The 144179-nt window shown below is 42.4% G+C and overlaps 5 protein-coding genes across 16 annotated transcripts; 2 read left to right on the top strand and 3 right to left on the bottom strand.

Moving 5' to 3' along the window:
• Positions 1-17491: 17491 nt before the first annotated feature.
• Positions 17492-33733, bottom strand: hs3st3l (heparan sulfate (glucosamine) 3-O-sulfotransferase 3-like; the record flags this gene model as incomplete). The annotated part of the gene is made up of 3 exons (XM_079182286.1): positions 17492-17880; positions 20637-20866; positions 33258-33733. 3 exons carry the CDS (start codon positions 33731-33733, stop codon positions 17492-17494), a joined length of 1095 nt encoding a protein of 364 aa, XP_079038412.1.
• Positions 33734-58536: 24803 nt separating this feature from the next.
• dhrs7cb (dehydrogenase/reductase (SDR family) member 7Cb) lies at positions 58537-66921 on the bottom strand. Its single transcript, XM_079183117.1, has 7 exons — positions 66783-66921; positions 65329-65485; positions 62438-62550; positions 60673-60883; positions 60501-60593; positions 59725-59886; positions 58537-59549 (listed from the first exon to the last, which is right to left on the bottom strand). The coding sequence occupies exons 2-7, from the start codon at positions 65480-65482 to the stop codon at positions 59350-59352; spliced, it is 933 nt and encodes a 310-aa protein (XP_079039243.1). The 5' UTR covers positions 65483-65485; positions 66783-66921; the 3' UTR covers positions 58537-59349.
• A 4611-nt stretch (positions 66922-71532) lies between these two features.
• On the top strand, positions 71533-112551 carry LOC306713057 (myosin phosphatase Rho interacting protein). Of its 3 annotated transcripts, none has more exons than XM_079182610.1 (24): positions 71533-72449; positions 78568-78645; positions 79341-79406; positions 89200-89351; positions 89441-89525; positions 89631-89799; positions 90263-90701; positions 91008-91134; positions 92227-92331; positions 94251-94307; positions 94836-94904; positions 94995-95084; positions 96795-96904; positions 97285-97852; positions 98590-98715; positions 100512-103094; positions 105645-105792; positions 105956-106073; positions 107409-107568; positions 107655-107768; positions 107922-108008; positions 108110-108272; positions 110118-110203; positions 111483-111621. In XM_079182610.1, the coding sequence occupies exons 1-24, from the start codon at positions 72327-72329 to the stop codon at positions 111552-111554; spliced, it is 5895 nt and encodes a 1964-aa protein (XP_079038736.1). In that variant the 5' UTR covers positions 71533-72326; the 3' UTR covers positions 111555-111621. The 3 variants fall into 3 exon arrangements, with proteins under 3 accessions (XP_079038736.1, XP_079038738.1, XP_079038737.1); XM_079182612.1 differs by lacking the exon at positions 100512-103094 and adding an exon at positions 110578-110646 and having other exon boundaries at positions 111483-111617; XM_079182611.1 differs by lacking the exon at positions 100512-103094 and having other exon boundaries at positions 111483-112551.
• On the top strand, positions 112115-123736 carry LOC306713058 (uncharacterized protein). Of its 4 annotated transcripts, none has more exons than XM_079182614.1 (6): positions 112115-112223; positions 115169-117876; positions 118355-118448; positions 119411-119463; positions 119568-119635; positions 123075-123736. In XM_079182614.1, the coding sequence occupies exons 2-5, from the start codon at positions 115174-115176 to the stop codon at positions 119613-119615; spliced, it is 2898 nt and encodes a 965-aa protein (XP_079038740.1). In that variant the 5' UTR covers positions 112115-112223; positions 115169-115173; the 3' UTR covers positions 119616-119635; positions 123075-123736. The 4 variants fall into 4 exon arrangements, with proteins under 4 accessions (XP_079038740.1, XP_079038741.1, XP_079038739.1 ...); XM_079182615.1 differs by lacking the exon at positions 112115-112223 and adding an exon at positions 114080-114205 and having other exon boundaries at positions 119414-119463; XM_079182613.1 differs by lacking the exon at positions 112115-112223 and adding an exon at positions 114080-114205.
• Positions 123737-125218: 1482 nt separating this feature from the next.
• On the bottom strand, positions 125219-137544 carry bsk146 (brain specific kinase 146). Of its 7 annotated transcripts, none has more exons than XR_013767577.1 (7): positions 137459-137544; positions 129449-129698; positions 129143-129345; positions 128758-128949; positions 125721-128679; positions 125572-125623; positions 125219-125464 (listed from the first exon to the last, which is right to left on the bottom strand). XR_013767577.1 is itself a non-coding variant. In XM_079182641.1 (6 exons), the coding sequence occupies exons 2-5, from the start codon at positions 129618-129620 to the stop codon at positions 127954-127956; spliced, it is 1293 nt and encodes a 430-aa protein (XP_079038767.1). In that variant the 5' UTR covers positions 129621-129698; positions 137459-137544; the 3' UTR covers positions 125219-125623; positions 127918-127953. The 7 variants fall into 7 exon arrangements, 3 of the variants coding, with proteins under 3 accessions (XP_079038767.1, XP_079038768.1, XP_079038766.1); XR_013767578.1 differs by having other exon boundaries at positions 125957-128679; XR_013767579.1 differs by having other exon boundaries at positions 127918-128679.
• Positions 137545-144179: the final 6635 nt, after the last annotated feature.

Here is a 144179-nt window from a genome sequence, read left to right as displayed (position 1 = left end):
ATGTTTCTCTACACACCGATTGCCTCATCTGCAGACATGAACGCCCCATCTTCTCCTACATACGGGACATGTGTCACCCCCCCGGCTCCACGGAGGGCCCCTCGCAGTGCCGCACGGGGTAGACGCCTCTATTGTATCCCCGCACCCTGGAGAGGGGACTCTCCTTCACCACCCAGGAAGAGCAGCCCATCAGCATATCCCCTCTCCCCCCTGGTGAGTGGCCCGCCAGCATCCCCTCTGCACCTGAATGATGATGATGATGATGATATGCCAGTGGCGGTGGCATGTGAGGTGTTCATTTATGAGGTTAGAACGATTGTTCTATATTTGTTGGACAAAGTGATGAACAAATTCAGACTGGAGAAATGTCCTGGTTGCCAGGTTGATCACCCCAGTCAGATACGCCACGAATGTCTGTGGCCCCTCGCTGAGGGGTACATTGAATATCACAGGGTGGAACTGAATGAGCGTCTTTGGACCGATCGGTTTGTCCCATGCATACATCATTATCTGTATGCCCTAAATATCACTGCCAGCATTGACCGTATCCATGGTGTTGCAGAGACGGTGCTACACGAGTTGAAAAAAGTTGAGTGTGTCTACGGAGAAATACAGGGAATGTATGACGCCATGAGCGATGATGATGATCTCAGATTAATCCAGCTACAAAAGATAGCCAAATATTACGAGGAGTGAGTAAAGAAAAACATGGGGTTGTTGTTGTTTTTGATTTTTGTACAATGTATGCAATTGTGTGGTTTTTTTACATAATATTATTGAATAAAATATGTTGTACCAGACATGGTGTTGTCATTTACACATTATGCTTTAACATGGAGAGGACGCTACAAAAGATTTATTATGACCCCGCTCATCCTGGAGGTTTAGGCAGTGTGTCTAAACTTCGTAAGGCCGTCGGAGAATGCACAGGAGTGACTCCCCCCCTGTCGGTGGTTAACCGATTTTTATTAGCGCAAGATGTGTACACACTGCATGCCAAAGCAGCTGTACATTTTCCTAGGAATAGGGTTTTGGTCAGCGGCATTGACAAGCAATTTCAGATCGATCTAGTCGATATGGGTGAATATATAGCCGAAAACGACAATGTGCGTTATCTATTAATGTGCATCGATGTATTTTCAAAATATGCATGGGTTAGATGTCTTGCCAGCAAATCTGGTCCATCTGTTACAAAGGCTTTTAAAGACATTCTGAGCGAGGGCCGGGTCCCTGTGAAACTTCAAACAGATGAGGGCACAGAGTTTTATAACAAACAGTTTCGAAATCTATTGGAACAGTATAAAATTACTCATTTTTCAACATCGAATGAGACTAAGGCCAGCGTAGTGGAGCGCTTTAACAGAACATTCAAGACGCGCATGTGGAGATATTTGACTTCTGTTAATTCACGCCGATATGTGGATGTGGTTCAGGAGCTGGCTACCGCATATAACAATACGTATCATAGACCGATAAAGATGCACCCCGCGGAGGTAAATAAAAACGAAAAAATTGTCTTCACACACTTGTACAAGGATAAACCACAGAAGACGGTGATCTTTAAATTTAACCGGGGTGATACAGTGAGAATATCAAAACTCAGAGGCGTTTTTAGGAAGGGTTATAAGCAATCATTTATGGATGAGCACTTTACCATAGCGAAGGCCATAGCCCGAGAACCGCCTGTTTATAAATTATCAGATTGCACGGGAGAGTCTGTGAAAGGGACATTTTATGAGCGAGAGTTACAAAAAGTAATTATCGGTAAAAAATAAGGTGTTTAAAATAGAAAAGATATTATCTAGAAAAGGGGGTAAGGGTAGAAAAATGGTCCATGTGAAATGGCTGGGATGGCCCGATAAGTTTAACTCGTGGATCCCCGAAAAAGATATTGTGACCGTATGATAAAACACGGATGGTAAAACCGTATGATAAAACAAGCAGTGAATACTCTGCTTGAGTGTTCACTCTTAAATAGGTGTTTGTGGCAGTAGCGACCATGAACGGCTTCTATGTTACATTACCTAGTAACTCCTCCCTGAGTGTGTATCCAAATAATAAGATATGGAACTACCGGACAAAATTAGCGACACCTATCGTCCTGAGTGAGCCCTACGAGGTGGGGTTGATAGAGATACAGTACCCCCGGAAGTGGCAAAGCTTTCCCCCACAGGATGCTGGAATGACCCTACACGATGCTAAAACTAATCAGACATCAGTTATATGGCTGGATGCCGTGTACCATGACTCTATACCCAGTGTAGTGACAGCGTTTAATAAAAAAGCAAACAAGAGACCTAATATGCTTTATAATAGTAGCGAGAATAGTATATGGCTTACGGAGACGCGAGGTACGACATTGACATTTAAGGGGGCAGTTGGCTGAGATACTAGGTTTCAACCCTGGGGAGGCGATTGTGTCCCCAAATGATTTACACGGAATAGCGTGTTATGCTCCTCACCCGGCCGACATTCATGCTGGTCAGTATAATATATATGTTTATAGCGACATAGTGGATTACCAACTAGTGGGTGACAGCCATGCACCGCTCCTGAGGTGTATAAATATTGCTGATGAACTACGAAGCATCCCCACTCTAACATTTGACCGACCACACTACATCTCTCTCTCGAAACGAGTTATTGACGATATTGAGATATCTCTAAAAAACGATCAGAACAAACATATACCCTTTACACACGGGAAAGTAATTGTCAAGCTACACTTTAGACCTGTGAAACAGTTTTTATAAAAACTACTAAGAGGGAAAAGATGGCTCATACACCATACATGCGCGACAATGACCGATACCTGTCATATTACATGAGCCAGGCGGGCAGCGATTTACCAGGTTTTATTGGTGCAAGTACCCAGTATGGCAACGGGTTAGGGGGCATATTTCGTAGTCTATTCAGGATGGCTGTGCCGTTGTTAAAACGGGGGTTCAGTATGGCCAAACCTCATTTAAAGACAGCAGCAACGAATATAATAGGTGATGTAGTGTCAAATATAGCTAGAGGCACATTTTCAAACAAGCAGGAGGGGCATGGAATGTTAGTGCACACATCAAGATCTCTGAAAAGACCGCCTTCAACGAGGGGGCGTATCCGCTGGGAAGAAACTGACAGCTGTCAAAAAGAGATCTGCCTCCGTACGCACCAGAGCTCTCACCAAACGCTCCAGGCTTTTGTTAAAAGACATATTTTAAGGTTAAAAAGCAAGAAGATGTCACTCATTCATAACCAATCTGCAGAATGCGTGAAGACGGAATTGGATCTGTTCACCGTGCCATACACACAGACAACCATCGAGAAATCTACATTTATCGAAATGCCCCCCGTATCCGCAATAACAGACACAGGACCCCTGGAGTTTTATATATCATCGAGCGGAGAAGAATACATTGACCTGAATGACACATATATGTTTATGCGTGTGAGAATTACTAAGGCGGATGGTACAAACATAACTAATGCAACAGATGTAGGGTTTATAAATTATCCGGGGTGCACCCTGTTCTCCCAGGTCGATATAATGCTAGGGGATCGACTCATAACCCAGTCCTCAAACACCTATCCCTACAGGGGGATAATAGAGTGTATAATGAACTATGGAAAAGACACTCTGGATACACAGTTCAGCACTGGCTTGTTTTGTAAAGACACGGGGGAACATATGGACGACACGTCCACTTATGCCAGGGTGCTACCCGTTTTGTTAACTGCGTGCGACCTGCTGGGTGTTGCGGAGATCATTTTGCCTGTGTACAAAGTGTATTATAATCTGATGTCACATGGATAACTTTATGAATAATAAAAATATAGAAGACAACTTTTATCAGCCTTGGAATATCATTTTTATTTCACAATGTTTGCATGGTATACAGAATCAAACAAGAAAATCAATTCTATTTCACATGTGGGGTACAACATCACCAAAAGAAAAAGCATTTTTTTATTCAACAATATTATGTAAAAAACACATACTTTGTACATGCATAGTATAGAGGGGAAAAAGTAGAAAATAAAATACAGTCATTGTGACACAGTTGTAGAGAAATACATAAATCATAAAACAAAAAACAAGAATCAAAAACCCTCCCATGTATCAGCCTGCCTCTTTTTTACTCTTGAGGTCTTAAACAGTGTACTATACAGTGGCGACGCATCTAGAGAACTGCTCATCTTGGATAGACCAGAGGGTCTACCAAGGGGTGTAAAACGCATCTTACTACTACTACTGCGTGTAACCCCCTGATCATCATCATCATCATCATCATCATCATCATCATCATCATCATCAGTCATTTTATATTCTGCAATAGTCCTACGCACTTTTGTGTTGGGGATGGCAGATAGAGGGACATTTAAAACAGCTAATTTTAAAAAAAATAAACGCCAGCCAACAGGTCTAGAACTGTCTAAAACATTATGTGCAGACGTGACACTTTTCACTAAATCATGCAGGTGCGAACCTCGGACTGTGTTATTATCTGTGATAATTTCACCCCGTTCAGTCCATGATAAAGTTTTCTTAGCGTGAGTTAATGCATCCATAATGTATTGAGCATTTCTCTTGCTCTTTTTAGGCATATGTTTTATAACATCCCCTACCATCAGATCCTTTTGTTTCCCCTCATTATCACCATGAGAATCGGGGAGAATTGAGCTCTCCGTACTTTCAACGGTGGGCATTGCGAGGGTCAACACGGTCTTTTCACGTTCCCCCAACCACACCATAGTCAGGTATCGCTGTAAGATACTGGCATATTTTTTAGCCTTTTCATACATATCTGCATCAGGCATGTTCAATACATCATTCATGGCTCTATCCAGTTCATTCTGGACCCCTTGTCTTATCGAGCCTGTGTTTTGGTCCTGCGACTGCGGTTGCTGGGGCTGTTGCTGATACTTTAATGCATCCATCTGCTGCTGGGGGACCAAAAAAATTTTTTGGGCATACTCCATAGTCACTGCCCTCTGGTGATAAGGCTAATTATAAATGGAATAGCAGCCCCCAATAGTGGCAGTAAAAATCCTCCTGTCTGATTGAGGGTCTTCTTCTTCTTTGTATGTTTGACTTTTTTATCGGCAACCAAAAGTCCCTTCCTCTTCCTTAAAAGCTTGTACTGTTTGTCAGTCAAAGGGATATTGCCTCTCAGCACATTGAGAGCTATCTCACACAGAGAGTTAATAAAGTCTACGTTTGCATTACTCACAATGACCCTACGCACACTGGGCGACGATTTATATAACAGCTCCAACAGAGACAAATTCCTCTGCATTCGGGACGACATTGTTCACCTCTTTTGTTTTTTAGGGATATATGCTACCGGTTGCTCTGATAACAATGCTGTTTTGAGTCTCAAATAATGAGGGGTCTTTGCTTTATAATCTATGAGGAGATACCCGTAAGAGGGGGTTGAACTTGTGGCGTCATTAAATGCCTCTAGAAAATATTTAGTATTACCTGGAAACATTTGTCTGGCCAGTAGTGTAATCTGCCCTTTATCCCGGGGTTTTTAAACAAAATGAGATAGTTTGTGTTTAAACTAATAGTACGACTAGCCTTACCTTGAATAAATAAATTTTGTACTAAATATATACAGCTGAGATTTCTGTGATGTACATATTTAGTAAAAACATTTTGAACTTCTATGTTATCACTGGCATCGTTCATCAAATCGTCTATAATGAGTAGATTGTTTTTGTCTGGAGGCAGCAGTACGTCGTCACACAGGGACTCGGGCAAACCCTCTACAAATTTGATGTCTCTTATTTTAAGGAGCTGGTTATATAAAGGTTGCCAGCAGGAATAAATGTAAACTATATTATCAAAACGGTGTGAAATAACCCTCAAAGCATTTTCAATAATATCCTTGACAAAGAAAGTCTTGCCACAATTAGAGGGACCACTCACCACAGCGCTAAATGGATGTTGTAGCCTCACATCAAACCCCTGATCAATATCCATATGGGAGGGCGGTGTAATCAGACAACACCTGCGTTTGTTGTACACCACTTGTACACGCTTAAATACTGTCTCGTTTTTAAGATGGAACTTCTTTTTATCCCTTTTGATAGTGTCAGATGCAGTCATCATGTAGGCCTTGGTCTTCTGATTGGCTACAAAGGCATGGACTAAACCCCCCAATGACTGTGGAGTGACAACTGCTGCATTTTTTGCATTTAATGTTACACCCTTGCATTTGACCATGGTTTTGCCATCTCTCGTGTTATAGGCGTAACATTTTGGCCCACCCGAGACAAACTCGGTGATGTAGTCTTCCTCAGGGAGCCCACACACATCCCCATTGTTTATTTCATCTGTCAGGTCACCAAGATACGAGCCGAGGGGCGGTACCAGGTCACCTTCCCTCGAGGTGAATATGACACTATCTGTGTCACAATACAGCACCCTCTCCTGCAGCGTATCTAACAGATCATAAAGCATCAACCGAGCATGGGCTGTGGTCATGGCCCCTATAAAGACATTTACATCTTTTATGCGTGAACCACGGCCATCAGCGTGTCGCCATTGCACCATGGCCACCTCGTCGGAAATGAAGCAGAACTGTCGCACATCGATATCGTCGCTAAACATTAGCTTCATGAATTTCTCGGGGTCAGTGATCAGTTCACAGGACGGCATATTGTTACGCATGCTGAATCGGCCCCACAGAGAGTTTAGCAGTAGTTTATTACAACTTCTCATTGCTTTGTTGACCTTGATTTTGCTGGGGTCAAGTTTGATGCCCTCCTTTTCGAAATAGTCTGCCACATATTTCTCCTGCTCGGCGGGGGTTTTGACATGTCCCGGGTAGCCTGAGGCCTCCTGTTTACATTTCAGAAATGTCTTGACATAACCCCTGAACAATGTGTCTGTTGTGTTGGGGAAATGCCACACTTCATCAATAGACACCATCTGATATCCCTTTTCAACAGCCTTCTGCAGTTCGAAAGACACCCACACGCCTGATAGCTGTCTGTCTCTGTCACAGTGTGTGCATGCGCTCGTCTGGTTCAAATCGCTAGCGTACTGCCCACACAAAGGGAACATTAGTTTCTTGTGACACCGGTAGGGCAGAACAGGATGGTACAATCCTCTTGGGGGTAGCACAGTGCACTTAATAAACCCAAAATAATTATCAATAGAATCGAAATCCTTAAAGATAATCTCCAGATGACCTACAGGATATTGTTTAGATGCCTGCACAGTAGGATATAGACTTGTGAAGTCATAATATCGGACTTTTTCATCATCATCATCAGTCTGGTGGTAAAGCTTCATGGCGTTTGTCCGCCCTCCAAAGAGAGCCTCTCGAGGATCGAGGCGTACAGGCTTCTTGTACTGGGCCATAAAGGATTGCACAGGCCTGCTGGTTTTCTTTAATGAGGCCCACTCGCACATCACCACCACACGCTGACGATATTTATGTTTCAACGAGTATATTTCGTCCATGAATGCTCGGTACTGTCGGCCATATGTTACCTTGGTGACAGGATTAACAGCAGAGGGGACGTGACATTTGATACACCCGTGGAAAAAACATCCAGCAAATTCGTAGCAGGTGTCGGCCTCTGTATTACAACCATCAACAAAGAACGGTGGAAACTTCTGCTCCCCATGATTGAGGGCGTGTCTGATCGCTATTCTCTCTGTGTGTGCCACATATTCGAGCCACTGTATAGACACATCTGAGTAAGCTTTGTTCTGTAGGTTGTGTGCTCCCTCATACGTCAGTGCTACAGTGTCTGCTGTTAGAAACAGGGTTTTGAACACACCCATACAGCTTGACGCCAGGGTCGTGAAGGCAAATGGATCAAGTTGTGTGCATTCCAGAAAAGACTCACGATAAACAGTACATGCTCGGCGTAACACTTCTACATCATTAATGCAGTATCGCCTAATCTCTGTCTGGAAATCAAATGTTTCTCCGCGCACTGTGTCATACCAACTCATGAAGGCGGTTTTGTCAGTGTCACACATCTCATTGTATCCATAGTATTTGGGAGCGGGATATCGGCCCCTGTAATACTCATTTGCCCTCGTGTTGAATCTGTGGGGGAAATAACCCTTCATCAGATCCTCAAACCCTAAAGCTGCAGGTGTTTTGGCCAGACGCATGGGTAGAAAACTGAATGAATCAATCCACCTCTGTCTGTACAAACTGTCATGCATCAGTATAACTCTGCTGCCTCTCATGGTGACCATCGGGGTGATCTGTTGTTTAACAAAGTACTCCAACAATATGTAATTGTCGAAGCCGGATGCATTATGGGCAATGAAGGTATAGTCACGGTACTTGGGCTTTCTGTAGCGCTTCACAAACTCCGACACACAGTTCAATGTATGGAAACAGAACTTGTTTCCCTCCATGTCCATAGCACATACGAAATTTGCCTCATGCTTGCCATCATGATAACGAGTCTCAAAATCAAACAATATGTATTTCGTATGCACTTCTTTTTTCTCCACAGGCTGTATAAAACACAAATGTGGGTCATCACTCTCCATTAGCGGCTCACCACAGTGGGGACAAACAGAGGGAGCGCACTTGTGTGCCTTTTTAGTCACCTTGTACGTTTTACCACAGGGGTCACAGTATTTCAGAGCATCACAGGGGATGACCTTGTGGACTGCTTCTGGTCAGTTCAAATGCATTAAAAGAGGGAATTGTCCGTCTACGAATAGGATTATCAGAACACTCTGATGGTCCCCCAGAGGGGATGACCCCTCCACACTGAACTGTGACACATGTGCTCGTATCCGATTCACTAAGCAGTTCTGCTGCCTCTACAACACCTGTTATCAGACAGGAGTCGTCTCCCAACCCGTGCGCATCCACATCCTCTACAACACCTGTTATCATACAGGAGTCATCTACCCGCCCGTGCTCTGTGGATCCCCCAGAACGCATAGGGGAGGGGAATGTTAAGGAGGAGGAGGAGGTGGAGGGGTGGGTTAATGAGGAGGAGGGGGGGTCATGATATCCAGACAATCTAGGATCACTCAGTCGGTTGTAAGTCAGTAGGTTCATCACCCCCAAATAATGTACCAATCATGTCTGTGTACCCAGGCTCTACATAAGATAATGGCTGTTCTGTATAATGACACCCCCCTCCCCGCTCAACAGATGCATCTGTAACACTCTCTTCAGCTATACCTCTCTCGTTCATGTCACGCATTCTGCGGAAAAATTCATTATGCGACTGTAAAGAGGTCCCCCCCTCTATGTCGCGAGGGCGTGTATCCCCTGTAAAATGAGTACCTCCATCCCCTGCGTTCAGAAGGCGTATTCGTAGTGCCATACTAGTGAGCTGCTGTTTTACCTTAGCAAATTGCTGTCGCACAGTGTTATGAAAAGCCATGTCCGTACTAGGCGGGTCATCACCCCCACTATCATACGCATCTGCACTGAGTTTTATACGTTTTCGGGGAGGAGACCTATTGACTGTTGTTATTGTGCCCCTCATACTTTATAAACAAACGCCCTAAGACAAACAAAATTAAAACAAAATTAAAACAAAATAAAATAGCCTATAAGATAATAAATGTACCCCCTCCGGTTTTGTGAATTATACTTTCGGCTTTGAGAGGCGTTCAAGGGTGGCCCCCATTTCCATGATCACTCCATACAGAGGAGATGAATATGACATAAGAAACTGCTCAATCATTGTCTCTACAGCATTACGGAGCATGCTAAACTCTGTAGTCAGTTGGTCTAACTTTTTATCAGATGCTGCACGTTCCTCCCCCCACATATGCATACAGTTCACACAGCTTTGAGCAGGCGGGGCTTTGGGGCCCTGATTTACAACGAATGATGGCTCCCCAGAGACAGTCCTCTGAGGGGGGTGTTCATCTAACAGAGCTTCCAAGTCACTCCCTTCAATCAGTTCTGTGTGTGGTGGAAACCCCGAAATCAGGGAGAGTAGTGTATCCCCCAGACTCAAATCCTCATATAAACTGGGGGAAAGTTCTACATCAAGTAAACCGAGTGTACTATCGCTAGCATTAGTGTCAATACAGTTCTCACCCAACACCTGTAACATAGCAGTTTGCAATACACCCTCATCCGCGAAGGGATATGGTGGTGAAACTATGGCGTACTCACTAGGTGTTGTAGCATCGAATGCTAATACATTCTCGGGCAAGACCGCAGCTTGATCCCCATAAAACACTGGTTCCGTAATATTCCCTGTAGCTGTCTCAGTCCTTTGGAGATCGGCGACCGCGCTGGTTGTCTCATCCCACAGGTCAGCTGGGGGGAGGCTAGACTCAGGCAAAACCCTTGATAAACAAGACAAAACAATAGTAAAATATATATATATATATATATATATATATATATATATATATATATATATATATATATATATATATATATATATATATATATATATATATATATATATATATATATATATATATATATCGGTAGCCTACTAATTAAACTATTCTTGTAATGTGTACATACCTGTTGGTTATTTTTTCGCCCCTCCTATATCTTGACGATAGTTGACCCAGCCGGGTTGAAACTATTGCGTCCTCCCTAGTTGTTGTAGCATCGAATGCTAATACATTCTCGGGCAAGACCGCAGCTTGATCCGCATAAAACACTGGTTCCGTAATATTCGCTGTAGATGACTCAGTCCTTTGGAGATCTGTGACCGCGATGTTTGTTTCATTCACCGGGACAGCTCGGGGTCGGGGACACTCAGTCAAAACCCTTGATAAACAAAACAATAGTAAAATATATATATATATATATATATATATATATATATATATAAAAATCGGTACTAATTAAACTATTCTTGTCATGTGTACATACCTGTTGGTTATTTTTTCGCCCCTCCTATATCTTGACGATAGTCGACCCGGGCGGGTTGTCTTGAGATCTATAGGTTTTTACAAATGATAGAAATTAATATTCTCTAGGGGTAAAAACAACAAAAGTGACTCTACACACAGACACACACACACACACAAGAGGTCATTTCTTACCTTTTTTCACTCTCTTGACTTGCAGTACATGTGGCTTTTTAGGAGTTGTTAATGTCCACCTCTTAGGGCCTTCCTGGAAGTCGTCAGAAGAATCTATATACAAGCATAGGCATTGAGATAAATATACTATCGTATAATAGAGTAAAAAGTATTCAGCACATAACAAAAAAGAAAATGCTTACCATATGCAGGGTTCGGTGGCTGGTTTTCCTCATTTTCATGTCTGCTGGTCGCTGATGATGAGAAACTTTAAAAACAATCCTGATTTTAAAACACCCCAGTCCTCACCTTTGATTGTGAGCCATGCCTATGGTTGGTCGTTCCAAAATCGCAGTGTGTTGATCAGTTGGAGCATGTGAGAGGGGTACCTGAAGGGTCAGATACCACCTTTATGCACACACACACACACACACACACACACACACACACACACACACACACACACACACACACACACACACACACACACACACACACACACACACACACACACACACACACACACACACACACACACTGCAAATTCGAAAGAATTAGAAAAAATTTGAAAAATAAATAAATAAATTGTGCACGACACACATGTACGCGTGCATACACGCACGCGCAAAATGATATCTCACACATGCACGCGCAGGCATGGGGGATCTATACTACTCACAATATAATAATCAATAGTATAACAATTTCACATTTCCAAACATCAAAAGGTGTCCACGCATGTAGTATGAAAATCAAACAAACCTCTGAGATCTCAGCAATAAATTAAATTGAAAAAAATGATAAAAGAAAGAGTTCAGTTCTCAAATGTCCTACCGCCCCCCCTGTGCACAATGTCCAGCGAAATGGACTCCAGGTGAACTGTGATGTCCGATTGAGATGGAGATTCCCTCAGGTGAAGGTAGATGGTAAAATGAATGGAGAGAGTGGTGACAGGCAGGACGGTGGATGGACGACACCTCCGGTTCCAGCGAAGAAGCGATACAAAAAAAAACAGCCTATGCACATATGCAGGACAATAGTTCATTACTAAATTTACTCAACTGGGCCTGCAACCCGTATGGCTGTAAACATCACACACAATATAACAACTAATTAGCGAACATACATAACTCAAGGCATTCAATTACAATCATTACATCTTCATGAATGTTTTTTTTTCCTATCCTCTTCAGATTTATCCTGACTGGTTTTTCTTTTCGTAAAATACACAACTTACTCCTAAATATTGTCGAGCATTCATGCTAACAAAGCTAACATGCAACGGTAAAAGCATTGAACTTCAATTCACTCACCAGGATATCAAATGTTCAAAGTTCTAAGAATCTCCAGGCGAAACTGCAGCTCTTCAATGACTCGTCGTCAGTGGCGGCTGGTGGAAAATGTTCTAGGTGGGGCCATCCAATCAATTTCAGCAAACACCCCAGTATGATTTAATGCAAACAAATTAAGGTATCAAACACGCATTACTACTTTGCAGTTAAATATTCAACATTTATTCCAACACAAGAAAAAGCAGTAAATAACACTTTGATAAACACGTCAGGACATCTTATTTTAGTCACCCTCACAGGGAATTCAGTATTATATATATCATATAATAATATTCAGTATACTATAAAACACACGCTTATAGATATAAGCTATGATGAGTTTTCACTGTTAATTTACCATCTCAATTAAATGTTGATGCCTCCATGACCAAGTTGTCATGAAACTATGTAGAAGAAAAGATGTTCACTTTGCTTAATATGTAGCTGGACAGAGTTCTCATGTGTGGCCTGGTGTTCTCATGTTTCCTTACCTCCTCATCCCTCACTCCCTAACTGTCCGTGCTGGATCTGTCCCCGGTGTTTTAAAAAGATAAATAAGTTATTAGCATGACTGCATCCAGCTCGCCAAACCTGTCTGGTACAGCTAGTAGAGAAGCTTCATGTACTGCTTCCCTTTCCCGCTAGTCTGCTGTCTGATTGTGAGGTCAGGCTGATCTGGGATCAGCTCTTTCACTGTACTTTCTCCTCAAACTTCTCCTCTCAGACTGATCTTGGAGGAGTAGTGCTCGCGCTGGCGCTCACGCTCGCCTGTAGAGACTTCTCCTGACGAGAACGCGCAGCTAGTGGGGCCAAAACGATTCAGAGTGAATCTCTGAATCTATTTGAGGACGCTGATTGGCTAAATTGTATGTCACTCATTTATATCTTTAATCAGCGATTGGCTAAACTGCTTCATAGACCCGCCTCGGTGGGGCCAGCCCCACCAGCTGCGCGTTCTCAGAACGTGCACACAAGCGGAGATGATTAGCAGCCAGGCTGCATAAAAAATCCCCTTCAAAATAAAAGCACATGATTTTTTTTTTTTTTCTTCTTCTTTTTTTGGACTGGGGCTCAAGGTGGGGCCAGGCCCCATGGCCCCACCTTGACCAGCCGCCACTGCAATAGACACATTTTATTTGTAATATACAGTGTTATTTCATTACTGCTAACGGGTCATAATGTGTGGAGTTTTGTGAAAACTGTGCCATGGAAAACATAGTGAACGCTGGACTAGCAAATAGTGAATTCATAAAAGAAGACATTATCTGCCCTTGAGAATAGAATAGAATGCTGGATGGAACACGCACTGTTCTCTGACTCGAATAAATTAGAATGTTGACGTGTCATCTTATGTATGAAGCCAGGTGCTTGTGCAAATTAAACTCAGTATCTTCCAAAACTTTACAGAGCACAGCCGGACAGCTCTGAGGCTCTGAGGCTCTGAGGTGGGCCGTGGGAAAACAACTGCTCATAATTTATAGTACAGTTTTATTTTATTTGACTGTGGTCAGGCTTCCTGGGGGGCTCCCTGTTGACGTGAAGGTCTATCATCCGGCTAGTTGGCTGAGGCTTTTCAACCTATTACAGTCGGGTGTTGCCCTCTCATGTAAGCAGATTCATGCTCACTGTGTTGAGCTGTTTGGAGAGTGTCCTGCAGTATATGTTAACAACTACATTCTGGTTAGTAGCCCATGGCTTCTCGGAACCAAAGGTGACGGTGAGCGTTCGAACTGTGGGGAAGACTCGGTAGCGCTCTGCCAACTGCAGTTGTAGAAATGTTGTATAGTATGGAAAAAAAACAACTCCACAGAGGACAGCTGGACAGCTCTGAGGTAGGCCGCAGCATATTTTCAGAACTGCCCCCAGGTAGTAGCTGGCTTCTCGGAGCCAATGCTGATGGTGAGTGTTTGAACTGGGGGGAAGACTCAGTCGCGCTCTTGAGTCCTGCCAGTGATAGGTCACTGTGTGGCTTAGTTCGCTGTGTGGGGCAAGCCGCAGGCTGCCGTCAGCAGAGTGTAAAGATGGTCGGCCAGTTTTCAGTGCTACCTGGGGGCAGGAAGTCTTTGCGCCAGTCTGCCTCAGAGCTCACTTCAAGCTTCCCGTGGGTCTGATGTAGGCTGCTGTGGTAAGATACTTGCACCAAACTCCTGTCGTGTAAACCAGTAGCATATCTGACCTGTAACTTTGGATTCAGAATAGACTTTGACTGCTACCACTTTTTGTAATTTGGCTCAGGATGCCTTGATTTTTGTACAATTACACTTGTTTTAACTTATATTCAGGAGGTTTTCATGTCACATAAACATGAGCAGCCTCCCCTCTCCAACCCAAACACAATAACCAATGTACCTGTAGTGTTACCTCAACAATTATGGATATAATAGAATAAAAATAAATACAATGAAATAAATGAAAGGAAATAAAGGAAAAAAGAGAGTTCTGTCATCGCCTGTATTAATAGAGAGCCGGCCAACCAGATTTTAACTTGAGTTTTGTTCAAAAGGCAAATTATTATTTCACTTTTCACAATAAAATGAACGAAAGTGAAAAGCAAATTCCTTCTTTAAGCTGAAAAGGACAATTTGTCCGAAGAAGAATGTAATAGATTTCTGTTTTTCTGCATTGTAACATAAATGTACATTATTTCTGCTCTTGAGAAACATTTTAAGAACTCCAATATGTTGATACTCTTTGAAAAAAACCTGCTTTTTGTGTGCTGCCAACCTAAAGTCCTCACGTGAAGTCATTCGATCAGAGGAAACGCTTCGTCAGGCTTCACGTGACGAGTGTGTTGTTTGAAATTCTGCCTCAAGTTAATGTGTGTGTGTGTGTGTGTGTGTGTGTGTGTGTGTGTGTGTGTGTGTGTGTGTGTCTATTGTACACGTTTGGTAAAAGTTATCAGATTCAAAACCACAAAGTAGAGCTGATTAATGTCAAAACTTTGTCTCAAACGAAAGGGGTTTGTGATGTTTGTGAAGTTTGGTGAAGTTTTGTGACATGCTCTCACCTCTGGGTACTTCTTGTGCTTGAGGTACTCGTTGATGGACGGGTGGAAGTACAAGAAAGGTTAGTATGTGGTTTCGGCCTCTGCCGTTAGCTGGGGGTGTTCTGTTCTTTCTGCTCACATTTTAACAGAAGCTGCAGTGTCACTGGGATTCATCCATCACGATGGGGTTCTTATTTCCTGATTGGCCTGGCATTCAAGACTCCGATTGTGCCTTGGTACTCTTCTCCATCCTGACATCACCCATTCCAATAATCCCACAGCTGTCTCTTCTGAGCTAGGAGGTTGGAAGAGATGTTTGACACTCACAGTCAGGGCGGCTGTGATTACCCCTGAGCAGCTCACCACTGTGCTTCTTTAAAGTGACTGTAAATAGTTGAGCCTTGTGTATATTTTTAATGATTTACAGACTGTTGACTATAAGAGGTACTAGTGATGTGGTTTTGGGACTGGGCAGGGTCTAGTTTGTTTTCATTGTTTGCAGTTTTTGTATAGCATAGTATAGCATGTATAGCATGTCGAAAAGGTCGTAAAACGTCACAGTATAGTTTGACGGATATAGTCACACTGCCATTGTATATTGTATGTCAAGAATAATGGAATAATATGTCATAGTTTAGTATACCATAAAGAAATCGCCCCAAAAATATCACACTTTCCATTTTAGCTCCAACGCTCCGAGACAAACTCCCCCTCAATGTTAGATCAGCAGAGTCAGTGGCTCAGTTTAAAAAGCTTTTGAAATATTATAACTAAAAGTCCTCAAAAATTACTTGGGTAATAGTACTTGGAATAATTGTTATTTACTCTCCATCACTGTGCGTTCAAATTTGGTGTTGTAGATTTCAATGGCGAGCAAAGTTCACACATAAGAGATCTGAACACTTGTTAAAAAATATGGGCTTGGCTTTTGTGTATGGGAGGAAATGTGATATATCCAGTTTGTTTATGTCTTACACGGCACAGAAGGTAGAATTCAGTCTAACATAATGTAACACTGCCACCAAGTGGTAACTGAAGTGAAATGCAGTGATGGGTCCAAACTATACTCATGATGGCTCAATGAGAACTTATAACAACATCATTTGGTGGCAAACAATGAGGAGAAAGAGAAATGTGGGAGAGATCAACTCAAAAATCAATTGCAAATTCTTTGCTTGAAAATAGTTTTATTTTTTATGTTTTCAAACTAGTGCAAATACATGCAAACTGAAAACAGACAACCATGTAAGCAGGCCGTCTCACAGTAACACAGCAAAACCTGAAAGCTTCATACATCACAATCAGAGACATGGCCCTTGTTACAGTATGTCGACCTTTCATTGGTTTGACCTGGTCTTGTTTTGGTTGTCCTCCAGTTGGCCCTTTACTTCATTCAAGGTACAGTCAAGTGCTTTTGCAACCTTAGCCTAGCACATACATTTGCCAATAGGCTAGGAGGCAAGAGATCCACCCCAGTTTACCTACATTCATTTACGCACATTCATTATTCAAGAATACAAAACCACTGAGTCAAATCTCAGCTCATATAAATTCTCTCTCTCACCCTTCTGCTGCTCGCCACATAAAAGATTCATCCCCATTTTTGAGGTGTGAGGACGATACTCAATATGTATGTAAATTATTAACTAGTGAGAGTGAAGAACAAACAGGTAGAAAAAGAAAGTTGGGGAAATTCGGGAATGTGAAAATACACCTGTTTTGGGTTCATTGTGCCACTACAGCCTACCGACTAGAGCTTTAGGATTACTGTCAACCAGAGACGCTAACAGCTACACTGTGTATTTCACCATCCAACTGTTTAAAGCTGTAACCTATAGCAACTAGTGTCTCATGACCAACTTTGCACATTTATTGGACCATCTGGCATAGGAATAAGTACTACCAAACGAGAAAGATGCGAGGGGACACCCTTATTTAATACCACAAAAGTACATCTTTTACTGAACATCTACGATATGTAAAATTACCCTGCTGTCTTTCAAACACGTGAACAAGATTATTGATTAATTTATTGATAAAGGTGAAGGTATTGACGCTGGGTTTTTGTTTTTACGTTTCTGAGATTTCCCACTGCTGGTCAGAAGCGGTTGATTGACTCTGTTCTCTGAATCTTTTGCACTCCATAATGCCAACAAAAGCTTCTGATTCCACACAAACAGAGCATCACTGCCATTCAAAGTCCTGACCCGCCATCTTATAGAAGCGCTGGTTATGCGGCTTGTAGAAATCCCTCAGTCTCTGCATCACCTCCGGGTCGATCGAGGCATGCGTCCTCCCTTTCGTCTTCCCAAGGCAGTGAGGTTTACTGCTGCCCTCCGGCTTCTTCAGGCAGGGGAAGCCTTTTGTTTTGTTGAAGTAGAAGTGCTTGTCTGTGACAATCCTCTGGAGACCCAGAAAGTCTTGGACTTTGCCCAATTCTCCAGCTGGGTCAGAGATGAGTCTCTCCCCGCTGACCAGATGGATCTGAGTCCTGGGGAACCAGGACAGCCAGCGCTCCAGGTGCTGGGCGTACAGGCCGATCCACAGTGGGCTCCACTGAGAGTCGATCTGGCCTAGAGACAAGAAAGAGGTATACCAAGGTTCTTTATTCAAAACCAGTATTGCTGCAATCAGCATTGCTCATCCAACTTTTACAACTAAGGTATAACCCTTTAGCTACTGACCTAGTCCAGGGATTTTCTAAATATGACACTGAGGGCCCCTCTAGGACAAAATATGAGAACCATGTCAATGGGACATTTTAAACCTTATTACAGTTAAACATGACAAAAGTTAGAGTTCCCCTTCAGACACCTTTTAAGTATGTGAAAATACTCTGCTGTGGTTTTCCATGGGTCTGGAGGCACATCTACTCTTTCTCCCTCTTTCTCTGTATCTTGCCTCGCCCCTCCTGCTGCTGCTGTTCATGCTACGTTGAGTAGTGCAGAGTTTTGGAACCCATCCCTTATCAGACTGATAGATCAGACCCCCAGAGGCTTATCTGAAGACAGATCGACTACAGATAAGCCTCTGGGGGTAAGGGGCTATATTTTGGAGGTTCTGGTGTAATCAGCGGATATCAGGGCCAAGACTTGTGCTGCTCATTGTTTACAGTCCGATTAGCAAATAAAGATGCGAGACTGGAGTTGGAGTTGAGAGATGAAATTTACTGCTGGGTTGTTTCACAAGTAACCAGTTTACAAGCTAATTTTAAACCAATCAAAAGCGGTCTACTGTTTACCTGCATTCAATCAAAGCCTGCTCGAATGCGATTGGTCAATACTACTCAAACTACAAACGGAAACCAGAAAGGCATGACACATTTCCTGAGTCTTGTTTGTGACAAAAGCTTGTTGTCTAATGATAATGATTTGTCTCATGCTACTTGCCTGTAAATCTGCACTTTGTATTTACTGTGTGCAGATCCATATTATGTCTTTTTTCAGTTTGGGCCTTCACTAACTCCTGCAACTGTAGAGAAAAAACAAATACTGAGAGGGAAAGAACAGAGTGCAAAATCAAAAAGCTCCAGGATCAGCCCAATGTTAGCAATCAGCAGCCAGGAAGACCCCAGGTGTCACAGCTCTGTGACCATTATCCTGTGTTTATTCAGTGCACTTGCCAGTCACACCCACCTCGTCAGCTCATTACTCTCATCTGCTCACTCTGCTGCATCCACTATTTAAACCCCAGTCACATGCGCACTCACTGCCAGATCATTGTCATGTCTACCTGCCCATTTGGCTCGTCCTGCTGGATTTTCCCCCTCGTCTCTTGTCTCGTCCGTGGATTCCCTGTTGTGTTCCTGTAAGTTTCCTGTTCTAATTTCATGTTTCATTAAATACCTGCTTCACTCTACTTCTGGTCTGGTCTGCATTTGAGTCCTCCACCACACCCCGTGACAGAATGATCTGGCCCGAAATGGACTCAGCAGACCACCGTTTGGAGTGCTGTCTCCCTGAGTGGTATGAACAGTTTGCGGGAACCCGCCTGGCCTTTGGAGGGCCTCGGAGTGTCCAGAAGGCAAACCGTGACCTGATGGACTGCCCTTTCAACCCTCGAAGGAGGCAGAGGAAAGGTCAGGTTCCCGCTGGGCCGCAGCGGTCTCCTGTTCCAGCTGCTGCCGCCTCCGAGCCGCAGTGGGTTCCAGTTCCTGCCGCTGAACGCCTCCGAGCCGCGTCGACTTCCAGTTCCTGCCGCTGGCCTCCGAGCCGCGTTGAGTTCCTGCCGCTGCCACCTCCGAGCCGCGTCAACTTCCAGTTCCTGCCGTTGCCGCCTCCGAGCCGCGTCAACTTCCAGTTCCTGCCGTTGCCGCCTCCGAGCCGTGTCGACTTCCAGTTCATGCCGCTGCCGCCTCCGAGCCGCGTCGATTTTCTGCCGCTGCCACCTCCGAGCCGCGTTGACTTCCAGTTCCTGCCGCTGCCACCTTTGAGCCGCGTCGACTTCCAGTTCCTGCCGCTGCAGCGTCGACTTCCAGTTCCTGCCGCTGCCACCTTTGAGCCGCGTCGACTTCCAGTTCCTGCCGCTGCCACCTTTGAGCCGCGTCGACTTCCAGTTCCTGCCGCTGCCACCTTTGAGCCGCGTCGACTTCCAGTTCCTGCCGTTGCCGCCTCCGAGCCGCGTCAACTTCCAGTTCATGCCGCTGGCCTCCGAGCCGCGTCAAGTTCCCGCCGCCGCCGCCTCCGAGCCGCGTCGACTTCCAGTTCCTGCCGCTGCCACCTTTGAGCCGCGTCGACTTCCAGTTCCTGCCGTTGCCGCCTCCGAGCCGCGTCAACTTCCAGTTCATGCCGCTGGCCTCCGAGCCACGTCGACTTCCTGCCGCTGCCGCCTCCGAGCCGCGTCGACTTCCAGTTCATGCCGCTGGCCTCCGAGCCACGTCGACTTCCTGCCGCTGCCGCCTCCGAGCCGCAGTGGGTTCCAGTTCCTGCCTCTAATCAGTTTATTCAGTGCGCCTGCCAGTCACACCCACCTCGTCAGCTCATTACTCTCACCTGCTCACTCTGCTGCATCCACTATTTAAACCCCAGTCACACACACACTCACTGCCAGATCATTGTCATGTCTACCCGCCCGTTTATCTCATCCTGTTCCCGGTTTCCCCATCTGCCTGCCCTGCCTCGTCCTGCTGGATTTTCCCTTGTTTCTTGTCTCATCCGTAGATTCCCTGTTGTGTTCCTGTAAGTTTCCTGTTCTGATTTCATGATTAAATACCTGCTTCACTCTACTTCTGGTCTGCATTTGAGTCCTCCACCACACCCCATGACACCAGGTTTGTCTTTATTCATGTAGTCTATCATACTGAGGCCGCTATAAACACCAGGATCTGTACCTGTGGTGCGATTCTTGAAGGCCAGAGTCTCAAAGGGAGGGATGTCGGGGGTCTTGGAGATGATCTGTGTGTAGTCAGATATGGCTCTGGACACAGGGTCACGGACGACCACAATCAGTTTCACATCCTGTGACATGGCATGGACTCGTGCTGGCGTTTCCTGGGTAACAAAGTAGCGAGGCGTCTTCTCCATAACAATCTGACCGTCCAGGGCTTTGGGCATCATACTTCTGAAAGTACAGGAAAAATCTAGTTAAGATACAAATATATATATATAGAGAGAGAGAAATTGAAACAAAATGAAGCACAGTGTATCTAGACATTTTTTTTTATCTTAAAAAATGTATGTTTTCATGGGTGCACTACTCCATCAAATCGAAAACAAATCTAGATACACTGTTTAATTTGTGTATGAAGTGTGGAACATGGTAATAGAGTATGGAAAGATGAACTACTTAAATATCTTTGGGAATAAAGTTCACACTTTCACATTCAATTTCTTAACGAGAATTAGATGAGAAGATTCATACTTTGATGGTGATGGTTAGCTTAGCTTAGTCGTTTCCTGGCTCTCGTCCATATTTAGGCTGACAGACTGACATGTAAGTGGTATTGATTTTCTCATATTACTCTCACCAAGAAAGTGAATAAGTCTATTTCCCAAAATGTGAAACTACTGCTACAAAACTTTACAGCTAAGTATGGGAGAATTTAATGGGAAATAAGTTCAGGGTGCATACATTAGCATATATTTGGCTGAAAGTGAGGTTATTGTTATTATGATACTTCTACAATATGTTGAGCACTCAGAAACACACACACTCCATAATAGACTTCCCCATTAGTCACGTTGACAGACTTCACACTCTTACAGACTAAGCAGAGACAGTGTCAATCCACAGAGATCTCCAGTGATCCAGACAAAAGGCAGGTGACAGCTGTGCTACATGAACACAGACATCTTTCCTTGATGTGTCTCACTCGGCTCACCTCTAACTCCACACCAGAAGCCCAGCAGATGGGACTCGTGTCGAGATAAACGACTCCAGAGGGCCCACAGGACCAGCTGGGGACTCTGGGACTTCTGCCAACATACCTGACAGGCTGACCAAACACACGTCACACGCGTCATTGTCACACACAGCAAGGCCCATACCAGTTTGTTTTGTCTCTTAACTGCAAACTATAGTTTTGCTGACCATTTTCAAATGATTGAATTCTGGAGTATATGTGTCTTATTTGGGTGCAAAAGCAGTAAAGATAAAGCAGCTAATATTGTAGCAAGCGGCGGAGGGCAAGCTGTACCCAGAAAGCTGCTTGGCAGTGTAAGAGTTAATTGTGTAACAGATAATACTATAGTGTGCGATAGAGAGTACATACACATATACATACATACTATACAGACATACACATATACATACAAACATACATACATATAGACAAACACATATACAGACACACCCACACACACATACATAACTTTATTTGGTTTTGTAAATTCATTTTCCCCATAGTGAATACTGAGGTGTTGTTTTTATCCTGTCTCCTATGTTAGGGATGTATCGCAAAACTAAGAGTCAATAAAAAATCTTCCAAAGGAGTTATAAATGAGAAGTTAATAAAAGGACAAACAAAATGAGACCAGAGGGGACACATGGCTGATACAGTGGGGACAGGATGCTCTGACTGTCCTCTGTATTAACTTGGGTTTCAGATGCTACTGCAACACGACCTTCTGTCAATACAATACAATAAAATTACGTAATTACTACCGACGCGTGGTCGCAGCGCTTGGTCATGCACCTTTGAATTTTTATAACTTGGTGCGCGCGATCATGCAAATTTGATATAAAGTTTAGATGTCTAGGGATTATACAAAGAAGGCCAATTCGCTTTTAAAAGCTTTATAAACAGGAAGTCTTAAATCTACATTTGAGTAAATATTTTGCATCCAAATCCAAATTGTTTTCAGGATATTCAACCTTTGTTTCTTTATAATGCATGTATTACTTATTAACTTGTTTCTTTACAGGGCTTGTATGAAGGCAATAAAGTAGTTCATGAATATGAGATATGAGTTTACAGATTATTACAATCCGTCCTCTGCATTGTGGAGGTTGGTTTATGGTGTTTTGCCGGTTACACCTACAGCCTATAGGCATATCTATGAGTATGAGTATATCACTTGATGTCTTTTTGATTCCTGACAGTACATTTTGTTTGTACGCCCTCTGGCGTTTTGGAGAATAATGCAGCGCAGAGAGTATAAACACCTTTGTTCATGCTCGGAGCTGCCGTCGACAGAGGCTCAACAAAGATCTTTTCATTGCTACCACACTAGTGACTCCTACTGGTTGGCCTGGGTGCCTGCATAGTGGGGCGTGCAATGAGGAAGGTTGGGGTATAAAACTCCAAAGCATTAGAGCTCATTACTGGCAGGTGAATAGAACTGTCTGGCGACACCATGTGTTTAAGAGGAAATTCACCTAAAAGGAGTTTAAAAGCCCTGTTTTAGCATAGCATCCTCACACTGCTCATTTACTACTGATGTGAGATCAAACATCCAGTATCATGAACACAGGGATTATCCAGCAGCTTCTAAAAAGCCTCTGTTTGCCTTTGAGGAACCTTGTCGCCCATTTGGCCTCCCCGGTGAATAACCTCGGGCCAGCCAAGGCCACTGGCTATTGATCCTATGAGGGCTTAGGGTAACTACTAAGGCGGGTGTACAACGGGGAACAGTATGAATTGTGTGTATTAAGATGAGAGTGAAATTATGGGATGTATGACGCGAGAAGGTGTTGGTGTAAGTGTAAGGGGATGGACTGAGAATGGTAATGCAGCACCAGGTCTCAGCTTGCACCAAGAGTGCCAGGTGGAGACTGGGGAGAGCCAGCACCCTCTAGAGCCCCATCAGTAGTATGCTGTGTCATGTGTGTGCGTGTGTGTGTGTGTTAACAAATGTGAAGCAATTGTAATGCTCATCACATGTACAGCAGGAAAAATGAGCTGCTAAACAATCAGGGTATTTGAGGGTGTGCTAGATCAAAGATGCATAATCTGGTCTGTTTATCTTTGATGTCTGATCTAAGAAAGAAACAACAACCAATCAGAGCAGAGCATGTAGAGCTCTGCACACCCAACTGTGAATTTGTGTGTCAGATATGAGAATGGAGTGCGTATTTCTGTGTTCTTCTGCATATGCGTGTTACTATGTGTGATATTATTGGACTGCTCATCCATTTCCTCTGTATGGGGACCATTAAGGGGTCGTTCTATTGTGGCTGTGCCCTGTCCACTTCCAGGAGATATCCATCATAGAGGGGCCCCAGACATCCACCCCCACCCCTCCCCCCAAACCCCAGGGGAGGGCCTTAATGAGGGCCAGATCAACCCTACCCGTCTGGGCCTTATGGTGATCACGTCACAAACGGTACAGGGACAGGACAGACCACACCTGAACCCCAGTTACACACAACACAAACAAAACTCAGCCAAAACCAATCTGTTCTCATAGCTTTAATCACTTGACACTTGACAAAAAGTTTTGATTCCCCTCCTGCAGATCAAAAGATCAGAAAATCTGCCATTTGCTATTAATTCCTGCCCACTGAAGCCTGCGGAACATACATTGTTTTGCCAGTCATTCTGGCTCCCCATTCAAATTGCTCCCGTAGCTGTGCCTACGGTGTGATAGAATCTGAATTGTAAGTCGCTTTGGATAAAAGCGTCTGCTAAATGACTGAAATGTAATGTAATGTAATTCTTCTGTGATTTGCATGGCAATTATGTCCATTGTACAAATACAAAAACACAAGTAGCACTATGTGCTCTGCCATGGCAGGACAAAGCCACCAATGTATGGGTATGAATTTAAAAACCTCCCTTAACGAGTTCAATATGAATTGCAAATGAATCAGTTCCATCAGAACAGCTGACACTGAAAAGTAATTTCGTCCCCTCCTTCTTATCATTGTAGGTGCTTAGAGGCGTGGTGTCTCCAAATGAAATTAAACTAACAACCTACAACCTGGAACATAAAAAACTAAAAGTCACAATTTGATCACATCCAAAAACATGGGACTTCCTGCTCAGTATTGCAGCCTGGGAAAATCCTCTCTCTGCAATCAGATCCAAAAGGCCCTTAAATTAAAAAAACGGAAATTGGTTCTAAACAGAAGAGACAGAGTTGGGCCATGGGGACACAGGCATTACAAATTCAACCCCCCCCCCCCAAAAAAAAGGACACAGAAACTGCCATTTTTATCCAAGTACATTTACTTAGGTGCTATACTTATGATGCCGATCGAGCCCCATTTGGGTTTCCAGCGAGAGAGTTTAGCGAAGAGAGTGTCGTAAAATGCACTTTTCAGAAACGACTATAATTAATGTTACACACATGTTATATACCCACTTAACGAAGAGATTCTGGGAAAAAATACCAAAAAAGCCATTTTACTCACTCCAAACACAATTATACACAAACTAATATAATCAACTACAAGTTGTACAACAATATCACGTATTTTCAGCAAGCTGCGGCGAGCTTCGCACTCCGCTACCAGATATCATCACAAAGCTAACGGCTGTCATGGCCAACCGATACATCTGAGAGCAAGAGGATTCGACACACAATCCGGAGATATCTTCAGAATTTCTCTCAGTGAAACCATTATAAACATACAGCCAACAAACCATCGCAAACAATCATATCGCTTTTCACCGTGAGCTGATTTTCGTGAAGAAACCGGAGAAAACCGGACAAAATCCCCGTAGAAATCCGTGCAGCCATGTGCCTGCCGTCTGTCCTATGTGTTTCTAAAGTTTTCCATGAAAACATGGTGGTCAACCTACCCTGCTGGATGAAGGGGTTGTGATTTTTACTTTTCGGCGAATCGATTTTACGCTCGAGGATGGCGATTTTTATTGGCTAAGGATTCTGTCAATCAATTCCAGGTTACTCCCATCGCAATCCTGAGTCACTTCCGCATCCAACGTGGTGTCATAGCCTGATATTGGCCAATCATAGGCTTTTGAAAGCGCCAATACACACTGAGAGAGACGGAAAAATCTCTGGAGGAGACTTAAATCAGTTCTGAGAGGTCAAAATAGCTCAAAATGATGCCAAACTGATGTATTTGGATAGATTGAACACTATTAGTCATAAAACAAGTGACATATATAGTTATATAGTATATAAAATTAGAATGGCACAGCTGGAACAGCTGGTTCCACAATGACAAATTGGGCCGACCTCTCCGTACCAAAACCTCTATAACTTTGGCCTGCTTCACTTTATCAAAGCCAATTTTGGTTTTGAGACTACTGACATGTTGTGCTATGATTTGGGAGAGTTTTAGGCTTACTGCTCCATTATTTCAAAGACAAGAAAACAATAAAAGTGCTTTTTTTTCAGGCGAACCTGAACATTTTCAATTTGAGCTGTGTTCCATCTTCATTTAGTATTAACCAGTAACATATACACTGATTTTACACATCTGAACAAATCTCACAAGTGTTTCTGTAATTATAACATCAAAATTATTCAAATAGATCTTGTAGTTAGAGATCTACACTCTCTTTTGTATGGGTATGCACTTTTCGAGCAGAGGCTTAAAAATAGGCTTAGGGGGGTTCTTTATGAGACATTCTGAACCACTATGTCGCTCTTGAGCACCAGCATCTCAGCCCAAAGTTCTCAGACGTGACTGTCACAAATAGTTCACTGATAAAAGTACTATTAACATGTCTAATGATTTTACAAAGACGCACAATATGAGTTTACAGTTAATCAATTTTACAATGCCTTTTAAGGAGGTTGTTATAGGGCGTTTCGCTGGTTACACTTGTGTTTTTCTTGCGTTTTTACAGCATATTTTGTTTGTATGCTATCTGGTGTTTCTGTGCATGGTACCGTGGCGCCTCCACAGATGGTGCGCGAGCTACGAGCACGGACCAAGGTGTTAGTGCTGAATGCTTTGTTCGTTGCAGTATTCTCAGAAACCTCAATTGTAATTAACTGTAAACCAGGGGTCACCAACCTTTTTGAAACGGAGAGCTACTTCAAGGGTACTGAGCAGGACGAAGGGCTACTTGTTTGATACAAACTTCCTGAATAACAAAGTTACACAGATCACTTTTTAATAATAATAATAATATATGTGAAGAGACTGTCTGATCACATGTCAATGTTAATTATTCCTCACAATAATTACTAACAATGATTGTGTATTTTGTTCAAAATCACACCTGTTATATTCTTATTTGATAAATTATCACTTCTAACATTTTTTTGGAAATCATTTCACCAGTTTGTACTAACCACTACCTTTGTAACATTTTTTAACAATTCATGAACTCTGTCCCATGTTTATACAAATGATCAGTTATATAAGATTGATATCCGAGTGATATCCGCCCACCCGCGGGCACCGTGTTGGCTACCTCTGCTGTAAACTATTATCATATCGAGTATTCAAAGTACCAAGCGTGCATGGTTAAGTTGTGGCTCTTTTTGGAGGTTATGTAACCGCTGTTCCTACAGTGGCAAATTTGACATGAGTTAACTAAAACTGACCACACAATCAAATGAAAGAAGGATTTGAAGAGTAGCTGTTGGGGAAAATCTAAATGACTAATTATAATGTGTGCTTACAAAATCTGGTGTCCTAATTTGATCATCTTTATTGCACCCTGTCCTTGTATTGTGAACTGCCTCTGAAATAAGCACCACAGTTGTTTAGTCTATTCGAAAGAACACTCAGCAGCATGTCCTGGATTGAAATGATAATAAGGACTGTGTGAGCGTTTAAGATGGGAGCAGAGCTATGTTATGAGAACCTAGCCTCCTGACTACGAGAATGTGACCTTTGTGCCAGGACAAATGCTCAAGTGAAGTTGCAGACAGACACTCTCTACACGGCGTGGATGCCATTTTGTGTGTGTTATCCTTCTGTGACGTAATATTGCCGGTGACACTGTTGTTTACTGAGTATAAATCTCCGAGGCTCGCAGACAGATCTCCGAGCAGAATTGATCCATGTATACTGTATCCTTCTTGCAAGAATAAATGGCATATTGTTTAATGATATTCCATCGGTCTGGGGTGAATTTTTCTAACTGAAAAAAACCCGATCTGAAGTGAAAAAAAGATTTGAAACCGAAAAAAAAAAGATTTGAATCTGAAAATATAAAATCTGAAACTGAAAAATATAAGAACTGAAATATCAAAATATATATGAAAGCGAAAAATGAAAAAGAGAAATGTATTCAAAAAAATTCTAGATCTGAATAAAAATTATATTCAACCCAAATAAACTCTTCATTCACTTATTTTTTATTTTGAATACATTGCTGTATTTTCAATGTTCAAGACCACAACTTGGAACTTTCAGGTTCTACTTTCAGGTTCTACTTGTGTTCTTGTAAATGCATTCTGCTGTGTGTGAGTTCGTTGTTCGATAGCCGATGCTGCCTAAACGCGGTTAAGGTCTGTGTTATTGTCGCATTGAATGAACACATGCAATGCAATTCAGTGCACCAAAACAACAGCTTGTTACATTACACAACTTGAAAAGTTAAAATTGAGTAAAGGAAGTCAAGAGTCGGAAACAGAGACAGCTCGCTTTCAAAGTAAAAGTTGCGCATTTTCAAACCTGTTTGCTGCAGCGATCAATTTAAGGCTAACTTAAATAGATAAACAAATATTATAAATAATGAACATGATATATAACTGTCATAAAGTCATATTCCTGATCGTGAATAAACTGCACAAACAATTTATATTTATTGATTCATTGTATTATCAATAATTTATTTAAATAAAAGCTTATATACATATATATATATATATATATATATATATATATATATATATATATATATATATATATATATATATATATTGTAAAGGACCTCTGAGAGTGTAGAGTATTTTAATAGATTAGTCTTTTATTTTGGGATGTTTTGTCACTGCAGTTGGTGCATTTCCTGTTGCGCTTTTATTTCGAGGGTACAAACCGAAAGTAGGTAGTAAGAAGCGGTACGAAACGAAAAGTCGCTAAAGCGATGGGGAAAAAGTGATTAAAAACAAATAAGAAGGTTACGGTTTTGTTAGTTTAGCAGCTGGCCGATATGGGCACTAGGTTAGTACCTGTTCAAGCTCATTCTTTGTAAAATATTATTTTAGGTTGCTACGTTTTTTCTGTTTTGTGTCATTAATGAAAGAGCTCAAGCTAACAAACTGCTGTTTCCCGCTCAAAGGCACCACCGCATGGTTAAATGTAGCATGTTAGAGTGAAGGATAGGGAAGATGCTAAACAGTGTTCAATAACATTTGTCTTTATTTATTTTCCTCATAGTTCTTAATAAAGATTTATAGACCATCAGTTAAAGACTCCAGACCATTATTCAGCCGGGGACACTACATATATTAATAATTAGGCTATAGTGTTGAGACTTGTGATGAGTACGACGGATTTATATTTTGAACTTTGACTATATTTCTGGCTCTGTTGTCATGACAATGAAGATACTAAGCTATCCCATGTAAAACCCTTCGAGTTTATTTCCTGTTTTCTACCTGTGCCTGCTGCCCGTTGGCATCATGGTAACATGGATTTCAGGCCAGCCAATCAGCTCCTACCTAACCTCAAACTTTATTTCAGACTCTATTGTCATCTATTATTAGATAACACTAATCATTATTATTGCAGCTTCCTTGTTAAATTACATTTGATTGATTCAGTGTAGACTACACAGATACATGAAAAGCAAAATGAAGTTGTGCAATAACTTTATGAGAGAAAAATGAGATCTGCTTGTTCTATGACCTAAGTATTCATCCCTAAATGCACGTGTCAAAGCTTGTCAACGCACAACAGGTTTCATGCTGTATAGTCATTTAAAATGGTCAATACACTGTAGTTAATAATCAGGTTCTGGGTTTCATTAAATAACTTTTAATGACAAACTCGCCTTTTTTAGATTCAGTACTAATATCACACTGTGAAAAAACTCTGTTACAAGTAATTCCGTGTTTGCGCCCATTGACAGTTTATTCAAGTTCAATTGTAGAAAAGTGGCAGGAATATGACTTTGACAGTTATGTATTATGTTCATTATTTAGAATATTTTTTGTTTCTTTAATTTTTTGCTTTCCATAAGTTGATCGCTGCAGCAAACACGTTTGAAAACACGCAACTTTTACTTTGAAGGCGAGCTGTCTTTGTTTCTGGCTCTGGACTTCCTTTACTCAATTTTCATTTTTCAAGTTGTGTGCAACAATAACACAGACAAAGTCTTAAGTTTAGGTAACAGTAATCCAGAAACATGATAGGAAAACACTGACAGAGAACATTTTCATGCACAATGAGTTCTTTTACTTTTCATGCTGACTACATTTCTCTGATATTACTTACATGCTGTTACATAAGGAAGGACACTGACTTAGGTGAGTATTTTCACAGTGAGGACAGTCATCAGCTAAAATTGAGACGCTGCTTTTGTTTTATTCTGTGTAAAGATCGTGTCTCCAGACTGTGATAGAACCTGAATAAGTCAACACACAAACACACAAGCCCAGCTCTGATGACGGTCCCCCGGGTTGATGCGTGTGGTAACACTGACTTCACTCTTTAACCTCTAGCTCCACCCATTATTTTATCTACCCTGTTTTTCACCGTGCAACTGTCATGCCCTCTTTCAGTAAGAAACCATCACAAGTGGCATGTGAATTTTCAGCTGAGCAATTTGAATGGATTCCTCCAAAGCAGCAGAGAGAGAAAAAGCTGTGTGTAACATGACCCCTGTGTGCTTATGCGGAGGGATTACGCCAATGTAGAATAAAGCTTCCTGCTAATTGTAACAGAAGCCGAGCTGACCTACGCTAACCGCTCTAATGCTGGAGCCAACCCAAGTTCAGAGCGAAGAGATAGAGCTATCGATCCCAGACAACACAGTGAGGAGGAAACTTCCAGTCCGTCTCATGGCTCATTGCAGCATTGTTCCAGATCCAATCTCCACTCCAAATTACATTAGTGGATCTTTGTCAGGGGCTCTGATATTTTACTGTGAGAGAGACGAGGAGTGATTCTGAGAAAGATGCGCTTTATTTCATGATCGTGACAGGGTTTGAGAGAGCAAAAGCATCTACACATGTCATGTTGACCAGCAATGCTGAGTGATATCAAAGCACTTTGGCCTTGAAGGAAAATTCTGGTTTAGCACAACCCTAACCCTTACTTTCATAGTTTTGGTCATAATTCATGTCAGGTATATTGTCATTGTACTTACAAGTTAACTGCTCAAATCGCGATGAAAAAGTCCAGAGGCAAGAAATATGGGCAGTCAAGCAATCACACAGGTTTTACACAACACCTGAGGTTAGCTAAAAAAAAACAGGCAAATAATCAAATGACTAGCCAAACTGTCCGCTGTCCACAGTTTCTGAGACTCTTGATGGAGCGCTACAACCTTTTCAGTTTCCTTGCTGGAAGTGCTTAACACAGCTGTGCTTGAAGAATGTGTAAAAGTATTTACAGCAAAGGGGAGAATGTGGTTCAAGTTTGTTTGCAGCGCAATGCTTTGTCATTGCAATTCAAATGGCATCAATGTATAAGTTTTCTACTTTAAAAGTTCTGATAATGATACTTCCACCAACTCTGTGCAGAATGCCTGTCTGTAGAATGACATAATGGAGAAGCCACAGCTCATTGCCCGTGTAGTAAAAAATAAAAAATAAACATCCTTTCTAATAAACTGCTACTGAAATATATCCAGTGTACATTTCTTTTGTAAAAACTATTAAAACAACATTGTCAAACCCGTGTTACGGGGGTCTTGGGTTTGGCGATATGGCCCAAATCCTCTATCCCAAGTATGTTCTTCTTTGGTTAAGAACTTTATTGCAGAATGAACAGATGTTCTGAGAAATTTGACTTAGTATGTACTTGTTAATATCAATTTAGAAGATGTAATCGTGTAAAACGATGTCTCGATATTTAAACGTGGATAACGATTTCTCAATATATGATTTCACCACAATTCCATTGAAAGACTATAAATGATCCTCTTGAATTATTGCCCTGCCCTACCGGGGTTTGTTCGAGTGTGCTCTGGTAGAAACTGGACCGTTCGTAAAGTCAAAGAGCTGTTTGAATGTACTGTTGGGTTATTCAGAGCGCCACACTCTCGGAGCAGCAGAGCGCAGGCGACTCTGGCCACTCTGTCTAAGGAGACAGAGCCAAGCACAATGAATGAGTGCTGAACAGCTGAACACCTCACACAAACGCACTCACCACATTCAATGTAATGGGAGAGACTGACTTTTTCACCGCAATGCCTGATTTGGTGTGATGCAGCCTCAGTCAGTGCCCCACTTGGGTTACCCCAGTCAAAAAAGTCTGAACACGTTGGTCAAGAGTCTCCCATCAGACTGACTTTCCGGTTGACCTTTGACCTTTCACTCTGTAGACGTGTGCATACAGTTGTCCTGTACAATGAGGGATCATTATCAACATTTGGCGTGTGCTCACTTTTCGTTTTATAAAGGGGTTTAGTAATCCGGCTAAACTGTTGTCTTTTTATCAAGCTGTCTGACTGCTTGTTTTTTTTATTGTTGTTTCTGTTTGAGCAAGCAACACAAAGACACATTTCCTTTGACAGGCGGTGTGCTCTGGGTGTTTACTGTTTGTCATGAGGTGGTGTGAACACATCATTAACGCGCAGCATAAAGTGACCTGGAGTCAGAGGTCAATTGACAGAGCTTGACAGTGATGTCAAGTGGCTCGACATGCAGTGAGTCCCATCTGGCCGGAGGAAAAATGTGACAATCTGGTGTCACATTCACATCACCTGGTGTCACACACACAGCAAACATGTTGCACGCTACAATGGATTTTCTCTGTTTACATCCCACAGCTTTGACATGGTGGTGTGTTCTATCGGTGTGCATGGTTAGCAATTTTTGTGTCAATAGGGTCATGCACTTACAGTACGCACAATGACAAAAAGCAAAATGAAGCTCAGATATCTGAGATTTCTTACCAAATTATCCTCAAACAGTTCGAGCGACTTTAATCTGGTTCCCTTGTATCTCAATCATGAGTGTGTCACATGTGTTCTGAGTACTTCCAAGTAGAATCGGCTGAGAACAAAGCCACATGACAACAGTAACATCTGGCTCAGGCTCTAGAGCAGAGATGATTACTCTGTTGCTCTGTGAGAACTCATCCTGCACCACCCCCCCACCCCCCCCCCCCCACACACACAACTGTACACACACACTTGTACAACCACACACAGCAAGCACATGCACAGATTGGCATAGCCAGATGGCAGCTTCTCTTTGACTGTCACCTATCTCTGTGGATATGTTTGGGTATGCAGACAACACAAAGATATTCATTCATTCATTCACATGCACACAGAAAGCAGGACTCAAGTGAAAGACCATTTAAATGACAAAGACAGACAGTGACTGAGTTTTTAAGACTTTGCTTTAAATGCAGTATATATAAAGTTTGTGAAATGAAAGAAAACATGAAGAGCAATAAAATGAAGACATCTCTTTGTGATACTTAGCTAAGGATTCTATGGATTCCATGCCTAATGTGTGCGTACCTGTACCAGTCCAGCCCCCGTGCGTAATGCCGGTCGAAGAAGTGCGGCTCCGACCCCAAGGCACGGATGTCCGGGTGGAGCCGTAGAAACTCCAGTAGAGCCCGGGTGCCTCCCTTTTTAACCCCTATGATCAGAGCCTGCGGTAACCTCCGAGTGGCTGTCCATTCCTTCCCTGAGCTGTTCGCCTCCAGCTCGGGATGACCGCTGAACGCGCCTTCACCAGTCGCGGTGGTAACCTCCTTGACAACGCTAGTTCCGTTTCTCTTGAACGGCCATCCTGACCCTGACACGAGAATCTCGCGTGTGGGTGCCTTGATCTCAGAGTTTTCTGTCAGCTCCGACTCACAGCATCCGGTGAGGAGATAAACCAAGGAGAAACAGAGGATGCTCAGAGAGGACGCGATGGTGAGCCGATGGAAGAGCCGCCGCAGGTCCGCGCTCGGATGGTGGTGATGCTGGTGGTGGAAAGCTGCCATCCCTCAGAGATCCATGTGAGATAAGGTGCCATTCTACCACAAGTTCAGCTCACATCCCTTCATACTCTAACGCTGTTAACACAACGCTAACAACGAGAGTCTCTCTCAGTGCGCTCCGCTGCCCTCCTCCTCCTTCATGTTGCGCGTTTGGAGGTCATTGAGCCTCCAAACCAGTTGACCAGTCAGCCCCAGTAAAGCAGAACTGGTTTTTGTGTGACATCCAACTTTATAAAGCTCTAATATCCTCGCTGTCCACTCCACGGGATTACTCTGCGTCTCTCCCACGGCTCACCTCACAGGGATTGGCGTCCTGGGATCTCTCTCTCTCTCTCTCTCTCTCCCTCTCTCTCTCTCTCTCTCTCTCTCTCTCTCTCTCTCTCTCTCTCTCTCTCTCTCTAAAATGCAATATGCTTTATTGGCATGACAATAACAAGGACACTATTGCCAAAGGGTACAATAAGATTATCAATAAAGCCCGGGACAGTTTCTTACTGTTACACCCTTGCATATCTTTGCTCTATTAATATGCACTTGACAATTTAATTATATACTTGTTTTGACATAATGTTATTTGTTTACCATATTTTATATTTTTGAATTATGTCTCATACTATTGCACTATTTTTATTTGTATGCACCATTCACCCAGCCAAATTCATTGTATGTGTACTTAGCAAACAACGGTTGTGATTTCTAAAATCAAGAAAATAGTAGAAAACAAATAACAAGTAATCTTTGTTCTGTGTGTGTGTGTGTGTGTGTGTGTGTGTGTGTGTGTGTGTGTCAGTACCTGGACAGTGGAGCGTAGGTGATTGTGTATTTGGCTCTCACATTAGACCCCCCATCACACAATGAGTATCAGTATCAGTATGAGTTGTTCTAAGAGCAAGAACTTATCTCTTTCTCTCGCTCTCCCTCCACTCACATACTTTGATTGGAGTCATGGCCTCAGAAACACATCATTCCATCATTATTTATTGGGGGAACCAGGGATAGGTCCAAAAGATGGTCATGTCCGATATCTCGTAGGTGTCATTATCACTCTCATCGAATATGATTGATTGATTCAGATCCTGTCACACATTGTGTTGTATCTTTTAAAGCTTTGTGCCATATCATGTACATGTAAATGCCACGATAAATAGTCATAGAGACACTTAAGTTCCCATAGAAATGCTTTGATTCGTGGATACAGGAATGGATTTGGGTCATTGGTGCCATTTTGAACTATGTTTACAACACTCTAAGCTGACACTCTGCACTCTAAGACCAATCTCATAATTAGCTTAGCCGTCAGACAGCATTACACAATATAGTGCAGCTGCCAATGGTCAGCTAATCCTGACCCAAAGGTCAGTCTGTGTGAACCCACATCATGCAGAAATGTCTCACAATCTGAGAATCATATCAACACTGTAAGATACAGTGATTCCACTTGAGTCCCTTTCAGATTTCCACCAAATAACTACTTTAACAACTTTTTTTTTAACAACTGACACGTATTATGAAAGAAACAATCTGTTTTGTGATCAGATTAAGCAGATTAACTGTTTGATCTAAAAAGAGGTTTGTACTTCATAAGAGGATGCTTATCACTTGTATTGGCAGAGGTGTGTGTTGTATTGCAGACTCCTGTTAGGGAGCTCTGCAATGTTGGCTTTTATTATTGCAGAGTGCCGAGCTTAGGTACAGATAATACCTCATAGAAGACTCATTAGTCCTCCCTTTCAACCACACATGCATGAGCACACGCAAATACTTGCACACACACATTCACTCTCACACACACACACACACACACACACACACACAAATAAGCGCCTACCTCATGTTCCATTTGGCTTACCCCTGTCATTATCCCATAGCAGATGTGACCCGTGCCATAAAACTGACATTGTCCTGCGATAGACCAAAGAGATCTGCCATCCATTTCAACAACAAGACAGAACATTGTGTTATTTGACTGTCATACTTGTTATAGAGACAGAAAACTGCCAATCATCAGATATAATAGGATATAGCCTACTGTATAGCTGTAAATAGTGGTGGGCAATATATCGAATATACTCCATGTTTTGCAGCTCTTTCTGCGTGGGATGTTACGAAACGACTATCCAAAACAAATATTACTTGTCATGTCATTTTTGAGTCTCGCTTTGGCCATTTGCTTTCTCTGCACCTCTTCCCCTCATACATCTGCGATCAAGCCAGCCTCGCCTTTGAAAAACAGGTCAAGCCAGCCCCCACATTGTTTTGCGGTACGTGTATATACTGGACATTATGGTAAGAGTGTAGAACTGACTTCAAAATACAGCATTGTTCCGGTGAATGTGATAGATCATTTCATGTTCATTCAGTTAGTCAGTCAGTCTGTTAGTTTGTCAATAATTAATTAATTAATTAATAAATAAATAAATTAGTAAATAAGTAAATAAATAAATGAAACTAATTAAATAAACAGGAAATTAAATAATAAATTAGATGGACTCAAATAATTGTCTGCAAACCGTATTTCAGAGAAAAATTGAATTCTGATTGTATGAATTATTTAATTATTATTTAATTTATTATTTAACTCATTAATAAAGAACACATTTCAAAAGACCAATCTGATTTCAAAATTACAGTACACAACCTCAAAATCAGAATCTTCCAGGTTGCACTTGGTGATCACATATAGAACTTTATTTGCATTGTTCTAACAAAGGGATTGCACATTGTATTTGTTTTTTGTCTGATGGAGCAATCTGGTTTACTTGACAGTGATTGCAATTTTTTTATTCTATTATTTGAAAAAGCACAGATGGAGGAGTCACAAAATGTTGTTATTTCAATAATAGTTCAACATGGACCATGTTGTTACCATGTTGTTGGGGCGGTGGAGCGTGAACAGTGTTCTTCCTCCAAAGTGGGGCGTGACAGAAAAAGTTTGAGAACACTGGTCTACTCTATGCTGACCCTGTAATAAGTCAATCGTTACAAGACACAATTACTCAATAACACTTACCACCAGTCACCCTAAAGATTTTCCTTTATTCCACATGACATGACAAAAATGTATGAAGTGTGGTAGAACCAATTTATAAAAATACATAATAAATCTATCTTTCTTATTATTTCCTGTTTATTTTATTCTCCAACCTCTCTCCATGGATCATGAGGCAAGGTCATCAGGTGAGGTTGTGTGTCTTTAGTCTGCAATCGCACAGCAGATTGTTCTGTGATGAAGTGATCCACTATAAAAGCATGACCCCAGGGTCAGGGCTGGAGCATTGAACTCAACATCACTTCGTAATTGCCTTGCTGTAATTTTCTTATAATGTTTTGGATGCCTGTGATTTACATTGCTTACACTGTGTCTATGTTATACATTTTCCGACACTTCTCTTTTCATGCACTGGGATGTTCTTTAAAATGAACATTTGTCATAAACCCTGTATCTATGAATCTCTTCAGGATGTTTGTGCGTATCCTTTATCCTTCCCCTTAGTGGCAGTCTAATTAGAGTTAAAGTAATGGTGTATATAATTAAGGCTAAATTACAACCATAAGTCACTCAGTGGAGCCAATCACAGATGCAAACTAATGAACCACACTCACTGACCGCTGATCTCACCATCCATTTCTAACTCAAGGGCCTGGTATCAACTTCCCTTAGCACCACAGGCCACACGCTAATGCCATTTTTGTGGTGTTCTTAAAGGGTCAGTTCACCCAAATTACAAAAAAGTTAGTAGTATTACTACAGTAGCCTCTCTGCCATTTGTCACTAGAATATGCCTCTTCTTCGCTAGCTATAGCCAGCAGAGGTCTAGAAAACTGTGACCTATAGAAATAAATGACTTCGGTAATGTGTAATGTGAGGATACAAATTTACCTCGTAGCAGTAGTTTTACTGGTTTCCTACTGGTTCTCCATAAAAAACGATAGAAGATTTTGATATTGGAAGCATTCTTGTTTCCGTTTGTAGTCGGAGTAGTATTGACCAATCGACCAATCACATTTGAGCAGGCTTTGGCTGAATGCAGGTAAATAGTCCTTGTGGGGAGCAAAAGAGGCAGAAAGCATCGTATAAAAATGCATACTCAGAACCCTCCGACTATTTTCTGATGACGAAAATGTACATATCGAAGATTACAGGGTTTCATTTATTGTCATTGTGCAGCACAGGGGCGCAGGGCGAAATGCTGTTTGCAATTTTGCTTGTGGAGGGTGGAGGATGAATATCTGTCTCACAGCCTTAGGAAAGAAGCTACTCTGAAGGTGGTAGGCCAGCTGATGCTTCTATATGGCTGGCCAAAAAGCAGCTATCATGAAAATTAGTTTTCTCATTCATTCAAATGTTATTCATTTGTAAATGGGAAACCCATCTATTTAACATACAATTTCTGTTTCCCTTTTCTGTTTGAATCCCCCTTGAAAGAAGCCTTCAATATTATTTGTATTTTACATGTAACTTTATTTAAGTGTCTGTTCAACTGGAGGTCATTTATTAGTGGCCTAATTACTGTCTAAAGTTAAAGAATCATGATGTTCTGCTTGCGTCCCTGGATTGGAGGCCTGTAGGGTGACTGAGTCTTGCCAGAGCCACACCCAGATCAGAGGCCTGCACCTCCTGCTCCCCCACCACCTTCTCCACCTGTAATTGATCCAAAGAAATCACATAGTGCTCTGATGAAGAGTGAGCGTGTGTGCGTTTGACCCATGGGGTGAACAGGGATGAGATATGCCAGATCAGATCAGAGCACTCCAAGAAGGGATAAGCTCTACTTATGCTGCTTTGGGAGGGCTTTGTGTGTGTGTGTGTGTGTGTGTGTGTGTGTGTGTGTGTGTGTGTGTGTGTGTGTGTGTGTGTGTGTGTGTGTGTGTGTGTGTGTGTGTGTGTGTGTGTGTGTGTGTGAGTGTGTGTGTGTGTCTTGAAATGATGAAGGCACTTGCAAATGACATGGTAGTACAAAATTAAAACCATACTTTGGTGTTTAATTTTTACCTCTTTTACCTCTTTTCAGGCCTTTTCTTATGGTTTTGTTTTTAATGTGCAAGGTGCTTCTTTGACCCCTCCATGTTGTACAGGTCATGGTCCACTGATCCACTGAGCTGTTTCAATAAGTTCGTAAGTTTTGACAGACAAAGCTCCTCTCCCGATTTCTAAAGATGAATTAAGAACACTAAAAAAGGGCGACTGTGGTTGAGTGGTTGTTGGGAATGAAAAGGAGCGTGTTTGAGTTATCAGCATTTAAGAAAACTAAATTATTGACATAAATAGAATTATAAATGTCAGTAAGATTATTAACGATTATTAATAATAACGGGGCACCACCCTGCAAACAGGGAGCAATAACCAAGTGATAAACTAAGTCTCATAATCAGTGTTCACTCACAATGTCAACAGTCTGAGTACTATTACACAGTCAGAGTGAAAGTCAAGGTTTAAGTTCGAGCAACAGACCACATATCCAACTAGTATCACAATACATGCACAAAGTAATCACAGACAGCTGCTCTTTAAAATATAACAGAGTTTATTAAGTTCCAATAACAATGATCTAGTCAACTAATATCTAAACTAACAACTACACATTTATGAGCACGCTATCTAAAATCAACAGACTATGGAAAGGGCCCCCCCCCTTTCCATAGTCTACAGGGTCTGACGCCGCTCTTAGCAGCACTGCCCTCCGGCTTCGGGCTGTTGATGTCAGCATCAACCTTGTTTATATATAGAAAAAACTCTTTTTATCTCTAGCCATTTTACTGTGCATTCTGACAGGGGATGTTAAGGCCCACTCTGGTATTTGATTTATTTACAGTAGTTAACTGATTATTCCTCTAGCTGATCAGATAACCTGGGTTATTTTGGTTGTTTTGGCTTTTCCTATTTTTTCCTTTTTTTTGATTTTCCTTTCTGAGAACTAGAACCTTTTGTAATTGTGTTCCTTGTCCCTGTAGGAGCTGCTAAGCCAAGGTGGTGGGGTTGGTGACTCCGGGTGGTGGTGTCTCCCTTCGTGTGGTTTGGTGTACTCCGGGTTCTGAACCCTCATGTGTGTGTGTGTTGTGTACACGTGTGATCGGGGTGCCTCCTCTTTTGGGATCCTCACCTGTACTGGTCCACCTCGCCACTGGTAAGCCGCAGCCCTACACCCCTTTTTATAAATAAATAAAGGCTCTTTTATTAGTAAGTTGTGTTTAAAATGATCTGTGACTCATTGTTTGTATAATAAATAAAGATTGTTTTGTATTAGAACCACGTCTCATGCTAAATCTGTATAATGAACCTGAGTGTCCTCTGAGTCCTTGATACTGTGGGCAAAACTTAATCTTTAGGTGAAATTCCTAAGGTGGCGTTGTGCTCTGACGATTGGTTAATATCCAAGTAAATGTTAAACTATATCCTCATCTTCCTCTCGCCACATATGAAAGGCTTGGAATCGGTGTCTGTAAAGTCTTTACATTTCACTCAAACCCTTTTGTTTGAAGCATACTGCGAGCTTGACACTGACCTGTTTATGTGGCACTGGGTGTTTGAGAAGACAGGGAAATATTACCCCCCCCCCCCCTCTATTTTTTTTAATTCAGTAAAAGCTAAGGTCTCAGAAACATATACTATTTCTTTGTCACTTACCTGTATCATTCTGTCATTAGGTTGTGTGGTTATTTTATTTCTGCTAAGCCCAATATTGTCAGCATAGGGCGCTCTATGCATTATACTGAGCATCAGTAGCTAACGCCAGTAGAGCAGAAGAAAGCCGTCAGTACGTGATGAGCGAAGTGTAATTGGAATAGAGCGCTTCTGACCTGACTTGTATTTTCATATATTTACAAGTAAACTGACTTTACACAGAAACATGTTGATATAATATCTGTACTCACTTAAGAAGCCTTAGTAACTGTAAAATGCAGAGACACTTGATTGTAGTTGGGAATTAGTTTTTTCCGCTCTTCTCTTGTTAAAATGGCGGAGCTCATTGAAATAATTCTGCTGACTAATCTAAAACACAGCCCAGTTCTATGAGAGCTGAAGTTAGTTATATGTATATGTGAATTGAGGGAATGTTTATAGCAACGTAGTTAAGGAATGAGCGAGTGTCAGGCTGGAGAGCTAATTACATGTACTGCTATTTGAATGCTAATCGCTGCTAGCATGCTAAACTATTAGCTTATGTTATTACTACCACATGCTATCCCTCCAAAGCCACTGGGTCAGATGAAAATGTCCTTTTACAAAATAAGAGTTCAGTCAGTATTCACTGTTGATGTTTCTTTATTGTCATTTCTGTGAGAAATCCTGTGAAAAGAGAATTTAGACTGGTATGGAAAGTAATGTGTGTTTATGGCATTTTGCTATGATGAGTTATATTTGTTATGGAGAAGCCAACACCAGTAGAGCAGAAGAAAGCCGACAGATGAGCGAAGTGGAATCAGAACAGAGAGCGCTTCTGACCTGACTTGTATTTTCATATATTTACAGGAAATTAAATGTATTGCACCAGAGTGAGCTTCGTGTCATTCTTGGTCCTGTAACATTTACCTCACTATATCTTGACTCTCCATGCTTTGCTCAGGAGTTATGGTTAGCAATGCCTCCAGAGCTCAAGAACAGGCAGGGGGGGTTTAATGGGCTGGCTGGGCCGACCCTAATCTGCCCTAATGCCCTGCTGCTGGTGTCAACGCCCATATCAGCTTGGCACCATCTCCACAGTACAGCAGTCAGGTTAATCAGCTGAGCAACACCCTCTAACTCGTTTAAATTACAGGATTAACACAATAGAAGGGATGAAGGCCTTTTGCATGGAAGGACGGATGAAGTTTACAGTTTGTTCAGAAGCTGGAACGAGCCTGAAGGAGCTGTATTCCTCTCTGTATCAGAGTGATTCTCTATGGATCCTAATGGAATAATAATGAATTGTAATTGCAAAGAGCCTCTCTCCAGGTCCTGATACATTTTTGATATTGACCCGTGTGCTGAAGGATGAACAACTCACGTTCCATATTGAGAGCTTTTATAAGGAAAACCAAAAGTATCATTTGTTTTTCTGCACAGTTTTCTGCCATTAAAACACACTAAGGCCAGTGCAATTGTACACACATGCATGAATGCTCACCAACACACACATACTGTACATACAGCTTACAGCACCCACCTCACCAAGTCGCACCACCGGACTCTCACTGCTAGAGAAATCAGGTTCATGTCCTGACACTCAGAGACAGAGTAGAGAAAAATACATTTTGCACTCTCTGTGCATGACAGAGAGTGAGACAGATCACGGAAAAGAAGAGATTAATACTACCTGCTGGAAAGCCTGTCCTCATTTCAGGAGGCTTCTACACACATCTGCTAGCATTGTTTAACATCCCTGTTGTAAACAGATTATTTCTCCCCTTGGCCTCTAAGAGGAGGGAGACTATGTAATGACATGAATGTTATCCCAGATAAATCTGTTATCCAGTGTCTGAACAGGGATACTCTGCAAGGGGATTAAATAGAGAGAGAATATAGCAATATGGGAGTAATCCCATCCAGTTTCCTGTCTCACCTTTTAAACAACCTGCTGTCATGAAAAGGACTACCAGGGTGCGTTTGGGAATTTTGCAAGATCATTTTAAGTTACATAGACACTCGACACCCATTAGATTTATTATTGGTGAAAGTCCTGCTTATTTTTTGCATTCCGCGGCTTACATTAAAGAAAAATGAATCCTTAAAAGCACTCGTATGCATTCGTTGGAATGATTATACGCTCTTGTCCGTTTTCAGGCTTTCATGTTATTACAATAAAAAAAGGACTTGGTTATGGATATAAAGTGATTTAACATTATGGACTGCTCAAACAGGAGGACTGTTCACACAACTGTCACTTTTGTTTTTCCTCTTGCATCTCCCACCACTAGATCAATGCCCCATTTGACCCATAATCCTGATTTGGGCACTAGGAACCCTCCTGTGTTGAGTGAAAAATTTGGAGTGAATCTCTTCACGCTATCTTTGAAATCCACTCATGTGCGGATATTGATGTATTAATTTTCAGGGCAAAGCAGGATTTTTGATTGTCCTCAAATTTTGGCTCAAAACCGGATTATTTTTCTCTCTAGCTCTCATCAGTAGAGCTAGCTCATCAGCTTCCTGAGCTAATTTTTCTGACACGTATTAATAGCTCCAGGCATTCAATACGTAATAATGCCGATCAAATGTTATCCCCATGTCCACATTTCAACCTGTGTCCACACCCACCAAAATAACCATATGCTCCCTTTCCTCTCCCTCTTTTCCACTGACTGAGTCCTGACAGCAGCACGTAGTCAGAGACCGATGACCATATCCATTTAGCTGGCCTCTGGGGCTTTCTTCTCATTGGCTCTTTATGGGGGAGACACAGAACTACAGAAGAGTGAACACACACAGTGATACATTTGAACTGTTTGGAGGTGTCTCATTCAGTGCTTTGTAGGTAATGTTTTTTGGCCTGGATGCATTCCCTCCTTTGAACGTACGAAAACATTTAGTGTGGATCCTGCACACTGTTTTATAAATGAGACATATATTCAGATTTATAAAACCTTTTGTACAGTAAGCCATTTCCTTTAAAAAAATCTAATTTACCTGTAAATGTTCACAGCTGGTTCAACCTCACATCCAGCCCTCTAAACGCCCAAATTCAACCATAAATGGTCAATGCAAAGTACCTTATGAATGTTGACGCATGCTGATCAGTGAGCCTTTACGGTGAATCGACGGTAACTACAGAGAGGAAGAACAATCGTTCCCTCCCAATTAGGCTCGCTCAAGATGAGTCCTGCGCAGAATCGATCACTGGCGATCGCCATACAATGCATGCTGGTTAGATTTGTGTCCAACTTGCTCTGATATCATGAACACGTGGTCAACAATAACCTCACGAGATCGAGGTGGCCGCAGTTTTTAGAGCCACAGTTGCTCTCCAACGACTGCATGACCCAGGGCACAATGGGAAACGCCTGGCTGTTCAAAGAGTCTTGTAACGGATTGTGTATGGACCCAATTGCAGCACACAGGATTCCAGGAACCGTTGGCTTTTATTGTAAACTTAAGAGGTACAGAGTGGTACAAAGTCTCTGGCAGAGCAGCAGAAACAGCAGGCAGAATTAATCCAGGTCAGGAACAGAAGGCTGGTGAGTTTACCGGGAGTCAGGCGAGACGGGTAGATCAGGGGCAGGAAGGGTTGACAACGGGAAATCAGTCCGGGTTAAAGTGCTGGAAAGTCTGGCATTGAGTAGCAAAGAACAATCTGGCAATGGGTGTCTGAGAAGCAGGAGTCTATATAGTGGCTTGATTAGTGATCAAAGACAGGTGAGTGAACAGGTTCAATTCAACTCAATTTTGTATAGCCAGAAATCACAAGTTTGCCTCAGAGGGCTTTACAATCTGTACACATACAACATCCTCTGTCCCGGAACAAGAAAAACTCCCCCAAAAAACCCCTTTAACAGGGTGAAAAGAGGAAGAGACCCAGGTGAAGGGAGTTAGACTGAGGAGGGAGTGGCTGACACTGACAAGTCTATTGGCTCTTACATTTGACAACAAACACCACGTTTAGTAAAGAATCCTAATTTTCTGTTTAATTGTAATACTTATCGCTAGAATGTTGGCTATAAGTCTCAGATTTAATCTAAAAAGATATCTTGGGGTGTCCACTGCATACGGTGGAGGTGGTGGGAGACAGGAGGATGATGGCTAAACTATCGTGTGTGTGTGTGTGTGTGTGTGTGTGTGTGTCCCCGTAGGTCCTTCCTGCTGCGATCCAATGATCAGGTACATGCCAACCTTCTTGAAATGCACACTGAGTTGACTGCCTTCATAGCACTAATCTAATATTTTGGCTGGAAATTGTTTTAGAACCCCATTGTTGTCCTGCCTACCATGAGAGATTGTGTTAAAACCCAATATCAAAGGTGGTGAGTAGAGTTACAACATCAAATTGTTTTATTTTGCTGCATTGTGAGCCCAGTAATCCCTGTTTTCCCTGTCTGTTCACCGGCTGCTGTTTTGCAATTGTTCTTTTGCTCCTTGTTTTATTGTTAAACCAACTGGGTTTGTTTATGATTCTTTTTATATTGGTTCCCTTTTCTTTAGGTGAAGTAGAGTGCCATTGTTGGGAGGCTAGGAACCTGTGGAATCCCTAAACCTTATGCACAAGCACTGGGGTACGAGTGTAGACTGCACCGTTTTTTGTTGAGGATCGCTGTGTTGCACTTGAGGTGAGTAAGCAGTAGCACCCCTGGGCACTTTCCAGTGTAGTCTGCCTCCCCACCTGTGGCCTCAATTTAGATTCCCTAGTTTTGCTTAGGCTAGGGGTGCCCACACTTTTTTTGGCTTGCGGGCTACTTTTAAAATGACGAAGTCAAAATCATCTACCTACATTCATTGACAAAGACTCTCTTTCACTTCTGGTATTTAACAGCAGGACAGGAAATTAAGCAAAGAAAATACATTTTTATGAGCATTGGTTAATTGAAGGTACTTATTCTGCTCTGTTTTATCTGAGCAGCACAGGACAGCACATACAAGTCCCTTGAAATATTTTTGTTGGTAAATGCCCCAATTCCACCCGACACACCACTGTCACGGGGCATGATGGAGGACTCAAACGCAGACCAGGCAGAGTAGCGTGAAGAAGGTAATTTAATGAACAATAATCCAACAGCAGACTTTACAGGACTTGGCAGAGACGAGGGGGGAAATCCAGCAGGAATGAGACAGGGAAGGCAGACTGAAAAACCGGGAACAGGACAAGCCGAACGGGCGGGTAGACATTACAAGGATCTGGCCAGGAGTGACTGAGGGGCAGGAGTTTATGAAGAGGGAAGAACAGGTGAGAAGAGTTGTACTGATGAGGGGGAAGTGCTTGATAATGATCAGAGGCAGGTGAAGGGAATTAGGCTGAGGGAGTGACTGACAGGTAGAGTGGAGTAACACAAAGACACACAGAACACAGAGGCAAAGCCTAATCGTGACAACCACGTCTCCTAATTATACAGTGAAAAACATCCCATCTTGTAAAGAGGTTAAGCTTGAAGGGCTTTATTAATCTTTTCCTTGTGGTGTGTATGTGATTGTGGGTGGGTGTATATGTGGGTGGGTGTGTTCCCCTGTGAATGCCAGCTGTACGGACTGTAATCTCACTGAGACAGAAGCCCATCTGACTGAGCTATGACATGCTGCTTACTTGTACACACTCACAGCCTAATTGTTCCTGGGACTATTGGCACCTTCTATTATCTTTATAAAGAATCATTAACAGTCAAGCTGTTTATTATTACGTTTATCGACCACTGAGCAAACTTGCTCATTTTTACAGCTAAACGGTAGACTAGAATATGTTAGATACAGTCACAGAATCTTGATTCATATTTGATCTGACCGTTTGATCGGCTCTGATTGTTTTTTTTGGGAGTGGTCACAGAGAGGCCGCTGTTCTGGTGAGACGGGTGGAATAAAAAGTCACAAACGTATGCATCAAAACCACAATAAATAACTGAATCAATAACGGTCCTAGTTGTTGGGGCTAGGGTTCTCATGAGGTGGTCCACATGCCCTAGAGTTCTTGGGTGGTATCATCAAAACCCTCAGCTGCTTGACAGAGAATTGTTTTTGGTACTGAATTCTCTATGGACTGTCCTTAGGTCACAGCCCTTCCCCTCTGCAGCGCCTCTGCCAAGGAGAGCATCACTTTTGTAATCGTTTAGATTTTGTGGAAAACGTACTATACGAGAAGACTCAGCTTGTCCCCTGAGAAAATGTTCGTAGAGCAATATGTGTCCTCATCTCTGAGTGAATAAGTAAATCTAATCAAAGTGTTGTCTTTTACATAAGGCATCAAATATATTATGTATATTCTATTTTATAAAATACAGTCTCCATGCTTTTCTCTGTTTAAGGTTGTTTTAGATTAAAAAAAAACTGAATTTGATGTCTGTGTTCCATAGATAAAAAGACATTATGGCATAGAAATGTATAAACCTGTCACAATTAGGGGCGACCATGGGTTAGACAGGGTCGTCCGGTGTCCAAAAGGTTGGCGGTCGATCCTTGGCTAACCTTTGTTCTGTGCCGCAGTGTTACTGAGCAAGTTACTAAACCCCCGGGCGCCTGTCATTGGCAGCCCACTGCTCCCTACATAGACGGGATAAATATAGTAAAATAATCTATATAAATTTGTCTCTGTGTGGCTCCGCCCTGGTCTCCTCCCGACTCTCCTGATTGCACTCATTCAACTCACCTACCCAGTCCACCCGCCTCCAATCGACTCATCACCCAGCAGTATATCTACCCCGGTTCCTCATTCACTCGCTGCCAGATCATTGTCGTTTCAACCTGCTCGGTATCCAGTTTGTTCTCTGCTGCTCAATGTTTTTAAATGCTGAGTTCTGTTACCGTTATTGTCACCTCCCTCTGCCTAGAGTTTGGTTCATCCTCCCGGTTCCCCAGTCTGCCTGCCCTGCCTCGCCCTGATCCCCAGTCTCGGCCCCTGTGTCCCCAGTCCTGTGTCCCCAGTCCTGTGTCCCCAGTCCTGTGTCCCTGTGTCCCCAGTCCGGTGCCCCTGTCCCCAGTCTGGTTCTCCGGCCTGCCCGTCCGTTTTAAAGGCCAAATTCTATCTAAATGGATCTCGTTGAATTTTAATTTAATACCCCCGGTGTACTGGATTGTCCCTGCTCTGGGCTAAAGGAGGTGAGCCTGGGAGAAGAGGCAAGCCCACGTTGTATCGAAGAACCATCCTGGCCTGATGTAATCATGAAAGAAAACATTGGGCAGTGGTGTATGGTGAAATATGTGAACCCTACCCAGGAATCATCCTGGAAGTTGAAGATGATGTGAGAGTCAAATGTATGCACAACAATGGGGCCAACAAGTTCCACTGGCCAAGTCCATGAGATGACATTAATTGGTACACAGATGACCAGATCGTGCACCTGATGAGAGAGCCCCAACCTTTACAAAAGACGTCTGTCCAGCTGGAGATGACAGTGTGGGATTTCTTAGAAACCCCCCTGGGTTGCTGATTTGTTGAATAGTTTGTTGTTGCAGAAACAGAATCAGTGACTGTTAATGCTTTTTGGTTTAATGGAAGTTACATTTATAATTGTAATATTCATGTGGATTTTAAATGAATTGCCTTCATTAATGAAATGTAATGTTGTTCACTGCTATGAATTCTAGTGTGTGTGTGTGTGTGTGTGTGTGTGTAAACCTGGCTGAAATGGCACCGAATATAGTAGGATATCATTTTCTATCTTTGTAGAGAAGCAGTAACTGACATCTCAGCTTTTGCCTCTAAAAGGACTTCATGAAATTGTGTGGGTTAAGCTACAGAATACCCTTTTTGCCCCTCGCATTCTGATTTTCTAAAGCTGCTATCTGCATGTTTTAGGAGATAAAAGGGAACTCACCTGATTTTATACAACCAAGTTTGTTTGAGTACTACTGCAGATGTCAAAAAAAGGTTGTGTGATGTCATTTGAGTCGGTGTCTGTGGGATCTAAGGACGACAAGAAAATTGGGAGTGTGAAGTTGGAAAGAAGTGATCTTACCAGACCTCTGCAGCCTGTTCCTCATCTCAGCTTGAGGTAATGGAGGCGCCAGGTTTGGACAAGTAAGCAGAATTAATGGACTAAAAAAGACGATATATCTGGGGTATTGCTGGGGGTGCAATGCTAAATTGGTGATGTACTCTAATATATGTTGGATCAATCGTAATGATGTTTATTGGTAATATAATCAGCCTAAAGAAGCATTAAATACAGACATTACAATCTTTGTATCTGTTACACTGTTTTCCAGCAAACCTGAAAAGTTGAAACCATTTTCTCTCAATTGTAATCCTAAAAACCTGCAAAATCGTACTGGAACAGTAGTTGGTTGGTATATTTTTTTATCAAAAAGACAATATGTCAATATATGACCAACTAATCAATCTTTCGAATGGAAAACCTGTTGAAACAGTAACTGGTCACAAAGATTACCCAACAGCAAACATGGCCTCCATTCACCAATCCAAAATAATCCCTCTTGTCTGTAGCGGCAGCACAGCTCCAGCCAGCCAATCAAAGAGAACAGTTCCACCAACCGAGACACCGGTTACCAGCCGCTCTTTTCATAGCCAGTGATCCGAGACCTGTAAGCGGCCATGTAAAAGACACGCACACATACAGGACCTTTGAGTGGGCACATAAAGAAACATGCTGTCAGCCCTGTGCAAGAGAACCAAAGTCTTCTTAACCCTTGTGTTGTTTTGGGGTCAATTTGACCCCATTCAATGTTCAACGTCTCTAAATAAATGAGACATCATTTTTTGCTTCATATTTAATTACTTTTCCTAATTTAATGGGGACAACTGGGTAAACATAAACTCAACATGTTGATATGTAAAGGGATATGTAAAGCCATTAAAACACCAAAGAAAACTCTTTCCAATTGTAGGTCAATCAGTGAGAATTGATGGTGATCTGCATATTTCTCCATAGTAACAGGGATTCTGGATGTATACGGGTTTGGGTGTCGAGGGGGTTGTTTTATTTAAAGGGCTATTTAGGCAGTCAACAAAAAACAAAGTACCTGACACATAAACTTGGGTAGCAATTTTAAGTATAATACTTTTCTGGAGGTTCAAATTGCTGGGGTCAAAGTGACCGCAGGGTAACAGGTGTTAGTACATGTGAAGGTAACAGGAGAGTTAAATGTTACAGAAATGAATGTTGACATGTTTCATATGTCAGGTAATGAGTTGGAATAAAGTTGACTAAAAAGTGTAAACACAGAGGTGGTGATCATTTATACTGTATGCTTTAAAAACAGTCAAACCAGACGGGGTCATTGACCCCAGAGGACAGCAGTGTGAGTATCTGCTGCCATTAGAACAATTCAAATGATTCAAAAACAGCATCCTCACTAAACTTTGACATATACCTCTCTGTGATAAGTCAAATAGTCAAAATAATATAAAGTCAAAATAATTCATTGTTTCATTGTATTTTCACTCAAAAACAGGGTTTACTTCTATGTAAACTAGGACTATGCCCTAAATTCCAAAATTAAGGTAAACATGTGTGGTAATGTGTTGGACTGAAGTAAGACTAAAGGTATAAAACAGAATTGATTGATAATTTATACTATATGTTTTAAATAACAGTCAAACCAGACGGGGTCATTTTTGACCCCAGAGGACAAAAGGTGTATGACAATCGGGAGGACATTACAACAGACAATTATAACTCCTGCCTCTGTCCTGGTCTGCATCCATCCACGCCTTCCCTTTTTCTCCCATATTCTCCCTATTCCTACAGTGATATCCCTGTTTTATCCATGTACCCCTCTGCACCCCCTGAACTGAACCTTTACACAAACGGTAAGCTCTGACTTGGACCAAAGCAAAAGTCACAAAGAGACAGAACACCAAAAGAGAGAAATGTAAAGTGATGTGACTTTGATAGGCTTTGCTAAGCCTAAAATTGACTAACATCAGGTTAAGCAGTGTGTACATTCTGAATGGCAGGCAATCTGTATGTGGCCTGTGTCACCATCTGTTCTGATGATGTGCATTGATGAAGACCTGGTGCACTGGTTTTATGTTTCTCTATATTGGTATTGAGAGGCGCCAGCAATTTTTCTTTGTGATTTTGGACACACTGAAATTTAAATTGTCATCATCCACATCCTTTTGTGAAAGTAAATATAAACTATAATGGTACCACGGATGCATCATTTCAATATTTTTGAAGGAAGGACATATTGTTTGTACAGCCACATTGCGAGAGGATGTGCAGTTAACCTGGTGACCTTTTTTCTCCAACTTTTACAAAGAAACACAAAAATAAAAAAGCCGGTAAAGAAAAGGAGGTAAAGAAACCAGGCACAAGATGTAAGCATATACTGTAAAAAACAAATGCAAACATTTGTATTTTATTATATTGAAAATATTTAATGTAAATATACATGAGACAACTAAAAGAATATTTATTTTTTTCCTGATAATCTTGTTTGTATATTCAAAACTTAACTTAAGAATTAACAAAATCAACCAGATATAAATTAAGAGGGACATTGTTTCGACCACTTACATATGTGATATTATTAAATGATTAAACCTATGACATGTAATATTTACCCAGTAAAATAATCATGTTACCAAGATCCAGCAATTTAGTTTCTAGATTTAAAACTGTCAATATCTGTAAGGAAAATTTTAGATAATGAATGTGATAAGATAAGTTTCTTTAAGCACTCTTTTTCAACAAGCCCACACAGCGATGTAAGCCATCTGTGCATTTACACATTAAACATTTGGAATGTGGACGCTAATTAGCCTGGATTGCTAATATAACAGTGATTCCCACTAGATGTGACTTTGTGCAGGTGTATTCTGTGTCTTCAGAGTGGTGTTAGCAAGCTCTCAGACACTCAGAGTTGTCTTTTGGGTTGTCCTGCAACCTCAGCACGCCGTACGTTCCTCTGCAGATTGAATAAATTAGTCATGGAGTAATGTACGATCTGCGGAGGCCACTGATGGTTCTAGGCAACAGGTAACAACACCAGCAACCCCGCTGGCTCAAACCTTTACAGTAGAGAGCTGAAAAGTGCCTGTACACCTGCAAGAACTGAAGTGATATAAGAAACTATATTCCACCCACACAGATATTGCACTGATCAAATACAATTTTATTTTACATTTGTTTCAAAATGTGGGTGTGTTGGTGCCGACAAGTGTTCATGGGAGAGGACAATAAAAAGATCAAAACTGGTTTTCAACCAAGAGAGCATTTTCCATCCTTTTCAATGTTGATATGGAAATATTTTTCAAAAACAGGGTGTCGAGGGGATTAAATCAGATCTATATTGTGTGACTGAACACAACCTTTGAATTCAGTGAGCATGTGTGTGCTCAAGTGTATTATTTTTGAGCACAGCTTATGTAAGGTTACTCTAGAGCAGGGGTCACTAATAGGCGGGCCGCGGTCCGGATCCGGACCCAGACGCCGTTGTATCCGGACCCAGGACCTAAAACCGATTTTGACGGAGCACTTCTATTTTAACTATTAAAAGCAGTAATATGAAGTGACACTACGAGACAAAGCACAACTCTTTTGAACTAACGTACCATCTCACATCTGAAATGAAGTCACAGATAATAAACCTGAGAGCCCAGTATGATCAGAATCCTAACACATGAATTCACTTCACAACAATGATGTTAACAGAGAGAATAGAGCGGAAACAAGTGGTTTAATAACCACAGATAAAGTCCATGCTCACTAATTTCTCTTGTTAGAAGATGAGAAAAATATAATATCATGGCTTTTTTGACTGACATCACTTCACACCTGAATGAACTGAATTTAAAGCTGCAGGACTAATCAGTGAAATACATTTTTCTAAAATGAAGTACTTTATTTTAAGATGCACATTTTTCAAAAGCTTTCCGTTATATCAGTTATTTTTTAATCCAGCCCAATGTGTAATTGTTATGAGAAGAACATTTATTTATGTATTTCTATGTAGTATTTATAATCCATCCAGTTAAATTTGAAAACTGAGAGGCACAGTCCCCGCGTTTATTTCTTCCTTTTACAGAAAAATCCAGTTAAGTCCTTTGAAAAGCCTCTACCTCTCCTAACGCCTTGCTAGGTCTGAATAAGGTGGCCTAAGGAGGCCAAGAAGGTGAGGAGCTGAGCTGAGGTCAAGGCAACCAGCGATGACCAGCTTTGAAATTCCTGCTCGCCTGGTGCCCCTTCTGTTTCATTAGCCACCCCGCCTCCCTTTATCACCCCCCTCTAATTTAGATGAGGAGTGGGGAGAGGGTGTGAGTGAGTGTTTGAGGGTGGGGGTGGGGAAGGTTGGGAATGTTGGTGTGTGTGTTGTCACAGCCATGCAGGATTCCAGTTATGCAACTCCTTCTTTTCTTCCTCTAAAATAGGAGCAGACCTAATGACCCCACTCCGATTGCACAGTGTCAATATTGTTGCATTTGGATTCCCATAGCGCTCATATAATATGCACAAAGAGGGATGGCTCATCAGAACTTAGCAATTTGGCCAGAGTGCATAAACACTGCTATCATATTACAAACACCATCTGTATTATTCTCCAATTTGGTTGAAATCTACATGTTTGTCAAATTAAATGTATTTCCTGGGACATATATATATATATATATATATATATATATAACACAGGAAGCTATTGGTTATTTACAAGGGCGGCAATAAAGCCAAAACATAAGTTAAGGCCTGACATTGAACATTGAGTTACCACCCAATACATTGACTGATAATAGGCAGACAATCAATAGAGAGAATCAAAGTTTATTAACACCTCATTTTAGACCCAGTCAGATCAATAAGGAGTCTGACACACAGTTGGCAACACTGGCACCGACTAAATGTGTCCCCAGCGCAACATTGGACGTAACAATGGTTCCTATCACATATAAAACCAAACAAAAATCCATCTTCATTAAAACAAGTTGTACAAATAATAATGTATAAACAAGCATATTAAAGCTACTGCAGATGTAAAAACAAACACATTTAACTTACCGAAGCTGCTGTTCACTATTTAAAGACAAAGTCCATCCTCCTTTCTTTGTTAATGAAGGGTTTAATCCCACGGTTGTTCAGTACATCCGTGCAAGTCCTTCTCGGTTCATGGACGCCAGTGAAGACAGTCGAGCCTCCCCAGTTGTATTTCTTGAATTCGTTTTAATGCGTTTGAGGCTGAAAATGTCCGCTCCACAGAGGCAGCCGATATTGGGATTGTCACCGCCCAACATGTCACGCTAGCCCACTGACCAATCACGTACTTGTAGGCCAGCTAGCAGCTCTGACACGTCAAAGAATACGCCCAACATGTGAAACTAAAGATCTGATTGGTTGAAGACTATGACAATCAACAATATCGTCCCCATTCACTTAAACTGCACATGGATTCACTGGTGAGTCTGCAGGCCTCAGGCCTCTCTTCTTACCTAGAGACACAGAGGTGAAATCTGATTGGATAAAAGCTCTACTTAAAACAAGCTGCACTGGAAGCAGAGCAACTGAGGAAGACAGTAGCTGTGCAATGAGAAAATAAGATAATGGGGAAAAAAAAGAAGAAAGTGATGGGATATGAGAAGCAGTGTCTGCTGGGATTCAAGAGATTAAGGCAAACTTTCCCTTTATTATTTATGTGTAAGCTTAAATCCAAATAAAACTGAAGGATTAGCAATACTCCGATGGCTAAAAAAAGAAACCTTCTCAAGATGACATGTGATGCTAAGATTATACTTTGAAAGAATAGTTTAATCATGTATAGTGTGCTCTGGCTGACAGATTGTGTCTGTCCACATTCTTCTACTCTAGTGTGTAGTGCAGGCAATGGAAAAAGGCTTTGTCACAATCCAATATTTCAAAATAAGATAGCAGCCAATGTGTCTCTTTCATCCTAAAAAAGTGTATTCAACATTTGAATCAGCATATATTGTCAAATTACTCCTTAAAGTGATCAATGGTAGAACTGAACCATCATGAAAAAGGTTATTGTATAGGGGGAAAAGTATCTTTAGTATCTTTGTACGTTTAGTATCTAACTGAAATCATATTTGCTTACAGTCTCTCTGAAAAGTCCCATCCCATGATATAATATTCACAATATGGTTGGCAAAGGTCCAAATTAAGGGGGCGCTGTAAAGTCTTGACACGCAGTGTTCTTCAAAGGTTTAATCAAATGTGTCTATTCCATCACACTTTTCCAGCAATACTTATTCAATGTTTCTGCATTCTTTAATTGCCTCTCCTGTTGTAGTTTTCACTGGTGGAATCCACCTTTTCTACACGGGATTCAAATTGCCTGCCCATGCACAAGAGATTCACAGAAAACCATGCATGCACATACTGACGTGAGTCAAAAGCCAACAGTTAAAAGTTGGATGACATTGCAGACTGTCCTCTTTAGTCATCTTTATTAAAGCAGGATCACCAGATTTTGAGGGCAGCAGACCCATAAATACAACAGTGGCATATTGCTACGTATAAAGGTGTCACGGCCGTGAATGTCTTCGACCATCGGACAACGCGTCTCGGAGTTTAACATATTTGTCCCACTGGACTCTGTGATGCTGGAAATTATATAGTGCAAATATTCCACCAGTTCCTGTATCCAATATGTGGTGCTAGATAACACGCAAAAATATGCATTATGTTGCTCTTGATCAAGTGCAGACCACATCATGTAAATGTCATGTAAATCGGAGGCCGTTTGTCACATAATGCTGTTTTCCTGTTGCCAGTAGGTGGCGCTATGACTTTGAGGGAAAATTGCCTTGTAGACATCCTCAGGCCATGACTGTTATCAAGTACGGCAAGTTTGGGACAGATTTGAGCAAGTCCAGTGGAGTTACATCAGCTTGTTGTTTAATGGTGAATCACGTAAAATGGCCGCCACGCCACGGCTACGTCATTCCATCAAACGTAAAGCTTTGAGTAACTTTTAATTGCAAAGGTCCCTAGGAGGAGTTCGTTAAAGTATAGCGACTAGAAATCAAGGGAAATTCACACAAAAATCAAAATTGCCGACTTCCTGTTGATTTTAGAGCATGGTCCCAACATATTTGTTTGACGTCTCTATGTGATACATTTTATACATGTAGATCAAATGTAGCGCTGGGGCTGCGTTTTTGAATATTTGTAGGGGGCGCTATCGAGGCAATTTGAAACGGTCAAGCCAAAAAGCCATATGAAATATCTATTTTCATCACCAATGACACCTGTGCAAAGTCCCAAAGCTTGTTGAGCATCCTAAGCCACAGAAAAATGTGCTTCCTTTTTCATGGCGAATGACACGTTGCCACGGCAATGGGCACCACATAAAACAAAGGTCGTTCAATGGCAGTAGACCATTTTAGTAACTTTTCATCATTAATGTCTATAGACCAAATAGATCATCCTGACAAATTTGAAGTCGATCGCATGAATTCTGTGGGAGGAGTCTGTTAAAGTACAACGCCTGAAAATGATGAAAATTGACAAAAAAGCCAAAGATTGACAACTACTGTATCGCTCTCTAGTGGTTGAATGGAATGAAAATATTAGGGTACGTAACAGGATGCGATGTGCACAAATGCGACTAATTTAGCAATTATAGGTTAAATGGTTTTAGTGATGAGTATTTAAAAACAAAGCCACGCCCTATCAAGTTCATTGGTCCATATCTTCTAAACGAAATGAGATCAAAAATCTTTTGATAACATTGTATGATATATAACCAATACTGAACTACAGCAAATTTAGAAGCAATCAGACCCAGCGTGTAGGAGTTTGCAAAAATGTGTTTTTCACTAAATTCAAAATGCCGGAAAATGTTAGTCAGACCTACGGGATGAGGGGGCTAAATTCTAGGGGGCGCTAGCGAGCAATTTTCTCATACTCGAGCATGGGACCCATAAAATGTCATATTTTCCCGCAGTCCTGATATGCATACCAACTTTGGTGAGTTTTCGGATATGATAAAGCCCCCAAAAAGGCGATTCATTGGAGAGAAAAATAATAATAATTCCTACAGTTTCAATAGGGTCCTCCCGGTCCCTAATTATAATAATAAACATTAAAATAATAATCGGTCCTCCGCTCCGACTACGTCGGTGCTCGGGCCCTTATAAACATTTGAAGAACAATAGGCCATAGTTAAAGCTGCAAGCAGCATTGATCGGGCCCTCGCATCTTCACGTACGTCGAGGGTACTGGCAGGACTGTGGTTGATGCGGCCATGCATTCCTGTGACCATCATACACTGAGTGCACGAGTTAAACGCTATTTCCTGTGTCGACCAATGGCATAGCCAGGTCATTTTGCCAGGTCTTAAGCCTCGAATGTTTTGAGTGAACCTCCGAATGCAATCATAACTGTAAGCCTGTAAAAATCAATAAAAAACTGAATGTGTGTGAACGCGCTTCAGTGTTAGTAACATAACAGACTGTCAAAGTAAATGCAGGTCGTTTGTTTGTGCAGGTAGCTCTGACAATCACTGCTGAGTGACTCGAAGCTGGAAGAGTCGAGGAGAAATCGGAGAATGTATAGTTCCATGTGGGAAAAAAACATATTTTTGTAAAGAATTACGCCAAAAGGTGAGCCAATGTAAAATAATCTATCATATAAATGATGCTGGCTGCAGTTTGATTTTATGAAACAAACTTCATGTTGCATGAAATTACTTTACATTATGGCCTGTTCTAAAACAATCAAAAACTTTTCAATTTACTATTAATAAAAACTCCAAAATACATAGATATACAAAAAAAATTCTTTTTCTTATTCTTCTTCATGCTTGACTGAGTAACCTTGGTGTTGACGAGGCTAAACAGGCCGAACCAGCCATTTCTATTCACTTATGCCTCAGGCCAGCTATCTTTACAATAACTATTTATTTGCAATATAATTGAGACTAATTACAAAAATAGAAACAGAGTTTGATGTCATTGTTTGAGTGATGTTATTTTATAGTTGTGGTGATTAAGGAGCCTCCATTATTGCTAATTTTGGGGACGCTTATATGTCTCTCTTTACAGTTTCACCACAGGGCAGAATACAAACATCCCCAGCTACAACAGATGGACAAAGAGAACCCCACTGTGCAGACATTACCTTAACACTCACTGGAGCAATAACGTCAAATGATATTTTAAAATAAGAGCTAGCCCCTCTGGTGTTGTATGTGAAAGCCATAGGGAATCATTACGATGGCCTCTGCATAACCTCCATAAATCAGGTTAGTGTCAATAAACCGAGCTTTAAAAATTGATAAGGGTGATCACCTCACTCATGGAAAGGCCATTTCTGAGATGTCCCTGTGAGGTGATTCTCATATATAAGTCATACCTTGCATTCAGGATGAATATCGCTTAAGGACAGTCATCTTCGCTGTGTTTGGGCTTTATCAACATATTGCTCACCACAGAGCCCAGATAGATGATTGAGAAAAAGCTATTAGGCTTAGATCGTTCTCAGATATTACTGCACACCTCAATGCATTTCTGTTTGATTTACCTTTAGGCATAGATGAATCTGACAGTTTCATGTCTGATATGATACAACATGCTTGTGATCTCTCCAGACACTCCTGTTAAAACAGTTATTCATATGCACGGCTGACCTCCATGCATGCGATGAAACATACATGATCAGGCAATGCTGTGTGACACATGTAAATGTGTCAAATCAAAATGCCAATTTGCAGAGTCCAGCTGACACGAGATAAAGCTGACATTTATTAATGTGAACATTGCAGAGACATTCCTGTCCGCCAGTCCCGGAGACAAAGGATGTTGAATTCCCCAGAGGACAGTGACCTGGAGGACAGATTCACGCATACCAGCTGGACTTCACGACAATGCCCCCCACCACCACCACCACACACACACACACACACACACACACACACACACACACACACACACACACACACACACACACACACAATGTACAAAGGGATCGGCCCCTTTGTATTTACTCCCCATTTACACGGCAGAAATGTGATGTCCTTTTGTCCAAGAGTTCTGACATAATGTGACATGAATCAACCAAACGTTCTGTTATTCATGAAGTAATCACCAAATACTCAGAGCACATGGACCAACATTGATCCCACCAATGTAATGTAATCCTTCCAGGATAATACCAGGCAGCAGCTCCTGTCCTGCAGCCCTGAAGTCATGAGTGCAATACATCTATGAGTGATATGTAAATGGTGTATTGCATCTATGTGGATGTCATAGCTACCTGAAGATCTGTCATATACAGCATTTGTTGTAGAGAAATAATTCATTTCAACGCTTTAATTTTTTCCTTCCATTGCAATGCACAAGCAATTAAACGAGCAGGAGTTCATCATTTCATATCTTTTCATCAGTCGTTCATTGTTGACAAATTAGGAGAGTTAATTGATATTTCAAAACAGAAGATGTGGTGACACTTTAACGCACATTAACAATTGATTGTGAGAGGAGGTCTCTTCAGCATCACTAGTCAGACAGTATCAATGACTATATGTTGCTGCCACCTAGAGGACATACAGAGAAAGACATTCACAACTGAAATCAGCTACAGCTTTACCTGAGTGTGTGTTAAACATAGAATACTGGATCGGTACATTCAAATGGATATTGATTTCACGCCTAAGTTTAGATTGTCTCTTTGAAAAATAATTCAGATTCAGATTGGTGAAGAAAGTACATTTTACAATTAGTTATTTAGTTACTTATAGGATTGAAATCCATATGGCCTGTTTAGCTTACATACATGAAACATAGAAATGTCAGACTCCACCATTCACAATAAAAAACTATATAGAAAGGTCATTCCAGTATGTAAACGTGTAAGATCACAAATATTATGAAAACAGGGTTTGATTTTATGAAAGTCTGAAGGATTATTACTAAACTAAACGACCACAAAGTGATTTCCATATGATGAACCTGAAGCAAGGGGCCCCTAGGGGCAGTTGCATGCTTTGTCAAGTGGTGCTGCAGCTGTGTGCCAAGCACATACTATTACATATCTACCATTTCCAAACAATCTTTACTTCACATCTCTTTTCAGATTTTCTCCGACCGCATCTACTCATCCAGGTCCGAATCCTTCACTCCAGCAGCCAGCACAGCAAAGAGGAAGGAGGGGAGGAGGAAGCGGAGGTAGAGGGCCACCCTGGGGATGGGGTGGGCCAGCATAACCTCCTTCCTCTTCCTGTTCACCGTTTGCATAATCTCATTGGCCAGGACTGACGGGCTTACACCATGGGTCAACTGCCTGGTGATAACTGTGTAAAAACACATATATTTACATTAATCTACATACTGTATAAAAAGGTTATTCCAAAGATGTGAAAATAGACCTCACACCTCCAATCTATTTGCTACAAACTGAAAGACTGATGAATGATTCATCATTACCATCAACCTGTCAATCACTTCCATACTGGCTCTTTTACTTACATGCAGCCAGGGTGTTTGGTTTAGGGGCGGGCCCCTCCACTAGCGGTGAGTCGGAGGCGTTGATAAAAGTATGACTGATGGTGCTGACGACGATCCCATACTCCTCCACTTCAGCCCGGAGGCAGTCGAAGAAGGCCTGCGCCGCATGCTTTGATGCAGCATCTAACAGGTGTTGTCACACACACACACACACACACACACCCACACACACACACACACACACACACACACACACACACACACACACACACACACACACACACACACACACACACACACACACACACACACACACACAAGAGGTGTGTAAAGAAGTCTCATTCCAGACATTACAGGGGACATTCTTTAGTTGTTTTCTGTCCTGTCACAGCTCACAGGAAGACTGCTGTTGCATCACACTGTGAGAACACATCTACATGTTTGAAACCTGTTATAATGTTGAGTTCAGAGAGTTGTTTCTCTTGTTTAGTCCACCCTCATTGATATGCATTGAGTGGACAACATAATGTCAGTAAAACACAATACAGTTCAACAGCATCATAAACTACATCCTCCAATATGACCATCCAGTCAACACCTCTATGAATCACTTTTAACAAAAACAGAACATATTTAGACTATAATGTAGCAGTAGTTCTACTTGGGTAAAGTTTTGGTTACTCTACCCTCAACTATGGCTAGCAACCATCAGAGGAGAGAGCGTACATGTGTGATGTGATTACAGTGAACAAACCCTTTCATTGAGAAAAGCTAACAGACTTTTGTTGGCAACTCACATGAACTTCTGAATGGGACAGCCAGTCTTCCCTGGATGCTGTTAATCAGCACAATGTGCCCCGATCTTCTTGAGATCATTGTTGGAAGAACACCTGCCACATTATTTGGACATATTAGCATTTAGATAAAAAAAAACAACATCAGATGAATAGTAGTGGTAGTCCAGCCCACCTTTGGCCAGAGTGCTGGGGCCGAAGTAGTTAATATCCATGACGTTCCTGTCCTGTTCTAGGGAGACACTTTGCACCGGACTCTTCAGCTTCATGCTGCTGTTACAGATCAACACATCCACACAGCCGTAACACTCCACCACCTCAGCCACCACGTCCTCCATGCTGTCCATATCGCTGAAGTCCAGTATCACCAGCTTTGGGGCAAACGTCTAGTGAGACCCAAGACTGTGTTAGTTTGCTGTACTAATATGTTGTGTTCTTCAAGCATCAATCTGAGTGGTGTGTTGCTGCCATCATGACAACAAAGACATGCTTAGTTTCTCGTTAGAATGAGAGTATTATGAATAATGAATAATCTCATATTATTGATCATTTCATTGTTTGAATTGCTTTGACTTTGTGCAGAATCTCTTGGTTTGTTGTTCAGCTTTACAATATTATTTCCAGATCAGCCTCATCCATCACAAACAGGGACAAAGTGAAACGGTTTTCATAAATATGTTTGTATCCACATTAAAAACCATTTTGTCTGTCAGCATATTTGATGTTGTTAACATTTTGACACAGCCTTCAAATTATGACTTTAGTGATAATGTCACCATGTCTTATCGAAGCATAATATAAAGCTTTATCATGTAAACCAGTCATTGTAAATTGGTCTTGCAAGGACACTTCTGTCTGTTTCTCATTACAAAAATATACGGTGGTTTCTTTTTATACATCATAACTTCTCGTGCTCTAATAAGGCAGGTTTTTTAATTCTGGGTGCCCTGGTGGCCTAGGGCAGTAATTCTCGACCTATGGGTCGCAGACGATTTTATTTGGGTTGCCAAATAAATTTGAAGAATTTATTCCAGTCTTTTATCTAACATTTCTATCTACAGTACACCTTTGAGCCACATGAGGGAGTCTGAACGTTCGCACTGTTCTGATAATTGTAGCCCACTTAAAACATTGAATCTAATATATATGATATGAAAGGTTGGTAAAGATTCTGTTTGTTTAACTGATGAGAGGAAATGAAAAGAATGAGTCTGTTATAAAGTATTTAACATGTGTAACATGCATAAAACGAAGATGTGATTTATCAAATATATCTCTTTGAAATGGCTGGTTTAACTGTTTCATTAATAGAAAATAAAAAATGTGCCATTATAATATCGAAATAGCTTATAAAAAAAGACCTCACAGACATATTTTGTCATGCTGCAAAGGGAACAGCACAGGCAAGTGAGCTGTGACCTACAGTCAATGATCATCCACAGGAAACAATCGCAACAGTAACCAGAAATGGATTGAATTTGCATCCTCGACAGCTCAAACATCAATGGCCATGAGTTCATATGTTTGCTAATTAGATGATATTGTTATCTATGTATATGTTTTTCCATATAGACACATCTGCTCCGTCCTGTGTACAGAAGACAGTGTGCTGTCAGACAGGATATCCTCCTATTGTGTTGACAAAAGGAGGAAGTCGTGAGGTTGGAGGTGGCGACAGAGCAGAGGATTATGACAAAAACAAGGTCCTGTGTCCTGAGTCCTGTGTTAAGTCTTAAAGTGTGTATTCATATCAACAGGAGATACAGTAGTAGTGTTTACTGGAGCAGCAATAGTGAAAGATTTGTTTCTCAGCTGTTTGCCAAAAAGATGACACAGCACAAAACAGAGTGATTACTGTAGAAGGGTTTACTCATGTTAACCATGTTTCCAACTGAAATAAAAGCCAGCGTGCTCCATTGTTACTTGTTTCCTTTCCTCACCTCTCTGGGGTCAGCATCATCAGTCAGATAGTTATACAGAGACTCCAGCTTATCCCAGCTAGTCCCACACAGGATAAGCCTGGCTCCGCCCTCATGGAAGAGATGGGCACACTCTGAAGAGAAAGACAAAAGTACTCAATGCAGTTAAAGGAATCGTTTCTTTACTTTGAGAGCTAGATAAGAAGATTGATACCACTGTCATATCTGTACGCTAAATATGAAGCTTAGCTAAACATAGAGACTAAAAACATATAGTTATATGTCAGACTAGTTCTTGGGAGGCAGCAGTGACTTCCTGCAGTCTTGTTGTCACAGTGACTGCTTCTGAGCAGGAAGTTTATGGCACATAGCTGTTAGGCATTGCTAGGCAACGTAAACGTTACACTGCTGTCTCTGGTTTAGCTCTTTTTTTTCTTAGATCATAGTTAAGACATTGGATTACACTTATATTATTCAAACAGATGGCTGAGGCTTCCCATCCCTCTTTTTATTGTTTACATCTTTTACACAATAGAACAGACGCTGACATACAACCTCCAAAAAAAACAATCGAAAGAAATAAGTTAAGTCGCATGATCAAAATAATAACAGTACTACTAGTTTGGCTATTAGTGAGTACCTGTCTATTAATCATTTATTTTATTTTATTATTTCATCCATTGTACTGTTATATTTATTGTACTGTTTTATTTGCTTTTGCTTTGCTTTGTCTGTCAAAGCACTTTGTAAACTCAGTTTTTAAAGGTGCTGTATAAATACAGTTATTGTTATTATGAAGAACTCAAACTTGGAGAGAGCTAAATCAAAAGGTGGACTGATCTACCAAATTTTTTTTATTTTAATATTGGGCAGCTAATATTGCCAAACATATTGGATCACTGCATTGGCAGGTATAGAAAAGGGCAAACATGCAGTTTAAGGTCACGTCCACACATGTTTTGCTACGTTTACACAGAGCGTCCACACTACGCCGGCAATTTCGAGCACCAAAAACGGAGGAGTTTGAAAACGCTCCAGAGGACGGATACGTCTGAAAACGCCGGGGTTGCGTTTTCGTGTGGACGATCGAAAACGAATACGTTTGGAAACGATGACTGATTACAGGTGTTTCTGACCTTGTTGTCTTTACTAGCAGCTGTTGTTCTGTTAAAGTCCGCATTATTACGGAGGAAGCAGCTGTTAATGGAGAGATTAGTGAGGGGCGTGTCCAGCGGCGTTATCAGACCTACGGAGCAGACGTCTGAAGTCACGGTTAGCGGCTTTAGGGAGGGTGATGGACACAAACGGAGGACTTTCCTGTTCTTATTAATGGTTATTTTGTTCTGCACAACTATTGTAAAGTCCGCAGATAAACTATAAAGGAACAAAAGCAGTAAATGCTCTCCAGTAGGACAGAGACTTCAGCCACCAGCAGAGCTACGAGTGAGAACAACAAGGAAACCGAGAGGAAACGAGTGAGAGATGTGTGTTAACCACATTTATGGACCATAATCTAGTAAACCTTTATGTGTAAGTGTTCATTTTAAAGTAAATTTGGTATGAGAGAGAGATATAGAGCAAGACCTGCAGCGTTGTAACTAAGTCTGAAAAATAAAATTTCTAAAACTTTCCACGAACTGTGTCTGTTTGAGTTCATAGAGGAAGATTTTAGAGAAGATCTTAAGTATCAAACACGACCTTTCATTATTAAAGACTACTTTATTACTCTGTCGTATTTTTTTTAACTAAGCAACCAATCTACTTCCTGTTTACACCGGCACCCACCCGCATGCCCAGTGTACGTGAAGAGTCATGTGATATTCATTTTCAGGCGTTTTATTCTGGACGGAGATCATTTCTAAAGCGATGTTGAAACGCCGTGTGGACGGAGGAGTATGGACAAGTCCACTCTTTCAATTTCTCCATTTCATTTTTGACAGCCCTTCCTCGAAACAGCAAAACCCATATTTTAAACTCATATGTAGTTTACAAAAGTCAGTTCTAATATAGGTAGAGTTTAGAAAACCTTTTGGTCTTAATAACATAAACAGATTTTTTTCAAAAATGTTTAGCCATTGATTTACACCATCTCAACTATAATTGGTTTTGGTGCAGATGTTTGGGTTTTTTTTAAGACCTTTTTAATGATGGAATCTGTGTATCATACACATCTCCACAGTTTGCAAAGTCTCTTTACTTTAGATATATCTTCAGGTCCGCAGCTTTGCCTCTGAATATTTTTCATGCTACCCCAAAAGACCAAATATAGTTCTCCATGTTATCCCTTATAAGGATGCAATCTTATATAACTGACAAAACCACAGCTTCCTGGGAAATGGATATCAAATAAACTATTCCGCAAGAAGTTTGGGAAGATTTCGTTTCACATATACACTCCTCTTCTCTCTGTATTCAACATAGTCTAATAAATGTTAGTCTCTATCCAATTTTTCGACTTCTGTTTTTGATTCTCTATATTTTTTATATCTTTGTAATTTCACTTCATTTGTATTGTAACTGTCAACCCTAATGATGGTCACCTTGAAAGAGGGTGGGGGGTTTAACCTGCGTCATGTCTATGAAAGCATTCAGATTTCTGTGTTGTTGGGATGGAAAACATAAATAAAGTTGTAACATATGAGGCTATTGCCACAAACATGCAGTTCAAAGCAACATATACTGAATTAAGTCAGTATCCATTATTTTTAGTCATGGCTACAATACAATAATCATCAAATGACACAATCCAAGATCTGAATCACCACAAGTCCATTGTTCCTTAGCCCCAGAAGGATGACAAGTCTAGTGAAATTTCATGGACTTTGCCTCTGAGACATCATGCTGACGAAAACAAAATCTCCATGGCAAAAAGATTACGTTAAATATTACAAAACACAAGTGGGATCATTTACCTGTTCCCACCCCGGACACAGCATCAGTGATCACCACTACTTTGTTCCGCACTAAGGACTTGGACATGAAATGCATGACTTCATTGTAGATGTAGTATAACCCCGCTGCCACGACAATCAGCAGGGGCAACACCATCACAGAGGGCAGGGCCATGTTCTGTAGAGGAGAGGGCACAGGATCAGTGCAGGCAACAGCTACACACCTACTAACCTGCATTAGAAGAGCCAGCAGTCTGTGCTGACAGGACAACTGGGATCAGGTTTAGGGGCTCCTAAGGTGAGCTCATTTGTGGTGTAAACTAATACAGTGTCAATAACAAAAAAAGTATATGCAGAACACATCTCAATGATCTAAGGAGCTCAAAATCCATCCTATAAATGTGTTTCTAAATCTATAACTCCTCTTTTACATTTGGTATTGATTCAATTATGAAAACCAATAATGGATGATGGGCTTTATGTATCAGGACTCACCTTACCAGTGTACTATAGGGGAACACTAACTGTTCCTAATGATTTGTCTGAAGCAATCATGAGTAGGACAGTAACATTCCTAAATCTGTTTTAACAATATCAAAGAAGTAAACTTCAGGCTAAAAAATGTGATACAATATCTGTATTGTGTGTGTCTTCCTGTCTACACTGGGAGGAGGGAAATCTTAGTAGAACACAGGTAAACTTTCAACCTATAACTACTGAAATGGTATTTAAAGCAGCTGACATTTTGGGAAAGTCTTATTTGCTGTCCTGGCTAGAGTTAGATAAGCAATTAAGAATGGTATTGATCTTCTCTTCTACAGTTACTCTTGGCAAGAAAGTGGATAAGCATTTGACAAACTATTACTCTAAATTGGACAACATGCTACAGTCAGATAAATGTAAATTACTACATAGCCCAGAGTCATTAGTACTGTACAATGTAAAGATTCTTGCACACCAATGTATCTGATCTATACACTATGTGTACCTGTATTTACGTTGACTGTGACAAAATATTGCTTCCTGCTCTGGATGTGTTCAGCTCCTTGAGGGAAGAATTGGCATTTGGTGGCACTTACCATGTAAAATTAGTTTGTGGAGAACAGCTAAATATATTCTGGTCAAGCTGCCACCACAGACTGCCGTGCACTATGTCACCTCCAGGATATTGTCACAGGATACCCCAGGGGGGGCAATTGAAGAGGCTCACATTTACAAGCAATGGATGACCTTACTTGCCCTGCTTGACTTGGGAAAATAAATTCAAATAAACCCTAATCCACATTAAAACTTCAATATATGATGACTCCTGAGACCCAGTTCCCAGCTCAGCCCCTCAGCTGACACAAGATTGGATCCTAGTGTGTTAGTCAGCTTGTACAGGGAGTGCACGTATATATCAACCACACAACAGACACACACACACACACACACACACACACACACGTAATCTGTGTTATTTTAGGTTCACTTACAGCACGGACAGGGAGCTAATCCGACTGGCTTGTTTTTTCCGGATTTAGTTAGGTAACAGAAGCCCTTCTCCCTCTACGTCCCTTGTCCATTCACACAGCTCAGTTCCTCTGTCTGTCTGTCCCGTTGCTGTCCACTGGAACCTGCTGCTTATAATAGCCGCTGCTTTAGTTAGCCCTTAATACACACTTATGTGGTATCTGAGGCATGTCCCCTTGTTGCCAGCATGAAGGGATGGACGAAAAGTGAGAGTCTCAGTTGTGTTAAGGGGCAAGTCTTGTGCTGCTGTTTTAGTTCGTAATGTTTTCCATTCTCTTTTCAATAAATATTGAATGCAGAAATCACTTGACTTAAGTACTTTCCTAGGTGAGATTACACCTTTAATGCTGCAATACTTAGACTTTATTTGTCTGACTCAGTACTTATTCTAATTGGTTGGGTTATTCTAGAATAACTAATACTATACATAGGGGGCAATGCAATGCCCCTCCCCCACCTCCAACCCCTACTTGCCGTGCCCTTGCTCAACTCGGCGTTCATCTTGATCTCATCTACACACCTGTAAAGTTTTGCAACTATCTGACAGATATAAACACCTGGCAAAATACTAGTACCTCTTCTATGGTAGTTCCTGCTAGTACTTGTCATATATGGTAGACTAATGCGCTTGCGCATATACTGGAGTTTATACGGGAGTTCGAGGTATGCATGAAAAGGAGACACACGGTGATCCATTAAAAACCAGCTGAGCAAATTAAGAAGCCTCTATTGCATTGATTTACATGGTGTCAGAAGTGAAAACGGAGTCATGGCAAAGTTCAACCCCCCGACAAACTTTTCCTTCGATAAGCCGGGAGAATGGCCGGAGTGGAAGCGGAGTTTTGTGAGATTCAGAACCACCACCAAGCTGGACAAAGAAGATGGCACGTGCAGGTGAGCAGCCGGATATACGCTATGGGAAGCGATTCGGAGAACATCTTCCGTTCGTTTGCATTTACCGAAGATGGACATAGAGATGATTTTGTTAGGGTGCTTGGAAAGTTCGATGAGTACATTGTGCCGAGAAGGAATGTAATACACAAACGTGCTTGTTTCCATCTGCGCGTGCAAAGACCGGGAGAGAAAGCTGAGACTTTTATCAGGGCTTTGTACGAACTGGCAGAGCATTGCAAATTTGGCGCAAGCAGAGATGAGAATATCCACGACCGAATCGTCGTTGGAATACTTGACAAAGAAGTCTCACGGAAGTTGCAGCTGATGAACGACCTGACGCTAGCGCTGACCATAGAGACAGTCAGGCAGTCGGAAGAGGTTGCTTCGCAAGTCAGCATGCAAGGAGAGACAACGGGGGTGATACAAGAAGTCACTCACGAGCGCAGCAAATACGCCAACCACTACAGTAAGCCAAAAGGGGGAAATAAAGGACAGTGTGGGAAAGCGTGGCACAGCGAGCTGCAGTGCATAGGACACATCCAGAGCACTGTGACCTACAAAAGAAAGACTCACACCATATGTCATCCGCGGACGTACTGTAAACAACCTAGTCAGCAGGCCGTTGTCTGTGGAAATGAATCTGGTGAGGAGAGTGGATGAAACGGTGTGCGACAGAAGACATCCACAGGCATATGGCGAGCATGGGACATTAAAGACTGAACCGGTGAGAATACTGCTGAAAGACAACGCTCAGCCATATGCTGTATACACAGCGCAACGCCCTATGCTGTATACACAGCGCAACGCCCTATGCTGCAAAAGGTAAAGGAGGAGCTCCAGAGGATGGAGGAAAATGGCATCATCGAGAGGGTGACACAGCCCACGGACTGGTATGCACCCATGGTGCCAGTCTTGAAGAAGAGCACAGGTAAAGCCCACATCTGTGTTGATCTCAAGAGGCTGAACGAGGCTGTTAAAAAAGAACAGTATATCCTGCCTACTACTGATGAGATTACAGCAAAGCTGAGTGGGGCCAATGTCTTCTCTTCGCTCGATGCCGCCAGTGGGTTCTTCCAGATACCGTTGCACCCAGACAGCTGTAAGCTCACTACCTTCATTACGCCATTTGGCAGATTCAACTTCAAGCGGCTACCGTTCGGAATAACGAGCACACCGGAAATCTTCCAGAGGAAGATGATGGAGACCCTGCAGGGGCTGGAGGGTTTCGAGGTCTTCATGGACAACATTCTGGTCTATGGGGCCACAGAGGAGGAGCATGACGGTCGCCTGGAGAAGGTAATGAAGCACATAGAGACAGCTGGTCTGAAGCTAAATCGTGAGAAGTGCTCCATCAAGCAGAGTCAGCTGCGGTTCCTCGGGCATCTTATTGACCGGTCCGGGATCCGCCCTGACCCCGACAAAGTAGAAGCTATTCGGCAGCTGTCACCACCGGCAGACGTGCAAGTGTTGAGAAGAATACTGGGAATGATGAATTATCTCGGAAGACACATCCCCGAACTCTCAACGGTAGGACAGCCGCTGTACGAGCTCTTGAAGGACAAGAATACATGGACATGGAACCACGCACAACAAATGGCTTTTGAACACTTCAAGGAGCTGTTGACAACTGCACTAGTACTCGCTTTCTATGACTTGAGCAAGTCCACGGCTGTGTCAGAGGACGCAAGTAGTTATGGATTGGGGGGTGTACTCCTTCATCTCCACGAGGAGGAGTGGAAACCTGTGGCATATTGCTCCAGACGCCTCACTGAAGCAGAAACATGCTACGCCCAAATAAAAAGGGAAGGTCTGGCTGGTGTGTGGGCATGCAAGAAGTTCGACAGATACCTCAATGAACTGGAGCAGTTCAAGCTAATCAATGACCACAAGCCGCTAGTGCCTCTCATTAACAGCTGCAGCCTGGACAATGTACCTATACGATGTCAGCGTCTCCTCATGAGGCTCATGAGATTCAATCCAGTGGCAGAGTATACTCTGGGAAAACTCTGATCGTCACAGACACCCTGTCACGCAGTCCACTGGCCAGCACGTGCGCAGAGACAGACACACACAGTGAGGTGGCATGCTACGTGGCTAGTGTAGTAGAGGGGGATCCCTGCGTCTACAAGCTTCCAGAGCGACCCTGGAAGAGAATTGCAATGGACCTTTGTGAGCACAACCACCACAACTACCTGGTAATCTCAGATTATTACTCCAGGTTTCTAGAGATACTGCAGCTGCCGTCCACAACGAGTGCACAAGTTATCCAAGGACTGAAAACAGTCTTCGCCAGGTTTGGCATTCCAGATGAGGTGGTGAGCGATAATGGACCCCAATTTTCAAGTGCGGAGTTCAAGGAGTGAGCGAGGCAGCTCGACTTCAAGCACTGCACATCCAGCCCTCACCACCCACAGGGCAATGGGCACGCAGAGAGAGCCGTACAGACGGCAAAGAAGATTCTCAAGCTAGAAGATCCTGTGATGGCTCTGATGAACTAGGTCCACTCCCTGCTCCACCACGGGATTCAGTCCAGCCGAGCTGTTGATGGGGAGGAAAATCAGAACCACACTCCCCACTCTGGAGAAAAATCTCCTACGCAAATGGCCCAGCAGGACAGCTGTGAAAGAGAGGGATGGGAGGGAAAAGGCTAAACAGGCTCACTACTTCAACCACCGTCATGGAGCCAGGCCCTTACCTGCCCTGCGACCAGGAGATGTTGTATTCTCCATGTTGGACCATGAAAAGTCATGAGTGTGGCTACACCCACAACCCCTCTACCCAGTCAGACTGTGACCAGATCTGGACGGGTGTGCAAGCAAGTCGACAGGCTTGACCTGTAGATAAGTGCAGATCATATGGCATTTGGGGAGGGGGGGGGGGGGGGGGGGGGAGAAAAGAAAAGTTGTACTGACATTGATGTGATAATGTTGGTTGATTGGAAACCAGTGTTTGTTGAAATGTCTCCATTTGAGTTAATCTTGGTTTACGGTTTACGCTATGTGCTGTCTGAATAGCCATTTTCAGTTAAAGTGTTCCTTTGATGTTATTGACATAACACTAAAAAGAGGGGGAGATGTCATATACGGTAGTCTAATGCGCTTGCGCATATACTGGGGTTTATACGGGAGTTCGAGGTATGCATGAAAAGGAGACACACGGTGATCCATTAAAAACCAGCTGAGCAAACTAAGAAGCCTCTATTGCATTGATTTACAGTACTTGTCTCCAGGAATAAATGTACTCACACATAGATAAGGTGAAAATGATACCAGCGGCTGATCAGCACTGTACTTTTTACTCCACTACATTTATCTGTTATAGTAAGGCAGATTAAGATTTTACATACAAAATATATGATTATGTTGGCATTGTCATACTTTTTTTTAACAAATATATAAAATTGTTAGCATTAATTCCTCCTAAACCAGCTGTAGGACACACTACTCATGTCACAACCTACAGTATATAATTATGTAGTCATGAAAACCATGCATTTATGCATAATGAATAGGCTACTTTTACTTGTAAAATACTTCAAGCACATTTAGCTGTTAACACTTCTACAATTACAATTTTGAATACACCACTTCTTCTGGCGGACTGTTACTTGTTATTAGTTTTTCAGCTCGTATTGTTTATTTTACTTTACATTTAACAGGCTATCTAATCAAAGTCCACAATGGTAATGTATTTAAAAACTCAGTAACTGTGCTCTCGCTGTGGGCGGTGCCAGTGAGCAGTCATCGCGAGACTCCGTAGAATTCCAGGAGCTTGTGTGGGCTCTCTCTGTTCCCCCTTCGTTCCGTTGGGAATGAAGAAAATACACCTATTGCTGCAAACCAGGCTAGTTATGGAACCAAGCCCTAAATACCAATTGTGCCCTCTGTGACTGGCTAAGAGGTGCTTTCCATGCACGCAGCGTCACTACCTTGGAGAAAAGCACTGGAACCGTTTGAATTTGTGGACCGTCTATTTTTTTAAAAGTAATTTTAAAGACGCAAGCCTGTAGAAGATTTCATTAGCTAGCCTATCTGCTAGTTAGCTAACAGGGCTAACCATAGCAGTGGACGAACTTCGCATGGGCTGACTGCTGCGAGTGGGAGAGTAGCCTGCTGTCTGGCTGCAAGCTTTCTTTTGGGTTGGGTCCTTCACATGGGGGTCTGTAGTTACTCAATGGAGCTTAAAGGCGATAACTGTGTGCAAATGTTGTTTTTGTGGCGTACGCCATCACGTTATTGATTTGAAAAACCCACTGGCTAGCTAACAGGATATTAGCCACCTCCTCGACACTCCGCTTTGTGGTTGCAGGCCATGGACTGAAACGCATTCATCACTGACTGAGTGATGAGAAGGCTGGCTTGATGGCAGCTCATTATTTATTGGGAAGCAGCAGTTGGATACAGCTAAACAGATAAAAGAAGCGTTTGATTTGAACCTGGCTCCCTAACAATTCAATTCCTGTTTGGTCTTTCTACTTGAAAATGCATCGAAGTGCTGGAGCTTTTTCCAGGCTGGACTAGAGCGCACAGGAACACAGCGGGATTAACGCTCCTCCACCGTTGATGCAAATCTTCCAAACATATTACCCGTAGATTAGAAGGTGGGGAAGTAGAATGTCTGCCGCGAAAGAAAACCCCTGTAGGAAATTCCAGGCGAACTTCTTCAACAAAAGTAAATGTCAGAACTGCTTCAAACCACGAGAGTTGCATCTATTGACGGACCAGGACTTGACCCAGGTAAGCAGTGTTTCATGTTACAAACAACACTATTCACATTAATAACGTTTATATTCTCCGGTGTCTTCAATCATTTTAAGTCCCTTAAATGCCTGCATACTAAGATACAAAACGGTTGTTGCTGCCAAACGTTGGAAAGTAAAGAGATGATTGGCTGGTAACCATGTCGGCTGACCGCTACCGCCTTGTAGCTTTCTTAAATGTATGCTATGTTTAATTTAAATGGATAACAGCCCTGCTTTTGAGTTCTATATCCTAGTTGTGTTGTGATGGGTGTGCGTTACATGTTTGTGGTAGTGTCAATCTGTGAGCACTTGATGGGCCATTGTAGCTATAACGTAGAGGAAGCTAGGTGCTCATTCACATCTATGGTGTCTTCACTTGCTCATGGCTTTCACTGACTGACCAAGAGTGGTGAAAGTGAATTTCTGTGGATTCCTTCTAACTTCAATGGCTTCATTTGCCTGCAGGTTTAGTCTCTGTGATTGATTGTGTAAGCCTCAGCTGTTGTTTTTAGGGTGCACCCCTGGCAGACTAGTGCTCACTATGTGGAAGAACAAAAGTGTGTGGAGTACAGATGAAGTAGCTCCATTTAGCTGTGGAGATCCTATTATCAGCATGTTTTCCGAGTCCCTGTTTCTCTCCCTCAAATCATTACTTTAGTCTCTGTTGTATCCTGTAATTGATCCCAGAAATGAGGCCCAGATGGGCCCTTGAACGCTGCACAAGAGTCAAACGGCAACACCAGCATCCTCTTTTCCTCTGTGGGTGTGTGGGTGCACACTTGCTTTCTTTTTCAAAAGTGTGTGTTGTGTGCTGCACTGAGTTTATTTCAGGGTTAACCCTTCATATGTGACACTCCTGTGTCAGGACAGACAGTTTACGGTTACATCACTTCTTCTAATCTCCCTGCGACCTGGCCCACACGCTGTTCCACAGCCCGTATGATGACAACCGGAACCAGAGAGACCGACTGGCTTTTGAGATTGATATGCCATCAGGTTTGTGGCGGTCGCCCGTATGCTTTTGAAACTGTCTCCAGTTTGTCAGCCATCCAAACAGTAAGCGGGCAGCTCAGTTGCACAAGCAGGTTTTGCAAGTATTCTGTCTGGACCGTCCTGTGACCAGCTAGGGCTATGCACCAGGCCATTACTGGCCTAAAGCTGTGTTATGTAACGCCACATAAACAGTGTTAAACTTCTGAGCCTTGTTCAACAGGCTCAAGGTAAGGGTTAGGCTTTGCAACATGTTCCCAGAGTACAGCAACTGATGGGGGCTAACTTAAAGGAGATAAACTCAATAACCCAGTGAAGAGAAAGCTCCTGGCAAACTTTTTAAATAAACCACCATGAATAGGTGATTTGGCTAGGTGAATTCGAGCCCTAGATTAAATGCAAGTTATTCAGAACTAAATGGGAGCTGAAGCTTGAGAATGCATTTTTGAAACAGATGGCCCATGCAAAGAGCTAAATGTCTGAAGGACAGTATCTTCTATAAACAGTTTTTGTTCAACACTGTCAGAAAAAGGGAGGACGAGGGTGGGGGGCATTATTCTATTTCAGTAAATGTGCTCCAAAAGTAGTTGAAAAGTGCTGGCGCTATCTGGGAGAGGTGGTGGGAGGCAAGGCAGCGATGACAGATACAGGCAGGCTTACATTTACTTGTACGTGGGAGAGACTGAGAAATCCAAGCAGGGATGTGATTGAACTGTGAATGGGAGACACAAGGAGAGAAAGGAAGTGTGTGTTGTGAAATCAGAGTAGAGTTTCCCAGCGGCTGCTGCTTCACATCCCACCATGTGATGTTATAAGGATACACAGTGGAGTCAACCTTAACAATGCCTATAGTTTTAACATGTACATTCCAACGCAGTAGTACATTCTCAGTTGTTTTCTTCACTCAAAGACAGACCACATCACTTAATGCCAACCTATATCTCATATCCATGACTCTGCCGATGCCTAATGCAGTGTTTCTGTACGGGCCTTTTGTATCGAGGATTACTGTTGTGATAATGGAATGACATTCACATGGGTCCTCTCTCTGAGGCCTGTTTCCAAACCTAGATAGCGGATTAAGCCTGGATTTTGTAGTTATCCTGACTTAATTGAGCCATGATTTGGTTTCATGAAAGTAGTGGAACATAAGTTATCATGGAGATTAATTATGTGCAGCTAGAGCAGGCTAGCAGCCAGGTGTGTTTATTTCTGGTCTCTTCTCACTTCACTTCAATTTAGTCCTGTTCTGTTGTATTGTATCATATAGCCCGAAATCACAAATTTAGCTTTATAATCTGTACAGTATATAACGTCCTCTGTCCCAGGACCCTCTCGTCACAAAAGGAGAAACTCCCCCAAAAAACTCTGTAATGGGGAAACAAAAGGAAGAAACCTCAGGGAGAGCAACAGAGGAGCGCTCCCTCTCCCTGGACAGACAGAAGTGTGATAGATGTTTACGGGTCATTGACAAATAAGGCTTCTAAAAAGGTCATTTTTTTAAATTATCTTCAAAATGGATGTAATGCATATTTTTTTGTTTCCGGAACAATGTGGTGAAAAGTCTAAGTTGTGAACAAACTTTTCATAGTGTTTTAAATAGTTTTTTAAAGTATTTTTTAACTTCACAGGCAAAATAATGTCAGGTGGCGCAACCACATATTTATAAAAAAAATATGTATTTTCCTAATATTTATTCAAACTGACATTTTTGACAAGTATCCCTTAGAGTGTCTACTGTGTCTAACACATTGTATTTTGTGGTTGAGTTTTATATATATATACAATAATTTATCATAATTGCGTTCTCTTGGCAGGTATTTAGTATATTTAACATTTGATTTAACATTTAAACATAATACAAATATACAAATGAATACATTCAATACAATAGTTCGTCACAGCATATTAAGCAAAAGAAATTTCACTTTAACCTATTATTTATTGCTTTATATTAATATTTTAACTGGTCGCACCACCATGACATTTATCAGTTGTAGCTGTTTTCATCAATATTCAAAAGAGATATAAAAACATTTTCACTCTGCTCTAAAGGTCAGTTGAGGTCCTCTTGATGATGTAATATCCTGTTTACTGTTTTGCACTTTAATTTTTACAGTTGTGCCACCCTGACATTTGAGAACATTCAAATTGCTGGACAAACGTTTTTTAAATTATCGCAACAGCTTAAAACTATTGGTGTTTGTAAAAATGTGGTTTATTTGAATCGTTTCAACAATAAAAGCATGCCATAGTATTTTATTTAAATCATCATTTAAATACCTTTTTCAATAGTTGTCTTAGTCTGTTCATCTGCTAGGACAGGTGCACCGCCTGACATTTTCAGGGTTTGATTTGCCAATTTGTCAAATAATATATATTGTTTGATTTTATAGAATATAGAATGAAATGATATGTCATGAATTTATACAATTATTTTAAAAGGAAATAGTGGACTCGGACACCAAAATATGCACGTCATGTCATTGACCCATACGTATTTGTTGAATGGTATAATAATGACAGTAAGTTTCAGTAAAGCAGTGGTTAGTTCAGTCTGTCCACTATTGTCTGCCATGTTTTTTCTTGCTGTCTTATGGCATTGTCTTTTTATTTTACACTTAGCTTCCTGGTAAACTAACTAGTAGCTGCATGAGTGATTGATCTCGTTGACTGTTGTACATACCGGCAAACATATCGATTTTCGGTGAAATTTGCCGTTTTGAATCAAAATGTCATCCACTTGAATCATGTAGATCATTAGAGGTTTTATTTGGGGGGGGGGGGGTCAACTTGCCAGCTAGCGTTTCTCAGATTGTAGTGAGACGAGGAGAAAAGGTGATGTCGTGATCTTCGCAATAAAACATCTTTGATGTGACGTGTCGAGTCTTGGCCAATCAGCGTTAAGATGTCTACACCGTCTTCATTTTCAAATTTTAGGCTGCATCATGTTCCGTTACCGTTCAGACTTGCTGGGTTAAGTTAACGTCCACTGCATGCGGAACTTTATTGACTGTTAACATTCGTCATTATCACGATTTAGGAGGGGAAAAAACATAACGTGATGAAACATGCAACAGCACCTGCACCAGGTGTGTGTCTGTGTGACTCTCACAGAGGGGGCGTGTCTGCAGCACCGGACTATGAATCTCCGTGATGAAGTGAGTGGTCAGTCTTTTCCTCTTCATAGAGGAACGATCTTCCCACTGAAGTGGGTGCGTGAGAGGATTTGGTAGCGTTGCTCAATCACTTTAACCAGATTTTGAAATCCTTTGTTTTCCACAACGAAGTGTCCCCGTCGCTGACAGACCACCAGGATGGTGTCTCTTCATATGTGTGGACATAACCGATGTTTTGCCGTTGTCGTATGTCTGTCTAAACAACGCCTACATACTGTAACGATTTTGTCCCGTCATTGTACGTCACAGGGAAGACAAAATGCTCCCAAACGTGCGACTTAAATGGCTTCTGAAGTTCCTCCGCTCGCCATGACTGTCACCATTAAATGCTTCTAACATACTCCGTTCACGTGAACACACTACTGCTTTATATCTGCTCACTGACACTCTGCATTGATATTCGGGGACTTAGTACTTGAAAGGGAACAGCAGTAGTAAAACTTTATTACACACTCTGATGATTAAACTATATAAAAAAAATGAAAGGTGATCCGAACCGGGAGGGGTGATCAGAACCGTGATCCGTTACACCACTAATTGTGTGTGGTTGCTAAATGCACTTTGAGGATGGATGCAATATCTGGACCCCAGAGGTCTGTCTTGACTTTCAGATATCAGTCGTGAGCGTAGTCCTGCCAGGGTAACTGCAAGAAAATACAGACTTAGTGGATACGTTTTAGGTACCTGAGAAACTCGTATATCCTCCCGACATTGTTTTTATGCCAATGACATTATTATGTTTCGTTCAGAGGAATCTGTGAATTGAGACTTGTACTAAATGTTGACAAAACCAAAAGGATGTGCTTCTCTAGGTCAAAGAAGCCAGCTAATGTGTATCAGATTGTTATTGTGAATAATACGGGGATTAAACGAGTTTGAACGCATTCCTAGAAGACCATCTTTCTGTGAAACGTCATATATGTGTCTTCCCAAAAACACTTGAAATAATATTTCTGCTTTGGAAATGAATGCTGTTTTTCTTTTGTGGCAAAGAAAGGCTACATCCTCACTGACACTGAGGCTACATCCTCACTGACACTGAGGCTACATCCTCACTGACACTGAGGCTACATCCTCACTGACACTGAGGCTACATCCTCACTGCTACTTTCTGTTTTAAAACGCATATCTTTTGCTACGGTTACACCTAGAGTCTACACTACTCCGCTGTTTAAAAAATCCCCAAAATATACTAGCAGCTGTTATTGGAGCGATTAGCGAGCGGCGTGTCCAGCATATCAGCCCTATGGAGCAGACGTTTGAAGTCAGTTTGCAGGCTTTAAAGAGGGAAATGGACACAAAATGGAGGACTTCCTTTTCTTATTAGTGTTTTTTTGTTCTGCCGAACTATTAACATAGAAGTTTAAAAATCAAAAGTACTTTTTTGTGTGTGGGAAATATAGAGGAAATATCAAGCACAACCTTACAATAATAATAATAGTACAATATAATACTTCCTCTCTACACCCGCATGCCCCGTGTATGTGAATGGTCATATGATATTTGTTTTCAGGCGTGTTTGACAAAGATCATTTCTAAAACTGATGAAGCACCCGTGTAGACGAAGATCGTTTTCCCATGAGGGTGGATGTAGCCTGAATGATAATTCTGTGATTAATGCAAATTGCTTTTTTTTTAAATTATTTTTTTCATTATCTGGCGTGTCTTTTGTGTGATTTAAAAAAAATAAAAAATAAAGAACTTTTTTTTGTTTTTTAAGTCTGTTATCTGTGTTAATGTGATGCTTCTGTGAAACCTTTCCACTGCCATCTTGGCCAGGACCACTTTGTAAATGGGATTCTAAATCTCAATGGGATTTTCCTGGTTAAATAAAGGTTAAATGAAAATAAAAGCTCTCTCTTGCTCTCTGCCCCCTGCTTTCCTCCCGCCCACCTTTCAGCTCTCACACTCCAGTTTTAATGATTACCCGTCTCTCTTTTACAGGCTAAACCTATATATGGTGGATGGCTGTGCTTGGCCCCTGAGGGAACTGACTTTGACAATCCTATGCAAAGATCCCGGGTAAGAGCATGCATCATAGGCCTGTGTGTTTGTTCACTAATGGGTGTACAAATGATGTACACACATGCTGATACTAGGGATGCACCGATACTAATATCACTGTCGGGCCGATACTGACTCAAATAGCTGAATCTGCTATCGGTGACAATGGGGCAGATCTATTCAATTCAGTTATATATATATATATATTATATACTGGTATTTTAATTCCTGTTATTGATTCAATTCAGCAAACACTTATCAATGTATTTATTTCTTACATGTTTCAAGTCAGGAAAGCCATATTTTAAGTCAAGCCTGATGTTGCATTGCACATAAATGAATTATCCCAATTCATTCCTCACAGTGAGGCATACAGCGTATTAATAAACACTGATATATGATCTGTACATGGTATCAGCCAATACCCAGAACCTCGGTATTGCTATCGGGACTGAAAAAGTTGGCTTGGTGCATCCCTAGCTGATACCTCAACTTAATTAACAGAAATGTACTAAATTGGGATTGCTTGTACAAGGCTGAAGCTCTATTCACTGTCCCTACAGCTCCTTCTGAAATAATGAAAATGAGACTTAACACTTATGCTTAATTGTTTGTTGAAAAAAGAGCAATGTGTCTTGTGCTTTTGTGACTTATAAAACCACCTACTGTGGTACATATCAGGCTATCCCCATAGCATGTATTTCTCCTGACAGAAATGGCAGAGGAGATTCTTTGTGCTGTACGAACATGGCTGTCTGCGCTTTGCCCTAGACGAATCGGTAAGTGATGCGTCTTATCTACTGATCAGACTTCCTCCTCTCCTTCCATGGTAGCCACATTGGGAAACTGAACCCAAGGCATGGGGAAATGCTTCATGATGTATAAAACAGCTAGAGCCACTAATTAATGTTCAACGTAACTAGAGGGTCTGGTTTTGGGCTGTCAGAGTGGATGGGTGTTTTGATGCTGTGATATATGGTGAGTTCAGTTACAATGCCCCTTAGAGGACTGAGAACAGCATTCTATAGTAATAAACGCAATTAAAGCTGCCAGAAATGATGAACTGCACACGTCAGAGCGCCGGGTGATGCAACTCTGCATTTCCGTGAGCATCATACACTACACAAACAACTTGGACATTATTTCCAGCATGCGTTGCGCTGCAACTAACACATTTCTAGTTTATGTCCTGTAGTCCAACATGTGGCGCTAGAGAACACACTAATGATATGCCATTGTGCTGTATATATCTTGTATATCATGTAGAGGCCACACATGTACATTTCATGTAAATTGGATGACCACTGTCAGATAAGGCTGACTTCCTGTGGTCTGTAGGTGGCGCTGTGACCATGACTCGATATGGGCTTGTAGATGCCTTCAGGCCTGAACTCTTACCCAGCATGGGAACTTTGTGGCAGATGAAACGCAGTATGTTTACATTCCTCCAAATGAGATACAGGTTTTATTACTATGTCTTTAAAGCATAAGAGAGGTGTGTCCCTGTAAGTGAGTAGGACAGTGAGGGCTTCGTGTATAAGCCAGCCCAGGGCATATTTGGTGGGCGACTGTGGCTAAGTGGAGAGCAGGGCCGTCCTTCAATAAAAGGATCGGCGGTTCGATCCCCGGCTCCGCTAGTCGCATGTCGATGTGTCCTTGAGCAAGACACTTAACCCCAAAATTGCTCCTGCAGCTGTGCAGTATGTGTATGACTTTGATAGAATCTAAATTGTAAGTCGCTTTGGATAAAGGCGTCTGCTAAATCAGTGATTTTCAAGTGTGCCGTGAGAGATCATCAGGTGTGCCGTGGGAAAATGTCCAATTTCACTTAATGAGTCCAAGTTGTTGCAAATACTTTGCCATCGTTGAGCGTCTGAGCTGCAATATAGTAGCTGGCTAAGTGCCAGTGGGGGGCAGTAGGTAACGCAGTAATGACCTTGTTAATTTAAAACAGTAGAATTAAATAACGCGCGGGAGAGGTTGTGGTGACAAGACGAACAGCGATGGAGAAATGTCTGAACTGGGTCCTGGACAAAATAACCCAGATGAAAAGCCTCGCAAGGATCAACACATTTAGACACTTGTCATTAAATTGTCTTTATCATAACTGGCCGCCACACCACAGAGCTCCGGGACGAAACGCGTCGATGTGAGCTGGCTTTATGTGCAACATGACGAAGCGTCTCACTGCGCTAAACCTCCAGCTTCAGGGACGTGTGATCACAGACATGTGATGCAGTAAAAGTCTCCACCGCTGTGTTCACGACTGCGCATTTTGCTGATAACTGGCACAGCCAACACTTGGCACAGAGTTCACTCGGCAATTTGCCGACTTTGCAGCTCAGGAATTTAAATTTCAGCTGTTCACCAATCCCTTTGCAGTTGAAGTGGAAAGAGCACCTGTGCACATCCACATGGAGCTGATAGACCTCCAGTATAATGACACTCAATGACACATACCTGTGTGAGCAGCTTTTCTCTGTGATGAAGATGAACAAAAACCCACAGGAGTCGTCTCACTGATGCCCACCTTCACTCCACATTGAGGGTTTCCACAGAACCTAACCCCAGATATTAATGAACAGCAGCCAAGAGAAGATGCCAAACATCTGGCTCTGGTACGTTTGCATAAAATAATGTAGCTACCTAAACATGTATTCTTTTTGCACTTTGTCCAATATCCCTTCTATCCTGTTTATTAAATGGTGACTCTATTTGGCCCTCAACGAAGTCCTATTGTTAGTTTAGTCCCTCTCTGGGATTGAGTTTGACACCATGGCATAGATGCTGTATTATGATAAAAGGTGTCATTTTGTAACGTGTTTGGTTGTTGGTGTGCCGCGGCTCAGAGAAGGTTGAGAAACACTGTGCTAAATGACTGTAACGTGAATCTCTTTGTGATGACAATGGGAGGAAACCTTGCGTTGCATTTGAGCGTGTTTCCACTGTAATGTGTTTTCAGTGACACCCAGGCTAGTGTGAAGTTGTTTTCCTCCCATTGTAACAGTGATTCCAAAACCGTCCGCCCCATTGTTTTTTGGTCTTTTCATGTGCTCCACAAAGCAGAAAAGGTGGGGCAGGGAAATGGCTGCTTTGTGCTCTGGGCCGTGAGGATAGGAACTCTCCAAAACCTCTGAGCTGATAGAACACTCTGAACACTTAAATGCTCTTGATCTCGTCAAGCTCATAATTGTTTACCCAATGGCTCAAGCCAGGACAGATGGGATTTGTTTGAGGCCAGGTTTAAGGTTTCTAGTCATTAACCCATTCCTCTCACGTGGCTTTTTTGCAGTGGAGGGATACAGGAACCACACCCACTTCATTTGATCACATTATCTCCACTTGATTGCTGTTCAACAACAGACCTCCCATAACAAGGAGGTTCATGCCATACAACACCAGCAGAAAAACCTGGTGTTATTTTTGTCCCCACATCAAGACACTTCAGCAGGGTTCAGGTTTACAGCCAGGAGAGCTTAAGGTCAATTTCAATTACATTTATTTTGTATAGCCTAAAATCACAAATCACAAATTTGTCTCAAAGGGCTTTACAATCCGTACACATACGACATCCTCTGTCCCAGGACCCTCAAGTCAAGTTTCCTTCATGTTCATGTTTTGTGCCAACAAAAACTAAAACAATTCTTTTGAATTTGATTGTGGTCCACAGCGGTCTACCATGTTCGAGATGTTACAAGAAATATGCCAGAATTTTTCCCTTCAAGGCTAACTCTTGTAATAACTAAATCTCACCTTTTATTTATTGACGTCATTACATCACTTCCATCACAAAGATCATATGTCCTCATCCTCAGGTTAGACTCACAGTAAACATGAGCTTGACGAATGGCAGATTCCTCTCATTTTACTCGATCTCCATAAATTCCTCAAGTGGAAATATATAAGAATAAGGGACAAGTGAAACATGGAATCAATACATATATCTTCACCCCAGTTTACAACACCAATGGCGACTTCCTGTTAACTGGTATTTGACACACAGGAACAGAAAAATATCAGCAAACGACAACAATCTAGATTTTTTGTTCTTTAAGATCAGCATTTTAAAATGTCAATATGTTTGATCCAAGATTGTTGATGACCTCATCTTGAATCATGGTTACATTACTTATTTGGATCATCCAGTAATAACATTTTTCTGCAATTCTTATTTTGGCAGGATGATACTGATGCGTGTCTTTTAGCTGTTTTGGTGTGTTTAGTCAGCATAGGATCAGGGTGTGTATGCTTGGTTGCATCAAACAGTTTTATCCCAAACTGATGCTTCAGACATCTAAATCCTCTTTGAAGAACAAGAACCAGGGACCGATGACGTTGTCTGCTATTTTTCACAGACTGCAGGGTGCTCTCTGAAGCAGTGGCCTCTTAGAGCCGAACTATTTTCACCACGAGCGGAGGGAAAGATGCTCCCCATCTAAAGCAGCATTCCTCCTCCAATGCCCTTATTTGGTGAACTGCAGTGAGCTCGCAGCCCCAGGATGACAGAGAGCAGGAGAAAAGGAGCTGCAGACCCTAAAAACCACAGAGGAAATGTCAGATATGCCCCAGACACAGACATTCCACACTCTGCCTGCTGCTGCAAGCACACAGCTCTGCTGATACTGCTGATGCAGATAATCAGATAGTTGAACAGTTACGTGGTGCAACGGATCATAAAACTCACGATTTGGATCGGATCGGAGTCACAGATCGGATCAGCACAAAATAGAAAAGGGAGCAAATATAACTGCTAGAGATCCCTGATCATGTTTTTTTTGCCACCGATACTAATTGATCGTTGATGATCCATATTGGCAGATACAGATCCCTTTGTTGTTTGACTAGCAGTTGGTCGACAAGGATCCAGACTTATTTTTTTTGCCACCATCTCAAAAATCTTTTCAATGACTCTGAAACCAAGTAAACCATCAAATATTCAAAATGTTATCCTTATACTTTGTTAGTCATTTATATTGTTTTTTTCATAAAGGAAATCAAAGATTTTTTTTCATTAATTAAAACAAATCTACATTATATTTTAGATAATAAGTATTTCTTTCACTAACATATTAGTCACAGTAACTAACTGCATTCTTTGTTTTGATTCCGCTGTTGATTTAGTTGAGTATTTCGATTAGGGCAGTGTTAGAAGAAGCTGGACTGGCAGTTCCTGTCTGTCAAGAGTTAGGATGGAGGGTGCTGAGTCCATCTCCAGAACCTGCTGTGGGGGACTTGCCTTTGGCTTGGCCTGTAAAAACCTTGAGGATTTGTAATTTATGGGATGGGTGAATTCCACTTCATTCTAAAGCTGGCTCTGTCGTTTTTTTACTAGAAAGTTTACTATTGGGCATGGGCTGCAATTTAAAAAAACAAAGAGTTTAGCATGTGGGAATTACGTTATAGACATCCCTTTTTAGTATAAAACATTTGACTTTTCTGTCTCCAGTGGGCTGTATTATGTTGTGTTTAGTTCATGTCTTAGTTTGTTTTATGGCCTCTTGTGCCATGTCAGCCAGAGTGCCTGAAATCTCAAGAGGAGTTTGTAAGAAAGTCATTGATTTTAATAATATCCCATTGAAAACTTAAAAGTAGTGTGCCCCATGGAAGGCAGACACAATCAGAGGATATGGAATTGGCCCAGTGATGTAGAAATCAAACCATGACAATTCATTTTCGCCTGGATGGTAGCCTTGGCTCTACTCTAACCCATTTCCTTTTGTTTTGGTGCCTGTAGCAGTGGGCAGTTTCCAAGCAACAAGTTGCTTTTATACTGTTAGGACCAGGATCAGCTGGACTTTGGGGCCGTTCTTATGTTTTGCACCCTCAAATCCATTGTTGTCAGTGTAGATGTGTGGAATGCACACTCAAAAGAGAGAGTGACACCGTCATGGTTCCCAAGCGTCTATTTATTAGGGTACGACGAGATAAAAAAAGAGTTCAACTTTTGGAATGCTGCAGTGCATGTCATGTGACAAGAAACAACCAATAAGAGCGAGCAAATTTCTTTTCTTTCTTCCGTGAATATCAGTCTTGGGTAAATATATGGAGGAGAAGTTTATCATGTGAGTGCAGGGCGACCCAGAGCTTTACGATCTGTTCAACAGACTGTTTGACTGGCTTCACCCTTCCTGTCCAGCAACGTCATTACACCCAGTTGAAAGGTCAGCCAAACTGACGAGCAGTAAAGCCATTGTGTGGAATTCACCGGGCTGGAAATCTGTTTATCTTTGTTTTGTTTAGTCAGTGAGGCTCACTGCTAAATTACAGCAACTTCATCATCATTGTCATCTCAGCACGCAGGTTTGGTTGCTTAGTAACGGCAGGAGCGCAACCCCCCCAAGCACCTTGGATCAAAGGATGAAAGTGACATGGCTGGTGTTAAGATGCAACATCTGAACGGCCCCTTAAGAAATCAAGGCTCCGTCTAATAGCAACATATAATGCAGAAAAGTCCCCATGATGCACTGTGAGCGTCACTTTATCTCCGCTTGGTGTCATATACTGACTGTGGGTGTGAACAGTGGGAAGTGTTCAGTGCTAAGTAGTTGTTGGGTCAAACTAGACGATTAGATCCCCTAGCTGCAGAAAATAAAGTATTATGTTGTTGAGTTGGTAAATGAAACCTTTTAACCTCTTACCACGCCTGTAAAATTAGCCTAAAGGCCTATCCAAGGCATACCCAAAGTAAACTGAAAGCTGTTCTTGAACCATGTGGACTACATGCATGGTTTTGGTCTCTTTTGAAAGGTAACACTCTGAAGTTTTTACCCCAACAGTCAGCATCACTATAAGTGCTACTGGCATTGAGTAATAGAAGTTTGAACACACTGAAGGTGAAGGGTTGGTTTATTTCCACCTGAATATTTCTTTGCAAACAGATGACTATAGCTGGACTTATTAGCTGGGACCACAATGGGACCGCAGCATGAAGCCTTACCTAGTTCAAGTTCAAATTTGATAACAATACCACATAAATTGAATATTTACACATGTTTTACTAAGGGTATGTCTGGGCGCTTTCCAAAAAAAGACATTTGGGGACCCATAGTAACATACCTAGGCTGTGTAGAAATGTGTTTTCATATTTCAAACTAAAGCTTATTTATATCTAAATACAGTTATCTATAAGTTATTTCACCATTATTTACTTTCCTAAATTCTCCAAAAATCTCAAACACCACACTTTGGATTTAACGCACGGACACAGTGACCTGACTGTCGCAAGTGACTTCCACATTCTGCCTCTAAATCCACCCCCTAAATCTGCATATCATTGTTTTTGTAATTTCATTGGCTATACGAAGCGTCAGTCATCAGAACGATCGGTTGCAATTGGCTCGAGCTTTACACGAAAGAATCGGGGCAGGCATTGTCCTTCAACGCGGACTGTCGTTGGCTATCTAGGCTGTAGACAGGACATGGAAGCTCCTAATAGGTCAAATGAGGTGCCAATCGAAAGGTCAGACTGCAGCCGCCATTTAGAGAGCCAGAGAGCGCCGTGGTTACATGTGAACGGGAGTTATGTCGAAAAATACATAGTTAGGCATATCTGCCGGCTAATTTGAAATGATGCAACATCAGTCCGTGGGTATTTATGGACGTCATAATGTGTTTTGGACTAAATATTTTACTGGATTGGATCGTCTGGACCTATTTTAATGTAACAAGACCGTTTCTGTTGGAATATAATCGATGGGTGGACTTCTATAAAGACTCAAAGGTGAGGTTCCTCGATTTTGCAACTAGTTTGTGGATTGGTGGTTTGACAGGCATTGATTGAACCTGCTGTTGTGATTGCATCTTGAAATGGTTTGCATAAATCGTATCTCAAGAATCTTAGCTTTCCAAAAGGATGTCGTTCAGTGCCTACCTATAAATAGCTGTTGTGTACATGACACAGATGTACAGTAAACACTGGGAGTGGGAACATTGATGGATTGAAGAGCTAGAAGTCTGTTTCAGTTAGGGCTGCAACTAATGATTATTGTCCATCTGTGGATCATTGTCTCAACTGAGCAATAAGGGACGTTAATTATTAACTGTTGACCGTCAGTAAGAATTTTGACCGATTAATGCTAAAAAAAAAAAAGTGAGCAAAACTCAGAGGAGCAGCTTGTCACTAAGGCCCACACTACTACGTTTTAAAACAAAAACGTAGTAGTGTGGATGTAGCCTATGATGAAAATAGCTGGTCCACATAAAGGTAAATCCATTTTAAGTGAGTTTGGGCCATTGCTGTTTTGACATCTCTTCCTCAGGTTTCTTCTTCTCTTTCCCTGTTAAAGGTTTCTTTTTGGGCTATACAAATAAATTGAATTGGATTGTTTTCTCTAACTTCAGCGATACCCCCTTCACTGTAATCAGCAGCAGGCAACAAGACACGGGAACGTGGCTTGTGTTGTAGCATTTATTCATCCACAAATAAACTGTACACACACTGCACTGCTACGATCACAGCTATAACGTTACTGCTAACAAGTTCAAGTTCAGTCTCAAGTCTTTGAGCTAGAGTCCAAGTCAAGTCTCAGGTCTCCAATGTTTGTAACGGGTGTCAGTATCACCTGGTTATCAGAGAGAAGTGAGAGTCAGAAAGCACAGCTGGTACCAGTTAATCAATAGTCACTGTGAGTGCGACTCAAGTCCGAATCTCTGCTGCCAACTCTATGGACCGGTGAACTGGGACTCAGTTTTCTACTTTGCATTTGACCCGTTTGTGCATCAGGTCATCGTTGCAGCTGGATGGCTTGTTCTGCAAGCCACTAATCTTGCATTCAGGGGTGATGTGGTCTAAATTAGTATCCCGTTGGCGATTAACAGTTTGGTCTATTAAATCACAATTTCCAAAGCCCAAGGAGACGACATCATCAACTGTCTTGTTTTGTCCCACCAGCAATCTAAAACCCAAATATATTGAGTTTGTTATCACATAAAACAAACAAAAGCAGCAAATTGTCACAATTTCAGAGCTGGAACTGTTGCTTTGGAAATTTTGCAGAGAGAAATGACAACAACTAATTATCAAATTGCTGATCCATTTCGGTCAGTGGACTAATTGACAAATTCTTAATAGTCGTGATGAAATGTGACAGAAATGTGCAAAGTTCCTGTAGTTTAGTTCCTATAACTCCATACTTTCTGGAACTGTTCAAAAAGGGCTGTTAGTGGTAATTGGTTTGTCCATAATGTGTATAGTCCCAGCTTTTCTCCACACTAAAAGTACTGCATGTATGTTGTAATAGTCATCTAAGTAAATTCCACTTACCACACTGCAGGGTTCCACACAGCTACTTATTCTAAAACAAGAGGTTGTTTCTTTAGCCACGGCGTCTTAGTTCTTAAGTGGGACGCAATGTTATTGCCATATATGGCAACCCCTGGGGGTTTACAGGCATATCTTAATAAAGCTGGAACTTGGTTCTGTTCAGTGGCCTTAAAAGGAGCTGGAAAGGGACTCGGCACCTGTTTTACATTTGTAGCAGCAAAGTCTGATAAGAGAGCCGCAGGATTCAGAGCACACACAGACGTTTGGAGAGGAAGTTTAGGGGATTTCACTGCTTTGATCTCAATGAGACAATAGGTTATCAGGTTCAAATGACAATGCGTTTATTATCCTGTCATACAAAAGTTACATCAGTGTATTGTTGAGTATATCAATGTTTTTACTACCAAGATCATTTTTATGGATAAGAGATATATTTTCCTACTTTGTTTCTATCGCAATGTCGAACAATCAGCTGCCAAACTGTGTGACAGCAACATTTATGTGGGAGAGAAAAACAAGAATAGCTCTGAAGAACGTTCGATAGGACCAGAAAACCATCTTCCGCTAAATTTGCCACGTGCCGGTTCCCACTACAGGCGTATTTGTCGTGCACACCCCCAGATAAGACAGATAATGATTAAATGTGTAGTGGCACATTTTTTTATTGGTATAAATGCTTGACGCTATCACACTACATGTCCATTACGTCAATGTAATGGTTAGCTCGGTAAAAGATGCCTGAAGTTGTGGCTAACTTTTTAATGCCTTTCATTTTAATCAGCAGGGGTTAAGCAAGACACAGGAGTTTTAGCATTCTTTTACCGACAAATAGCCCAAACTATACACGCACTGCACTGCTACGTGCCCAGCTGTGACGTTACTGCTGGCGTCACACTGACCTCCTCCCTAATGTACAGTAGATAAGGACACAACAGTGGGCTGAACGGAGCGGGTGTGGGTGGTGGCAGACTGGCAGTTGAATAAAGGGAATTATAAACTATGAGCAAAACACTGAATCACTCAGATCTTCTCTGTTTGAGTTTGAACTATTTGAAATGTGATAGCAATGATGTCAGTGTTTAGTTGGGTAGTCACCCATAAAGAAACATAAAGACATCGATGGAAACAAACCAGTGACTCAAGCGTACCATTTAAATTATTTTTTATGTGCCACTGCTATTATTTTGCTCTGTACATTTTTAGTGTTGTAAAACTTTGTTGATTCATGTGTAAACTAATTTCATTCAATTCAAAGGTAAAATAATATAAGCTAATACACTGGCTAATATGTCATGTTGTGTCTCCTCTAGCCAAGCACGCTGCCTCAGGGCACAGTGAACATGAACCTCTGCACTGACGTCATAGACGCTGAGCCCAAGACGGGTCAGAAGAACTCCCTGTGCATCATCATCCCGGACCAGGAGTACTTCATCAGAGGAGAGAATAAAGAGATCATCAATGGGTTAGTTGTCGAGATGTGTCTGCTGATGGGTTGGGGAGGATAGGATGTGCACACACACACGTAAAAAAAACACTCTCCACTGTGTCCAGGTGGAGTGAACAGCTGGTGGTATACCCCCGAACTAACAAACAGAACCAGAAGAAGAAACGAAAGGTGGAGCCTACGACCTCCCAGGTAATACTTCTTACACAGTACACAACAGGTACCTGTCACAGCTTGATTTTATGTTCCACTTGTCTTGTTTCACTGATTTTGACTGTTTCATGTGTCCATGTCAAGGAGCCAGGTCCAGCCAAGGTAGCAGTGACCGGCTCTGGTATCCCAGAAGCGGAGAAGGTTCCAGACTCGAGCTCCATTATCTGGCAGGAGGAGCTGAACCAGAGAGAGGCTGAGGGGGCTGCAGTCTGGGCCCCTGACCTTTCTCCAGGATCACCGCTGCCCCGTGCAGGTAGGGAGGAATACCATTTTTTTGTATAGAGGATCTCTGTGTAGTGTAACTTCACCCACTGCATAATCTTGGAAAAAGAATAATTGCTGAGATTAAACCACGTTCACTTCTGTAGGACAACCGCCTCGACACAGCGCCAACAAACACTCAGAGTTTATGACACCACACGGTGGCAAGCTTGGAATATAGCCACATGGCATGTTAGTTAAACCAGTAGATGCCGTTTTGAGCTATTTTCAACCATGAAATGCTGATTTTTATAAATTCGAAAAAAATGCAGTTTAATCAAGCAGTTTAAAATTCAATAACATGAAATCAAAAAAGGGGCACAAATGCTGTGAATGTTGCTGAGGTAGAAGTGGTAAAAATGCATTACAGTAAAGGTAAAATATTAGTAAATCAAGTAAAGTCATGATTTTTGCTATGAAAGTGTTCAGTGGCGTCTTCTGTTTCTCTCGTGTAGTTGACTGTGCGCCACAGGGCTCTGACACCGGCTCACTGACTTGCGACGAGGTGGACCGGGGTGGCCTGGTGCTGCATGGCTCTGCACCCCAGCCCCCCAGTGACCTGCTCTCCCCAACAGGCTCATGCTCAAGTTTGGGTGGTGTCCCGCGCTGCCTCTCCCCAGCCCCCAGCGACCCCTTCCCCTCCGGCAGCTCCCTGCTCTCTAACGGCTCACACATCAGCGGCTCGGTCAGCTCTCTGGACTCGGACGCCAGTGGCAGCACTGTGACCAGCACCGACAGCCACCCGGCCAGCCAGAGGGGCGGCCACTCCTACAGCCACCATGACACTCCGCGATCCCGAAGGCTGGAGGCAGAGGCCAGAAAGGCAGAGAAGAGGAGCCGGTTCAGGAGCCCTGACAGGCAGGAGAGGGAGGCCGTCCTCAGCCCTGAGAGGAGGTCAGTATCAGCTTCTTTTGTCTGTTGCTGCTGTTCCATAATTGTGTTCATCCACAATGGTGTTCATCCATAACGGTGTGTTCCTAGAGGGGACACGCTGCATCAACGTAGTCTGCAGAAGCCTCCGTCCACCGCTGCGAGTGAGCAACGGACTTTCAAAATAATAATTAAAAAAAATGCGTTAATGCACGATAAAATAATTGCCGGCGTTAATTAATTAATGCGTCAACGCGATAATAACGCGTTAACTTGGCCAGCACTAGAAATAATAAATGATTTGTGTGTGTGCGTGTGTTTGATTTGCAGTCGCTCCGGTGTTATTGAGAAGTTGGAGGCCTTAGAGCTGGAGAATCCAGAGAAAATGGAGGTGGAAGAGGCCAGCAGGAGTGGAGCCAGACAGGGCCGAAGTGAGCACAGACACTTCCACAGAGAGGTAAACCGTGTGTGTGATATGTCAAGATACCAGACATGTGTAGTATGAACATTGATACTAATTTCACAATTCTTAACAGCACGATAAAAAAGACAACAATAAATCCTACATACTTCACATACATTCCTTTATTACTGTTTGCATTCTGTTTTTACAAATTTAACTGATTACATTTGAACACATCATAACATTATAATTTATCTGAGTTAAATACTCTTTTTATGTTGTTTTTACTGAATAGAGCTTGAATGCATCATAATGTCACTCAATGCAACCTCCATTAGCCTAGCTGTAGAAAACAAGAGTACTGTTACGTTTTCAGATCGGTTCTTGTGAAATCCCTACTGCCAACATTGTACAGCAGTTTACAATAGATGTGATAAGACTTGTAAACGGTGGTATTAAACAACACCACATGGCAGAACAGATTCGGTATTGGACCTACCAGTGTTGTTTTTTCCCTTTTTTGTCCCAGCACTTCTATCTTTTCCCTTCAACCGCGCCTTCTTCCCTGCATCGTTCCCTCTCTTTGTCCTGTCTTTGTTTTGGTTGTAGGTCAGAGGTCAGCAAAATGTGCTGTATTCATTTCCAGTTTCCATTCTGTGGCTCTCTGTGCTTGGCTAGAACCGCTCTAAACCCAACTTCAGGGCCCAACCCGCTGATGCTCAGGATCACAGTCAGACAGTTAATCACTAGCCCTAGATCTTTGTCAGTCACGCACAGACAAAAATATCTCGTGCACATACAGATAGATGTCGAGATGCTTTTGTACCTTGAACACACAAGCTCAGTCATTCTTACTGATGCGTTCAAACAATACACACTCATTTAAAGTTAGCAAGTTTAGCTTCATGCTATCAGTGTGTTTTTGGTTTCATTCTTTTCTGCAGGTTGTCATGACATTTCTCAACAATACATGAATGCCCACCTAAACAGACCAAATCAGATGACGTACCAAATATCATCTGTGATTTCTGCATATGTTGACTCTCAAATAGTCCTAAAGCACCATTATATTATGTTTTATTTTGTATATTTAACCATACACAGGTTTAAAAACAATGTAGACAAACTTGCACGTGTGTTGTTTAGGTGCAGAGGCATGGCGGTGGTCAGGTTCTGGATTTTCCCTCCACCCTGCCGCCTCTGAGGAGAGCCAAGTCCCTGGACAGAAGGACCACTGAGTCCATCATGACGGTGAGTGTTTACTCTTCTTTTGCTTTTGTAAAACAGCCTCATCAAGGTCCAGGATTTATCTCTACAGCATCTTCTGTGACTACCAAAGGTTATAATACATACAGTGATGTTGATAACGAATCAAATATCATATATTAAGAAAATGAATTGAGTCAGAAAATGTGTAAAACTTTTATCACAAACATGAGACTTGACCTCTGAAAGTCTGTAGTATGTTGCAGCCGGGGCATTTAGTCTCTCCTGCAATGATTGAGACAATGAACACAAGGGGACCAGACAGCTGTTGCAGAGAACAAATTAGCCATGAAGTTGTCTCCTGTCCCTCACTTCTGAAAAAATGAGTCTGCGTCTCCTGGACACGTCCATAGTGAGTCTTACAGCATCCTTTTGAGACTTTAATGCGTCATAGATGCAGGAAACGTACCGATAGATCTAAAAATGTCAAGAAAACCCAGGTGGCGCTCTTACTCAAGGTTTTCAGTATTCTGTGTGTGGTCAGGCTCTCGTTCCTTCGATGTAAGAACTACATTATGCATGTTTTGGCTCACTAGGTCATGATTGAGGTTTTTGCAGATGAATTTTCTTTCAAACAATGAATGGACTGATTGTTTCAGTTCTCCACTTGAGTTTTATACGACACATTGTGTCCCACAATGCTGCCAGAAAGCCTGCATATGAGCTTCTAACAAAGTAGTGCTCTTGTAGAGGAGATTGTCAGATATGGAAATATGATAAAGCTCATGATAACATCTGAGTTTGAATTTGTTTTGATTGTTTCAACATTCACCAACATTTTAAGTCTGAAATTCCGTCTGAAGGCCACTGTGTTTCAGTGTGTCTGCGGTGTGGCAGACAGAGACTCTCCTGTTCTGCTAAGCTGCAGGCTCCAGGGTCAGCATCAGTGCCAGGGCTTCAGCTGTGGGGATAGAGGTCGCTGGGTTGTTACTGGCACTGGGAAACTACATTTGGTTAGGTAACAGAGTTAGGAGAATAAAAAATCGAGAAAGGTCTTTGTGGTCGTCCCACAGCAGCATGACTCCTCTGCTCAGAAACCAATGTATTCCTCGTTTTACTGGGGGAAATAGCTAAAGACACAGCTATGTACTGCAGCTTTGTGAGTTTTCCTAACATTTCATTGGCCATGGTGTGGTGTTGCAAGGATGCTGATGTTGTAGGCAAACCTCCATGCTGCGGGTGGCAGTGCAGCCCCCTCCTCTCTTCTACAGGTTATACTCCTCATTCGGCTCCCTCTGTGTGTATTCATTGCACCCATTCTGTGTCATGTGGTTTGTTGTTGCATTCCTGTTGGCCGGAGAAGCGAGACAGGTGTTTGTATGTGTGTGTGTGACAGTGTATGTCACAACTTACCTCTGCTTCCTGAGGTCACCCTTCACAAGTGTGTGTGTGTGTGTGTGTGTGTGTGTGTGTGTGTGTGTGTGTGTGTGTGTGTGTGTGTGTGTGTGTGTGTGTGTGTGTGTGTGTGTGTGTGTGTGTGTGTGTGTGTGTGTGTGTGTGTGTGTGTGTGTGTGTGTGTGTGTGTGTGTGTGTGTCACTATGTGGAATCGCATCACTGGGCTCTGCATCCTCAGCTAAAGTAGCACACGCCCGACAAAGTCTCCCCTGACCAGTGGACCACATTTAGATAATGTCTTTGATCCATTGGTAGAGTCAGCTGACTGAGTGAGCATGTGATTTAGTACTTGAATTTGACATATTGCCAGTGTCATTGAGGAATCGTTTCAGGCTACTTTGTGGTCTGCTTTATTTTACGATATTTTAAAGTAAGTGGTGGTAATCTACTGCAACACTTTCAAGAAGAATGATGACGTGGCAAAATGACATTTCGCATGTTGAACAGTTTGACACTGCACCATCATTTCTTTCTGTGCAGATGTTTCAACATCTTTTCCTTTTTTTAGCCGGATTTACTGAACTTCAAGAAAGGTTGGATGGTGAAGCTGGATGAGCAAGGCCAAGTACGTTATCAACTGTTAATCTGCCTTTTGTCTGTAAAAAGTGCCAAATACAATGTATGTTTTAATTCATAATTATTTGTGTTTTTGTTTATGTAGAATCTGTTTGAGTAAAACCGAAATTGAAAGAACGTATCTAACTTCAAATCATCATGAAACATTGACACAGTGCAGTAAATGAAGTTTCTGTATGAAAAAGAACGAGGTCATCGAAAAGGAGTGAAACGCTGGTTCAAACAGCATCTGAACTGATCACTTAAAGCACTCCTGAATGTTTGCAGCATTGTGTGGCCTTCACAGAGGTGTGGTCACCTCATGTTGTGTCTTCAATGGACTTAAAGGACCAGCGTGGAGCCTGAAGGCCTTTAAAATCCATCTTTATGTGATACGGAGAGAGGCATACTCTGTGCCATCGTAGCGCAGGGTTATTGACTGACCTGATGTACAATATGTGACTACCTCTTCTATATATCTTAACATGCTGTGGATGTGAGAACCCTGTCTTTGCCTTTTTCCCTGTCCACGCTGTAGTGGAAGAAATACTGGTTTGTTTTAACGGATCACAGCCTGAGATACTACAAGGATTCCATTGCAGAGGAGGTGAGCCTATTATTTTATAATTATAAATATTGTATGATTCCTGTTAAGCAGTTCTTTGTTTTATTTCATCTCATCTTTGTGTTACCTCAGGCCTCTGACCTGGATGGTGAGATGGACCTGTCTACTTGCTACAGTGTAACTGAATACCAGGCGCAACGCAACTATGGTTTCCAAATACATGTAAGAAGCTTTGCCTCTCGTAAAGGACAAATGTTTTTCAGGCATTTAGAATATCATAAGAAAAGTGCTTTGTCTTCCTCCCACCTTTTAATAACAACAAAAAAGCCTTTAGACATATTGTGATTCAATAGGTAAAGTCTAGAAAAGGTCTTAACAGTCCTGTGATACTTAGACTGTGAAGCTAACTAAACCCGTAGTTTAGTTAGACTTGGGTTGCATTACGAGTCCGTAAGGTTTTGGTGCCTCTTTATAATAAATGATGGGCCTTAAAGCTTCTTTATCACAGTTTTAAACTATTAGTTTAGACCCTTCCACATGAGTGCATCGGTCTATGCACTCTGTGCTCTTTTCAGAGCACTGCATCAGTGCTTCACTATCAAATCCCTGCTTCTTGCTTACTGAGAGAATTCCCAAATCAATGAGATGACGTATCATGTTGTCACTGCTACCTTGCACCCAGGCTGATTCTCACATAGCACACGTACACCCAGAGCCAGGCAGCTCTATACCTGGGACTTTGTGTGTGTGAGAGTAAAATACTATTCAAACATTTGATGAATGCCAAAGGCCCACTGCGTTTACACAAACTGCAGCTTTAAAAAGAGACCCTCGTGGTGCGTCGTCCAGCAGCAGGCCCTGTGGGGACCAGTACAGACAATATGTGGGCATGATGGCACTCCTTATAGGCGCACATCATTTTGAAATAAGACAATGACTACGTTAACACATTTTTTGCACTAATTCCGAAAAATAAAATATTGCTAATAATAACGTCACCGGGGCCAGTGAATCCTACTTCAACGCCATTTTCTTCTGTGTTTGACGGGTCATGCATCTCTCCTCCATCTTTGCAAACTAGCACAGAGATGGTCGCAAACAGGAAAGAGGCTGTGTGTCAAAAAGTGCAGTAAAATCCCTATTGAGAGGCATACTGTGAATGAGCTGTATACATGGCCAAAGAATGCTCCTAATATCTGAATAATATCAACATATCGCACGTTTTAATCTGAAAATGCTCCATTTGAAAGCGCAATACACATGAATGCCACAAATGACGTCATCTTTCCTTGGAAGAATGAGGTTGTGGATTTGGGAAATTTTATTTTTTTATTGAAAAAATGGAATCACAGATATCTGCATTATACATCCAGTCATGAAAAGTCAAAAAGGCCACTTGTACTTTTTAAGGATTTAAATCGTTGTATAGATTTAGTATTTTGTTATGTAGTAAATGTTCTGGAAGTTCTGCAGAAACTGTATGAGGATAAAAATAACCAGATACAAATGCCAGTTTATAGCTAATTCAGTGAATGTAATACTAAATCCACAATGGCATTATGAATGGGGCTTCCTGTCGGCATGTCAAAGTGTCCTTGAGGGAGATACTGAACCCAAGTGAACTGCTTCTAAATGCTTAGGAAGGGTTAAATATATAGGTCACCTTTCATGTATGTATGTATGTATGTATGTATGTATGTATGTATGTATGTATGTATGCGACAGTAAAATACCAGTTAGTAGTTAGTAATAACGCTTTGCCGAAATCTCTGATGCTACTTAAATGTATATAATCTCATGGTATGACCGCCCAATCCTTAGACTAATCAAAACCAGAATTCCTTCAAATGAATTAGTATTTCATGTCTGGCAGTTGTAGCACATTGCATATAGGATCATATTGTAAATGTCACGGTGCTTTTAAATATTTAGACTCGGGAGGGAGTGCACACTCTGTCGGCCATGACAGCAGGTATACGCAGGAACTGGATCCAGGCAGTAATGAAGAACGTCAGACCCTCCACTGCCCCTGATGTGGCAAGGTCAGTCCAACTATGTCCGCACTACTGCGCACACTTTTCAACTGTGATAGATGATTCGGCCTCTGAAGATGGAAAGATGATTAAGCTGGAGGCAGCAGTGTCATGTCGTCTGGCTCTGTCACCTCAAGTGCTGATTGTAAAAATAAATTTAATTTTTGTATACTTTTCCCCACATGTTTTGTCTTTTACAAGATTATTGAAAAAAACTGAAACATTAACGGCTCATTTCATTGATATGATGGCAAATACTTTGTCAATGTAATTAAGTTGACTTATATCTGCATTAGTATTTCTTCACTTGCTTTCTAGACTTTGCAGTAGAAGGGACATTAACTTTTAGGACATGGCTAATGAAGCCTGCCTTTCTCACTGCCTTCCAGCTCAACTGAGGATCATGGTTCCTTCTCTCGTTTGGAGGGTCTAGTTGGGCCAGACGTCACCCAGGACTCTCCCTCCTCTGAGGCTTCGTCAGTGGAGAGAGAATCCACTCCGGCTGTCACAAAGAGCAGGGCGCGTGAACGCAGAAGAGAAGGCCGCTCTAAGACCTTTGACTGGGCCGAGTTCAGACCCATCGCTCAGGCTCTGGCTCAGCAGCGGGCCCAAGAGGCCGAGAGCCTCCATGCAGACCTGGGTGAGCTGGAGCGCAGTCGGAGAAGAGAGGAGAGGAGGAAGAGGTATGAGTCTGTGACTAGCTCATCAACGGAGCAAACATCCGTTAACGAAGGAGGGAGAACAGACTTTGAGAGTGGAGAGGGAGTCGGACAAACCAATTCACTATGTCCCACGTCTGTGGTGAGGCAGGAGAGGGTGGAGGAGGTGATTGAACAACACTGGCAACAGGTGGAGAAGACACCCATACGGGATGAGAGGAGGGTGCCTCTGCCCAGCACTCTGCAATCCAGAGACGGTGTTGAGCTGGAGCAGCTACTGGAGAATTACAAGCAAGGGGTATGTTTATTCTATTCAGTTATCAGAACCAGAACCGTTTATTGCCAGAGTATGTTCAACATACAAGGAGTTTGTCATGGCAGCTGGTGCATAACATTAGACAATAACATTAAACAATCAACACAGTGCAAGAAATAGAAACATATTCAAATTTACAATAGAATATAAAATAAAGTGCACAGATAACAGTACTTTAAACAAGTGTAATGTAAAAGTTAATAGCAACTTTAGTGAGTGCACACACAGCAAGTTGCAAACCATGGTAACAATAAGCAGAACATGAAATGGAATGAATGAGTCTCACTATTCTCCCATATAACATTTGGCCACATTTCCTTCATCAATGCAGCACATTAGGTTGGTTCCAGTTCTTTAAAATGATGTAACTTTATACTCTGTCAGCGACCAAGTTACCTGCTAGCTTCCTCTCTGAAATGAACGTGAGGTGATAACCTAGATTGTTAATCTGTAGGTGTTTCATGAACTTTAAGAGACACAGCCCATTCCCATTTGTAGTTTTGATAGTGGGCCAAATACACAAACGGCAGCCTGCAGAGAGCAGTTAACCAGGACACAGCCACACTTTTATCATTTTGCTAACTCACAGAAGACTAATTTACAAAACATTCACCCGTTCAAATGATGATTTTATTTTGATTGTTCAGGCCATAATCCCACCAGTGGCTAAACAAAGACCATTGTTAACTTTTCCAAATGCTCCCCTGCTGCTCCTGCAGATAGAGGAGCTGAAGTCACAGCTGGAGAGCTGTCACCAGCAGCTCCTTCACTCAAACAAGCACAAGCAGGAGCTGGAGCTCCAGCTGAGAACGGCTCCGGACGTCCGGACAGGTTACATCTCTCCGGTGAGTTCTAAGTCTCTGTGTATTCAGTGTGCATACTCTGCTATGATGGGAAAATCCTGTTGTAGATTACACACTTATATTCTCATTTGAGCAGTGTTTTCTTCTCCATGTTGTAACATTCTTTGCATGTTGTATTTTATTGTAAGAAAACATCAAACAAACTGACATCAAAGCGGCGACATGGCTACAGAGATGTGCCTTTGCATGAGTTCATTGCATGTAAAACAACATTGAGATCTTATTACATTGGCTTCTGCTATTTAATCTCCTACCTCTGTATTATAAGTCTGCACTGTATCTGAACTCATGCTAGCAGTGACTTGACTGTTATTGCGTTGATTATGGACCAAGGAACTCAAGTGTGGTTGATGATGTGACTTTCTGAGGATTATTTCACTCTAAACAAAAAAAGACAATTAAAATAGATTTAAAATCAACTGCTAGGAATAATGTTTCCATTGCACTTAGTCACTTTTTATTTACATTTATTCACCAACCTTTCCACCTCAGCCAAGCCTAAAAACGTCTTACAGCATTTTGACTTTTTTTATTTGTGTTTTTTCCACTAATGTTTCAATTCTAATTCACAATGTGAATAGAAACACACTTGTCATGTGACAATCCCTTCTTTACATACAGTTCAAATTAAGAAAATGAAATAGAAAGGTGCTAATGGGAAATGGAGTGAAAGAGAAAAAAGAAGTCTTTTGTATTTCCCTTTAAAAAATAAAAGAAATTACAATTTAATTTACAATGAAATTTACAGATTATCATGTTCTATTTAAGGTTCTTATGTTTAATAATCTGTAAATTAAAGTTTTATCATATACATTTTAAATAGTCTTGGTAGTATTTATAGCCTTATTTTTTGTTGTACTTGGCTAAAAATTGTTGATCACTTTATTTTTTTTATTTCAATTTAGAGTGATACTAACCTCCATGGTCACTGGTACAGTAGCTCTACTTGCTAAAATGTTTGGCTCAATGTGTATGAATAATAACCTCTTGGCTTGTTTTTTAAGTATTTGCATGGGCGTCAGATTCTCATCTTCTATTAACTGCTATACAGACCCACCATGTGTTGTCCTGTTAACAATGTGATTGTATATACTGAAGCTATGTATTGGCAACATGTGTGCTGAATTGTTGTGCTTGTGTGTGGATGTATGGATGTTTTTGAGGCTGAATGATTACTTTTATAGCTTATACAGTTGGTTATGGTTGAGTTCAAGCTAGGCTCTGCTGTGATTATAGTTTATGCAATTTTTTTCTTGCTTTTTGTTTGTGAAATAGAACACTTGTAATGAATTATGGAGTGCATTTGAAAATATATTTGGACATTTGATTTAAGTCGAATAATACTATTCATATCTCCACTCAGAATAGATTTGCTTTGGTGACACATGAGCTTGGACCAGAGAACCTCAGAAATGTGTTTGTAGGACCTGGTATGCCTTCCATCCCTGAGTAAACCATCTAGCTGAAACTAATATTGCATTACTTACCACATGAAGTCACTTTTAACCATTTAATGTGCATGCTCTGTCGTGATTAACTAACATGGCCAGTTAATCTCTTTCCTTTGCTTTCAAATTACACCATTACAACTTAAGGGAATCTTGATTTTGTTTTGAATCAATGTTAATGTACACAGTTCGGTATTGCGTGGAAAATCTTTTTGTAATGTCACTTTTTGAATGGGGGAAATACTTGGTAGTGAAAACGCTGAAAATGATTAGCAAGCTTTATGTCTCCCCTGCTGTGTGTTAACCAACTGTCTGGTCCCCTTTTCAAAGCTGGAGCACCCTTTGGGTCTGGAGGCTGCGCCCCAGACGAAGAGGCCCGAACTGCTTAGTTCTCAAGCACAGAGTTTAACAAAGAAGTACCAGGAGACGAAAGAGCTTCTGAAGCTGCAAGAGCTGAAAAAGCGTAACATGCAGGCACAGCTTGGCCTCTCGCATTCTCACCTACCCATCAAGGAACCTTACTTTTCTGAACCCCCAAAACCATCCATTGTGGAAGGCCCTCCCCCTGAAGTTGTTCAAAAAACAGTTAGCTTCTTGTTGCAGGACAGCACAGAGGCAATTCAAGAACTAGAAGACTCGTTAGCTGGTAAACCTCTTTCCCTAACGGAGCTTGCAAAATTGTTGAGATTCCATAGCTGTAATCAAGAGACAGCAGAGACGCATCAACTTCAGAAGCTCTTGAAGAGTTGGAAGTACCAGCAGGAGATAGAAAATGAAACATTAAAAAAGAGTTTAGCCATGGCAGGAGAAAGCATCCGTGAGTACGAAGCCCGTCTTCTTAGCATGGAGGATTTGGTGGGGAAGGTTCAGAAGCCAAGTTTTGAATGCCTAAAAAGCCCCTATGGCCCCCTCTCAGAAATTGATAACCATTCAGAGACGAATGAGATCACGAATGGGATGTTCTCTCAGAGGATTGAACTTTTGACTAGTGAAAACGGGGCATTGAAACAACGGTGTCAGGAGATAGTTAATCAGCTGACTGAGGCTGACAGGGAAATTGACAGACTGAAAGTGGAGCTAATCGGTCAGCAGGGCGGCAAACAGCATCACCTGGTCATGGAAGAGCTGAAAAGACTGAAAGCTGAATTGGCTGAAAACCAGGCAAACACTATAGACAGGGAGTATTACGAGAGGGAGCTGAATGAGAAATCCTTGAGGCTTCATGAAGCTCTGATTACGTTGGAGGAGCTTGGCAACATCCTCAAAGACACTGAGAAGAAGCTGCAATTGAAAGAGGCCCAGTTGAAAGGTCTGGGCTTCCACGCTGATTATGAGGAAGAGGACTTACACCCAGAGAGAGAGCAAGAAAAAGAGCTCCTCCAAGTCTCAAAAGCAAAGTTATTTGAGATGGAAGCAAACCTTCAGTCTAAAGAGCTGTGCTGTTTGGAACTTGAAGCCAGGAATAGTGAACTAATCACACTAAACCAGGAATCTGAGAAAGTCAGTATAGAGGAGCTAAGAGAAGCAGAAAACAAAATGAGAATGCTACAAGAGAAGACGGGTAGAGTTGAAAACACACTTGGCGAGTGTGTTGAGGCAGGAGAGAAGCAGGTTGATCATAAAGGACTTATAAAGCAAGTATTAGTAAAAGAGATTGAGATGAAGTCTGAGGCGATTGATCAGGTTTTAGAGATGTTATCAAAGGTAGATATTGGTGTAGAGAAAACGCTCTGTGATTTAAAAAGCACTTTATTTGGTTATTCAAAAGAAGAGCCACTCTGTGTGAGTCAGAAGGACATGAGGTTGGTAATAGAGGGAGAGTTCTGGAGCCAGCTTCTGGGTTTCTCTGAAATCCAACCAGAGGAGAACACAGACAGCTGTGAAAGAGGTGTGGCACAACAGATGATGGCACTGAAGCGCTTGATGCTCCTGACTAGAAGGATTTGTCCACAAGCAAAAGCTGAGATCGAACTAATGACAGAGCCAGATTTTGCAGCCATGTACAGATGGCTTGATAATGAAACACATGCTCTGATTCTTAAAGAGTTAACAGAGACCTTGGAGGCCAAGTCAAATGTTTTAAAGCATTTAGCATCCAATGTGAAATTGGACAAAGATGACCAGCTTGTGTCTTTGGCTCTAACAAGCTTTGATTTTGATGGAGATCAGAAACAGTCCTCTCAACATCTGTGTGAAGCTCTAACAGAAGCCCAAATGTCTTATGTGATCACTAGGATGAAAGTCCAACATGAGAAAGAATTAAAGGAAAAGCAGACAGAGGTTCAGATTGTTAGTTTGGATTGTCCAAATTGTCCTCAGTTGAGAGAAGCCACTAGAGATCTGGAGTCCAAACTGGCAGATCTTCAGAGTCAACCATATGAGGCTTCTTTGAAAAGCGCCGCAGGGCCGCAAACTTTGGTCCAAATTGAAGGAGAGCCCATAGACTCATTGGACAAATCCATTGAGCTTCATGACACGATAGCCAGGCATAGGAAGGAACTACGAGAGGTTAAAGACTGCTACGAGCAGGAAGCTGAAAAGTTGAGGAAGGAAATCGTTAAGGCTGGTGAAACATTGCGTGTCCTCTCAGAAGAAAATGTGAAAGAGATTGACTCTCTGACTAACTGCATGGAGAACCTGAAGAAGAAGTACGAGACGGAGAGGACAAACCTCATGGAGAGGTTTGACCAGGAAATGGAAGAGCTGAGACGCATGATGAGTCCGGAAAACCCAGACAAGAACTTGACAGACGAGGACACTCCGGCGCATCGCCAAACATCCACCCTGAAGGAGCGCATTCAAGAGCTGGTCACCCAGGTCTCAGTCATGACCCAAGAGATGAGACGCCGCAAAAAGCAGGAAGACATTACGACTCTGCGGCTGAAATACGAGAAAGACCTGGAAAACCTGAAGGTGGAAGCGCTCCTTGTCCTTGCTGTCCATCTGTGATGCCGTGTGTTCCTTTGTGGCATTCCCAGATCCCCCTTCCTTCCCAGACTCGCTCTCCCCTTCCTAATCCCACTCACCCTACTTCTGCTCTTTGTTCTGTAAACCACCTTTCTTCTGTGTTGCATGAAAACTAACCTGCTCTTGGTTTACGTGATCATTGACGCTGCAGTAGTCGTGTATACTGAGGAACCCATTTTGTTAAAGTTCCATCAGTTGTAGAACTTTGAGTAACTGGAACATTTAATTCAATTAAACACAAAAAAACAAACACTACATCGTCATCGTCATCATATCAGCCTCTGAAATCAGTTCCTCTGGTCCTAGTTCAATGTGCTTATTAATCTAACCCTTTGACTCAACTATGCTGCATTTAAAATGGTTAAACGCAAATAATTTATCCCTTTTAACACTTATTATTATTATTATTATTATTATTATTATTATTATTATTATTATTAATAATATCATTTCAAATTATTTCAGCTATGACCTTAGTTTTTATGAGTTTGATCCCTTTTCCTTTGGCTGTTTCTCCTAACAGTTTCATCTTAATCCCTATATTCCCTGAATAACAGTTCAATTATTTGAACAAGTCATTTTAACTCAAGGTCTGCTTACTGGCGTTTTCTAGTATGCTTTCCACTGCGTCTGGCAATCATCAGCAGCAAATTGAGTTGTGGTCTCAGTTGTGGAGACGTGATCCATGTATGGAACTTGTATGGTACAACTCCATAAAACAACTTAATTTGCTGGTGGAGGTTGTGAATTGTGGTTGAAATCTCTGTAAAAAGCTAGTGAGCAGACCTCGACTATTTAGTAAGATAAATACATAAACTTGTAGTCCCAAGGACATGAACAAATATTCAAGTGTAGTCATCATAAAGGTTTAGTTCACCATACTAACTGAAATACACATGGGGCTCATGTTGTGTATTTAAAGGATAGGGCCGGTGTTTTTCTGTATTTTTCTTACTATGAAAAGACCAAAAACAACAATGTGTGTTTACCCGCTCTCTGCTTCCTGTTACGTTACTCTTGATGAAACCCAACATTTCTGGATTTTGCTGCTTCAAAGTAAAATTGTTTACGTAACAAAATAATGGAGGACTTTTATTGTGAAGAATTATTCAAAATGTGTTTGTCACCGAGTTAGTGGAGATTTGTGAGCAGCGCTAACAGAAGGGAATGAAATGTGTTCATCCACAGCTTTACAGCCGCTCCTTTGACTACGAACATATATCAGATCACTATCCAATCAGGCAGGTCGCATTGACGTGTCAAGTCTGAACACGCATACGGACAAGCCGAGTTCTGGTCTGGTGTAACCACGGCGATGGTCCTCCAGTGTGTTCCTACTGCCTCTCTTCCTCCGGCTGTGTCTCTCCCCCCATTGGTTCCCACACAAGACAGTAATCTGTAAAAAGTGGTCAGGAATGTACAGTGTTTTTGGTTTGTTTAGTTTTTGTCAAGGCTCAGGCTTAAATACAAGGCTATTTCTAGTTTGTTAGGTTCATTCACATTAATCTCATAGATTCTTATGAGATCGTAATGGAAGAGTAAAAATATCTGAGTCCAGGTTGGAAAGTATCCATGAATCAAATCCCAGAAATAAAACAGTATAATTATTAAGATAACATAAGATTTTATTCTCCCACAGTAAATTTGTCTTGACCTATAGTGTCAGCGGTTTGCTGACTCTGAGCAGTGAATTGTCCGTTTCGTTTGGAGATAAAGTGGTGACTTTGTGACACTTTGTACTTGTGATGGGTGTTAAACAGTGTGTTGGATGCTCAGATATTCATCTTCTGTCTGAGCTAACTAATACTCTGCACTGAGTATTGAGTCCATGACCCAGGATATATTTACACACAAGATGCAAAAGCCTGACATGCTTCTAAATAAAGCTTGTGCGTGGTCTGATGTCAGAGCAGGATGTTTATGTTTGCTTTCCGCCGGTCACAGTAGCTTCCTGGGCCTGAGCTCTCAGGGGGCTTTATCCCTGTGAAAACACACTGGACCTCCATTTCTGCTGTTTGGCTGGAGCTAGATTGAGACAGGGACAGAGGCCAGGGCACAGCCATCAACTGAGCCCTCAGATTAGTGGCAGTGAATAGAGGTCGGAAGCACGATGAGCTCTTTGGTTGGGATCGTGGAAAGCCTTTGGATAGGATTTGCACATTGGCTGAAGGCTCCAGCCATTATTTAATGAGGATTTTATGAGCGTCATCAGTGAATGTTTTTCTGTAGGTAGGATATGTCAGCACACACCTTGTTACCCCCTCCTCTCTCATCGTCTGTGCATTCCTTCAGTGCGTTCAACTTATTCTGTACTCACACAGGCTCCACTTTCTCCTAGCTAACAGGCTGTAGCTTGCAAGTTATTTGCTGGAAATGAATGACGATGGTGATGTGCGCTGGCTTATATTGTAGGGCCCAGGGTTTGTTCCTGCTGGGCTTACATGGTCAGGAGAACCTTTTGGTCCATGAACTCACAGTCATTTTCCTATCTCATAGGCCACCTGTGAGAGGGGCTTTGCTGCCATGGAAGAGTCCCATCAGAAGGTAGTAGATGAGTTGCAGAGGAAACACCAGAGAGAGTTGGAGAACCTGCAGGAGGAGAAAGAGCGACTGCTGGCAGAGGAGACAGCAGCCACCATCGCTGGTAAATATCCAGAAACCAGAGATGGCACAAAGCTGCTGTTGTGGTCATTTCTCACTGTGATTTCCAATGTGTTTCCTTATTTGCTTACACTACCTTGGTAATAAGATTATAGAATACATAATGAACATTTATTGTGCTTAATATAGTCTTTTTGTTATTTTAGCAATTGAAGCGATGAAAAACGCCCACCGGACAGAGTTGGAGAAGGAGCTCGACAAAGCTCGCAAGGCCAACAACAACACCGAAAACGCAGACATAGAGGAGATTCGCAGACAGCATGAGTAAGTTGTACATGCTATGTATGAATGGGCTTTAGAACAAGGCTGATGTTAACTAATAATCACTGATCATAAATTGCGTTCTTGAAATACAAAGCTACTGGTTTAGTCTATGGATGAAAATGAGATGAACAGTAGTAGAGGACAATCAGGACCAGTACGGGACACCGTCCGTAATGAGCCGGAGGGCTGACAGTCACGAAGCATGCAGGAGTAATTAGTTTGAGTTGAATGGAACACAACCCACATAGAGTTCATATCATGGGATGGACTGCAGAGATGAAAAAAGATTCCCATGTTTACAACTTGTGAGAGAAATCAAGACAGATGTTTGATCACAGTCGGTCATAAAAATACTGCATTGACTAGATCTATATCCAATAACATTATTACATTAAGTTTTTTTTTGCTTAGTTTATAATGTAATAATTTGTTCATAATGTAATAGCTGTTATTACATTATGTGCTGATTATTACATAATAAGTTGCTACATCGTGACTCAACACAAATCCTTCTATAAATCAAAACATGTTTTTCCAATCATGACAAAACTCGCCGGATATGTTTTATAACAATGTTGAACCACATGTGTGAAACCGTTTTTGCATCGCCCAATAGTCCAAACATGTGCATCGGTCTGGTGATAATTTGCCATTAAATTGTCCAAACTTCACCAAACTTGGTGGATATTTTAAATTAAACTGTTGAAAATTGACCAATAGGGGGTGATGCCGTTGCCAAAGAAGCGCATAGGTGGATGTGGACGCTTCATATATTTTCCTGCTTTTTCAACCCTTGCCAATCGTAGAAATAAACACAGATTTTTATGCAGATTTATTGTATTTCCAAAACTCTGAAATATCGATGCTGGCGTCAGTAATCCAGTATCTGTCGGTCTGTACTCTTAGATGTTCTTTATGTGCTTTTAAGACTATTCTGACTGTGCTGGATTAAAGAAGGTGCCATTTAATCTGAGTGCTGGTAAAGTGCTGAAGTATCAGATGTTGCAGCTGTCGCTCATGACTTGCTGGGACGGGTGTTACTGTACTCTGAGTTCAAGCTCACATGTTGTGTTCAGCATGCTTTAATGCTGAACTTGGTGACAAGTGCTGGTGTTGATCGTAAATCAACAGCAATATAAATAATGAAACTGAGTTTCATTAAGCTGAGAGTTTATATGGTTTGTGGTTTTGGGAGAAGTGCTGACTCAGGACTGTAAGGTTGCTTGGTTCACTAAATCAGAGACTTGACATCTAGCTGTATTTGCACCTTTTACTCCTGAACCCAAACTATTGGTATTAGATTTCCTGTCAGTTGGGCCTTTTGTTGTGTTTTAGGGAGGAGCTGTGTTCTTTCCAGCGGGAGATCGAGGTGTTGTCCGAGCAGTATTCCCAGAAGTGTCTGGAAAACGCCCACCTAGCCCAGGCGCTGGAGGCCGAGAGGCAGGCCCTCAGGCAGTGTCAGAGAGAGAACCAGGAGCTCAACGCACACAACCAGGTGCAGACACACTGTAGAACACAATCACAGGTACACACAAGAATACCTGCTTTTCTGCTTAACTCTTCTAAGCCTCTTCTTTTTAGGAGCTAAACAACCGCCTGGCAGCAGAGATCACCAAGATGCGCTCGATGGCATCTGAGGACGGAGTGGGAGACGCAAACACCACCATACACGGGAAAGAGCTCTACGAGTTAGAAGTAAGGATCAAGCTAAAAAACACTTCAAACTAAGCAATGACATATACAAATGATATTGTATTATTAAGTCTGTACCAGAAAGGTTTTAAAAAGCAGCTGGTGCTCCTGAGGCAAGTTCTTGCATCTTTTGATCATTTCAATCTTTTTCTCTAGGTGATGCTGAGGGTGAAGGAGTCCGAGGTCCAATACCTGAAGCAGGAAATCAACTCCCTGAAAGACGAACTCCAAGCTGCCCAAAGAGTACAGTGTTTTTTTAAGATAGCACTGGAAAATCCATGATTTCCTTGCTGAGAGACAACATGAATACCCGTTATCTGAAAAGCCAAACAATGTGTTTTCAGGACAAGAAATATGCAACAGATAAGTACAAGGACATCTACACAGAGCTGAGCATTGTCAAGGCCAAAGCGGAGCGGGATCTGGGCCGGCTCAGAGATCAGCTGCAGCTGGCTCATGAGGCACTTGGGGAGCCATCGCTGGAGGAAGTGGAGCGAGGAGGATATGGTATGAACAAATAGAAACACAGTGGGCCTTGTGCTAGGACTGTTTCTCTGATGCTTCCTTGTACAAGTGGGCCAAGTCACATTCACCAAACTCTCTCAACTGCACACTTATGTGAGCTGCAGGTTCGGGAGATTTGATTAGCACAATTGTTATGTTCATTTGGTACACATGACCTCTATCACACTTCATCCTGACAGAGGGACCCCTCCTCTGGTGCTCTCTCTGAGGTTTCTTGCTTTTTTCTCTCGATGTTAAAGGTTTTTTTGGAGAGTTGTTCCTGTTCCGATGTGAGGGTCCTGTGACAGAGGATGTCGTATGTGTACAGATCGTAAAGCCCTCTGAGGCTAATTTGTGATTTTGGGCAATACAAAATATATTAAATTGAATTGATGCCCCCAAATTGCCCCAAACGGCTACCTGTTACAATCAAATTGGGGCGACTGTAGCTCAGAGTTAGAGCAGGGCCGTCCTTCAGTCAGAGGATCGGCAGTTCGATCCGGCTCCGCTAGTCCATGTCCATGTGTCCTTGGGCAAGACACTTCACCCCACATTGCTCCCGTAGCTGTGCCTACGGTGTATGAAAGGGTGGCTACCATGCAAGGTGCTAGGCCTGATGTCCAGGTAGCATCTTGCATGAATGGGTGAATGATGACATATAGTGTATAAGTGAAAGTCAGAAGACTAGAAAAGCGCGATATAAGGACAGTACAAGTTTATTTGATTTATTCACCAAAGATATAGCCCAAGAGTAAAAAGAAGAATGTCACAGAGCTTGGAGTCCAAATTGAACAGTGTGGGTCGTGGTATTAGGAGACCCTAAACAAATAAAGTGTCAGAGCAGCCGCATACTGTGACGGAAACGTAGAGGGAAAAGTACATACACTAAAATAACAACAGGGCACGGTAGGTATACAGACACTACACCTGACTGCACGCTGAAAGGTCTTCTCTATTATTCACTATGACCTGAGACACAAAAGAAAGCACACAGTCAGTTAAATATAACTCCATATATTCATATAAAGCTAATTCATTTGGCATACGGGTTGCAGCACACAAAACAAAAACCGTGAGGCTCCCGCTGTACTCCGGCACAATAAACAAAACATTTACAAACTATCGCTCAAACCCAGAGTCCCATCAGTTCCAAAGTTCCTTAAAGTAACACAAACCAGTCCGATGACAAACAAACAAAGTCAACAACAGGCCGCGGCTCCTTTGTCCACAGAACTCTACCTCACCACAGCCTGTCTGTGGTCCTCAGACAGGCTGTGGTGTCGTGATCCATGACACGCTTGCTTCGGATCCTTTTTGCCAAGCAATCGTCGGCAAACTGTGCTCTCAGTGCTCTCGCGTCACAATTTATACAATAATAACAATAACACCCTATTCCTGTCCTGTGTAACCATTACAGGCAACTAATAACATTCATAAGTACAGCATTTTAAATAGGTGAAGGAAAATAATAACCCATAGGTTCCTCATTCACAATTTGGTGGGGGGGAAGATGATGGAGACCTACGTTTGATAAATTGTTTGGATCGTACCCCACACTGTCCACAGATCCCAACTCACTGCAAGCCAGGCCACCTCGGCATGTGGTCTACCTGATCAGATCCCCATGAGAGCACAGTGCGATGTGGGAGCGTACAGACCCAACAGTGGAAATGCGTCCTGGCTTGATGGATCATCATTTGACAAACTCTCTAAAATCACTCAGATCTACCAATTAAGAATGAATGTGGTGGTTCTTACATGAGGCCCATTGTGTGTTGATTAAATTAGCATTCAGTACACCTGAGGACTCGACCCTTTCTCTAAACTCTGTCACATTTTCCTTCCTAGATATCATGAAGTCCAAAAGCAACCCTGACATCCTCAAGATGGCAGCTGCCGCAGCCAAACGCTCAGAGCGCACCATGAGGTCAAAGGTGGGTTTCCTTTAGTCCATGAAGAGTTCAGTCAGTCCTTCATCCCACCGTGGGTCATGGAGCTCTGTCACCCATTGTGTCTTATTGCTTAAGAAGCAGCAGGTTCAGAACTAACAGAGCAGTCCTGTTTTGACATTGGAAGTCTCCCACCAAACACCGGCTGAGCAGTTTCACATGACGTACTGCCATCTGCTGGTTGCGTGCAGCATTGCATGCCCACCATTGCATCAGTATCGGCAGTGTTCTTGCTGGGGGTGCCTGTCTTTGATCTATTCTGTGACTCCATCAAAACTGCGTCTTGGGATTGTGATACAGATGAAACACCACAGTAGTCTAACACACTTGCTGGTGTGTTTTCCCCCTTCTGTCCTCAGTCTGTGAGTCGAGACATGCCCTGGGACAGTTAGGGCTGCTGAGGACGTGTAGGCCTCCTTCTCCTTTAGGTAAACCAAAGCAAGACGCACAAACTGGTAGTTCAAGCACATCCTTTTGTCCTCCTCCTCTGAAGCACTAAATAGATCTGAAACACTACTTCACGTTAATAAGCACAAATAGTCAATTTGTCAAGACTGAATGACAATACTGTATCCGAGATATCACTGGGTATTTAAAAAATACTAATCTGTGTATCCTTTCATATTCTTGGTGATATATTTTGTGAATGAGTTGCTTTCTTTGAAGCTCCAAACCAACATGAAAGTAGCAAAACAAACCCACTGGTAGTTCAGACATAGAGCAGCAGCTACAGCCGACGACAGGTCATTATCCTCTGTGCTGCTGCAACAGTAGATACAGCCTGACTAACAAAGAGATCGGACTAATGCTACTTAGTTTTAGTTTAGTTTGACAATATGAGAAAGGAAACCTTAAATATGCAAAATTTCGATAATGACACGATGTAGTCAAAGACGCGCACAGACAGTCGTGTGTTACTTGTTATACAAGCGGTGCGGTAGCAGTGCCTTCACTGTGACTCTGTTACATACACCTATTCACTTCAACGGCTAGATGATGATGCTATGAAGATAGAAGCATAGTGTCTGAACTCTTATTTATTGTAAGCTTACGAGCTATGTTAGTATATGCTTGGCGGCTAATGATTAGCTACTCTTACAAGAGTTTCCAGACAGGTTAGCGATCCGCTATAATGTGGTGTGTTTGGACTCTCGTGATTCCATTTTAGAGATTGAAAACACTGCCTGCTCAGGAACAGCACATCTGTCCAGAAGAAGCTGTGTTTCATTATTAACGTCTCCTTTTTCTCTCCTCGTCCCTGCAGAGTCTAAAGGAAGGGCTGACAGCTGAGCAGAGACTCCACCTGTTTGAAAATAAAGATACTAAGGAGTTCTGACAGTGACTCATCATGTCTACCGACCTTGCTGCATGTTTAGAGGCCCACTATATTTTATCTCTTTAATTACTTATTTAGTTACACTACACACTGGTCACAAAACACGGATCATATATTATTAAAGAAACATGGGGTGAAGTTTAATATTTCATGCCTAGATTTTGCATTCCATGCACTTCAGTTAACTGTGACATTTTTTGTATAGTTTGTTTTTTGCTGCCATGTCTTACTGTAAATACTGTTTTTAATTGAGCATCTGTTCTGCGTACACTAAAACTATGACTGTGTAAGCTACTGTTTTAACTCCCTAGACTGTTGCTAGTCAAAGGCATAACTGTGCTGCTGACAGCTAAACACAACTACTTATTGGTGAGTAATACTTGCATAACAAACCCATAGGAATGAGTGTGGCGTTCAGGTCTGCACGTTAATGCTCCTCTACTCATCATTATTCCAGCACAGATGGAAGTGTTGCTCAGTAAACAAGCTATGGAACTAAAGTGCTGGTCTGCATTATACAACAAATACCTACCGTGCTGCGTCATCGCCTGACTTCTAAATGAGCATCATGGATGTCCTCTGCAGTTCTTGGATCAATCTGAGAGAACTGTGGAAAGTCGACTGCTGAGTGCACATGGATCGGATTCACTGACTATAATTTAAATAGATGTATGTATGTATGTATACATGTATGTGTGTGTGTGTGTATATATATATATATATATATATATATATATATATATATATATATATATATATATATATATATATCTCATTTTCTATAGTTTGTGTCCCCCTCTCTCTGCACTCATTGGTCCAGCTGTGTAGGAGTTGTTGGAGTTGGTTGTTTGTAGTCTTGTTCAGTGGCAGTCCATTTGTATTTATTTAAATGGTTGGGATTTTTCTTTCACATTCCCATTCCTTTGTACTCTATTATTGTAAATATAAAGCAAATATACACCAACTGACTACAGGTTTATTAGCAATAAATATTTTTGCACCCTTTTTGTTGTGTGATTGTTTTGAAAAATGTAATTCCTTCCCAAACAAAGCAAGTAAAAAAACATGACAAGTCAGTTTTTCAATCAATTGCTTTACAGCACAGATATTTCAAAAGTGGTGCGTAGGACAGCACTCATATTTAATGAGTTATTAATGCACTGCCACAGGTTTGCGCCAGCAGGGAATATTTAATATACGTGTTGAAGAATGAACACAAGATGAAAATGAAACCTTTGTTAGAGAGAACTGAAATGAAAGAAGTCACGTACCCCACTACTTGCTTTTGCCAGAGCTTTCAACCATATGTGGTCTTCTGACAGATACTGAGCTTTCGTGTCAACAGAACCGTCTAAATGACCATTGAGATAGTATGCTTGTAAAAAAACTGTTGCGATATCTTCCATTGCTCATAAAAGTGCTTTTAAAAGTTTGAAAAGTAACCCTGATAATTTCTAGTGTTCTGGCCACTCGAAGCAAAAGTTCCCCCACTAACACACTGATGACAGGCTGCTCATCGGGGGGAGAAACTTAACGCACATTCTCACAGCCTTTAGGACCAATGTGGGGTTCAGTGACTTGCTCAGAGCAGTCCAACATTGGCCGGGGATTGAATCCCTGATCTTCTCTTTCTCCTGTGCCACAGCCATCGGGTCGAGTTATTTAGCTTAAAGTTTGGACACTGACAGAAAGATATGAACTGGGAACATGGAGTTTGAGAGATGTTGGTATTTACCGAGCAGGGAATTGGTAACGAAAAGAGCGTCAAGTTACATTATGGGAGGTAGGATCCACTATTTTTGGAGCTTGGCCCATAGGGACAAACAGTTAGGATATCTCAGGCTTGGCTGCTTTTATCATCCTTTTTTTCCTAAGATGTATCTTGCAAGTACCCCAATTTAATTGAAATATAAAATTGCTGGAATACCCCTTTAAACTTTATATTAATTAGATATATCTAAATGTGGAACCTTTATGATTACAAAAACCAAAATTCCTCTAATGTTCATCTTTATTTTGTATTTTACTATTCACCACCTACCAGTGTATGAAATAACGTTGGTTAAAATGTAAATGAAAGTAAATTTGTAAGGAACAGCAACAACCAACTAGTCAAAATGTAGGATTTTAGAGTTTCGTTAAAGAAAATATATTAGAAAATGACCCCAAATTATTTAAATAAATGTAATTGTAACAGGTTATACCACTTTGCTCCCAAAATGCATCTGTTCCAATTAGTATGCACAATTATTATCACCCCAAGAAGAAAGATCCCGGTTCTCTGAAGCTGTGAACAGTCTGGGTCAAGAGGAAAGGCTGATCCACTGCGACACTCACAGGAATAATGCGTTCGCGATAGATGGTTTATTGTAACTGATTACTACTTCAGTTTAAAGAAAGAAAAACAGTGAAAGGCACCAATAATCGTTTTATTATGAAGGGGAATCCGGAAGTTTGAGATTATACTCAATCAACTTGACACTGCTGCTATCAGAGAAGTGTGTTCCTGGAAAGTGTGGGTCTTTGTTTAATTGGGAGCTGCCGGTGTCTTCAGAGTTAGAAGGATTCGTTAGAGTACATGTGGTGTTGAGAGAGATGCAGGGTCAGACCCATTCTTAACTGGACGTTTTAAAACGAGATCTCCCATCCGGGTAAGTTCTGCAGCGCAGCGCAGCACCTTCACTCGGTCTTTGTTTCACCGAGCCGGGCCTTGCCCCGATGCAGAGAACGTGTTGCCAAACTCCACGAAAAGTGTTCCACAATTAAATAATACCTTGCATCTCGTTCAATTCTGGGATATATTAGAAAGTAAAACATTATTCCTTGAACCGCTGAGATTCACTCTTCAATTCGGCGTGCATGTAATACGGAAGAGACCGGCCTTTAAAGCGAGATGTATCATTTTAAAGTTGGTTTGTCCGTCGTACTCGCAACAAAGTTACGAAGAGTCGTAACGTTAGTGGGCGAACACTGTGCACCACTAAGCTGCTATGCTACAGTAATAACGAGCTTCTTCTGTGAGCAGGCCGAGCCGAGGTGAGGAGTGTCCTCTACCTACCAGCAGAGGCCGTGAAGGCAGTTCTGTGGCGCGTGACATTGTGTCTTTAATGAGAATCACTCTAAGTTGCTAGGTACTGTGTGTAGTTCCACGTACAGCAACGTTACCGGAGTGAAGACGGGCCTAGTTAGCTCGTGCTAGCTGTGGATAGGCTAAGCTAACTATCTTAGCAACCCGGACCTGTCAACGTTGGTGGTAAGAAGTCAGCCGGTCACCTGTTGTCTGGAAAGCATTAACGTTATTTGTTTCACCCAACGACCTGATATTATGAATATTAAAACATATGAATGTAAACTGTAAATGAGCCAAATTGTCAATCAATGCTATGTTCTCTAACGAAATCCAAGCACACGCCAGTTTGCTAGCTGATGTCAGCGTTAGGACTTTAGCTGTAAGGTTGAATAACAACGTGATGTAGCTTAGTGGTCAAAAGAACTTCTCTCTTGACCACCATGAAAAAGAGAAATCCTAATTAAATGCAACATGTGCCTCTTCGTAGACATAACTCATTCAAATTACCGGCACCACATTATTTTCTCCTCTCCATCCACTGCAGTTGTGATGGAGCAGCCAGCTGGGAGCTTAGATGATCTACAGCCTCAAGACCTCTCCACATCCAGCATCCCTGCTGTGAGCGACCTGACCAGGAAAGGCGAGGAATGTGTCCTCAACAGTCCGTCCCTCGCTGCTCTGCGTATGGTCAAGAACCCCGGCTGGTACCCAAACTCGGGGACCAGCAACCCCGGATTACCCTTCTCGGACACCGGCTCCTCAGAAACCACTCTCCAATCAGGGGATCCAATTCAACCAGACAATTCCTTCTCCCACACTACAGTGACCCTCTCCTACGTGAGCAGATCTCACGTCTTCTCCTCCAACGATTCCCTTTCTCGGCATTCGCCCCTGTATGGTGTGCCGCCTATTAGCAAGTTGTCCCTCCACTCTCCTTGTGACTTGGATAAAGGGCTTGAGGAGACTGGCTTTGCACTGAACCAGCACTACTTGGAGCAAGTTGATGGGCCCATGGACCTTGCCAATCAGATGCACCTTTTTCAGTCATTGACTCAGGCTCAGGTGGCACCAGAGAACGATGGGGGAGTATGTCTAACGCAGGAGCCTCAGGAGTTCAACAGTGGAGTCATTTCCAGCGGCAGAGACATGGACAAGCATGGACGAGGCAAAGAGGATTACGGCCTTCCTCTGGAAAAGAGTGGGGATTTGGAAAGTGGACAGGGTGATAGCTACTCCAGTTCAGGAGTATGTGCTGAATCCTCACCGGAGACGCTCACCTCTGTCGCAGGGGAGGATGAGGAGAGGGGCAGCTCTGAGGCACTCTCTCTCACGTCTAAGAAACAGGACCCAGCAGTCGTTGAGGGCGGCGTGGGTGCTAGAGACCGGTGCTCACGAAGCAGGGAGTACATCAGTCCTCTGGAGGACCCCGTCTCGCCCTCCGCTACCTCACTGGACAATGTGGAGGATGTGTTCGTCCTGCCTCAGGCCTCCAGCTCACCCAGCGGTGATAACTCTTATCGAGGGACATTTGATGAGGTTGCGTGGGATGGCTCGAGGACAGAGGGGGCCATTCAGCCGGGCTGTGGCATCAGTGATAGCACCACAAGGTTAGCTTCAAGCACTGAAAGTAAGCAGCCTGTCGGTAGACGAAAGGCTGTGTTGGAGCCTTTGATTGACTTGACAGATGATGTTTGTGTGTCAGAAGTTTCCGAAAACAAACCCAAGACCGTCACTCCTCACATGAACGGGAATGCTAAGGCACCACAGAGAACTTTAAAAGAAAGGAAACTGCCCGAGCGGTCCGGCAGAGGTACACGGTTAGACGCCGCTATAGTTATGAACATGAATTCCAGCCGGCATAAAGCGTCAGGATGCATACGTACCAATAACAAAGCAAAAACTTCCCAGTCTCCAGCTGGTGATTCTAAGTTATCCGGTCCTAAGAGGAATGACACCCAGTCAGCAGGAAGAAGGAGAAACCGAGTGAAAGCGCCTCTCTCAGTGAAAACGAGGAAACAGAAAGCAGTAACTTCAATGAAAAGGGGTCAAACTAATAACATGAGCACTGCCAGTTACTCTACCTCTGATTCTGAAATCAATCATTCTAAAACGTGTAATGGCAGCACATCTCCAAAAAGCCCTCTGTGTGCTGTGCACGAGAAGTCAAAGAGAGGCCCAGAAGATGTTTCCCGTCCTGCACATGAACCACAACCCAGCCCTGTGAGGTCCAAGAGGAAACCCTCATCACACTCAAGTCCTCAGTTTGATGTGCACGAAAACCCAAAGGAGCCAGATCATCTGTCCCACCCTGACCCCTCAGTGGAAATTCACACTGCTAGATGCTCCCCACCACCATCATCCAAATCTCCAAAGAAAAGCCGAGGCAAAGGCAAGGCCACAGGTAGCAAACCATGTCCCACTGCCAAGACCAAGGGGGCCGGTACCCGCAAGAGAAGGCAAAAGAAACTCACGTGGAGCCAGTATTCCTCCATTTTCTCCCCGAAGGAGCCGGAGATCAGGTTGAAGTACGTCAACTACAAGGAGGAGAGAAGGGACTATAGGTTGGACAGTTTCTCTCCATTCATCCGCGTGGAGCGTCAGCAGTCGGCGTCATCACTGTGTACTATCATCAACTACCCCGAGGAGGTAAGGACACAACACAAGAGAGGCCAGCAGCAGGCTCACCCCTGTGGCTTCAACTCTGCGGTCGTACCCAGCACTTCCTGTGTGCAGCTGGGCCGGGCATCGACGCTCAGCCGGCAGCAGCGCGCTCTCGTCTGCTGCCTGTGTGGACAGGCGGCCAACACCATGGACTTGGGGGACCTCCATGGCCCTTATTACCCAGAAGGGTACCAGCCAAGCACCAAACGACCAGCCAGCATGTCTGGCCTCAAAGAGGATGAGGACGACTACAGCGACACAGACTCTTCGTCCTGCAGTGTCATAGGCAGGGGGAGGAAGTGTGCCATTCCACCCGCACCACGGCCCCTCATGCCAGCAGCTCGGCTGAAGCAGAAGGGCCTGGAGAGCTACAGGTGGACAGCTAACAACACTGGCAGCCCTGCTGCTAAGCGGGCTCGGTCAGACGGAGACTCTGCTGATTTGGAGGACTGGTACAGTCCCCCTGTGCTGCCTCTGGAGCCCTGTGAATACTGGATCCACGAAGACTGCAGCATCTGGTCTGCAGGCGTGTTCCTGGTGAAGGGCAAAGTCTACGGACTGGAGGAGGCTGTCAAGGTGGCCCAGAAGACGGTAAGAGGTGTGTGTGTGTGTGTGTGTGTGTGTGTGTGTGTGTGTGTGTGTGTGTGTGTGTGTGTGTGTGTGTGTGTGTGTGTGTGTGTGTGTGTGTGTGTGTGTGTGTAAGTATATTCACACACAAGGTTAGTAAAACAAACTATAGTATCCATACAGTTAGTAGAGATATTAATACCAACAAAATATGTCATATGATCTCACGGTAGAGGGGGAAACCATTCATACACCGGGCACAGCTACGGGAGCAATTTAGGGTTAAGTGTCTTGCCCAAGGGGACATGGACTAGGACATGGACTAGCGGAGCCTGGGATCGAACCGCCGATCCTCTGAGTCGTTTGTACAATATGACACATTTTGCATCGCCGTAGCTATGTGGCCTTTGCCAAAGCTTTAAAAGCGATATCATATGTTCTGTCATGCTGTTAGCAGGCACATGCATGATGTCTGTCTTCCTCTTTTCTCTGCTGTGTTTAGAAGTGTTCAGTGTGCAGTAACCATGGTGCTACACTGGGATGCTTCATCAAAGGCTGCGCCAACAAGTACCACTACAGGTGTGCTCTGGAGTCAGGTGAGTGCTGCTCTCAGCCCTCCATCCCCACACAGCACACAGGATGCCACTTATCCGTGTGAATGTTTACAGGAGCAGCGTACTATTTAGAACTGGTTTGTCTTTAATCTTAAAGGGTTAGTTCTCCCAATTCATTTTGATTGGCATCTAGCCATGCAATTGTGTCTGGTGAAAATGTTATACACCCACGACCAGTGCTTTGTGTGAGTTCATGTCAATTGGTCTGTGAATTCTCTATTGCTCTATTGTGAAGTGCGGCTGGCTGTTATCTTCATGGCTGATGCTTCAGTGTGTGTGTGTGGGATGCTTCAGTGTGTGTGTGACGCTTCAGTGTGGGACGCTTCAGTGTGTGTGGGACGCTTCAGTGTGTGTGGGATGCTTCAGTGTGTGTGGGACGCTTCAGTGTGTGTGGGATGCTTCAGTGTGTGACGCTTCAGTGTGTGTGGGATGCTTCAGTGTGGGACGCTTCAGTGTGGGATGCTTCAGTGTGGGATGCTTCAGTGTGTGCGGGATGCTTCAGTGTGTGCGGGACACTTCAGTGTGTGACGCTTCAGTGTGTGCGGGACGCTTCAGTGTGTGCGGGACGCTTCAGTGTGGGACGCTTCAGTGTGTGCGGGACGCTTCAGTGTGTGACACTTCAGTGTGTGCGGGACGCTTCAGTGTGTGCGGGACGCTTCAGTGTGTGTGTGACGCTTCAGTGTGTGCGGGACGCTTCAGTGTGGGACGCTTCAGTGTGTGCGGGACGCTTCAGTGTGTGACACTTCAGTGTGTGCGGGACGCTTCAGTGTGTGTGTGACGCTTCAGTGTGTGCGGGACGCTTCAGTGTGTGACGCTTCAGTGTGTGCGGGACGCTTCAGTGTGGGACGCTTCAGTGTGGGACGCTTCAGTGTGTGCGGGACGCTTCAGTGTGTGCGGGACGCTTCAGTGTGGCGTCTTTAACTCCTGTTCTGTTCTTGTTCTAGCAGACTGTGTACTCATAGAAGAAAACTTTTCTATGAAGTGTAAAAAGCACAAGGTGAGCACAAATATCCTAGCATGTATGTAATGGTTGTGTTTGAACGATATGATGTGTGAATGTATTATTAGCTACATATTGAGTGATTCTTCATCCATCCCCAGAACAAGACATTCAAAGCCCCTCCAGGGAACCGATGGGAGGACAGGTGACAAAGTAGAAACCTCATGAGGTTAGTAACCACCTGCTGTGCTTCGGTGTGATCTGTGGCTCTGGAGGAAGTTCTGTTGGGGTTTTGTGAGGCCAAAGAAGATGCTAATGAGATGTTATTGAAAGTGTAGGAGGTTTCTGGAGCTCTACTGGGGACTAAACGTCTGGGTTTCCCAGCATCTACTGCATCAGTGTTTTTTATCTTGCAAGTTCTCCAATTTTATGCACATGCAATACTAACTTGCTATAGGCCTTTTTCCACAGCATCCATGTTGACATGTCATAGCAGGGTCCACACAGGTGTAATTGATCAAAGTTGTTGTGGTCTCATTCTATTTAGTGTGTCACAGCATGCACAATAACAGGGCCTGAATTGATGGTATTAAAGGTGCTACATTTGATATTCAGAGCATTACTTTGGCAGCAAACAACTATTATCTGTGTAAAGATGTGTGTATGTAAAGCTATAGAGGAGTAATGTCTACCTGAGCAGAGAGTGAATATCAGAGCTTCTCCTTGATTTGTTGCCATAGCCGGGCCGGCCACGCATGCTTTCATTGCATGTTAGTGCACGTGAGCGTACGCCACTCTGCACTGCTCTCATACAGCGGTTACAGCTGATAACTGTCATAGTTGAAGTGTAGCAACCCACCCCTCTGGTTCCCCCTCAGGTAAACACTGCTAGCGCTCGGGAGGCAACCTCCGGTTCTGTCGAGTGAAGCCAGTGATTTTAACACTTTGATTCTCGATCAACCATTTGTTGCAAAAAGAAAAAAACATGTATTCCCTCAGTAAACATTGTAAACATGAGTTTATGGTCTCAATCTCTAGTTTCAAGTCTTCTTCAATACAGCATGATGTTCATTTAGTAATGATGGTCCATTTAGAGTCAAACAGACCATAAAGCAGGGGATGCTTGAGGGCGGGCTCACTGTGATTGACAGGTCGTATACGGCGTCTCTACGACACTCCTCCGCATTACAAATATGGTAACCTCTGTTCATTGGTTGCGAAAAAAACACGGCAACGGTCGTGATCCAAGATGGCGACGGCGAACTCGCCAAACTCAAGGCGTCATAACGGCAGTCCACTAACCAATGGGTGACGTCACCATGGGTACATCTCAAGTCTCTTCATTGCATCCCCGTTTCCCTCACTTGGCTCCTTTACTTGCGTCTTAGTCCCTCCCACCAGGGATGCATGGAGAGATCCAAGGAAACCATGCGAGGAGAGAGGAGACAAGGAAATATGTTTTAAGAGACATGAGACGTCCTGAGACGTGATTATTAAATAACCCAGAATATGATTATGGTTTCTCTTAAATGATAAAACTCATCAAACACTCAGGAATGATCAGCCTCACGTGACTGAATGAGCTCTATATATATATATATATATATATATATACATACACACATTGATAAAAAGTGTTTTGTCTCTCCAGCTCTCTGACTAATTGTTTCATAATAAAGTTATTGAGGGAAATATCAGATCATGAAAACACAAATCTTTCTAATAAATGAAGAAAGTTGTTGAACATTTATGTAAAGCAGACTGAATCAGAAAACTAATCAAATATAAAACTAGAGTTTAATCTGCGATCCGTCTTCACTGTTTACATGTTGAAAGAAATCGTATCAGTCCGATCAGCTGCAGCGTCCAATCACATGACTGATGAACAATGAGGGGGCGTGTCGCCGTTAAAAGACTTCCTGGAAGTCTGTTCTTGTGCGTCCTCGCTCATGGCTCCTCAGAGATCCCTCCTCTCTCCTCTCTCCGCTAAATAAGCGCTTTGGGACGGCCGTCAATATGGCGGAGCAGACCAACTTCTGGTTCAAGCGAGGAGCGAGGAAACTTGAGATGTACCCCATGACTACGTCCACTTCTTATAGACAGTCTGTGGTCATAACACGTGTGTTGCTTAGGACCCAAGGAAGCTCAGTGTTGAGCGTGAAGTTGTTTGTATGAAGCCCTGAACAGGTGATGTAGTCATGGCAACACATTCTCACATCGATGCACCACAGCTTGGTCCCGAACCCTCAAACTGTGGCGCTCTACGTTCCCCTCTAGCGTGACGGAGTTTTACACGCATCATCTTCTCTAAATGAACTTGTCTTCATAGGACGTTTCGGTTGATGCAAAGAGTGACTCGCGTGTGACGAGCGACTGATGTTCGACATGTCTTCACAGGAAGCTCAGGTTCAGCCAACAAAAGCACTTTAGTTTGAGCTTTTAGCGAAGGTTCGGAAAAGAGTGAGCTTCACGTTAATTTGACTTACGTCTCTAGTGACTAGATCAGGATGTTCAATTCCATTTCCAGAAGGTCCAGATTGAGAAAATCTCCTCATGCAAAGGTCCAGAACATTACAATAATATCTAACTTGCACTATGTAGTGCCATACATATACTAGGCTTCTTGAATATATATCTCTATGAACACTTCTCTCTTTTAGAAGATCGGGTTGAGAAATGACTTTACTGACTCGCTTAACAAGTTATCTGCTCTTCAATCTCTCTCCTCGTCTCTCCCCCGTGTGTCACGGTGTGTGTACATCTCACTCGAGTCAGGAAACTTGTCAGAATACTCATATTTGATTGGCTGAGCTGCAACACGTGATGTGATATACAGCGCATTGGTCGGCGTGTTTCCTGCACCGCTGAACAAGTAACAAGCTGTAAAATAGAAGCGCTCCGTCAAAATGTAATAATTCTGAATTATCCATCGGTTTTAGGTCCTGGGTCCGGATACAACGGCGTCTGGGTCCGGATCCGGACCGCGGTCCGCCAATTAGTGACCCCTGGACTAGAGACGCGCATGACTAGCAACTCACAGGATTGCTGAGTGACTAGTGACTTGCGTGACTACCGAGTGACTCATGAGCAGGAACTCACTAACGAATGATGTGACAAAACGTCCACTTTGCTTTGAGTGTTGCATGGGACATGGACAGCGTGCTGTTGGATGACCCTCCACCTGTCTGGTGACCTCTGAGGTGAGCGTGTCACGCGCTCTACTTGCTGTGTGTCGTGGACATCTCGGCTGTGCTTTGTCACTAACATGTATGGTGCAACTCCAACACTACGTTCCTATTAAGCCACGTTGAGCTGAAAGTTGGCCGGTGTTTGAACATGGATTCAAATTTGATTAGAAAACCAAACGTGAAGAAGATTCCGGCTTTCATGCAACATATGGAGCTAAAGTTGCCGACAGGTCACCGCAGGTCTCAGAGCGCGTTGACAATTTCTTCTAATTTGGCACAAACGTCCACCTGGACTCAAAGGATCAACTGATGAGAGTTTTATGGTCAAAGGTCAATGTGACCTCGCAAAACACGTCTTTGTCCATTCACACACTGGTGTGATGGGATGAGTAATATTAGTCTATTATTCTCCAGAACAAACAGAAATGTGTTCAGTTGAGTTCATCACTTTGAAATATGTTTTTGTTTTTCTTCATCCAGACATTCAACATCCGGCAGCGGCTCTCCTCCCGTGTGCTGGTATCCATGGCACCTGTGGACCAGCGGTCCTCTGACTGCCGGCACTCGTACCTTAACTCCACCCTCTGCTCTTCACCTGTGGACTGAACCTCAGTCCAGTCTGACGCCGACAGCCTCCGCAGACTGGGACCTGAAGTGCTGTTTTCACTCTCTAGTTATTTATATGGAATTTTTGTTCCTAGATTAAATATGAATAACAAACAAAGATATTTAATTTAAAAAAAAAAGATTTTGTACGTATTTGATTATATTTGGTTTATTTATTCCTGGAGTTTTCTTATTGGTTATTGGTTATAAGTTATTGGTAAAGCAGTTAAAAGTTAAAATATCAAGCCAGTCAAGAAGATGCTGGTTGGTGAGCTATGACACTCACTGAACAAGGCACCTGATTGGACGCTGTCAACACAACAGAGCTTCATCGTAACGTTGCCTGAAATACAGCCGGACACTCACTGACATTCAATGCTGATGTTGTCGAGGGGACTGAACCTTGTGTTGGAATGTATTCTCCCCGTGTGAGGTCTTTCTGCAGGAAGCACTTTAGAGTGACACCAAAGCTGTCGTGTGTCATGTGTCCCCCCCCCCCCACTCATGAAGCTCTTGAGCTTCACAGGTTATCCAACCATCAGGATGGGAGCTTATGAATTTAAGTGTGTGTTTGTCTGCACGACCCCTACATCAGTTGGTCCCTTCATGGATTTATTGAGGTCCTAAGTTAAAGCAGGCTTCGTTGTGTCCCTAGAAGTTCAGGGATTCCTTTCAATTCAACTGCAAACAAATCTCACTATTCAGTTTCATGTTGAGTTTTAGCACATTACTTTAAATTAAATGAAAGGACCGCTCCGCTTCATCTGTGTCACTGAAGGATGTTGAGACTCTGAGTTCAGTAGGAATGTCTGCGCTGGTCTAAAGATCGTCTGCGTCTCCTCTTGACTTGGGCCTGAATGTAAACTTCCAGCAGAACCTTTCTGTTAAACAGCACTGAGGCAGTGAGCTCTGGACCACACAGGTACACACTTGTGTACTGATATTTGTGTTAGTACTTGTGTTCATCAGCCTGCCTTTGTCTCTGTGTACGTTCTCCACTATGGCACCATATCTCCATGGTAACGAGTCCTCACACACAGCGTGCTTGTCATGGGACAGCACATCTATTTCATCTGTGCCATTTGTTTTGTGTATTTTATATTTTGTGGCGGTGCAATTTTCACTGCAATTGTTTTAAACTACGGGCCGTTCATGTTGTACCAAAAACAGATTTTGGAGTTTTATTCTAAAAAGGTGTGTTAATCTCAGGGCTGGATCTCAGATGTTCTAACTAGAAGTGTGTTTTGTGCGCTCGCTGTGTTAACCCCACATTGACTGTATCAGGATGCTCATCACATTCCAACCCCTCGTGTGTCTGCTGTGGTGACTTTAGGGTTAACGTGGGACTAGAACTGCCAACTCGTGTCACCCTTTCATGGTCTTTATTTTACGGCATCTTTTTGTACCGTCTTGCTCGCCTCTTGAAGCATCAGAGGTCATGTCATTGTCAAAAATAAATATTTTGTTCAAAGTTGTGGTTTTCTGTAACCAGGACGAGGTTTATTCTCCGTGTTTTGTTTCACAGACTTTGTCTGAGAAACGTCTTGAGAATGAACCCGTAGCTGCTGTAGTAACCGCAGCTCACCGGGCGAGTGGTGAGCTGCGGTTAGCTCTGGTTAGCTCTGGTTAGCTCTGGTTAGCTCTGGTTTCTGTGACTCGTTCTAACGGGAGCCAGCGGGCGTCCAACAGGCCGTGTGATTGGCTGGGCTCTGTGATGCCAGTTAACAATGCTGTTATGAAAAACATACATCAAAAGAACATTTCTACAAACTTCTAGTATAAAGTATTCAAATGTGTCACATGACTCATAAAGTCTTATTTATTTAATATTCATCTTTTAAACATTTAATAAATTAATATTGACTCAAGCTTTCTTTACTTTTTTTCTTACAAAATTCAAAGACGAGAAATAAATATACAATATTAAATATATTTCTATACGGGTCTGATGTGAACATGCCACCACATTGTACAGACTGTACGGCACATATGAACTAAGAAGACAAGACTATCAAAGGTCACCGCAACAAGAATCCTCATTTTAATGACTAAATCTCAGTTTACAGGAAGACGGTTGTATTGCAAAGAGAACCGGATACGAGTTCTGGTGCTGTGGTCATCTAATCACTAAAACGCCACCGAAAACAGGATGCTGTGAAATAAGTCACTGTACAGAAAGACTGGAACTCCGTTACAACACATTAGGTTCTGGATGAGGTGAGGAGGTAGCAGCGACTCCGTACTAACATCAACAAGGAAAGGTCCTGAAAAAGAACAAAAACCAAAGGATGATCAGAAAAGTGATGGCCAATGGGAAGATCAGGCTTAGTCTCTATTCTGCCCAGAAGGGCTGCAGCTTTTTAACTCTTACCATTTCAACACCATGAAGTCAATTCTATTCCATCAGGATGAATAAGAATGATCTGTGTAAAAGCACACAAGGCAGAAATACACTCACTGATCTATTGCCTGCCCTGTTTCCTGATCAGTAAACTACACAGTTCTCTCCACTAATCTCACCAGATCACAGAACCAATGACAGAAGTCATGTGTGGAAAGATGTTGGATATGACACCATAGATGGAAACATCTTGGAGAGAGGTAAAGTTGTTTACTGCATTTTTTGTGATACTATGTGGATTGTGTTCCATATCATTTCAATTTATATATTCTATTGTATATTTTTGTGGCAGCCCTAGAGGCCGTCACTGTCCTCTCCTTGTCTTAGTAACAGCCAGATTTACAGAATGCTTCACCTTTAAGGAGACTAAATAGTTAAGATGGACGTTTGATTCACTGAAGATACATCTGGGAAGAGCTGAGGAGCAGTAAGAGGGCGGGTTTAGGAGGAAAACAAGAGTGCCACGATGAGGTAATGTACAGTCATGTGATGTGCTGGAGATTTCACAGTAAATACTGCAGAGCCACTGCTGCTCGGGGAGCAACCGGCTCCAGCGTCTGTATCAGGACCGTCCTTTGTTCTGAGTCAGGAGGCCTCCAATGAGGTCAGAGATTGTCACACGATGTAGTCATTTGCATACTCGCTCGATGATCGGGAGCAGCCTTGATGAACATGATGCAGAGGGATTCTGTACGTGTTGAATGGAGTCCAAGCTGAGGCTGCCGACTCACAAGATGAAGGAACGTGTTATTTGAAGTTATTTCTCTCCAGCTTGTGACGGGAGAAACACTGAGCAGGTTTTCACTACAGAGCTTTAGCACATACAAGTTCATGCGGGTTCATGTCTGGAAAGCAACATACAAAATGCCCATTCCTATACATTAATTTCTTCAAACTGATTGGATAATATTAAGTCAAAGAAAGGAATGGATTGGTTTTTCTGTTCATTTTCACTTGATAGATCAAATTTAGAAGCAAAGATGTGAACTAATTCCCTCCCTGTGGTTTAAATTCAAGCCTCTACGTCTTCATGCTTTGCTTCTTTTCTGTTCCTGGAGGTGGTGAAATGAGTACACGCATTATTAGCAATACAAATACAACACACTATTCGAAACTAATGAACTAACTCATGTTTTAGCCCTAGGATGTCTCAAAAGATCATATTATGGCAATATTCACTCAGGGACAACAATACACTTTTCCTTTTTTTCAGTATTGTTTTGTAAAGATAATTTTAGCTACTCATGCAATTTATAAAAGATGACTCTTTCAAATCTTCTGTGATTTTTCTTCTTCTTCAGATTGGACTAAAAGGCTGAGGGATTTTTCTCTCTTTTGTTTTCAGACAATACATTTTGCTAAAAGTTTCAAAGAAAACAGAAGCTGTACAAACTGAATTTGGAGAGTAGAAAACCGTCTTCGTCTATGAAGTAGATATGTTTGACATGAAGAACAGAGACATCATGAGCCTTCTCTCAGCTCATGGACATACTGGTCTAATATTCCTTCTGAAACCTTTGGTCAAACCTCACACATGATATACAACATGTACATGTACATATACATGTACATGTACATGTACATATACATGTACATGTACATGTATATGTACAGCCATGGACCAAAACAATGTGAAGTCCAAGGACAACGAAGCTGCTGAAAAACAATAGAAAGAATAGTGTGTAGTCTATTTTTGATTCAAATAAATAATAAAACTCTCAAAGCTAAATAAATCCACCTCTTTTGGACTCAAACACAGAACACTAATACAAACAACAAACACACTCACACTTTCACATTTTTGTTAAACATGAAACATTTAAAACCACCGTTGGCTCGTTTGTCTCCTTGAGCTCCGCTTTAGTCTTTTTCAAAAATACAAATCCTTTGTCCTTTGTCTTCACTCAGAAACGACTCCTGGTCACAGAGAAGAAGTCACACAACACTCTGACACTTTTCTGTCTCTGTTTGCTTTTTTGCTGGACGTATTGCTTTAAGAAATACATTTTGGTCTTTCGGATAGTTTTAGTGACAGAATCTCTAATGGAAGCAATTTGTTACTTTTCCTCTGGGTTTCATGAAGCTGCATTTGCGCGTCACTCAAATCAGAGTGTAAATGGGGCTCCTCACTTTGACCAAAAATCCTACTTCATGAGGACTGTATTCTACAAATACTTTCTGTTATGTGTACCGTGTTTGCTCTTTCTCCCCAAAGACGTTTGGAGCAGGATACGTGTTAGTACTCATTGTCTGTTTTTGTTTCTTTTTCCATGCATACACATCTACGTGGTTAGATGAGAGGTATAAAGTGTGTACCAGTGAGTCCGTGACGACGTTAACAATCTGACCAACTCAGACGCAGATTTCAATGGGCGTGGCCACCAGCATGCCTGATGAACTATTCTCTCGCGCCATTCGATCGTAACTGTTGGTGGACGACACGGAGCTGTTGGTGGAGACGGACACGAAATGGTGACCGCTGCCTGGTTCCATCATCCCGCCCTTAGCCCCGCCACCACCCCCGCTTCCCCTCTCCACGGCCACAGGGGACATGGGAGAGAGAGGAGATAAAGTCTGCTGCTTCATCCTCTCCACAAGAAGCTCCTCGTCTTCCTCCCCGGATGAAGATGACGAGATAGTTCCGTCCACCTCTCCCCGCACCCCTCCTCCTCCTCCTCCTCCACCGCCAACCCTCTCTCCACCACCTCCGCTGTTGCCGTTGTTGTTGTTGTTCTCTGCGTCCAGCATCCAGGAGTGGCTGAAGTAACCGAAGACCTCTTTGACGGAGCAGCGGCGGTCCTGTTCCACAGAGAGCAGCCGGCGGAACATGCGGAGGGCCTGCTCAGTGAAGCGCCTCCACTGGGACGGCACCGCGTTCGTCCTCCTCCTCTGCCAGCGAATGAACTCCTGGTAGAAGGAGTCGGAGGGCAGCGCCTTCTCCCAGGGGAAGTTGCCGGTCAGCATGCAGAAGAGCAGCACACCAAAAGCCCAGACGTCAGTGCTGTAGTCCACGCAGAATCCCTCGTGGCGGGACACGTCGCAGAGCTCTGGGGCCGTGTAGGGGATGGTGCCACTCACCTGCAGGGGAAACTCTTTAGGTCAACACTGCGGTCCAAACCACACAGTTTAGACGTCATAGACAGAAACGTTACTCACTCTTTTCACAGGTGAGCCAGCTCGGCGGGTCATGCCGAAATCTGACAGCTTGACCTTGCGGCACTCTCGGTCGAAAATAAGGATGTTTTCAGGCTTGATGTCCCTGTGGACCAGCTTCTTACAGTGCAGGTAGTCCAGAGCGATGGCTACTTGGTGCACACAGCGCTTTGCCACCGCCTCAGGAAGACCAACCTGAAGGGACGAACAGAGGGAGATCCGAGTGTAACACACAGACGGCATATTTACCAATACAACATGCATCACTGTGCTGAACTCTACTGATGTAACTTAACACTCAACTTGCTGAAATAGTATTTTAAGTCTTAGACCCAAAAGCAATGATGCAAAGAAGCAACGACCAGAATAAAGTAGGATGGAGCAGCACCTGTGGAGGAATTATATCGAAGAGGTCCCCTGCCAGAGCATACTCCTGTGCAAACACATAGTAGTCGTCTGTCTCGAAGGCGATGCCGAACATGTTGATGATGAAAGGACAGGGCGACAGGTAGAGTGAGATGCTGTACTCTCGCAGGAACGACTTCAGCTTGGTTGTCTTCTTCTTCAGGAACTTCAGTGCCATTTTTGTACCTTATGGGCAAAAAGGAAGAAAAATAACCGCATAGACATTTGTGTTTTTCTTTTTTACTATTTAGAGCGGCAGGATATTGTTTGTGCGTACGTGTCTCCTCACCTCGGATCTTGTGGATGACCAAGTCCACCTTGCCATAGGTGCCCTTGCCCAGCTCCCTGATCACCTCGTAGTACTTGTTGACCTCCAGCCTCTCCAGGTTCTGCGCTGCGATCAGCTGCAGCTCATCCAGGATGTCCATGTTGGCTCGAGACACCAGTGGAGAGGAACTCATGTTCGGGACTGTTTTAGGGGACGGACCGGAAGAAAGAGCTTGTGGGACAAGAACAGCAGCAGCTAACAGCTGGTGTCACTGTACACAAATGAGAAAGGAAACACATTTTTAAATTGGTTTATAAAGGTTATTTTTATTCTTATCCTTATTTCTATTCTTGTTATTTTTATAATTAGTAATAGTATTATTAGGGCCCGACGTAGTTGGAGCGGAGGACATATTGGAGGAGGTGCTTGGGATACTGGAAAACTTTTGAAATTTTGCATGCAAGCCAGAATTTGCAAAAATTGCAGTCTGATTGGGGTGTCAGTATCCAGCGATAGCGCCCCCTATTGAGTAGCCCCAACATTGGGTTTCACCTAGCTGTATGAAATTTGGTAGGTATGTGGATCAAGATGGGACGTACAAAAAATCCTCTTGGAATCTTTCACTAAACCAAACAATAGGGCTGCAACTAACGATTATTTTAATAATCGATTAATCTGTTGATTATTTCTTCGATTAATCGATGAATCGGATAAAAATACAAAGCATTAACGCTGTGGCGAGACAGCCTATCAGCGTTGAGATGTTTCTCCTGTCATCGCTGACGTCCTGCCATTGTTGAATCAGGAAATTAATACTGTAGCCGTCTGTGTTCACCCAGAGCTCTACGATACCTCATATCAATAGAGACCGGACCAAACTATGTGTATACATGTGTGTGTGTGTGTAAACCATATAGTGCAAACAATGAATAGACGCTGCCGTATGTATGTCTAGATGACGTTATTGTGAGTGTTGATGGAGCTACTACAATGTTAGCATAGAATATAGCACCGATCGATCCAAGCTCCATTGAGAAAACAAGTACAAATGGGCATCATTACGTAGTTATTTCGGAGTCCGTTTTTGTCAGTTTATTGCCGGTAAATCACAGCCAAATCAGTTTATTTTGTGTTCATACAGCTGTAGTAAACAGCCGACGTGTGGCTCACTAGACACAGTGAGCTCAATGAAATCCACGGAGCTCCTCTGGACTATGTTATGAACTCAGACATGACGGCGTTTAGTTTCCCGTGATATCTGGGACTTCCACAACACGTACTGAGCAGAAATAGAGGTGATTTTTCCACGGTTGATGGCGGACAGTTGAACGGCTTTCAGGCCGATAAGCCTGTCCAGCGCGATTCACGCGAATGAACACAAATAGTCCCCGGTGCGTTCATCGCGTTTGGTGTGAACACGACATTATTGAGTGACGTAATAATCGCGCGACACAACGACTCGATAATGAAATTCGTTGCCAACTCTTTTAATAATCGATTTTTATCGATTTTATCGATTCGTTGTTGCAGCCCTACCAAACGGGAAGTCGGCCATTTTGAATTTTATGACGTTTTTGGACCATTTCAAGGCATCATACTTTAACAAACTCCTCCTAGAGATTTCACCCGATTGACTTCAGATTTGGTCAGTATGCTCTTGAGACCTTGGCAGTGAAAAGTTACTCACAGATCAAAAAGTTATCGAACTATGTGTCTGTAGCGTGGCGGCAAAAAAACACCATTCACCACGAAACAGGAAGTTGTTGTAACTGTGCCGTACATTGTCTAATCTGCTCCAAATTTCTCATATGTCATAACATCCTGACTCAGAACACATCTATATGACAATTTAGAATCATAGTAATAGCGCCACCTAGTGGCAACAGGAAGTTGTACGTTTTGTACTTTGACTTTAAGACCTTGATAATGCTTTTGTAAGAAGATTGTAAGAAGTTGTTGAAGGGTGGCTCGGCAAATTTCGATCCTTCGCCATGAACAAATAAACTGATGTAACTCGACTCCACATCATCAGATCTTTACCAGATTTCACATGTTTGATTAGACTCCAGGCCTGAAGACATCTGCAGGCCAATTTTGAATCATAGTCATAGTGCCACCTACTGGTAGCAGTAAGTTAAAGACTTTATACTTTGGCTTAGTAGATAAATCATCAAATTTGTTCCACACAAATGTAACAAGTTCATAATGCCAGTTCATGAAGCTTTTGATGTTTCATTGAACGCCGTTGCCGTGGCGACGCAGTCTTCAACATGAAAAACGAAGGTAATTTTGAGAGGCTAAAAATGCTCGAAACATAAGCAAACTTGGCATTCACATTACAAGCCCAAAATGTAGTTATATAATATAATTGTATTGGTTCAGAGGGGCAAATCGGCTCAATAGCGTCCCCTACAATATTTCGATGAAGCAGCCCTCGCAATACGTTTCACATAGATTTATAAAATTTGGTAGGCACATGTATCACATGTGGACTTAAAAGAAAGTCTCTTGGGGCCATGCTCTAAACCCAACCGGATGTCACCCATTTAGAATTGTTTATGAATTTCTAGTGTCGTTTTTATCATTTCCAGGCGCTGTACTTAAACGAACAACTCCTAGGGAAATAATCGAATAAACTTCAAAATTGGTCAGTACAATCTAAAGAACTTTGTGATGAAAAGTTACTCAAAGCTTGTTGTTTCGTGAAAAGCCGTTGCTGTGGCGAAACTTTGTTCGCCATGAAAAATGAAGGTGTTTTTGAGGGGCTAAAAATGCTCAAAACATAATCAAACTTGGCACACAGAGTACAAGCCCAATATTTAGTTATATAATATGATTTTAGTCGTTCAGAGGGGCAAGTCGGCTCGATAGCGCCCCCTACAATATTTCAATGATGCAGCCCTCGCAGTACGTTTCACCTAGATGTATAACATTTGGTAAGCAGATGTAACACATGTAGACTTAAAAAAAAGTCTAAGGGGTCTAAGCTCTAAACCCAACCATTTTGAATTTTGTATGAATTTCTAGTGGGTTTTTTTCCATTTCCAGGTGTGTACTTTAACGAACTCCTCCTAGGGAATTAATCAGATCAACTTAGAATTTGATCAGAACAATCTAAAGACCTTAGTGAATAAAAGCTACTAAAAGCTTTAGATTTCATCGAATGACGTGGATGTGGTGTGGCAGCCATTTTACATCGTTCACCATCATCCATCAAGCTGTTGTAACTCGACTGTGCTTTGTCAAAACTGTCCCAAACTTGACATGCTTGATGACTGTCATGACTTTAGGACTTATATATTATTATCGCCATGTACTGGCAACCACGGAGGATTCTATAACAGCGGCCCAAGCACTGAACTTATTAAGAGGGTTCGTGGGCACACCACCAGAAAAAGACTTCTCTGATCTAAATATGTGCAAACTAAGATGTTTGGAGAGCAGAAATTGGATAACAATGGTTTTCAAATCTTTTTGGTAGTGGGCTGTAATATAAAGTAATTTCGTGCAACGTGAAGTTTGTTCAGTAAAATCAACCTGCACCCAACCTAATTCATGTTATAGATTATACAACATGGGCTCACTTTCTGGATCAAACTTATTTCTCGACCAAAAGATGTTTTTTTCAAATGGAACTATACATTCTGCCACTTCTCCTCGACTCTTCCCACTTTGAGTCTCTTAACAGTGATTGTCAGAGCTAGCTGCACATAGAGTCGGTTTTGTGACCTGCATTTACTTTGACTGTTATGTTACAAACACTAAACTGCATTCACACACTTTCAGTTTTTTGTGGATCTTTTCAGGCTTACATTTATGATTGCATTCGGAGCTACACTCAAAACATTCAAGGCTTAATTAAGACCTGGCAAAAATGACCTTGGCTACGCCGCTTGTCTCGGCAAGAAATACCGTTTAACTCGTGCACTCAGTGTATGATGGTCACAGAAACGCGTCAACCAGAGTCCTGTCAGTACCCTCGACATGCGTGAAGTTGCGAGGGCCCAATCAATGCTGCTTGCAGCTTTAATTGTTGTATTAGAATTGCAGTGGATTAGAATAACTTTCCAATAATTTACAGATTAATTTATATCTTCATGTAATTTATATGCAATAAACCTACAATGACATAAAACATAAGAACCATATTATAATAACACAATATAATTATAAATAATCATTTTAATTATTAGCAATTGCTATATTCATCACAAAGGTTGAAAAATCGAAAAGACATTCACTGTCACTGTGTGTGGAGGGCAGTTTGTGAGGGACGGACACATGGAAACAACTTACACACTAGTTCTGGGATGTAAACGAGTGTGTTTGAGATACTGTTGTTGGTCAACTATGGACAACAAGCCTTCCATGTTGCAGCTCACAGTCACAGAGCTCACATAGCTCACAGTCACAGAGCTCACATAGCTCACAGTCACAGAGCTCACAGAGCTCACAGTCACATAGCTCACAGTCACAGAGCTCACATAGCTCACAGTCACAGAGCTCACAGTCACATAGCTCACAGTCACAGAGCTCACATAGCTCACAGTCACAGAGCTCACAGAGCTCACATAGCTCACAGTCACATAGCTCACAGTCACAGAGCTCACATAGCTCACAGTCACAGAGCTCACAGTCACATAGCTCACAGTCACATAGCTCACAGTCACAGAGCTCACAGTCACAGAGCTCACAGAGCTCACAGTCACATAGCTCACAGTCACATAGCTCACAGAGCTCACAGTCACATAGCTCACAGTCACATAGCTCACAGTCACAGAGCTCACATAGCTCACAGTCACATAGCTCACAGTCACATAGCTCTCAGTCACAGAGCTCACAGTCACATAGCTCACAGAGCTCACAGTCACAGAGCTCACAGAGCTCACAGTCACATAGCTCACAGTCACATAGCTCTCAGTCACAGAGCTCACATAGCTCACAGTCACATAGCTCACAGTCACATAGCTCTCAGTCACAGAGCTCACAGTCACATAGCTCACAGAGCTCACAGTCACAGAGCTCACAGAGCTCACAGTCACATAGCTCACAGTCACATAGCTCTCAGTCACAGAGCTCACATAGCTCACAGTCACATAGCTCACAGTCACATAGCTCACAGTCACAGAGCTCACATAGCTCACAGTCACAAAGCTCACAGTCACATAGCTCACAGTCACATAGCTCACAGTCACAGAGCTCACATAGCTCACAGTCACATAGCTCACAGTCACAGAGCTCACAGTCACAGAGCTCACAGTCACATAGCTCACAGTCACATAGCTCACAGAGCTCACAGTCACATAGCTCACAGTCACAGAGCTCACATAGCTCACAGTCACATAGCTCACAGTCACATAGCTCTCAGTCACAGAGCTCACAGTCACATAGCTCACAGAGCTCACAGTCACAGAGCTCACAGAGCTCACAGTCACATAGCTCACAGTCACATAGCTCTCAGTCACAGAGCTCACAGAGCTCACAGTCACAGAGCTCACAGTCACATAGCTCACAGTCACAGAGCTCACAGAGCTCACACTGCTCTGATCCAGTGTGACAGTCGCTGGAAATACTAATTATCTGCAGTAGAAGTCATTCTGAATGCTACTCGCCAAGGGCAATGCCAGAGCTGAGCTGTGAGCTGAGTCTCTCACACACAGACACACACACACACACACACACACACCGTCCTTTCTAGCGAATCCAGTCCTTGCTTTAGTGTGATTATTCTTAGTGATTGCTTTTGTGGAGAATTACAGTATTAAGAAGTATTAGTAGTAGAATTTATAGCACCCTTAGTGGTGAATAAAAGTGTCACAATAATAAAATGTAAAATATGTAAGAGTCACAAAATATTTACTGAAGAATGAATTATGTTTGTAATATGTTTACATGAAGGATATTATATGTTACAGTATATTGACATATTGAATGTATTGAAATCATGAATGCATAATCACTGGAGGATTTAAACACTGTAAAGAATAGCCATCAGGGAAAGCTAAGGAATTCAAGGCGAGGCTTTTCAGAGACAGGGGAGGAGAAGCGGAGACAACTGATGAGAAGCAGACTGCTGTAAAACAACAGAGAGGACTCCTGGGTAGGACCATGCGGTCGCAGGTCAGAGGTGATGTCAGAGGTGATGTCACAAGGAGCCCAGCCACTGAGATGAGCAGCGGATCGATGAAGGAGGGGTCAGATCAATCGGAAACCAATCACTGACCCCGGATGACGGCCTTTATGTTTTGCGACAGGTTTCGGACGCTTTCCGGCCATCAAAGAACATAAAAAGAATGTTTTAGAGAGAAAGCTTCAGTTCTCGGCAATATTCGTTTTTCAGCTAACCGGCCAGGTCGGACCTGAGTGAAATTGCACGTGGACTCTGTTCTCGAGAACATTACCATGCATGGTGTATTTCAGATTGCATTTGTAAAACATTAGGATGCAATTGAGTGCATCAGTTTGCATTGTTTACCTTCGTGGTTGCAGTTGTATCTGCTATCTTTTTATTAAATTACTATTTTTGACTTTTAATTGGATCCAGTTCGTTTTTGATTAGACTCCGTTGCTGGAAGTCAGCAGCGGCGAAAGTTTGCCGCCTACCTCCTCTCGTGAAGTTCCAGCCTCGACACTTTCTCTTTTTCTTCCTGTCATCACTGTATAGCAGCCTCTCTCCATCCCTGACTCTTGTGAATCTGCCCTCCCATCAATCTCAGGAAAACCAGCTATACTTGGACTGCTGTCATGTTTAAAGCACCGTCTTTATCATCAACATTACCAATCTATACACAAATTACGTTTATCTGATATTCTTCCCAAATCCTTCAACAAGTGCTATCTCTTTCCACCGTCTAGTTTTGAGATGCATAAAATAATTCTTATATGTGCTGAGCAGCTGTCATAACCTACATCATCACATTAAGTCACCAGCCATGTGACTAAATACACACACACACACACACACACACACACACACACACTAGTGAAAGTAGCTTGGCCTCCCCTCCACAGGCCTCTGTGTCCGTCTGTGGGAGTGTGATATTTGTTGTGTGAAGCGGCCAGGAAGAGCAGTTGACATCAGCAGGTGAGGAGGGATGAGTCAGTTCGGGTGATAAATGGCAGCGCAGAGAGGATGTACTGTACCTCTCTCTCTCGGACACACACACTAAACACACACACATGCACAGGAGGGGGGGCGGGGGCTGTAAACAGAGAAGGCCATTTGTTTCTGTCCAGGATCAGGAGTGCTTACTGTGGCACTGCAGGACACATGCAGCATGTGTGACTGTGTGTGTGTGTGTGTGTGTGTGTGTGTGTGTGTGTGTGTTGGTCCTGCAGAGGAAACCCGTTAAATGACCATCCTGAGCATCTTGTTGGACTTCATGAACATGTTTGTTGTGAACTGTCTAGTAGCTTCCAGGTTAGTCCTGTCACAAGAATTGTATTGCCTAGTTTCATTTTTCTGATGCCCTGCGCAGACGACAAATATCCTGTGATCTCTCTCTTAGTCAGCATGTTTAGGTGCACACACATCACATTACTGTATATGTTAAAAGCCATGAGCCAGATTTATGCTTCGGGTTACACTGTAGCAACCGCTACGAGTTTCTAGTGCTGCCGGGATTATCATACATCAAGTGGAGGAAAAAAACTAAATCTCTCTGCTTGCTGTGACTGTCGCTCCCTATCACAGAGGGAATGAAACATGATTCATTTGGCTATTAATGATTAGCCAAAGTCAGTAGCTATACATTGGACAAGGAAAACCTTCACATGAATATCACAAAGTGACGTAAAACAAATAAACAAACTCAAATAGGAATGAATTCCTAAACCAGAGATGCACGCTCAAACAGAGGTCAAATTCTAGGATAACGGTTCTATGTGAAACTTTTGACACAATTGTTTTACCACCGTCCCCGACTGTCTGTTATAGCCTGTGGACTGATCTATGTGAAGGACTCAGAGTGTGTGTGGGTGTGTGTGTGTGTAGAACAGACACTTCCAGCAGACATCACACACTCTCCTTACCTGTCTTTCTGCTCTCAGCTCTGTTATCCAGTCAGAACATCTATGTGTCAGCCTGTGTTTACCACAAAGAAAGCTGCTTCTGTGTTTATATAGCGGCAGCTTTGGACTCATAGCTGAATGAGTCATCAGGTCAGGACAAATGTCTCCATGTGGAGAGGAAGTCTGCCATCCCACTCTGTGTGTGTGTGTGTGTGTGTGTGTGTGTGTGTGCTGCGTCACATAGGCTCAGTGTTAACAATAGCAGTAACTCAATGCACAACGAGCTGTATTTCACATCCGCAGAGTCAGTCCATGTTCAAGAAAAGGAAGGCTATGAAGTTAACCTGTATGATTTGATTCATAACATGACACATATTTCTGTCATGAGTGTAGGTGCCGTTTTATTTTATAAACCTCACGTTGTTTAACATTACCTTATAGCGTGGCTCCAAAACCAACGATTAATGGCTCATTTTAGGTCAAAACTCATAAAGTCACAGTGGACAGACACACACACACACACACACACACACACACACACACACACACACACACACACACACACACACACACACACACACACACACACACACACACACAGACAGACAGAAGATGATAGAGACACTGCATCAACTGTATTTTAAAATGGTGTGTGTCAAGGAAAACCCTTTTTTAATATGTCATTAAACTAATGTTAACATACTGAGGTGGAGGAAGTACTCAGATCTCTACTTAAGTGAAAGTAGCAATACTACAGTGTAATGATACTCTGTAATGAATCTGTAACTTCAGTTATTTAAAAAATGTAGTGAAGTAAAGAAGTACACTATTTCCCAGTGAGTTATTTATGTTACTGCTTTAAAGCCGGACGTTTTTCTGGCTGTATTCAAAAGCGCCTCCAACAAACACTGTTTGTCAGTAATACGCAGTATGAAACTGTTAAATTGACTTATTTTGCAGTGTAGCCTTTACAAGAGCTCTCAACGCACTGGACAAAAAACACATACCAATATTAAAATATTATGGAAAACTGCAACTTATTGAGCTTTGCATCTTCTTTGTTAATGACCAATGTCTGTTTAAAATACTGCACGGTTTCCCTCACCACTGCTCTGTACCCGGTCTTTGGCTGAAGAGCAGGATACACATCATTCACCCATTCACATCCATTCACACACTGATGACAGGACTACCATGCCCATCAGAACTCTAACATTCATACCTATTCATAGACCTGCGGGAGCAAGTTGGGGTTAAGTGTCTGGCCCAAGGACACATGGACATGGACTAGTGGAGCCGGGGATCGAACCACCGATCCTCTGATTGAAGAACGACCCTGCTCTCCACTGAACCAGTCTAAAATACATGGTGCCATTGCACAGGCATGTGGGACTGCACCTGTACACTCCCACATGCCTTCAAATGCAACGTACTGGAAACACAAAATACACAATGTTCCTTTCAACACACCCCGCTGAGTAGCACAGTACCAGCAGGTGTGTGTGTGTGTGTGTGTGTGTGGTGGCTTAGCTAACAGCTGATATCATAGCAACTCAAATCCCCGGTGGAGCAGATGACCATTTAGAGCGTAGTTTATTACAGGCAATGACGGGATGCTTCGTAATTAATGGACAATGCATATTGTCCAAATCAATGTAATTAACACAATGACAAGAACAAACTCACAAGAACCAGTCACATGTATTTATACGACAACAAAGCAACAAATCAATCCAGCAACACTGCAGCGCTAGAGCACGAGCCATTCATATTATTCATAAAAACGACACAATAGACAAATGTCAGTAGTAACGCTACTGCAGATGTAAAAACACAAGCACTTCACTTACCACAGCTGCCTTCACTTAAAGACAAAGTCCATCCTCCTTTCTTTGTTAACAAAGTCTGTAACTTCTAAATCTGTTTCTCCTCCTTCAGCCATTGAGTGTTAAAAAACAAAGCTAGGTTAAAAAACAAAGAATCTACACCAAGCAAAACGCTAAAAATGTCATAACTTCTCTTACATATGTTTCAAACTGAACTCTTACTAAACACTAAGATCTGCTAGCTAGCTTTCTGTTTGACAAACGCTGGCCCATTGACCAATCACGGTGCACGTTAATGCAGACGTACTTAGGAGGCTACCTGGGTACCACTGGCACGTCAAAGAACACGCCCAACATGTCAAACTAAAGATATGATTGGTTGAAGACTATGATAATCAACAATATCGTCCTCATTTACTTTAATCTGCAAAGTCTACCTAGAGGACCTCGGCGTCTCTCCTTACATAGAGACATAGGGGCTGAATCTGATTGGATAAAAGCTCTACTTAAAACAAGCTGTGCTGGAAGCAGAGCAACAGAGGAAGACAGTAGCTGTGCAATGAGAAAATAAGATAATGGGGAAAAAATAATTACAATACATGTAGTGTATTTGTGAAAAATTATTAAATTATAAAATAGCTCTAACTTTGTGATTCTGTTTAGGCCAGCAGAGAAGGCTTAGCTGGCCCTGACGGCCCACCACTGGTGTTTACCAGCCAGGGAGGGTCTATCGAAAGATCATATTATATAAGTCAAGAGTTTTTTTTATCTTATTTGAATATTGCTCAAAACATCTGTATCAGCCGGTATTCGCCCTGTTGACTGATCAGCCTCTTGGCAAATAACGAATGGTTATTCGCAGTAGGACGAAAAATGATGCAGTAAAACAAAGACTTACAAGATTTCTCAAGAACCATCACTGCGGTCTGGATGGGAATGAACCTCACGAGGGGATGTATGTCACAGTGTGTTACCGTGGGAACATCGTCCTGCCACTAGTCCACTATTTAAGTGATGGCGGATGGTGTTGTTCTCTCGGACAAATAAATAGAATATTAATCAAATAAGATAAAACGGGTCGGCAAAAATAGGGCGGCTGTTAGTGTGGCAGCCCACCCAAGTAAAGTCTATGTCTCTAATTACTTTTACATTTCATTTGTGTTCCACAAATGTAAGTAGTGAAATATTCTTCTCATTAAGTATGACATGTATAACAGCTAACAAGGCTTTTGAAGCAGTTCTTTTTAATGTGACGTGTGTGCTCATTCAAAGACAGTGTAATGAAATGTTGAATGACTTTAAAACGTGACAGGAGAATCATGTGATGGAGTGACTGTGTGCCTCATTGTCTGTCCACAGCAAATCTCTCATTGTGCTCCAGCAAACTGCATAACATGTTGGGTACCCAGTTATGGCTGCATGCTGAAGGTTGCAGTGACTCACTCTTTCTCAAATCACCTTTTATTGGCTGTTTTATACTTCCATTGACTGCCTGCTGACTCCTCACTCACTGCTCTGGAAGGCAGGTGATAACACAGCTCAGTGCATCGCCAACCCCCGTCTGCTACTCTGCACCACCACTGTATATAAGAAGTGGACGTAGTCATCTGGACGTGGTTTGTGGACTGCTGTTTTGTAGCCTCGAGTTCGGCGCTTTTGCCTTCCCCATCTTGGATTACAGCCGTCGCCATGTTGTTGTTTTTTGCAACCAATGTTACCATATTTGGAATGTGGAGGAGTGATGTAGAGACGCTGTCTACGGCTCTGGTAGCAGCAGCAACCTGTCAATCACAGTAAGCCCGCCCTAATATAACCTCTTCTAGGGTATTCATGCCGCATCCTTTGGACCAGAATTACAAGCAACTAAGTCTGAAAACACTCTCATCACTTTTACATTTCAATGGTGCACAGATTCATTAAACAAGACCCACAGTGTTCATTTGTGATATTTAGGTATTAGTAGCTGAAGTTGTTAACTTTCTTCACAGCCAGGCTAGTTTTTTCCCACCTGCTTTCAGTCTTTATGCTAAGCTAAGCTAATCGCCTTCCGGCGCTTCATGTTTAGCCTACAGATGTGAGAGTGGTGTTGATCATCTAGCTCTCAGCCAGGAAGCGAACAAAGGTCACAAAATGTAGAGCTGCTCAATAACCCAATAGAAGGCATGTCTATTAATAACGCACTATACGCAAGCTCTAATAAAAAGATACATAAGGAATGAATTGTTGCAGGTTTTCTTTTACATGTATGAAGAGTTTGGCGCCATGTAGTCTACCACATACAAGTGGAACACAGTGCATCTCTGCACACACAGTCAAATTCATTTGCTCATCTGTATATAAGCAACATCAGCCGCATATCCCAATTTCCTACCAGCTGAAGTTCCCACCGCTGCCAGTGAGACGCCCGCTGGCTATGTGACCTACATTGTGATCTGTGACTCATCATGCTGGAGTGTGTGTGTGTGTGTGTGTGTGTATGTGTGTGTGTGTGTGTGTGTGTGTGTGCGTCTGCTTTTACGTGACATCAAGGAGCTTAAACCCACTTTTGATCAGCTGTGTCTCGGACTTCACAGACACACACACACACGCACACACACACAGCCAGACATCCTCCCACAGTGGCTGAGAAAACATAAAGCAATAGAGGAATTAATTACAAGGTGGTTCACTCGTACATTAAGTGAGAATTTCATTCGCAGTATGTTTTCTGGGGGATTATAATGCAACTTACTGGGTGTAAACCCTTTATCTCAACCTTTAGTTGCCATTAGGAAGGCACTGTGCTTTGGCCCAGCGAGCACTGACACCAGCATGTGGACAGAGGCAGTGAGGATGTAAACACTTTGATTCTTTCTCCAGACATCCTCAGCTTCAGCGTTCTGTCGGGCTGCGTCATGTTGGTTCACTTCCCACCTGCAGTCTGTCCTCAGACTGCACTGACTGAGAAGAATCACTGTCACTTAGTTTGACTTCCTTTAGAGCTGAGTGACAGGCAAACAAACTCAAGCTGCTGTAGATAACCGTCTCCTCCCCTAACACACAGGATGCATGTATTGGTGGGCGAGGCTGTGTTGTGATCAATAACATAAATGCCACTTTACAGGAATATTGTGAACAATCTCAATGACAGCGTGTTGTTGTTTGCTGGAGATCAATGGGAGAACACAGCATTGTGTTGACTGTATGCTGCTGCACATAATAGGCCTCATCATCCACCATGCACTAAATACAAGAACACACGGTGTTATAGATGCCAGTTATTACAGTACCTGCTGTAGACTATCATTGTGTGAGTCAGGGTGCAGGTGAGCATAGATGAAGTGTCAATCCGGCTTTATTCCGCTACTCACCCTTCAATTGGTTTCCATATGGAGGCTGTGGAGTCCGCCCTGTCGACCGAGGCTGCGGGGTTATATACCTGGGCGAGATGATCTAAGTGCATATTAAGGCCAGGTGAGCCGGGAGAAACGCCTGATCTCGGTGTCCTGTGAGAAGCCTCTTTGCAGCCGTGTGACGGTGGATGTTGCGCCGATCATCCTGCAGACTCCTCGGGCTCTGCGTCCTATTGTCTCCGCATCGCTCTGTCCTCAAGGATGGGAGGAGAGAGGAGGAGAAGGAAACAGAAAAGGAGAGGAGCGCCAGTAGTGAGCCCCTCCCCCCCCCGCTCCGCTCTGGCCAATCGCAGCGCTGCTCCGCCGGGAGCTGCCGCTGCTCGCTGTCTCCGTACAGACTATGCTGCATTCAGGGGTAGTCGGAAATATCCAAGTAATGCAGAGGTAGCAGTTCATTTATGCTTCACTGTCATATGACATTCTTTTCCTTCCTTTATCAACCACAACTGCGCAACATTCAGTGATTGTGACTTGATTTCTGAAAACCAGATTTGAAATTCATAATCTTTTGTTCATAATGCTCCAAATTACAAATTCAGAATATTCATTTAAGGCTTAGGAACTGCAATTCCTTGTAATGATTTGTCTCTATGGCAAAGTAGGAGATTCATTGTGAATTGTTGAGTTGTGATGCTTACACAGTGAACGACAGAATACTGTTGGTAAATCTGAAGAAATTGGCATTTTTCATTATGTTATTGTATGACATCCTCTTCGTACCTTTTTTCCACCCAAAGAAATGACCTGTTGAATGTTCATGCTTCAAGAGTTGCCACTTGTATTCCCTATAAATAAGTAATGTGTTTGTGGAACTAATAGTCATGCAGATGATAGAGCATGGTATCGCTGAATGCAGATAAACGGATGCTTTTCTAATGCTAGGAAGGAGCCAATAGATATAGAGGACATTGTTACAGCTTAGAGGAGGATAAAGGTCTTGTTGCCTATTATGAATACCTAAATAGAAGTTAAATAAATGTAAAGTGGGGAATTACTTCTCCGGCAGTTCAAGACAATGACAGAGTCCATGGACTCTAATCCTATAAGCCTCATCTTAGAATCATGATCTATGTTGTCTGTCATCTGATTCTATTAGGTTTTGTCTGCAGCTTTGTATGCGGCTTCCAACCTCAGTGAGCCAACAAATTAGATACAAATAAATACAAATGTGTTAATATTCCAACTCAATCTGGTGCATATATTACACATCATGGCACAGGTTTTGTTTTGTTGTCGTTTCAATCCGAAGCTGAAAAGCTCTGAAGTTGGAGTTTACAAGCTGTACATGAATGCCTCATAAGTCCAGAAGAGGCTCCCATGCAATGCAACAATAGTCCCACATCTAATACAGATGTGTTTTTTGTGTAAAAACATAAACTTATTACCCGTTAAGAAAAACCAGCCCTCTGGTTACCAAGAGGTTGCCTCCCAGGATGAGCATAGGGAGGTGCTGATCCCTCCACCAACACTCATCACATGAGTAAGAAGCCATCAAACAGCAAGTCCATAGACTGTGGCTCTAAT

The sequence above is a fragment of the Pholis gunnellus genome (assembly GCF_910591455.1).
Source record: "Pholis gunnellus genome assembly, chromosome: 21".
NCBI classification, from domain to species: Eukaryota; Metazoa; Chordata; class Actinopteri; order Perciformes; family Pholidae; genus Pholis; species Pholis gunnellus.
Note: the sequence above shows the minus strand (reverse complement) of the source record. Positions and strands in the feature narration are given on the sequence as shown.

Excerpts from the sequence above, each read along its gene's own strand:
- dhrs7cb (XM_079183117.1), bottom strand. The coding sequence starts at position 65,482 with ATGGCCCTGCCCTCTGTGATGGTGTTGCCCCTGCTGATTGTCGTGGCA. Across the intron at positions 60,594-60,672 it reads CCCCAGCACTCTGGCCAAAG|GTGTTCTTCCAACAATGATC; the intron begins GTGGGCTGGACT and ends ATAATGTGGCAG. Across the intron at positions 59,550-59,724 it reads ACCAAACACCCTGGCTGCAT|TTATCACCAGGCAGTTGACC; the intron begins GTAAGTAAAAGA and ends GTTTTTACACAG.
- LOC306713057 (XM_079182610.1), top strand. The coding sequence starts at position 72,327 with ATGTCTGCCGCGAAAGAAAACCCCTGTAGGAAATTCCAGGCGAACTTC. Across the intron at positions 91,135-92,226 it reads ACAGACACTTCCACAGAGAG|GTGCAGAGGCATGGCGGTGG; the intron begins GTAAACCGTGTG and ends TGTGTTGTTTAG. Across the intron at positions 108,009-108,109 it reads AACTCCAAGCTGCCCAAAGA|GACAAGAAATATGCAACAGA; the intron begins GTACAGTGTTTT and ends ATGTGTTTTCAG.
- LOC306713058 (XM_079182614.1), top strand. The coding sequence starts at position 115,174 with ATGGAGCAGCCAGCTGGGAGCTTAGATGATCTACAGCCTCAAGACCTC. Across the intron at positions 117,877-118,354 it reads TCAAGGTGGCCCAGAAGACG|AAGTGTTCAGTGTGCAGTAA; the intron begins GTAAGAGGTGTG and ends TGCTGTGTTTAG. Across the intron at positions 119,464-119,567 it reads TGAAGTGTAAAAAGCACAAG|AACAAGACATTCAAAGCCCC; the intron begins GTGAGCACAAAT and ends ATCCATCCCCAG.
- bsk146 (XM_079182640.1), bottom strand. The coding sequence starts at position 129,620 with ATGAGTTCCTCTCCACTGGTGTCTCGAGCCAACATGGACATCCTGGAT. Across the intron at positions 129,346-129,448 it reads GGTCATCCACAAGATCCGAG|GTACAAAAATGGCACTGAAG; the intron begins GTGAGGAGACAC and ends TTTGCCCATAAG. Across the intron at positions 128,950-129,142 it reads TCGATATAATTCCTCCACAG|GTTGGTCTTCCTGAGGCGGT; the intron begins GTGCTGCTCCAT and ends TCGTCCCTTCAG.